The sequence below is a fragment of the Emydura macquarii genome, unplaced genomic scaffold (genome assembly GCF_026122565.2).
Source record: "Emydura macquarii macquarii isolate MOO-44397 ecotype Brisbane River unplaced genomic scaffold, CSIRO-AGI_Emac_v2 contig_3692, whole genome shotgun sequence".
NCBI lineage: Eukaryota > Metazoa > Chordata > Testudines > Chelidae > Emydura > Emydura macquarii.
Genome location: NW_027133829.1, coordinates 9,904,036 through 10,042,131, shown reverse-complemented (window position 1 = coordinate 10,042,131; position 138,096 = coordinate 9,904,036). Strand labels below are relative to the sequence as shown.

The window sequence follows — 138,096 nt, the reverse complement described above, 5'->3', positions numbered from 1 at the left end:
TTACAGCTGGCAGATCCCAAGGTGACCAGACTGCCCCTGATGGTGTTCACAGCACGTTATTTTCAGTCCTTCGCAGGCGAGCGGCAGCCCCCGGAGCATGTCGCAGCTGCGTTTGAACATGGTGGTTTCTGGCTGGTAGCGAGCGCCCCGGCAGAGGGGAGCGAAAATAAGCTGCCTGCAGGATTGGTCGGCGCCCGAGGCGGTGGTCAAAAGGCAGTTGCTTCAGATGGAGGAAGAACTTCTACAGGTCCATGCGCCAGGCCAACCCTCTAGCCAGGGGCTGCCCCTGAACTCGGTTGTCCCCAGAAGCGGGACCGGTTTCAAGCTGTCCCCATAATGACCAACAATCACCCCAGAGCCGTGTTTCATTTTGTTCCTACCACTTGGCCCCTCTCTGGTGCTATCAGTGCTTTCCCCCATGACTCCCTGGTCTAGGGTGTGACCCCCGGGGTCGCCACCCAGGCCTTTTTAATAACTGAGTACACAACAAAGCTGACCCCCCTCTGCATGCCTAGCATTGTGCTACGGGGGGGGGGAGGGCAGGATCTCAGCCGGCCGCTAACCCTCCCCGAGACGTATTGATGGGATGGGAAGCACTGGGCCACCGGTGGAGCTGAGGGGGTCAGAAAGCATCAAGCCCCCGCCCCCAAGAACTGGCCAAGGGATTACGTGGCAGTTTGGCCACAGAGGGGGAAAAAGCAGGCGTGGCAGGGGCTCCGAAAGGGGCAGCACCGCTGGGCGGAGAAGCCAACCTGCCATGAGTCATGTGGACCAGGGTTCCTGAGGAAATCTGCCTGACGTGAGGGGTCAGGGAGGGAGGCGAGGAGAGCACTGGAAGGAATTATCTAGTTCGGGAGTTTCCTCTGATGACAGGGAAACCCCCCCATCCCCATCCCCCCCAGCCATTGCCCAGAGCGCCGATCCAGCAGCTCACCTGTACCGAGATGTGGGGGTCATCGCCCGGCAGCAGGACCTCCGCGCCGTCCTTCCGCCACTCGATGGACGCCATGGGGTAGGCGAAGACCTCGCAGCCGAAGATCACGTCCTGCCCGGTGACGTTCCACACGTCGTAGGGAGGAGACAAGATCTGGGGTTCTGGGGAAGAAGGCGGGGGGGGGGGCGAGGTGAGATGCGGGGACTGCTCGTTCAGTGGGGGTGGGCAGCCCCTCGCCGGCCCGGCGTTGCCGTGGTCCAGATACGGGCAGAGCAAGGGCAGGCTGACGGAGACGCTGGCACGGCCAGGTGAAGCGCTAGCCACAGCTGAGCCCAGCACTGACACCGGTGGAGTCCTTCCTGATTTTCCACGGGAGAATCAGGCCCAGGACTGACCCCTCCCTCCAGCCCACCCCACGGCTGGAGCCTCTGCATTGTCTGTGCCATCGCCTCAGCACTCCTGGAAGACCAAACACCAGCCCACGCTATCCTGACTAGCCTGGCCCCCTTTGCCCACCTCGGTGCTCTGCCCGTGCCCCATTTCCCTGCAAGATGTGCCCCCACTGGCCCAGCAGGAAGACGGGGCCCTGGAGCGCCTTCTTGAATGTCCCTGGACGGCAGCTGCCCGTTGCTCCCATCCAGCGCCGATAAACCCGCTGACGATGCCGCTTGCCACTTGGCAGCATTTCATTTGGGACCAGAAACTGTAACAATCCCCTCCTCAGCCCTCCACAGACTTGGCACCAGTGCGGCCTCGTTAACGTGTCCTCGCGACAGGCGAGGGGATCTTTCTTAGCAGCTAGGCCAGCAGACGGAGTCAGGACGCCTGGGTTCCGCCCCCAGCCTGACCTTAGACAAGTCACAACCTTTCTGCGTGGGGCTGGGAGGTGCTAATTCACTAGGGAACGCCTGTGAAGTGCTTTGAGATCCTTGGCCAAAACCTGCCAGGGCAGCGCAAGGGGACAGTCGAAAGCCCAGGGTAGACCGCAAGCGGAGAGGGATTTTAGGCACGGCCGTTCGTTACGACGGCAGCTCAGCGGGTGCCATTTTTTCGGCTTGTCAGTCTTCCTGGTCTAAGCCCCTCTAATGAGGCTTTCAGCATTTGGCTAGGAAGTTGCTGCGCACTCAAAGTCACGCACTGCACATGCCGACGGTGAAGCCAGACAGACTCAATGAGCTTCCCAACAGCGCTAGCTTATTGAGAGCCTTTTAACCCCTGCAAGCGGACAGGGACGGTCCTCCGAGACCAATGCTCACTTTTATCTCCACCAGCTATGCTTCGCCCCTCTGCTTCCCAATTCTGCAATGAGCTCCACCTACCAGCTGGCTTCCTGCCACACCCACAACCGCAAAATGTTAACAAATCCTGAGCGACCGCCCCCAAAATCAGGAGATTGGCTTCACGCTCATGAGATTTTTTAACATGGAATCATTCGCCTTCTGGATCTCAAGCCTTTACGCTTCATGGTTTCAGGGTTTTGTCCGCAACCAGGAGGGCTCGAAACTTGCTTTAAAAAAAAAAAAAAAAAAAGCTGCAATTCTCATAAAATCCTTTGACTCCAGGAGCTGGGGCTGTTGGTAAAATATCAAATATTGTGAAAGTTTGCAACACTGCACTTATTGGGCTCTCCCTGCTGTCGTATATGAGTGTGAACACTTGTAATAATCCCTAGCGCTTCTTATCCCTAGATCTGAAAGTGCTTCACAAAGGAGGTCAGTATCATTATCCCCATTTTACAGCGGGGGAAACTGAGGCATTGAGCGGACACCTGGTAAACCAGTGAAAGAAGCAGGAGATGAACCCAGGTCTCCTAATTCCCAGTCCAATGTCCACTAGGCCACACTCGCAGGTAAGTAAATCCCCATCCTAGGAGGTGTTTAAGAACAGGCTGGGCAAACTCCTGTCAGGGACGGTCTAGGTTTACTTCTGCACTAGCTGCTCTCTCCAGGTTCCTTCCAGCCCAACATTTCTCTGATTCTGTGTGCAAGGATCTTTTCAAACACACACAAAAGCTGCTCCCATCACACATATAATACAGGATAATAGTCAGAATAACCCGTGTGCAGCCTCTCTGCTTACAGCTGATGGGGGAAAAAATATGGTAAAAAAGTCACCGAATAGCACCGCTCTCACCCGGTGTCTCCACCCTAAGCAGAAGCTCAACAGATCACCAAGCCACTTTGTAGGCCCAAGAGGTTGAGGTCGCAGGGACAAGCGCCAGCCCTCTGATAGCTTGTCCAAGACCGTGGTGGGTGTCTCTGAGACCACGACACCTTTATTTCCTGTGCGTCAGACCTTTCCAGCCCTGGGTGCTCTGCCCGTGTGCAGAGACAGCGGCTGTTTTGGGCGCCGACTCGCTGCAGATCATCTCTCGAGGAGACTTCGCTTTGGTTCTTTCTTGCTGTTGGCTTCCCTAATCTCCAGCATGAGTCAGACGGAGACTGAAAATACTGAGTCTGGGCAGAAAATACAACTGGCCCGAGGTGCAACATTCAGCACTGGATTTTCACCCATTCCAAAACGGGAGATGTTAGGGTCGAGGGGAGAATTGATTCACGCCTGTCCCACGCTGAGCTTCTGACCCCAGATCACCAGGCACCGCCCTCGCCTGGTCTCGTACTGCGAGTTCTCTAGGGCAAGGAGATCATAAAACCGCCACCAGTGACTGCCAGGAAATGGGGAAGAGACGCCCGGCCATGGGTGCTTTTTCAGTGTGTTTGTTTTAAAAATTGTCTGGCCAATTTAAGAGGCAGAATAACATCCCAGCAGCTGCTCCGGCGGCGTCTCAGTAACTTCTCCCAGCAGCAAAGGACACAATTCTTCCAAAGCCACAAGGTTTGGAAACCGAGCGCATTTAAATACCAGAGAGCGAGCAAAGATGTCAGCCTGTTCCCCCAGCCCTCAGCAAAACGCTGCTGACCACAGAGGAAAGGGCCCAGCAGGCTGCCCGGTCCAGAAACCCCTCCGTGCAGCTCTCTCGGGGGAGTGAGGGGGCACGGCCCCTCCAGCACCACCTCACGCGGCTTCCATCTGCTGATGCGGCGAATTGTGGGAGGTGGCGCCTCCTAGTCCCAGGGAGACAATTCTAGTTCCTTCTCCAGGGGGTGAGATCGATGCCGCACAGGCTGTCGGCTAGACCAAGGCACCTTCGTGCCACTCTGGCAGCTTAAAGGAGGGGTGAATCCCCCAGCCCCTTAACAAGTGGCTTCTCCAGCCAGCCTGGAGCTGGCACGCAGAGGGCATGGTGGGGGCGCGACTGGAGCACACTGGACTGCGGCTTTTCTCGGCTCCCTGGGGCCCTGTGAAGTGCCGGAAAAGGGGAACTGAGACTCTCGGGGCCTCTTTTGTTTTGTTTTTTAGCTGCAGCCCAGTTTTCATGCCAGGTCCTGGGAGCCCGCTTGTGTGTCCACCCGCTAGCCGCCCACCAGCGAGGGTGGGCCTGCTGCCTCTCTCCAAGACAGGGGGCTTGTCTCTGCCGTGTAGCCTGGGGCGTGGCGAGGGGGTGGGAAAGGGCCCCGGTCAAACAGAAGCTCATCCGCAGGAGAGCCGGAGTGAGACGGATTGGAGAGCTGTATGCCGAGTGTGCAGGAATAGTAGTAACCACAAGTGTTGGCCGGGCAGCAATCAGCTTCTGTGGGAGGAGGAATGCCCCTTCCTCACCCAGAGCCTCCCCAGAACACCTCCTGCAAAACCAGGCCTGCCTTCGGTGCCCAAACAAAAGCAACCGCCGCTTCCCGCCACTGGTGGGGCAATCAGGAATTTACTCCTTGGCTGCTGAGGCTTCAGAATCACGCCCCACGAAGGGCAGCAGCGTCCTCCTGGCGTGTGCTTTGCCTCGTCGCGTCTTTGCTGATCCCACAGCAAAGCCGGGGGAAGCAGGGCACATGCATTGTAATGCAGCTCAGGGTAAATGTGGGGACAAAGAGTGCAGCCAGACTTACAGGGCGGGGGGCTCTCTCTGGGAAGCAGTGAGTCTGAACCAGATCTGGGGTGGGGGAGTGGATAATCACCTGAACACAAGCTTCCAGCGGGAAAAGCTAATGCGATTCTGGGATGAAATTCCCCTGTCTATGCGAGTAAGAGCAGGGAGGTGATTTTACCTCTGTATTTGGCATTGGGGCGACCGCTGCTGGAATCCTGTGTCCAGTTCTGGCGCCCACAATTCAAGAGCAATGGGGCTGAGTAGGAGGGGGTCAGAGAAGAGCCACGAGAATGATTAAAGGCTTAGAAAACCGGCCTGATAGCGACAGACTCAAGGAGCTCCATCTAGCTAGCTGAACGAAGGGACGGCTAAGGGGTGAAGGATCACAGGCTGCCTATGACGGGGAACAGACATTTGATACCAGAGGGCACTTCAGCCTAGCAGGCAAAGGGCTAACGCAATCCAATGGCTGGAAGTTGAAGACCGGAAATGAGGCGTCCGTTTGAAAGCAAGGGCAATTAACAATTCACCTGGGGTCCTGGCGGATTCTCCATCACCGCTGGCAATTTCGAAACCAAGACTTTCCCTAAAAGCTCAGCTCTAGGGATTATTGTGGGGCAGTTCCCTGGCTGCGCTGTACAGGGAGTCAGCCTAGATGGTCTCCATGGTCCCTTCTGGCCTGGGAACGTATGATTCCCCTCCCCCCCAGAGCATCCACTGACACTACTCCCTCTCTCCCGGTAGTTTCCGATTCCCCATGGTCATATCTCTCCTCCATCCCAGAGCTCCATGCCCTGGTGAGACCCTCGTGATCAGCCAAGGCATCTGAGCGGGGTCCCCTTGGTCTAAAAGAGGTTGGGAGAGGGAGGTGCAGTGTTTATCTGCAAGGGACGCTCCGCTTTGGGACCCACCCCCTGCTCCTGGGTCTAAACCAGCATAGCTCTGTGTGGACATTAAGGCACACTGCAAGGGGCACCGATTTCCAGGAGGGCCAGGTTCTCAGACAGTCGTGCTGAGTAGTGTCGTACTCTGCAAATCTGCCATAGTGGCCAGGTACTTCTCAGTGTAAATGAGTTTTGGAGTGGGAATGCCTTGGGAAAAGTCCAGGCATGTGCAGGGCTGGGGAGTTTTTTGGAGAGGCTATGGAGAGGGGCGGGGTTTAGCAGCTGGTGTTAGTTGATTATTTTGGGTCAGAGGCTCCCCCAATCTCAGATCAGCACCTTTATCTGTATTCTTATCAATCAAACTGCCGACCTCAAGTGCTGAGGACCGACACAGCTGCAAGAGTCCGTTATTTGCCTCCTTTGGAGCATGCGGCCACGTTCCCATGGCGCATCCTTGCCAAGGAATCAGATCTCACTAGATTACGCATGTTAGAGGGCAGTTACTGTGAAGGGAATAAGCTGTAAAGCAGTTAGCATAGTTGGAGGGATAGGTTGCCATCATTAGGTTTCAGAGTGAACACCTGCCACACTGAACGAGGGCAGACCCACCTCTTTCTTAGCAGGATTGTTTCAGGGTCCATCTGCAGACTCAGGCAGGCAACAGTTCAATGGAGGTTTTCTTCACAATGAAAAGGGATAGAAATGTTGGGTTTTTTAATGAAAGCAAGTTTGACAGAAAATACTGGAAAGAGTTAAAAACCAGTACCAAGCCCAGGCTGTAGTGTGGAATGATAGCTATTTCTCATGGCCAACCAGTCCGAGTCTCCTTCCAGAACCTATCCTATAAACTAGAGATGGATTTTAAAAAGTAAATGAAAACAAGTCACAAAACCAAATTAAAGCAGACCAAATTCCCATTTCCAGGCGTGAGTGGAAGATCTCAGGAAGACTGATGGGTGGGGGAGCTATTTTTGTTTGCCACAACAAGTGAGGGTGAAATAAGTCAGCCTGATTTAAAACTATTCAGTAATGAAACCAAGAATTCGCTAACTCCTCCCCAGAATTATCACATGTGTTTTGAGTGTATGAGGCTCTGAAAACTCCCAGAGACTTTCCCATAAATTCTGCAGAACTTGGCAAAGTTCCCTGTACATTTCCATCGCTATACTGGAGAAGAAGGGACAGTCTTTGGTTAAATCACTGCTCTCCTGCAGGCTTCCAGTGTGTCACTGTCTCTCTCTGTGCCTCAGTTTCCCTTCTGTACAATGGGGATCATAATCCTTCCCTTGTTGATTTTGATCCTTACTGTGTGTGTGCCACGTCGACCACAAATGTACCTACCTAAGGATGGAGTGGTGTCTCCAGCATCTGAAGTCTTTCAGTCAAGACCAGCTGCATAACCTCAGCCGTGCAGAACGCAACACCATCCACAGCCTCAATAACGACTCTGACATTATAATCAGAGAGGCAGACAAAGGAGGTGCCGTAGTCCTCATGAATAGGTCGGATTACGAACAGGAGGCTGCCAGACAACTCTCCAACACCACATTCTACAAGCCGCTACCGTCCGATCCCACTGAGGAATGCCAAAAGAAACTACAACATCTACTTCAGAAACACAGGAACAAATCTACACAGACACACCCCCTGAGCCCCGACCAGGATTATTCTATCTGCTACCCAAGATCCACAAACCTGGGAATCCTGGACACCCCATCATCTCAGGCATTGGCACTCTCACAGCAGGATTATCAGGCTATATGGACTCTCTCCTCAGGCCTTATGCCACCAGCACTCCTAGCTACCTTCGTGATACCACTGACTTCCTGAGAAAACTACAATCCATCGGTGATCTCCCCGAAAACACCATCCTGGCCACTGTGGATGTAGAAGCTCTACACCAACATTCCACACAAAGATGGACTACAAGCCAGCAGGAACATTTCCCCTGATGATGATACGGCACACCTGGTAGCTGAACTTTGTGACTTTGTCCTGACCCACAATTACTTCAGATTTGGAGGCAATCTATACCTTCAAGTCAGTGGCACAGCTATGGGCACCCGCATGGCCCCACAGTATGCCAACATTTTTATGGCTGACCTAGAACATCGCTTCCTCGAAACTCGTCCCCAAGCACCTCTCCTTTACCTACGCTACATTGATGACATTTTCATCATCTGGACCCACGGGAAAGAGTCCCTCGAAGAATTCCACCGGGATTTCAATAATTTCCACCCCACCATCAACCTCAGCCTGGACCAGTCCACACAAGAAATCCACTTCCTGGACACTACAATACAAGTAAGGGATGGTCACATTAATACCACACTGTACCGAAAACCAACTGACCGCAATACATACCTTCATGCCTCCAGCTTCCACCCGGGACACATTACACGCTCCATTGTCTACAGTCAAGCCCGAAGATACAACCGGATTTGCTCTGATCCCTCAGACAGAGACAAACACCTACCGGATCTCCATAAAACATTCTTAAAACTACAATACCCACCTGGAGAGGTGAAGAAACCAATTGACAGAGCTAGACGGGTACCCAGAAGTCACCTACCACAGGACAGAGCCAACAAAGACAACAACAGAACACCACTGGCCATCACCTACAGCCCCCAGCTAAAATCTCTCCAACACATCATAAAGGATCTACAACCTGTCCTAGCAGATGATCCCTCACTCGCTCAAGTCATGGGAGGCAGACCTATCCTTGCTTACAGACAGCCCCCAACCTGAAGCAAATACTCACCAGCAACCGTACACCATACAACAAGAACAGTAACCCAGGAACCTATCCCTGCAACAAACCCCGTTGCCAGCTCTGCCCGCACATCGACTCTAGTGACACCATCACAGGTCCTAACCACATCAGCCATACCATCAGGAGCTCATTCACCTGCACATCTACTAATGTAACATATGCCATCATGTGCCAGCAATGCCCCTCTGCCATGTGCATTGGCCAAACCGGACTGTCACTGCGCAAAAGAATAAATGGACACAAATCAGACACAAAAAATGGTAACATCCATAAATCAGTGGGAGATCACTTCAACCTCCCAGGACACTCTGTAGCTGACTTGAAAGCTGCCAGACTTCAACAAAAAAAACTTCAAAAACAGACTTCAGTGAGAAACTGCAGAGCTGGAACTGATCTGCAAACCTGACACAATCAGACTGGGTCTGAACAGGGACTTGGAATGGTTCTCTCATTACAAGAAGTAATTGTCACTGTTCACACATTCTCACCTCCTAATCAATGGTTGTGAATAGGCTTCACCTACTCTAACTGAATGGACTTTGTTTACACCTACCCTCCCCATTGCTGTTCCTTACCCTTGGCTGTATTTATTCACCTCCAATCTGATTTCTATTTCATGCATCTGGCAAAGTAGGTTGCAGCCCACGAAAGCTTATGCCTGCAGAAATTAAATGTTAGTCTTTAAGGTGCTACAGGACTCTCGTTGTTTTTGCTGTGTACAGACTAACCCGGCTGCCCCTCTGGAACTGTCTTTCTAAGAGCTCTGCTCTACCTCAAACAGAAACCATGGGCGGGAAGCCAGGAAAGTTCTCTGGCCCGTGAACGAAGGAGGCCGGCGGGGAAGGGAGTTTGACCGCAGACTCTACCTGATTCACAGGGTCCCTCGTGGGCCACGGTGAGATTTGCCTCGGGATGGGCGTGAAACACCTCCTGGAACTTGCAGATCTGGGCGTAGGTCCTCCCATCAGAACCACACAGCGCCTGGCTGGAGAGGCAGGCACACTGGGGCTCCGGCACCTCGCCGTGTCGGAGGTCCCCCGTGTCCAGCCTGCACTCCAGGTGATCCCCACACTTCCCGTAGAAGTGGTTGGTGTTGTCCAGGTCGCAGATCTGCCCCTCCAGGTTGGCGCACTCCCAGCAGCAGTCGCACGGGTCCCGCACCCTCCCTGCCAGACATCCCCGGGGGGTGGGGCATTCCTCTGGGCTGCAGTCCGAGCAGCTCTCCCCTTCCTCCAGCAGCCTTTGCCAGCCTCGCTGCAGGTAGTCCGGGACGCTGGGCAGTGCCCAGCTGGGACAGGTCAGGGCCCAGTTCAAAACCAGCAAGAGAAAGACGCGTGGAGAGGGGGTCGGGTTGGCAGTGTTGGACATTTTCATCGGCTCTCTGGGTCTATCAGTCCGGTCGCCAGCATCACTTGGACACTGGATCCCTTGGTAGCATCTCCCTCTTCACAGCCAAGAAGCCATCAACACCTGCAAGGAAACGGAGCCATGTTACCGGGTTGCTAGACCACAGGGAGGTGCTTCCCCCAGGGTGGAGCAGAGCATGCGGGACCTAGCACTGATCACCTCTCTGACTGTTCAAACACCTCGGTCTGACCAGCAGCTCAAGGTGTCCCCTGGATCTTCTCCAGAAGGATAGAAGGAAGGGGGAAGGGCCCCCGGTGGAGGATAAATGAAAGTGTGGTGGTTTGGAAGGGAGAGGTGATAGGGAATGTGCTTTGCTCCCAGATCTTGTAGCCAGAGAACGGTTCCGATGGTTCTCAGGAAAGCATCAATAGGGTATTTCTTTCCGGACAAGAGACGGGCTTTCATATGATTCAAAATGGTTTGGTCAGCCAGTGCTAGCAGTGCAGGGTGCTCCCGGGTTTTAGTCACCGATTTATGTTTATTAAGGGAAGAAGGGACCGTTACCACCACTTGGTCTGACGTCCTGCACAGCACAGGCCAATTTCAGCCAGTGGTTCCTATCTCCAGCCCAGAGACAGCTGGCAGAGCAACAGCGCGTCCTTTAGAAAGACAGCCGACCTCCGATTAAAGACTCCGGGCCATGGAGAATCTGCCGTGTCCCTGTTCCCCTGCTCCCTGGTAAAAATGTGCATCTCACGCCCAGTGTGATTTGTTCTGGCTTCAACTTGCAGCCATCGGATTGCTGTCTGCTTTTGGCCGCTGGGTTAAAGCGTCTTCTTCCACCTTCCCTCCAGCCCTGCCCACCCTGCCCCGGGCAGGCCATTGTATCAAGCCGTGATGAAGTAGTTGAAATAGATGGAGATTCTTGGCTGTGGGAGGGAGTGTCTTCTAGTGTGAAAGAGATAATGCCACCGACGGCATTCACCTCCCTCCTGCACAGGACGCATTGCTGCTCAGCGCCGGCTGGGAGATCACTAGGGAACGGCAATGTACTGTTAGGCTCAATGGACCCGGCTACTTTGGTGGATGCAGCTCCCAGCATGGGGAGCAGGAAATGGGAGAAGCAATTCCTTCTCCCACAGGATCATAGCGACGTGGGAGGGCTCCTCGCCACCACGGTGACGGGTGCCTTAAATGCGCACACTCTTCTGGCCTGTGTTTTGGAGGCGGGAGTGGGGCTTGCTTGCAACATGCATAGGGAGCCGGGGAACAAACTCCCGTCCAACCAGGCAAACGTCGGACGTTCCCCAGAGCCAGGCGCCTGTCTCCATCGATTTCAGTGGGGGGTTTTGGGTGCTCGGCACCGCTCTGAAAGCAGGTCCTAAGCTGGGCTTAGTGACAATGAGGGTGGCCTGGCCCCCTGAACACGCCTGAGCATAGAGCAGACCTCTGCACCTCACTCTCTGTTCGCTGCACCCATCCCACCTAACCCAGACCTCAGCGTCCCCAAATCCCCAGGGGAGAGACGCCCCGCAGAGCCAGGCTGAGCTCTCAGCAGCCAGAAGCAGCTGCCGTGGCAAGAATCACTTGCCATCTCCTCACTCCCCACACACAGAGGAGCCGGCTGATTCCGCAGGGGATCGCTGGACAAAACCAGCTGCTCGGAGCAAAGCCGGAAAGCTGCTCCCAGCTGAGTGCAGCTTTGATTTCTGTTGGGGTCCCCCGTGCTCTGACTTCCCTGCACCCCAGTTCCCCTCGGTGCTTTCCCCCCTGACAGCTGGCCAGATGACCACGCTGAAATGCTTCCTTCCCCTCCAGCAGTCTCAGGGGCACTGAAATATTTGCCAGGGCGCTGAGGCTGAGCACCCCCGGCTGAAAGTGGGTGCCTTAGTCCTTCCCCGCTGCAGAGTCCCCCAGAACGCCTGTCCTAGGGTTCGCCAGACTGCAGCAGCCCTCCAGCAGCATGCATCCCTTGTGCCGTCCCTACGCTGGGGGACTCTTCGACCCACTAGCTAAGCAGAGGGCAGAGCGAACACGATGCAGTCCCTTGTGAGGACACTGGGCAGCCCAGGCTGTGTTAGCCATTCTGGGAGTGAGGGGGCCAGAGAAAACAACAGGGTCTGTCTGGGTCCAGCAGCCTCAACACGGTTCTAGTCCGTACAGCTGATCCCTGGGCCTTCCCGAACATGAGGGATGCTGCACATACTTTGCCCTGTGCTTTTTTTTGGCACTTTTTCCCCTGGTGGCTTTGTCCTGCCTGGTGATTCACCCCTGGTCCAGTGCTTCAGAGGGAAAGAACTCAGTGCAAATCACTCCGTCGCTGGACTCCAGTATCCGCTCCCACCCAGGCCAGGCTGCAGCTTCCACGGGCTCCCCAGTAAGTCACCCATTCTTCCCCCTCCCCTAGCACCTGCTAGTGAGGATCTCAAAGCCCTTTCCACGCATTCAGGGATTAACTCACCTTCCATGGGGAAGTGCTCTCACCCCCCACTTGAGGGAGAGCCAAACTGAAACTGAACGTGAGGTATCCCAGGCCGCGCAGCAGGACAGCAGCAAGGGGCAGAATCCGGGACTTCTGACGCCGAGGCCCCTGCACTGACCACTAGACAACGCTGCCTTCCCCGAGCTGGGCATAGAACTCAGGAGTTCTGGCGCTGGCCCCTGCTCTGACTGCTAGACCACACTCCCCTCCAGGAGCCAGGCACAGAACTCACAGCTCCTGATCCCAGCCCCCCTCCTCCTGCACAGCAACCCCTAAAGACCAGGGCACCCCCAAGAGACCAGATGAGTCCCCAAAGGCTATGAAAAGCCTCTCGGGGTTTCCTACTAAGCTAAGCAGTCCCAGAGCTGGGGAGGGGCCCTGTTGTTATATGAACACCCCCCTCTCATCTCCGGGGCCATAAATAACAAATGGGGACCGACAAAGCCTTCCCAGGGCTTTGCCAAACGCCAGACACGCCCTCTTCCAGCCAGCCCTCCCACGGCCTGAGCACAGTTCTTGGAGCTGTGCTGTGACCCAGGAACCCGTGGGATAAATGCCAGTGGCAAGCACCCGGGGGGGCTGCCTTTGCTGACAAGCTGACTTACAAGGGGAGACCCTGACACACACCCCCGGGGGGGGGGGCGGGAGATGGAGGGGCAGAGGGGACAGACTGCTTTCCTTTTGCTTTTCCACGCAGCCCCCCCTGCCCCCGCCAGCATCTGGCTGAGCAGCGTTTGCAACGCGCTGCGCCCCGGGCGCACGGGAGCGGAGGCGAGGGGGGCTGAGTGCAAAGGTCTCTGGCCCCAGCTCGGGAGGGGCTGGTGGCTCGGTCTGGGTCCCTCCCCGCTGGGTTTCGGTTCGGCCGGTCGCAGGGGCCCGGAGGGACTGGAAGGCAGCCTGTGGGGTGGGACCGGCCCCTCTCCAAGGCGGGCCACGGGGGACAGACTGCGGGGTACCTCCCTGGAGCAGGGAGGCGAGCGCCCTGGACTCCCCCTTCCCCCGTGGGCCGCAGGCAGCAGCCGAAGCCCTTACCTCGGTCCGGTCCGGTCCGGTCCCCCTCCGGAGCGGCGGCGGCTGGCTGAGTGCGCGGGGGAGTGGCGTGTGTCCAGCCGGCCGGGCTCGCTGATGTCAGAGTGAAACGTGACTCCCGGAGCCGGAGCGCGGGGGCTGGAGCCCGGCCAGCGCAGCGCGCCCAGCTTTGCGCACGGGTGTAACCGGACACCCCCCGCTCGCTGCCGGCCCAGCCGGGCTGTGGAGACCCCCGCCCTCCCCCAGCCGCCGGGCGGGCCCCTCCGCGGGCCCCGGGGGGGAACGGGACGCTGCCAGGGGAGGTTACCGGGGCGAAGGCCGGGTTGGTGCGGCGGGGAGGGGGGAGGCTCTGGCCTGGCACGTTTGCGCGCCCGCTCCACGGACCTCTTCGCCCGGACGCGAAAGGACCATCCTGATCACCCGGGCCAGCCCATGGCAGGCCAGAGACCCTCGCCAGCCCCCACAGACCAGCCGGGGGGATGTCCACACCCAGGGCTGCCGGCCCCCAGCTCCTGCCCTCCATGAGTCCAAACCCGGGGCCTGAGCATCCGCACTGCAGCGTAACCCTGGGTTTGCAGGTGCTGGACCCGGCTCCCTCTGCCGCCCCAGCTACCCCCAGCTACGCAGACCTTCCGACTCAGGCCTGTGTCCTCACTGCGGACTGACCCGGCTCAGACCGGAGGGGCAGCGGGACCCAGGCTCTCACCCACCCGCCCCCACAGCAGGGTCCTGGGATGGGCCCGGAGTGCCTGCTGACCCGTGCCAGACTGGTTTGTGTGTAGACAGAAAAGGCGGTTTGGGCTCAAACCTGAGCCAGAGTCCAGGTGTAGTGTACAGTGTAGACAGACCCTCTGGGCCTCAATTCCCCAGCTGTACAATGGGGATAACAGCAGTGACCTGCCTCACAGGAGGGTGTGAGGATAAATATGGTAAAGATTGTGAGGTGCTCAGCTACTACAGTAATGGGGGCCAGGGAAGTACCCTAAGGCCAGTTTACAGGTGGGTTTTTAAACCAGTTTACTTAGACCGGTACATACCCCTGTGTGGACGCTGTTTCAAATCAGCTTACTTCACTTTAGGTCAGTCAGGAATCAACTCAAGCTAAATGGAAACACGCTGCACTTAAATCAAATCAGAGTGTCCAGCCAGCCGGATCTGTTTGAATGAAACTGATCTGAAAACCAATGCAAGTGACACCAGTGCAGCTTTCCCATGTAGACGAGGCCTGAGAAGTCCCTAGGTAGGGACGAGGGCAGTGACCGGGGGCAGAGGAGGGAGAATGCTAACGATTGACCTTAGCTGTGAGATGGAGAGCTGATACCCCCCATGCCAGGGTGTCCAAATCCAGGTTTTCATCTCTAGCAAATGCCAAGGAGGGACAGGATTTGCTTCAGGTGACACCTGGAAGTCTGCCCAGAATGTAGGGGGTGAAATTGGGAACGGGGCCATGTAGACTAATGATGGGGGAAGCTTCCTGTTCTGAAGTTCTGTGGAACAGCATTTAAGGGCATTTAAAACAGGACTCGAGGAAGGGACTAAGTAATGTCCTCTTGGGAACCATCCTGCAATGAGGCACTAGACTGGGACGCAAGAGACCTGGGCTCTGCTCCCAGCTCGGCCACTGAGCTACTACGTGACCTCGGACAAGCCCCATCATGGCTCTGTGCCTCAGTTTCCCCATCTGTAAGATGGGGAAGATGATCCTGATTTCCTGTGTCACATGCTTTGAGATGGAGAGGTTATACACAGTTCTAAGCAGTGATATTAATTGTCCGCTGATTCTTTGGCAGCTCACTCTGGCTGTTCTGGGGGTACATATGACAGGCCAGCTGCCACCCTCCATGGTACCAAGGGGAAAGAATTCTGGGGTTCGCCTCACAAGAGAATTTCAGCCAAAGTGGAATGGGTTTCTGGAGCCTTTGAGTAGCGCGGTTTCCTTTATTGCATTGAAAATTCTGGTCTGATTCTCCAAATCCTGCTTCACATTTCCCCATTCCCATGGGTTTGTTCAGGCAGGCTGAGAATTTAGATGTGGTTTTGTATGGAAAATAGAAGGGTTTTAGCCTTCCGATTCAACCTTTTCTGGCCAAAATTCCCACTAAAACCACACAAAGGTGTTTTTCCGCTCGCATTGCATTCCAGCCTCTTTCCCTGCAAGCTCTGGTTACTGCAATGGGCTCAGGATCCCATAGGTTGTTCTCTTCCCCTGACCCCCTGGCTAAACACAGCCCAGCCCCTTTAACATTCAGCCAGGGCTGGCCCCAGACCGAATGGCATCCCAAGCAAGGAGCATCTTTAGATTTCCCCCTCCCCCCATTTGTTAAACTTTTGAATAGCTTACAGCACGTCGAGCCCGGTGCCCCCCATGCCCAGCTCTCCAGGCGGTCACCTGCCCCTAAATCCAGCCCTGCACTCAACACAACTCTCCCTTCAGAGCCATGGGTAGCAAATGCTTGACTCAGGTCTGTCCCAGCACGCTGTGTGAGTTTGAGCAGCTCCGCCCCAGTGCTGTGATGTCAACTTGACAACTTGGAGGGCTGCAATGACAACCGAGGGGCTTGAAGTCAGCACCTGTATTGAAATGTCATTTACAGCTGAAGAGAACAGCAGCATGGTCTAGTGCATATAGTAGCGGACTAGGAGTCCTAGGTTCAAATCCTGGCTCCGCTGCTGTGTGAGCCTGGACAAGTCACTTCCCCTGCCCGTCTGTGCCTCAGTTTTCCCATCTGTAAAATGGGGCCATCTCGTGCTGTATGTACAAAGGGCAGTGCTGCGGAGCAACTTGTGCCATGAGTGCCTGCAGGATTTGAGACGTTCCCACAGCTGCTGTACAGACAAAATCTGGTGGTGGATAAAAGAGCAGGGGCAGGGAACAGGAAGGTGTAGAGTCTCTCTCCCTCTGGAGCTTTTGTCTTCAGCCAGAGCTGGTCCATGGAAGCCTCTGAAGGAAACGACATCTCAGACCAGGTGATAACCTCAGCAACAGATTTTCTGGGCCTCACTGATAAATGCATAAAAGAGGAAAGTTCTCCATGAGCTCCGGTGCCCAGACATCCTGCCCAGCCAGTGGCCTTCTGTCCATCACGCGCCATTTTCTTGTGAGAGAAATCACCACCCTCCAGGTGTCTTCAATCCCGATGCACCGTGCACCCTCGTTGATCCCTTTCCCAAGCTATTGGGGGTGGCGAGAAGGCAGGGTTTATATAACCTACATCCCGGCCGAAGCCCTGCAATGGACGCAGACGGGAACACTTCCCCACGTGAGGATCAGAGAGTCTAAACACTCGCCAGGACCCAGAGCCTGAGTCAGAAAGGCTCTTGGCTGGGGGGGGGGAAGAACCAGATGGGACCCTGAGGGGTTGATATTCCTGCAGCAGAGAGAAACAGGAGGTAGCTTTGGGAAGCCTATGGGGGAGCCAGACATGAAACCCACTCACCTTGCCCCGGCAGCGCCTGCAGCAGAGCAACAGAGAATGAGCAAGGGGGAGGGGGGAACACACAGAAATAGCCCCCGTCTTGGAGCCAGGCTTCACGTCCAGCAGCCACGTAAGCCCAGAGGACAGAGCTCTAATTACAGGGCTTGGGTGACGCCCCGGGCTGCTTCTTTGTTTGCTTCTGGGTTTGCTTTTCTCCCTGGGCCCGGCTGATCCCTCCCTCCTGCCAGGCAGGCCAGGGAAGTGCTCGTTCATTTCCCTCCCTGGCCCAGCACCTTCCAAGAGTCTGACCCTTCGGGGGTTTGTTCTTCTGGCATGGGCATGTCTCTCTTCCCCGCGGGGCGTTGCCAAAGCCCACGGCTGGTTATTACGGGACTGGGCGCGGCTGCATCCCGGAGGCGTGGGACATCGCAAGTGCCAGCGCACCAGCCACACAAGGGAGGGGAGGGCAGCTTTACCAACCCCCTCAGTTCTCAGGGTGGCTGAATCGGCCTGGGACACGCCTTTCTCTGCACCCGTTGTAGCTGCATGGTGCTCCGGGGCACTGGTTTGCGGCAGGGGAGGTCATTTGGCGGAGAGGTTCGACTGCTGGGGTCTTGACCCCTCCTGCAGGAGCAGGATTGGGGCGCCCCAGGGGCCTGGTCAATCACATTCCCTCGGAGGTGGTTCTCAAAGCTCAGGAAAACCCTCACGGTGAAACCGACCCAGGGCTGTTGTGTTTGGAACATAACCAGCCCCCACGTGCAGCAGAGGCCGGCCCGCAACAGACCCTGGGCGGCGTTGTTCCTCCACTTGGTGCACAGACCAAAGCTAACTGCGGCCGTCACCTGGGTCCTGACGCGTGGCTGCAAGTGGCAGCTGGCGAAGCTCACTGGGCGGCATTTCACTTGGGGTTCTGGGGGTTCACTTGGAACCCAGGATGTTTCCCGTGACACCCCTCCAGACTGAGCTCAGCATGTCACTCAAACAGCCCTGGAAACGTCATTCCTCCTTCCTAAAATCCCCTGGGCACTTTCCTCCGGATGCTGGAGACGGGCCCAATTGAAGCACTCCCATGCCATGGGAGAGTTTGTGTCTAGATCTGAACTTTGCAGCGCAGGCCCCCGGCCCTACTGGATGCAGTAGTCTCTGTCCAGCCCCACGTCGTTGTGTGGTGTTGCTGGGCGCTGTTAAAGAGCTGCCATCTCCCACCCCAGAGCCAGCATGCTCCCATTCCCCTCTATAGGCCAGGTTCCTGGGTCAGACTACATATCCCATGATGCACCAGGGATTTCCCTCTTGGTGAGGGCAAGTGGTGCATCATGGGAGTCGCATGTAGAGTCCTGAAACCGGACCTCAACTCGTTCTCCTCCCGCCCTCTCACCCCGCAGAACACACATGGCCAGCAGCGAGTGGTGGATAGCAGGGGCAGGGCGGGAGGTGGCAGCTTCTTCCTGCAGCTGTGCATTGTTCAGCGACCCTGTTTTCACACCGTGCTGTAAATCGGCTCGACCCGGGCTCCCCTTCCTGGGAACGTTCTGCGGCCCTGGTGCAAGCTCCTTCCATCACGGGCTGAACTGGAGAGAGAGTGAGCCAAAAGCAGCTCCAGACTAAACAGAGGTGCACCTGGCCTATCGTTCCCTCTGGGCTGCCGGCAATTGTCCAGCTGTAATGTACACATCTACCTCGACAAAATGTCTCTCTCCAGTAGCAATCTGCTATTGCCGAGGGATCTAAATGGAGCAGGCAAGTGAGTGAATCAGATTAGCCTGCAAGATTCATTGAGATGCGGGGAGATGCCAGTGTGGCACTGGGAAATCTGATTCACACTGGACAGGCAAAGTGAGAGCCTAGCCAGCACCTGCGCTCCACCAGAAGAAGCCTTTCCTGAGGCTCAAAAGAACATGGTTAAGTTGTTCCTTGTTCCAGCCAGGTGCAATTTACCATTGTTCCCAGGGGTGGGGTGGGGGAATTGTCAAAAGCGCCTGAACGATTTAGGAACCGAAATCCCATTTCCAAAGGTGATTTAGGAGACAACGCTTCACTGAAAGGCAACGGGACGTAGGCACCTGCATCGCTTCTGAAAATTTTACCCTGGTCCAAAAAAAAATGCAAATTTCAAAAATTTTCTGTTAAAAAAAAAAGTGATTTTTTTTTTGTGGGTGTGAAAATGGCCCATTTTTCAATCACCCCAATTTATTATTATAGTAGCAGCTAGAAGCCCCAACCAAGACCAGGACCTCACTGTGGTAGGTGCTGCACAGACACAGAACTGGTCCATGCACCAAAGAGCACAAAGCCTGGACAAAGGGTTGGAAGGGAAACTGAGGCACAGACAGAGGCAGGAACTTGCCCAGGGTCACACAGTAAGTGGCCTGAATTCCCATCTAGTGCTCTACCTACTGGGTTATGCTTCACTATTCTGAGCCCTCTGTTCTCCCATGAACCCTCTCTTCTTCAACAGCCCTCTGCATGGGTGGTCGGCGGAGTTTGAATATTTGACCAGACCTCTCCCACGTGCACTGAAGAAGGAACTCCGTCGTCTAGTAGCAGTAGTAGGCTGTTATCCTCTGTTGGCCCAGCCACTAAAGATGGACATGACACACACGCTTTTCCAGCACGGGTTCCAGTAACGCGCTGTGCCATCGCACACCAGACACTCACCGTCGAGCTCTGCTGCCTTAGCTGGAACTGGACTTGGCTGAGGGCATCTTTGCTCATGATGCATTTGCGTTTGGGGGTGTTTGAAGTTGTCTCCCAGGGGTTCAAGGAACAAGCACAGAGAGGAGCCGGCTGCAGTGGTGGGCGGATGAGGGCCTTGGACCTGGCGGGCTGGGGCCGCTCCTTTCTCCACGGCTCTGCCAGGAACTCCCGCTTTCTCTAATGACAGGGTGCGCCGGCAGGAAGTCTATTTGGGGCTACGGCTTCACTCTAGCATTTATCTTTGAAATAGAAAGGGTTTTGGGTTTTTTAAGCAGCAGGACAAGGCAAGGGGAATTGAGGCCTGTCCCCTATCCGCAGGCCAAGCAGCACAATGTCCTGGCCCCACTCCCATCCCACTCAAGCCCTGAATTTCATCGCCAGTGGGTATCACATCCTGGGGAGCATCCCCTCCATGGTCCTGACCCGGGCGCCTCTCGCCCAGCCGGGCGTTCCAGCAAACCTCCCGGTATTAAGTCAAATCTGTCGCTCTAGAAGGCTCTCACAAATGAGCTGCATTTCTCTCTTCTCCGGGGCTCTCGTGCACCGGCCGCTGAGTGGCAAATGATTTGCCAGCGAGGGGGAAAGAGAAGCCCTCCACCCCGTGCCAGAGCCCGTCGGAGACAGAGTGACGATCTCGAGGAGATTGCGTTCGTCCATCCGCTCTCCCCGGCCGGGTCTGCGTAGGCCGCCGCGCAGCAGCGCTTCATTTGTAACGAAAGAGGCGCCAGCGAGGTGAGGGGCCAACGAGCGACGCGGTGCCCAGGCGCCCGCGATCTTTTCACTTCCACAAGTGACGTGCCAGGCCCCGAGGTGCCGGGCTCTGAACTGCCACGCTCAGCCCTGGCACAAATTGAGCAGGGCCCCAGAACAAGACACCTCCTGAAGGGCCAAGGACCCTGAGACGTCCCTGCTCAAGACAGGGGCGGCCGTGGAGGAATGTCAGGGCCAGGGGCACCAGCACCTTGTTTCCCGCTCTCCCCTTCTGTAGGCAGCCCTTATGCTGTCCAGGTTCTCGTTAGCGGCATACCGAGGGTCTCTGGCGCCTGGGGGCCAAGCCTACATTTGCGCCCCCTCCCCACACTTCACCCACCCCCCGCAGGGCAGGAGGGGTCCCAGTGCTGCCCCCAGCTGCCCCAGGGAGGGGGGGTCCATACCTGTGGGGGGAGGCGTGAGATTGGGGTGGTGCAAATGCAGGCTTGGCTCTGCCGCCCCCCGCACTTCCCCACGGCACCCGCCTCTCCCCCGGCTGGGGGGGGCTGCCGGGCTGGCCCTTCACGCCGCATGGGGAGGGAGGAGGCGCTGTAGGGCGCCCCTCAGAGCCTCCTGCGTCCCCCGCCTCCTGCACATCGTGAAGGGCCAGCCCGACAACCCCCCTGCAGGCCAGCGCCTGGAGGCCTGCCCCCCCCCCCAGTCCCTCCTTAGGTACGCCACTGGTTCTCATCTGCCTGCTATTTATTGACTGTGTTAGAGGAACACCCAGCCGAGAACAGGGCCCCACTGCGCTAGGCGCTGTACGTACCCATGGTGAGAGAGAGAGCCCCCGCCCCGAAGAATGTACAAGATGACATGAGGCCGGGGAGGGGGGGAAACAGAGGCAGCGAGAGATGCAGCAGTTTGCCCCAGGGTCACGCAGTAGGCCAACGCTGGATCAAAGCCAGGTCTCCTGAATGCCAGTCAGGGGCTCTAGCCGGTAGACCGCACGGCCCAAGGCTTCCTCTAAAGCCCAGTTGCAAGTGCTCCTGGTCAGACAGCAGCTGTCCAGCAACACCCGACTCCCTACAGCCCGTCCACCCAGGAGCTTCGCTCACCGTCCCTGCAGCCCTCCCTAGCCCCTGGGATTGCGAGGAGAGACCCAGTGGGGAGGGCACTAACCTGGGGGACCGCAGGAGCCCTGCATTCAATTCCCAGCTCCGCCACAGACTCCCTGGGTGACCTTGGGTTAGTCCTTTAGTCTCTCTCTGTGCCTCAGTTTCCCATCTGTAAAACAGGGAGATCAGCACTGCTGGGAGGGCACAGGCTTTAAAGTTGGGGAGGAGCTCAGACACTGCAGGCCTGGGGGCTGCAGAGAGAGAGAAGTGCCCTCTTGCCTCAGGCGTGTAAGGGGGTAGGTCAAGCCAGCAGAGGAAATGTACACGCTGCAGTTGCCCGACTGGCTGACAACAGGGGCCTTCGTAGGCCCCCGACTGAAATCACTCATTTGATTTTAAGCTATTAATAAATAGTTTTTTAAATAAAAAATTTATATATACAATTTTTTTCGTAGGCCCTGAAAGTTTCGTAGGCCCTAGGCACTGTGCCCGTTGTGCCTAATGGATAATACGGCCCTGGCTGCCAAGACGATGCCCGTCTCCCAGGCCGTCACTCCCTCGCCACCCGTCAGGGGACAACGAGCGCGGGCCACGGGCATCACAACGATGCCACCGCCTTCACGACAGGAGCAGGCGGGGCTGGGCAACACCAGGAATGCGGCCGGGAAACCTGTCGGCAACAGCTGTGTGATTGCACCCTGAGCCTCACGGATGTTTTGTCTAGCCGCGGTCGCAGGGAAGGGCCTTTCCCCCCCCCACAGCCATGCGCGGGGAGAGCTGGCTAAACCCACATCAGCTCCTCTGTGCGAGCATTAGTTCATGCTTCAGTAGTTTTCTGTTGGGCCTGAATGGCTGGCTGGATTAATGCTTTCTCCAGGGGATATTTTTCTCCCCCGGCTGCGCTCCCCCCTTCTGTCGAAGGGCTACACAGCAGCCTCTTTGCTAGCAGAAAACAAAGTCCCATTCAACAATCTGAGCACTTTCAGCTGCTGGAACAGGTTCTGCCGTTTCCCCCCTCAGGAGGAATGGATAGTCTCCCCGCCCCCCGCCCCGGTGTATCTGCTCTGCTGCTCACACCGCCTGGCGCTGGCGATGGGCTTAAGTGCTTCTGGAAAGCGACCGTCAAACAAACGTGGGATTCCAACCTCTCTGCAGCTCAGCAGCTGTCGATCAACGCGCGGAGTCAAGAGACGTTTCCTGCGCGCTCGAGCGGGTCCCTGCGTACCCAGCTTTCTAACTCCTGCCTCCTGCCTGCTCCCCCGCCGCAGGAGGGACTTCAACTTCTCGTTTCACTGGGGCACAAGAGAGAGTAAAATCCAGCTCAGGTTCTCATGGGGCTTGTCCCCCCCCCGCAGAACACACCCGCCTGCCAGGAGGACGTTCAGGACAGGGGACGGCCCGGTGGAAACAGCCGCTGGGCAGCCCCAGACCTCATGCTTCTCCGGGGAGCGTAACAGAGCTGGCTTCGGGACATGAGGGAAGCCGTCTGCTGAGTTCAGAAGGTCGCTTAAAATCACACCGTAGAGTCACAGAAGATGAGGGTTGGAAGGGCTCAGGAGGTATCTAGTCCCACCCCCGGCTCAAAGCAGGACCAACCCCCACTAAACCATCCCAGCTTCTCTGACTTCTCTGGCTATGCAGACGTGAAGGCGGCGGGAACTAGCCACTGGTTTTCCCTCTTCCACTCTGGTTCCAGGCAGGAATCACTCCAGGTTCAGTGCTTAGCTACCAGAGTCTGGGTTTCTCCATAGGCTCAGTCCAAAAACAAGTCAAATAAAACGGGTCCGGGAACAAAAACAACAATCAAAGACAGCAGTGGTGTTCTTGGGAGGCACATACCTGTGACTGCTAACTGGGGATCACACACACACACACACACACACACACCCTTTCTGTCTGCCCAAAGCCCTGCCAGTTAACGACCCCCGGCCAACCTCAATGAGCCGGGTGTTGGATTAGTGCAGCTCACACCGACACGGGGCTGGGATCATCACGAGCCGCCCAGGCCCCAGGGCCGCAGGCTGAATCCAGGTGACTGAGGATCTGAGGGACGTCGTGAGGCCCGTGTGGAACAAATGGGGGGGCGTCTGGTTCCTGACGGCTGGCTGCATGTCCAGTCAGCCACCCCAGGGGCAGTCCCAGCAGGACTGAGCGGAGCTGCCCTCTCAACCCCCTGAAAGGAAGGTCTCTTCCGTTGGAGCAGTCAGACCAGGGTCTCCCCCCAGCTGTCATGAAAAGCTGCCGAGCTCTTGGCATTTCTCCACCAGGGCAGATGGTGGCGAGCTGGACCGATGTCGTGAGCTTTCCTTCATTATGTGTCAAAGACTTGGGAAAGACTCAGGAGCAGAGATGGGGAACGCGGGGAGGGGGGAGAATCTCCCATCAGAATGGCTTCCCAACCAGAAACGACAGTCTCACAAAATCACAATTTTGCCCACGTGGACATTTTGCCAAAAGATTTTTCAAATGTCCGTTGGGAAGCCCGACAGGACGGCGCCCTCGCTTGCCTGCAGAGAGAGAAATCAAACCCAGCCTTGCCGGGAACCCGGCCTCCTGCATCCCCAGCAGCCAGCCTCCAGCCTTTTCTCAATCTCAGGGACATTAACCGGAAAGTTCTGCTTTGGTTCTCCCCAAGGGGAATGGTTCTGAGAATCCTTTTCTGTGGAAAATGTGGGTGGTTCCGGATATTTGTGTCCCAATTTGGGACTCTTTTTTTTTCTTTTTTTAACTGTGAAATTTTTCCCGGGAAGGGATTTCCATTTCTTAGCTTCACTCAGGCGATTCCAGTAGCACGGGGCCCGAACACCCGATCCAAACTAAAACACGGAACCAGAGAGAGACCCTGCTCTGACTCCATCTCAGCTGGCGCTCAGCCCCTCTTGCTATTAAATCATAGACGATGAGGGTTGGAAGGGACCTCAGGAGGTGTCTAGTTCAACCTTGGCTCAAAGCAGGACTAACCTCAACTAAATCATCCCAGGCAGGGCTTGTCAAGCCACAGCTTAAAAACCTCTAAGGATGGAGATTCCACCACCTCCCTAGGTAACCCATTCCAGTGCTTCACCACCCTCCTAGGGAAAAAGAGTTTCCTAATATCCAACCTAGACCTCCCCCCCTGCAACTTGAGACCATTGCTTCTTGTTCTGTCATCTGCCACCACTGAGAACAGCCTAGCCCCATCCTCCCTGGAACCCCCTTTCAGGTAGTTGAAGGCTGCTATCAAATCCCCCTTCATTCTTCTCTTCTGCAGCCTAAACAAGCCCAGTTCCCTCAGCCTCTCCTCATAAGTCTTGTGCTCCAGCCCCCTAATCATTGTTGTTGCCCTCCACTGGACTCTCTCCAATTTGTCCACATCCTTTTTGTAGTGGGGGACCCAAAACTGGACACAATCCTCCAAATGCGGCCTCACCAATGCTGAATAGAGGGGAATAATCACTTCCCTCGATCTGCTGGCAATACTCCTCCTAATGCAGCCCAATATGCTATTAGCCTTCTTGGCAACCAGGGCCCGCTGCTGACTCATATCCAGCTTCTTGTCCACTGTAACCCCCAGGTCCTTTTCTGCAGAGCTGCTGCCTAGCTCATTAATGTCGGTCCCCAGTCTATAGCTGTGCTCTCTCATGGGATTCTGTCCGCCTTAACCCTCCGTCCTAGGTGCAGGACTCTGCACTTGTCCTTGTTGAACCTCATCAGATTTCTTTTGGCCCAATCCCCCAATTTGTCTAGGTCACTCTGTATCCTATCCCTATCTTCCAGGGTATCTACCACTCCCCCCAGCTTAGTGTCATCGGCAAACTTGCTGAGGGTGCAATCCACCCCTTCCTCCAGATCATTAATGAAGATGTTGAACAAAACCGGCCCCAGCACCGACCCCTGGGGCACTCCGCTTGTGACCGGCTGCCAGCTAGACATGGAGCCATTGATCACTACCCACTGAGCCCGATGATCTAGCCAGTTCTCTATCCATTTTACAGTCCATTCATCCAACCCATACTTCTTTAACTTGCTGATAAGAATACTGTGAGAGACAGTATCAAAAGCTTTGCTAAAGTCAAGGTATATCACGTCCGCCGCTTTCCCCACATCCACAGAGCCAAAGACGATCATTATTTACGTTTAAAAGACACTCATTTTGTAATAATAATGTCATGCTCTCTGGTTTATAACCAACAACTTGGCAGCTAGAAAGTCAGATCAGTTTCCTCACTTGAACCCAACCTTAGTGGGATATTTCTGTAGGGTCGTCCCTGAGGACTGGTTTATTGCAGCACTGTGCATGAGCTCTGTGCTGCATACACTGAATTATAATTGTAGGGTTGCTCGTAAATCATGGCCCTAGGCATGTTTGTTTATCATCAGCATGGCTGTGCCAGTCTGTATAGGCTGGGTTGTTATTGTAGGGTTGCTCGGGATAGTAGGGGCGTGGGATTGCAAGAGGGCTTGTGTTATCAGGGTAGCTCATCCGTGCTGGAATTAGATCTAGGGAAACAATTTGCGACCTAATCATTTATCTGGCCAACTTAGCAACCATGCTTGCGAATGAGTCATGGACCAAACAGCCCCGGACTGGGACTCAGTTTCCCCATTCTGTAAAATGGGGATAATGATACGGAACTCCTTTTTAAAGGGCTTGGAGATGTACAGAGGAACAAGGTATAGAGGAACAAGGTCTATATTTTTCTGGGACCCCCTTTGAAAATGTTTCAGGCTGTGACGACCCCCCCAAAAAAGTGATGACCCCCCCATGCCATACCACCCTTACTTCTGCACTGCTGCTGGGGGCGGTGCTGCCTTCTGAGCATGTGCAGGGGCTGACAGCTTGCGACGCCTCCAATAATAACCTCCCAACCCCCTGAGGGGTTCCGACCCCAGTTTGAGAACCCCTGTTTTATGCAATCTCCTGATTCCAGCAGCTGGGGCTTCAGAGAAAACACCAGCTGTCCCGAGACTCATGATAAAATGGCGAGAGGTCGCTGTGTGCGATTGGTCAGCTGAGTTACAGGGTCTTTTTCCACTCCCTGACTGGAGGACCTCACCTTCCTGAACTCCTGGGCCCCAAAACACAGTTCGGCTCTGCACGAACCAGACTTAGTTTCTGAATCTTCAGTGCGGGGCCCGGGGTTCCCGGCACACCGACACGTGTGCGAGCCAAACTTTGTTCACACGGACGCTTGTGACACAGGGCGTGTGAAGGCGGCTGAGAAGTCACCAGCTCGCGCGATGATCGTTTCTCTTGCCCGTCCCCGAGCTCCAGTCAGGCTGCAATGTGCTGGCTTACTATGGTTGGCCATGAGTGCTGGGTTGCACACGCTGGTTTGTTATTGTAGGGTTGCTCTGGAGAACGAGGCCGCGCACTTTGCTTTATTTCAGGGCTCTCTCTGGGGGGGACAGGCACCATGATTTGTGATGTGTAGGGTTACGTGGGAGAACCGGACTGCTCCTGGAGCAGCCCACGCCCCAGCTGGCTTCACTTTGTGGCCTGTGTAGACTATCGCTGGCCCGACACGTGCACCCATCCCCTTGGGCCTCAGGCTCCTGTGGGGTCCAGGAGCTGGGCTTGGCTCTCCTGACAGCAGGCATAGAGCTGTTCTGTTCCTCCCCTCCTCCCCCGGGCACCTGCAGTCCCAAGCCAAACTGGCTCTGGAGACAGCTCCAGCTGGGACCCTTATCTCCCCAGTGCTGCCCAGACCAAGTGGCTCTGGGCCTAACCGCCCCATCCTCCCCGGCCCCCCTCAGCTGTCGGGCGAGTTCCTCCATCAGCCCTGGGCAGAGCTGGGCTTAGCAGCATTGACCTGGCCCCGTGTGGCCTTCCCCAAGACAGGAGCGGATGCCGCTCTGCAGATCAGCTGGTGACAGGCACCTGCACTGGCAGCTCCTGCTAAGGGTCTGCTGAGCCTCCCGCCCGCCCCATCAACCGCCCCCCATCTCGCTGCCTCCCCGATCTCTGGGTGGGTTGAGTCCACGTGCAGGAGGGAGGCCAGAGTGCAGGGTGCTGGAGCCCAGCTCCCTGGGCGGGGCGTCCCCTGCCCTGAGCCTTGTTCCCAGCTAACGTGGCATTTGTCATTCCCCTGCCCCTGCCTACAACCTCATCAGCCATGAACATTTTTTTCCTCGTGGTAATGGGGATGGCAGCCTGGGCCGGGCACTCCAGGGCCTCCGGGCACGGGTAAAGTGTACCCTTCCCCTCCCCCGCATGTGGGGGCCCTGGACTGGGGAGGGATCAGGGCCCAGGGCTGAGGGGCTATGGGCTGTTACAGCCCTGGAGTGCCTGGCTAGGCTGCCATCTAGTGGTGACTTGCTGTATAGACAGTTTGAGTGAGTGTGTGTGTGCACGTGTGTTTGTGTGTGCGCACGTGTGCAAAACGTGCAAAGTCTCAGGGCGGGAAGATGAGAGGCAAACAGATTAACAGGGAACCTGGCCTGATGCTGCTTTGGTTTGGACCCCTCCCTGCTCAGCATTTCGCTTGGCAGCCCAGGCCGGGCCGTTTTGCCAGCAGCCGACGGGGTGGGGCGCCGGGAGAACCTCTCTGTGGGCAGGTGGGTGGGACGGGGCAGGTGGGTCTGTGATTTGGGCAGGAGGCTTCCTCTTGAGTCCAAGCGAGGCGGGAGCCTTAGCGCCGTGGCTGGCCGGCCCAGAGCGCTCTGCGCGGCCCGCAGGCCCTCGGAGACGGGTTCTTTGCTGTCACTTAGAGGACAAAACTTCAGCCCACACACGCACCCCACACGCAGCCGGGCAAGGCCGAGGTCTCACCTATGCACAGCAGCTGCTGACCCCAGCCCCAGCGGGGTCGGAGAAATACAAACACACCCGGCGCGGAGTGAGACGGGGGCAAAGGTGGCGTGTCCTGGCCGGTGGTGGTCCTGGGTGGGGAGGGCAATATGCTAGGTCAGGATACGGCCCCTGCATACACTGGCCCAGCAGTGTCCACGCGAAGGGCGGTACCGGGGTATTGGTAAAACAACTCCTCCCACAAACATGCTGTTTCCCGCCCCAGCCCCGGAGAAGGGCTCTGTGAAGTCCAGAAACTTTCCCCCTTCCACCAACAGAAGCTGGTCCGATAACAGCTCTGCCCTCTTCAGCACCGTAACCACCACGGTGCAAACTCCCGGGGCAGACTAGATCCGAGAGGCTAAGCTGCTCCCCGCCTCTCCCCGAGCGTCTAGGAAAGAGGCTCCCGGCCGGGCAGACGTCTTCCAATTGGTGGGTCAGTTTAATGGCAAAGGGAACGGGGGATTCGCAGCGTGAGACGAGGACGTGGGGCTGCAGGTCGGGAGTGAGGGGCACCGGCAAGGCTGCGCGGCTAGCGGCGGGGGGCTGCACGGCAGGGCTGAGGGGCACCGGCAGAGCTAGATATGGGGTGCCCAGGGGGTGTCGATCTATCGCTGCCAGGCTGTGAATAAACCCCAGCCACTGAGCTGACCCTGGCAGGCCAACGTGGGGGGCCGGGGGCACCTGTGGGACAGACTCCCGGGCCCAAGGATAATCCCACCCATTCCAGACCCATTGCCACTAAATCCCTGCCCCACACCAGGCACTAGCTGCCTCCCCTCCCTGGGAGTCCTGGCAGCCAGCCCATGGCCATGGAGCAGGAGATCCCTTCACACCCGTCCAGGGGGTCCCTCGATGGAGCTCCTGGGTCGTGGGCAGCTGCCCCTTTCTCCCACAGGCAGGGGGAGGGGAGCTTGCCCAGCCCCTGTGTCTACCCCCGGCATCAGCCCATCGGTTTCAGGGGCCAACGCGGCACCTTCTTTTAGCATGGCCAGAAGGAAAGAACCCAGGCTCCAGGGCTCCCGGGAAAGGGGGGGGCTGGGGCCGGGGCTGGGCTGAGCCGTGGGTCTCCCCGTCCCCAATCGGGCTGCGGCGGCAGATTAATGAGCCCCGTTTAGGAGAACACATTAAGCTGCTGATCCGCCTGACGGAGGGGCCCGTCTGTGCCTGGCAATTAGAGGCGAGCTGGGGCGGGGGGTGGCACCATGCCAGCAGGTGCCGGGGAGCCAAGCAAAGCTGGGCCCAGCTCCCACCCACAGCCCCTGCCGCCTCGGGCAGGAAAACTGCTCCCCCTGCCACCCCCCACGATCTCAGGTGGGGAGGGATGTTATATGGGGGACAGACAGACAGGACTGTACCATCCCCCCGCCACGACGCCTTCCCCCTCCCCCTGCCACCGCACGGGGGCTGCCCATTATCAGGCGTCATTAAAGAGCAATTAGATGGAAATTAAGCTGAGAACAAGTATTGATTAGCTCATTAAGGGTGGGGGAGCCGGCGCTGTCAATAGGCATTACCGCCGCGGAGCCCATTATCTGCAAGGTTAAAGTCTGCGGCTGGGGCAGCTCATTAAAAATCCCAGGGACGTATCGATCCCTCTCCCCCTCCTCCACCCCGCACAAGAAACAGGGAGTTGCTGCCTGAGTAGCTCTGAAGCGCCAGCGCCCCCCGAAGCAGAGTTGAAAGCAGAGAGGGGAGGCTGAGAGCCGATCCCCGGGCATCTGTCATGATCCCCGCTTTACAGATGGCAAAACTGAGGCCAGGGGCTTCCTCCCCACACCCTCCAGGGGAGGAGACCCCCAGGTCTTGTCACCCAGCCCCCCCTGCACTAACCACTGAGCTGCCGTCCCACCTGGACAACGCCGCTCTCAGGAGGCGGCGACCCGGCTGGAGGTGGGTGGGTGGATGGATGGATGGATGGGCCCGGTTTGGTTCTGAGTCTGGCTTTGCTTTGGTCCTGCTGGGTTGGGATTTTGCGGATACAGCCCCAGAGAACTGGCCGCAAAGGGACTGGGTGGTGGTCCAAGTGACCTGGGGGGTCTTTACAGCTCTGTTCCCCCACTCAAGTTGCCATGCTCCTACAGCCCTTGCTGGGAACAGGATCAGGGCCGGCGATCCGGAGTACCTTGGACTTCTGGCCGCAGCCAACCACGGCGCCGGGGTCTCCAGAAACACGAGATGGGCCGGTGCCACCAAATTTTGTTCAGCTGGCCCCCGGCTGTGCATTGCCAGCTAGTGAGCAGATACGAAGCAAACCGGCCCCGCCAGCCACAAACCCTCCCAGGGTCACGGGAACAGCAGGACACAGTTACAGAGTGAAGTGGCTCTAATGCGGCAGGACCGGCTAGGGACCAGAGAAATCGAGCAGCTGATGCACTAATCCCACCCTCTGGGGAGGTTTCACCGCCCTGGCCTGCCCTCTGCGGGAGGTTCTCTCTCCATCCGTGCTTCTCTCCGTGCATCCTGCCTAGCCCACCTCTGGCTGAGGGAGGATTGTGGGCTGGTGGGACGGGGACCTGCCCCGCCTTGGAGGCCCACCCAGAGGAGTTTGCTCCAGCTCTGCGCTCCCAGGAGATGCAGTGGCGTGGCTGGGACTTTCCTAAGCCAACAGCCGCCCACTGTTCTGCTGGGACCGGCCCCCCCCCCTCCCTCCCTTGTGGGCTCATGGGCATTTAAACCCACTTAGACCGACAACCAGGTGGTTGTGACCAAATGAGCCCAGTTGGAGGCTTTGCAAGACTGTCACCAGGCTGGCCAGCGAGGGTCTGTCTACACTGCCCTCTAAGCCCAGCGTCTGGCTCAGGTTTGAGCCCAAACCCTGCTTCCATCCACACACAAATCAGTCTGACCTGGGTCAGCCAGCACTCGGGGCCCAGGTGCGAAGCCCCTGCGAGGGGGTGGATCAGAGTCCTGCCGCGACCGTCACTTCGCCGTGGGGACGCAGCTCAGGCCTCGGCCCCGAGCCAGACGGTCCGCACCACGCTCCCGGTTCCAAGGCCGTTGTGTGACGGGAGGGCGCCGGGCACGGAGAGTCGGCCCGCGGATGCTGCTTACGCTCGCTCTCAGCACCAGCGGGGCAGACACAAGGCGCCCCCCGGGGAGGAAAGGTGGCCAGCTGATCATGGCACTAACCTGTGACTTGAGGCCACAGCTGTTCAATTCCCAACCCTACCACAGGCGTCCTGGGTGGCCTTGAACAAGTCCATTCACCCCTGCATGCCGTGGGGATAGCAGACAGCCAGACAGGGTGTCTGACGAAAAGGATTGCACGGCGTTCCAGTGCTGGGGGAAGAAGGGCTACGTAGGTAGCTAAATAGCCCCAGATACCCGGGGCAGGGTATTTATCTGAACTAAGGCCCACATTTGTGCCCCAGCTGCTGCAGGAGGTTTTACTTTCCCATAGACGTTGGTGCTCGCCCTTTTCCTCAACCAGATCCCTTCTGGTACGCGAAGGGCCGACTGGTTTTGGGCAGGCTGCTCTCGGTTACTGGACTCTGAGCTCAGCATACAGAGTCACTTGCTCGAAACCAGCGGTGCTGCAGGGCGCTAGATATGCACAGGGGGCCCGGCGCGGTTGGGAGACTCTCATGCCGGTCTGATGGAGCGACAAGGGGGTCACGGCCTGAGGCGTGGTCGTTTGGCTAGTGCCACCAGGGGTGTCGGCACGTCGTGGGCCGCGCTAGCAGCAGGGCTGGCCTTAGAATGCGTGAATGAAACCAGTCCTCATCACTGCAAAGATCTGCATGGCCTCCGGTGCCTCGTGCAGCAGGGCTTAAGTGAACACGGTGCAAATAAAAGGCCAAATCCCACATGCCAAAGATCTCACAGCCTGGGACAAACTCCTGAGCGAGAGGTAACGGGCCTGTGACAATCCCCCTCCCCCATCGTCTTTTACACTCATGGAATAAACCCCACTGTGGGTCACCAGCAAATACGGAGCTCGGGCCCTCAGCAGAGCTAACGGAGGGTTTGACCGGCAGCAGTAGTAGGCTGCTACCTTCCATACGAGTGGGCCACTAGCGGGCGCACTTTCCAAGCGTGTTATGAAGGGGCACGTGATCTCGCTCCCCACACCCTGCGTTTGAACTGCAGGGAGGATGGCGCCGCAGCTCCACCTGGGTCGTATCACTCCGGCCAGCGGGGGGCCGGCGGGAAAAGGACAAATCCCTTCTTGTTTTTCCCCCCCACACACCGTGGTTTTCCCAGCACAAGGTTCATGGAGCAGCGATCAGAGTCCGCAGCAGGCAGCAGCTCCCTGCCAGCCCAGCTTGGCTGGGAACCTCCCGTTGCAGGCTGCCTTCCTCAGCCCTCATTTGCGCTGCCCGGGAGCGGCGCAACTATTCATCTTGGCTGACGTTTTCCAAAGTGCTAATTGTGAGGAAAGGTAGCAGCGGCTCCAGCCCTAAAGGTAAAAGCTCTCCTCCACTTAATGGCCTGCTTAATCATAACCGAGCGCCGGGGTCCCTGGGACAGGAGAAGAGGGGATTGAATAGATTGCTGCAGGTGAGCGAGAGCCGGGCACTAATGAAGCTAGGAAGAGAAAAACAGAGTCTGGTGCCTGTCCATCCGTCCGCAGGGGGGAGGGTGGGGAGAGCAGGAAAGGCTGGTTCGAGCTGCTGCCTCGTGGGTGTACCTGTCTGGAGGTAGGAGAGGGAATTCTGGGAAATTCCCAGGGGATCCCGGGAGTTTGATGGGTAGGCAAGGTTGCCAAAGGAGCCGGGCTAGGCGACCTGGGCTGGCTACCCAGCAGGTCCGGCAGCCAGATCAGGTTAGCAGGGCACTCATGGGTGGCAAAAGCAAAGGGCAAGAGTCCCGAGCAGGATTCTTCCCGCCGAGCGGGGCGGTGCCGGGCGCTCACGCTTCAGCTTTGCCAGTGGGGCAGTTCCCTAGCACAGACGAGGAGCTGAGGCCACCCCCCCTCCCCCGCCCCCAATGCCACGGCGCAGCTGGGCTGACAAATGGCGAAATCCGGGTCAGCCAGGTGGAGGTAACCTGGGTTTGTCAGGCCTGGGAATCCAGTGTCTCTCCCACCCCCAATTCCTGTCGCTGGGATTCGCTGGGTAGGTTTGGCTTCTTTTCTCTCCAAAATAAACGCTTTGATGCTGTTTTGGTATAAAAGAAATCAGTAACTGGAACATGAGCAACCCTACAATAACAAACCCAAGCACGCCAGAGCAACCCTACAATAACAAACCCAAGCACGCCAGAGCAACCCTACAATAACAAACCCAACACTCCAGAGCAACCCTACAATAACAAACCCAGCACGCCAGAACAACCCTACAATAACGAACCCAGCACACCAGAGCACCCTGCAATAACAAACCAGTGTGGGAAGGAAGGTGAAAATTGCCGTTCAGAAGGGCAGCATGTTTCAGTTCGACGTTTCGAAGGGTCACTGACTAACGAGCAGCGAGTAAGAAGGAAATTAGTCTGAAAGAAACTAGGTCGAAGATGCGGAAAGATCAAGAGCATGTGAAAAAAGGCTCGGCGGATCCCGAGAACTGGGCCTAGCCCTGGCTGACGTCCCCTGGGCAGCCAGGCAGATTCTGAACCGCCATTTCTGCTTGTCCCATCTCAGCCCAGGCACGGCGGGGGGGCCCTCGCCACAGAAGGGCCTGTGGGATCGGTACATGGGGTGGTCCGGGGGTGGTGATGCTCGACGGCGCTTTTCCCTTCCGGGCTGCCAGGCCACGCTGAGAAAAACGACTGTCGTTGGGCAACCGCCGGGTAGATCCTGACAGACGAGTGGGTCCCGCTGCTTCCAAACCACCCTCATAGCGGGCTCCAGTCAGCGTCCCGGCTGGGCAGCTCCGTCTCCAAGGGGGAACAGTCGGCTGCGTTTTTACGGTTCAGGCGCACAGCAGTGACTTCCTGCCTAGGGCTGGCTGGCCAGCGGGTGCAGAAGGGTTAAAAAAAAAATCTGCTCCTGGGGCGGAACAGGTGACACACAAGTGTGTGCGTGTGTGTGTGTGTGTGTGTGCGTGTGCATGCACCTCACCTACCTGCCTGGGGCGGCAGACCCGGGTCATCGGGTCTGAAACTGACCCGGAGTAATGGAGGATCCGGAGAGACCGCGGGAATCCCAGTTGGCTAGAACATGAAGCCAAGAAGGAGCAGATCCCCCCCCCCGACCTCTGCAGGGAAAGGCCCAAGCCAGGGAACAAAGGGAAAAGATGCCAGGGGGCTGGGGTGTGAGCTGAACTCAGAGATCTAGGACACCCGCACCTGGAACAAGAAACAAAGGGAGGGCGGGAGAGGCCAAGTGGATTGCGCGGCTGCTGGGCGGCAGGAGGGGCGCCCTGATGGTGCCCTGATGGTGCCCAGCCTGAACGCTGTCTTCACCCTTGCTTCTCCCTGCCAACGTAAGGGCTTTGGAAAGGCTGCCCTGCCCTGCCCTGCCCTGCCCTGCCCTGCCCGCTGGTCCTGCAGAGGTGCCTTGACCCTGGACGGATGGACAAGTCTCTGACCCAGGGTCCCGTCTAGCAGGGCTCGCTGGGTAGAGCTGACCATGGCTAGCAGGCATCCCCGGGCACGGAGGCCATGTAGCCTCCCCTTAAGGAGGAGGGGGACCCCTGGGGGGGTCTGAACCTGGGCAGGGGTAACTCCAAGGGACTGGTTAAAAGCCGGGGTCTAGCACAGACCCCGTGGAGCTGCGTCAGTCTCAGCCAAGAGGCCCAAGGTGGAGCGGTGGCAGGGTCACCAGGGGACGCTTGCCCTGCCCCTGCCCGCTCTGTGGGTGACGGAAGAACTGCACCATCCAACCCAACGCCAGCTCGATGTCTCCCTTTCCTCGCGGTTTGCACACGGTCCCTTGCGGGTGTGGATCCGGTGTCCAGACTCTCGGTGCCCGCGCAGGATCACATGCTCGAGCGTCCTGTGGCAAAGTGGGGCCCAGACAGAGCACCCCCCACCCCCGTGGGATCAGTGGATTAAAGATCCATCTGCCTCGCCCAAAACAACACCCACACGGTGGAAGGCGGAGGGCAGACAACCGGGGGCGGTGTGGCGTCCCCACGCAGAGCGGGCTGGCGAAATGCAGCGCTCGCCCCAAAGCACAGACGGGCCTGGTTTCTGCAGCGTGCTGGCCGGCTCCCTCGGAAACCCTCGCTCTGCTTCCAGCAGCTCTTCCAGTTAGCCTGACGGCCAGCCCGGGAGACACTGGGGCACCCCTGCACCCCGGGACTCAGACGTTTGGTCAGAGCTCCCAACACACAAGGCGTCTGGGCTATCTATCTATCTATCCATCTATCCCCATTCATCTCGTCTGTCTGTCTATCTATCTATCCATCCCCATACACCCCGTCTGTCTGTCTGTCTGTCTATCTATCCCCATACACCCCGTCTGTCTGTCTGTCTATCTATCTATCCATCTATCCCCACACATCTTGTCTGTTTGTCTGTCTATGTATCTATCCATCTATCCCCACACATCTTATCTGTTTGTCTGTCTGTCTGTCTATCTATCCCCATACACCCCGTCTGTCTGTCTGTCTGTCTATCTATCCATCTATCCCCACACATCTTGTCTGTTTGTCTGTCTATCTATCTATCTATCTATCCATCTATCTATCTATCCCCATACACCCCGTCTGTCTGTCTGTCTATCTATCCCCATACACACCCACTGTCTCTCTCTGCTGGCCCCTACTGTGTCCCACCCCATCTCCACCTTGCAGTGTTGGCTCCGTCCCTCCCTCACAAGTTGGCGGAGAGTTTGCCTGCGCCAGTCAGGCGGCGCTGCCTCGCCCCGCCCCACACCACACCGTGGCCCTGCCGCCCAGCAGACCAGGGGGCCAGTGTGCACGTGCGTGCAATCTTTTACTTTTGTTTTTCACCTTGCGCTGCGTTCGGAACCCGTTGTAGTCTCAGCTAATCCTGGTCAATTACAGCATAATAAAACACGTAATAAAAATGTAATTCCTTTTCCCCCCGCGCTCCCTCTCCCTGCAGCTCAGCACGCTATTAAAAATCTGTCTTCATTTTTCTGGCAAGAGCTTTGTACCTTTTCATCTTTAATTTATGAGCGCGGGATAGCAATTGACAAGCCTTATTGCGCAGCCGGCTCCTGCATTATTTATCAGCCACCGATTGATGGCACGTCATCGAGATGTGCAATATGCCACGGTGGAGGCGGGGGCGGGCGAGCCGGGGGGCCGGGAGTCGAACAGGACCTGTCCCTCTCTCTGCTCTGGCCCCGATCCTGTCCCCACTGAAGTCAAGGGAAGTTTTGGCATTGACATCAAGGAGAAAAGGAGCAGGCTAAGCCAAAGTCCATTGCCACGACTCCTGTTGATCTGTGGAGGCTTTGGAGCTGGCCGTTCACGAGGAAGCATGGCTGGGCGGTTAGGGAACTAGCCTGGCAGTCAGGATCCGTGGGGGTCAGGCTCAGCTCCGCCACCGACTCGCTTTTTAGCCTGGGGCAAGTCACATCCTCTCTGTTTCCCCACCCGGGAGAAGGCGAGGGTGATATTTAGCAGCCTCCCGGGGCGGGGAGGCTGAATTGCAGTGGATCTCCCAGGCAGCAGACGGTGAAAGACGCCAGCATCAGGGCTGCCTGAGCGGCTCCTTGTCGCCAATGGTCCCGTCAAACACAGCCACCTCCTGGGTCATCTCTCGCCCCAGCCCGCCCCTGGTTTGTGCCTGCGCAGGCCTGGCACCTCCACACGTGCCACAGAGCTTGGATGGATGAATTTCAGCACCTCGGACTCCCCATCTGGGTGATGGTCGCCCACCCCTGTCCCATGAGTCTGTTCCCAGCCTGGCTCGGACGGCTGTCCGTCTGAACAAAGGCGGCGCACGCACACGCGTGGGGCGAACTTTCTGCAATGAGGGCTCCTTCGAGCAGGGCCGAAGCATCATTTTTTCGGGCCCAGTACAAACTTGTAACGTGGGCCCCCTCCCACACACATACCCATGGGGGTTGCAGCCTGGGCCGGGCCCCCCCAGGGCCTCCGGGCCCCGGTAAATTGTATCCTTTTTTCCCCCCATGTGGGGGCCCTGCCTTCGAGGGTGGTGGCTGTCTTCCCGCCGCAGCGAAATCAGCGAATCACAGGACCGCTGGAATGCGGCTTGAGGGCCAGCCAGGCCTCTTACTGGGGAGAGGGGCTACACACACACACACACATGCACACGCATGCACACACCCGTCGCGTCCCACCCCACCCACTCCCTGTCGCTTCACCTGCCTTGCTACCCGGCTGCTCTGGATGTGATGTCAAACAAGCCCCATGGCGAGTGGCGTCCCAGCTGCTCTGGTGCATTAAGCCTTTGCTTATTTCGTCTGATTACGGGTAATTACGGTCCCAGCCACCCCTGATGCTGCCTTGTGCCGTGAGGGATGAGCGTCGGCCCACCTCCCACAACATCCCCCAGCTCCTTCGCTCCTGAGACTGCAGCCCCGGGGACGGGCAGAACCGGATCAGGGTCTGGCTGGGAGTGGGGAGAAGGCGATTTGGGTTGGGATTAAGTTAGGGTTACCACATGGCCGGTATTTGACCAGCCTGGCCAGAGAGGAGTGAAGCTTAGTCTGAGGTCGGGTTGGGGAATAGGAGCAGCAGCTAAAGAGGTCTGAGTGAGATCTAGAGAGCAGGAGAATTTGCAGGGGCTGGGCTGGGCTGGAGTCAGTATTCAGCCACGTTTTCCCCTTCTGTTATAATGTGCAGAGCCACAGACCTTAAACACGAGGTGTTCATTACAAAGAACCAGCAGCCACAACAGACATAAACATAGTATTGGCCGCTCCCGTTGATGTGTTTCTTAAAACCCCAGCTCCTGGAGTCCTGTGATTAAATGAGAATCTCAGCTTTCATTTTTTAAAAAGTACGTTTCTGGTCTCGTAGTCACCAAAAAAATCTGGGAAACGTGGCCCAAGTGCAACCTAACACTTCCGAAAGCGAGAGGCAAATAAAGAGGCCAATAGTGATTTATTTTTAATCTCATGATTTTTAAGGTACTCTCATGATTTTTGGACCCAACTCATGATTTCTGAAGGCCTAGGCCTGGCAATACAGCAAACAAGCTTCCACACAGCTCAAGTTCTACCTTTGTGTCTTTCGTTTACCAGCATCCACACCCTGTCTGGCACGCGATGCAACCCAGGGAGCCATCTAGTGGCAACTCACATACTGCACGTCAACATGTCCTCCCACCTTCCTTAATTTCATCCCATGACTCCAAGTGACCGCCCTTCATACCACCTTCCTTGGCGTTTACAACCATCCAGATATTCTGCTGTAGCTGGCCATCATGTCCCCATCCCCCTTCCTGCTCACGTAGCCCAGCTAGACACATGCAGGTCTTTGCTCATAAATCAACCCCTCCGGCCCCTTAATCATTGTTATTGCTCTTTGAATGCCGCCCGTCTTTCAGGTACAGAGGTGTTCAGGAAAGGCCAGGACCAATTATGCTAACACCAGCTGACGGGAACAACGCTCCTCAGATCGCCTCGTCCACTGGCAAGGAATGGCCCATTATTCCCTGCATGCTTTGCCTCCGAAAGGGATCTCCAGTTTGGGCCTGGAGATTCAAGTCTGAACTGTCCCAAAGTTCAAGGGTCTTTGGATTTGGGTTTCTGGTTCACGTCCGTCAGAAAACTCATGCTCACGCCTGCTCGATCCGCCTCTGTTCTTTTCCAGACTCCAGGGCAGCTCGGATCTCTGGCCCCCTTACGGTTACCATCTATCAAGTTCCCAAACAGCAAACGCTTTCGGGGGAAGGCGGGCTGAAGGAGGAAAGGGTCACAGCAGCTCAGCAGGCAGCACCCAAGTGAGGGCGGCAATACCAAATCACGGACATTGGTCCATGTTTCAAAACTCTACCCGGCCTGAGAGCGGCGGACCAAAAGGAAAAGCTCATGCCCGGGAAAACCCGGGCGAACGGTAACCCTCCTGGCTGTGAACCTCACAGCTTATTGAGCGCAGGGGATGAATTCCAGACATGCAACCGCTCCCGTGTCTCCGCTAGGGCCGGAGCCTGCCCTAACCATCTCCGAGCGCCTGCCTTTCCGAGAGGGCAGGAGGAGAGAGACTCTAAAAGGAAAGCAGACAAACGAGGCATTTATATTACCCGTGCCCAGAGGACACCATCTCCATTGCAATGCACTGAATCCAGTCATTAATAGCTATTGCTTTACAGCTCGCTGGGCTGATAGTTTAAGTGGTTAATGAAATTTTTATCCAGGGGCCGAAGACACTTGCAAAACACGAGGCAAGGCCGCGCCGGGGGGAGGCCGGAACGCGATGACTAAAGCCACCCGATGGCGACGGCTGCTTTTCCGACCAGTGGGCCACGTCACCCAAGAGGGGGTGCGGCCCGCGGTGACCTCGCCTGTCCATCTCGCTGCCTGGCTGCTCATTATTTTTTCATTAGGCCCCCGTTATGACACGCATTAGCCCCAAGATGAATGAGGAGGCGGCGGTTGCGGGGGGAGGGGCCGTGATTTATTGAACCTATCCGTCATTCGCCTGGCACTGGCGTTTGCTCCCAGCCCCATCTCCCCAGTCTGGGTCGAGTGAGAAGAGCGTCTCCCCTTCCCCCCCACACCCAGCCTTCGTTGCTTTGGTGGACTCTGCTGCCTCATTTCCCGGCAGGGACTGTGCCCCCGGCGTGCCATGAGCACCCAGTGCTGTGTGGGGACGTGGGCTTGAAAAATCTCAGCTCAGGGCCGGGGCAAAGGAGGGGTGAGCACGCCCCCCCACAAGCAGACCCCAGCCTCCAGCCCGAGAGGCCATCGCGTGACCCCGGACATCCTAGCCACGCTTCTAGCGCACTGGCAGAGCAAGCCCAGCATGAACTGGAACCTGCTCTGCAGAGAGGGGTGCAGCCCGTCTGCCCGGCCAGATACAGGGCACAGACTGGCTCTGCGATTCCCCCTCTCTTTGAACCGGCCCCATCCTGGCCAGACGGGAGAAGCGTGTCCCATAGAGGTGTGGGGTGCTCTGCCACCACTGAGAACAGCCTAGCTCCATCCTCCCTGGAACCCCCTTTCAGGTAGTTAAAGGCTGCTATCAAACCCCCCCTCATTCTTCTCTTCTGCAGACTAACCAAGCCCAGTTCCCTCAGCCTCTCCTCATAAGTCCTGTGCTCCAGCCCCCTCATCATTTTCGTTGCCCTCCGCCGGACTCTCTCCAATTTGTCCACATCCTTTCTGCAGTGGGGGGCCCTAAACTGGACACAGGACATCCCCCTTCCACATTCCTGGGGCACAACCTGGCAGGGAAATATGGAGCCCCACGTCCATTCCAGGCACCCGTGACCTGCGACGCGACTCTTGATGCCATCCTGTTGCGCCGCTGCCCCAACGGGGAATTACCCTGCCCTCACCCCAGTGCTGCTGCAGGCCGGATGTCGGCAGGGAGGGGACCAGGCTTCTGCAGGGGCTGGAAGAAACGAAGCCCCAATCTAACTCCTCAGTCCCCTCCCCACCAGAACCCCCCTTCTCCGTTCAAACCACTGGACCCGACTTTTGGACAGGCAGGAGGCCGAGCTGCTTTGGAGAAGGAGCTGGGGTGAAAAGAGCTTGTCGGAGCTGCAGCTACACACTGACCCCGTAGACGTTTTCCCGTCCCCCTGGCTCAGCCCAGGCGTCTTCGCCTGCCACAGCTGGGCACCAGGGGACGGGCCGCGCCACGACGCTCAGTTTGTAGGGGGCATGCCGAGGTGTTGGACCTGCCCGTGCTGATTCGGATCCATCTGGAAGCGAAACCCTTTCGGAAGCTGTTCTGCAAAAGAGGATGCAGAAGAACTCTGGCGCTGGGGGGGTAACGGGTCAGAAATCACCTGCCGTCGCTGCATTCAGCGGGGGCACATGCGAGGGAGTCTCCACATGGTGCAGGAAGGATGTGGTCTGCAGGGCACACGGGCTCCTGCCCTCGGGACTTGTGGTGTAAGGGCTGCTGCTGGTTCCACGTCCGTAAAAAAGCCAGGGACAGTGCTGGGTTTCATTCCCAGCAGGCGCCCAGGACCCAAACCGAACAGGCCCGGGGGAGAAGAGGGTTCCTGCCTTTCCCCGCTAATGTAATGACTTTCCAACACGCAGATTAGATCTGGGGGGTCCTGGGGAGCTGTCTTCTCCTGTCCCCTCAGCTCTGACACGTGCTGACTGGAGAGAAAAGGAGGCGGGGGGGACACATGAACCCGCAGCGACGGGCGCCGTATGGCCCCTGCAGTCCGACGGGCAGGGCCCAGACCCCGCGGTGACGGGCACAGACCCCGCGGTGCTGAGTTTGGTGCCCCACCGGTCCTACCACCCAGCCCCAAACCCACCAGCCTCAGCACACACCCCCCGGCTGGCCTGCACCTGGGGCCAGTGCCACAGCAGGTAACAGCCCGGCAGCACACGCCAGCCAGGACAGGGGATGCCCTGGATCCTGAGTTGTCTGGGTGCAGGGCGCCCTCTGCTAGGGAACCCTGCGCTCTGCAGGAGGAGGAGCGGGGAGGCAAGGGGCAGAGATAAGGGGTGAGTTCAGAGATTCCCCTGGGGTCACGGGTTGGATCTGCCTCTGCCAGGAGGGAGCTAATCAGTGGGGGGGGGGACTGTGCCCAGCTTTGGAAGCTGCCCAGCTTTGGAAGCTGCACGGTGCCGCTCGGTCCAGCTCTCCGTTTCATTTTGCCGCCGGTTCCCGCCCCGTCCCACCCCGAATTTTCCTTCAGGTTTCCAGATCAAACAAGCCTCCCCCCCACTCCCTCAGAGGGAGATCAGGCTGAAGGCGCCGCGTGCCCAGGGATTTTGAGGTGACATGGGACCCTGCATGATGGGGAGGCACGCAGCAATGTCCGTGCCCTAGGATATAGCCTGTGGAACACCCTGCTGGATCAGGCTGGAGAAAAACAGCATTGCGAGTCTCAAGCAAAGAATGAGACCCTTGTGCAACCAGGACGTCAGCTGAGGCCGGGAAGGACCTTCCTGATGCCCCCGCTCCGGGGCAAAAAGTTCCTAATTATTTCATCCTCCCAACCCCAGCATATGTCAATGATGGAAACCGAGGCACGGAGCAGTGCCGTGACTGGCCTGAGGCTGCCTGGGGACTCTGGTGGGGCCGGGCTCAGAAGGCGGGGGTGTATGTCTCCATGCCTAATCTGCTACTCAGCAGATTGCACAGTGTGCTGTATTCCTCGGGTATGTCTCCCACCAGTTCCCGCAGTCCAGGCCACTAGTGCTGACAGGCCGCTGCCTTTCATAGACCGTGTCAAGCCGAGATGAGCGTGGAGCCAGATCCCAGGCAGCCCGCGCTCTGAGGCCATTTGGATCTCGGGACTTTGGTTCTGCCCATTATAAAAACAAGGCCATTTGGGATCACGTGCCCGGGCGTTGCTGCAGGTCCGGCTCCGTAGCAGCAATGCCCCATGCTGGAAAATTCACGTAGCTGCCCAGCGCCCCCCCAGCAGGACTCTCGCCAGCCACTCATACAGCCCCCAAACGGCCAAAGACGGGGGTTGGCGCTCAGCTGCCCCTCGGCCTGGTTTAGCCCGGCCACGCCCGGTCAGGGGAAGAGAGCAGGGTCCTGGGGCTAGAACCAAGCCTCTTGGGCACAATAAGGGGCACATGGGCCCAGTCGGGGGGAGATTCAAGGGTGAGCCAACCTGGGGGGCAAGTGGTCTTGGGAAGGGAGAGCAGCCTTATTACAGGGCAGGCAGCCAATTGTTTAAGGCAGCAGGGGTCAGAGCCCATAGAAAGTAGGGGGGCTTCCCGCCGAGGTGCCAACATGGGGGGCGGGATGAAGGGGGTGATTGGAGCTGGCAGGTAAGCCCAGGGGGACAGCCTGGAGAGAAGGGGCTGGGCCCTGCAAATCTGGGGAGTGGGGGGTGGAGATCTGAGTTGGGCTGAGTTTGATTGAAATGCTGGCAGGGGAGGATGTGTGTATGTTACCCAGAGGGCTACATCCTCCCAGGGACTGACTGTGCTGGGAGAACAGGGACCCATTGGAGGGGAAACTGAGGCGGCAGACAGGCCTGAAACCAGGCTAGCTATGTCCCTGCTATAGTGGGGAAAGGGGAAAGCAGGAGCCAAGGTTCCAGAAGGATGGGCCGGGGGGTGCGGAGCCAGAGCTAATCCCCTGACCCGAGCCCGGTTCGAACACCCCAGGGGGAGCAGCCACGGTGCGCCAGCATCCTGACGGTCACTGCTCTTGTGGGGTGAGATGGGCCCTGAGGCCGCTCGGCCGTGTGAAAAGGGAAGAGCACAGCTGTGATAGGACTGGAGCCAGTGCCACAGTGGGGAAGGAGGAGCAGCTGGTGTTTCTATGGTGCTTTCCGTCCCAGGGCACTTCACGGGCCGTGTCACTCTGCAGCCGCTTCTGGGGTGGAACGCGGGGGCTGTTCCGCTATGGGGACTATGTCCTGGATCCAAGCACCGCTGATCGTTGGGGTGTAGATCCGTATCCAAGTTCCGCAGCTCAGTTCCATGGTGACAAACCCCCGTGCAACACTCGCTCACCAACACACGTGCACAGAAGGACTTGCCCTATAACCCTCCCAGAAGCCCAGCGCTCTCTCACGTGAGCTAAGGGAGCACTCCCTCAGCCAGCAGCAGTAATAGGTCACTTCTCCTCTATACAGGACAGCCACTAGAGGGAAACATCACCAGGGCCCGCACATGGGGGGGAAAGGGTACACTTTACTGGGACCCAGAGGCCCAGCCCAGGCTGCAACCCCCATTACCATGAGGAAGAAACGGAGGCTAAATTGTAGATCATGCCTGAGGATACTTATAGAAACTTATTTCCTTGTATCGATTGTCCAGATCTTGTGAGATTTGCTGGAACCGCTCATCTTCTACCATCTCTGAAAATGAACCCGGGTCTTCATTCAGAAGGAATGTTTTCAATGCAACTTTGGACACTGTCATCTGCGAAGTAGAGCATAGATTCAGAGCCACCAGTAACATTGGTTTGCCATTCCGGGCAGTCCTAAAATATGGGACACTAGAGCCTGGGGAACTGGGAGACGCTTCTGAATGTCTGCTTCACACGTATCCTGCGGAGCTTTCTGAGAATTTGCCTTGTGAAATGTTGCACCTGAAAAAAAATCTTCTTCTGCTTGTGGAAAAGAATCTGACCTACCCCCACTTATCGTATTAAATGAGATTTACAGACAACAACGGCAACTGATTTCCAGTGAAGTGTGCGTAGCCCTGCGGATTTTTTGCACACTGCCAGTGACTGTGGCAGAAGCTGAAAGAAGTTTCAGCAAGCTACCACTCATCAAAAACTGCAGGCGTTCCACAGTGGGACAAGAACCATTAAGCCACCTGGCTATTGTGTCTATTGAGTGTGAACTAGCAAGAGAAATTGACTGGGGGGGTTAATTCATGATTTTGCAATGAAAAGACCAGAAAAATCCAGCTTGAAAGTTCATTGGCCTGATTATAAGATGTTTGCAGTCACATTGGTCCATTAGAATAAAAAAATCAAGACACTGACAGGATAGAATACCTTTATAGTGACCAGAAAGTTACAAAATAGTCAGCAAACGTGTCGGACTCTCAGGCTGGGTGTTACGTTCAACAAAAATAGCCCGGCGGGGGCCATTTTTCAGAAATGTAGAATATGTAACAGTAATTTCAGAATGCAAACTTTTTCATAGCTCATGAGATTGTAGGTAGGGGATGAGGGGTTGTGGTGTGTGTGTGTGGGGGGGCCCATGTTACATGTTTGTACTGGGCCCAGAAAAATGATGCTTGGGCTCTGGACATCAACCTTTACATTGCACCATATCCCGTTGGGACAGGAAGCGGAGAAGAACGCCAGCAACTGATCTGCTTTGGGACTGGGAGAGGACGCCGTGCTCCTACTCCAATAAACCAGCAAAGCCACATGCCAGAGGCAGAAAACATCACCTTTGTTTTGTCCCCACTGCTCTGGCTAACGCGACAACGGAGGTCAGACCTGGGCACAGCACCCCTTTGGGAGCGCAGGCTCCCTGAACCCGCCAAGAGGGATCTGAGTTCAGGGGACAGGTGTTCACCCCGACACCAGCCGAGAGAGCAGCGCACACACCGATGAACCCATGGCAGGAAGGGATGGGCCCCACCCCTACGCTGGGACTCGGCCCCTGCCCCTGGGGAGCAGGGTGACACCGACAGGTATCGAGCACCCCAGGCCATATTGCACAAGGATTATTAAAGCTTTCTGTTCCTAAGCCGGTGTGTTGGATTGGCAGGGGCCCAACGAGAGAGCACCAGAACATCCTGGAGTCGGGGTGAGGCCCCCGTCCTGCAGTGCCCCACCCCAAAATCACAAGATCCCAAGTCCCCTACGTAACACTCCCCCCCGGGGCTCCAGTTTCTCATGTCCACGGTGCTCCGCCAGGCCCTGACGCGCAGCGCGCTACAGATCCTACTGAAACGGTTACAAAGGCAACAGCGTTCATTTCAGCGACGCCGCCCTTCAAAGCCGGCGTCTCTTCATCTACCTCCCCAGCCTCACGCCCCCAGAGCTGCACCCGAGCCCTTTCTGAACAGACCTCGGTTACAGGGACAAAGCCACGGGAAAGGGAGATTGCAAACGGCTCACAACGGGTGGGAATTTGCCAAATCTTAGAAGTTGCCCTTTCTTGTAGCACCGATTCTCATCTCCTGCCAGCACAGCAACCCCTTGTGTCGGCAGAAAGCAACCACACACTTCTTGTAGGACCTACATATACCGGTAAACGCTGCCTTGCATAACATGCCGGCTCGCTGCTTCCATGGATTTTTTTGTTTGTTTGATTTTAAACATCCTGCCCCTCCAAAGATTTCTGATCTGTGAAGGCCCCTGCTGGAAATAAATCCAATGCAAAGGAGAAACAACAGCCAGCTTCTTTTACAGACAGGAGTACGTTGATTTGCCTTGTCTCCTTGTCCCTGTAAAAACCTGGCGTTTCTACTATTTCATTTGATTTACACTAGGTTCTGTTGTTGTCCCCCTGTGCTCAAGGTGAGTGATGGGGGGTGGGATTGACGTTCCCAGGACAGCCATCGCTCTTGGATGGTTCAGACACAACACATCCTGGATCTTGGCTGGGGGTCAGACTAGATCCTGCGGTCCCTTCTCACCCACTGGCTCTATGGAGTCAAACAACTACTTTGCATTTCTACAGCAACCATTATCCAAAGACCTCAGGGCACTGGACAAAGACGGGTGAGTAGCATTACCCCCGTTCCCCTCACACAAGGAAACCAAGGCGCAGCGAGGCGGTGACGTGACTTGCACATAGGCACCCAGCAAGTCGATGGCCGAACCAAGCAGGGGACCCGGGAGTCCTGACTCCCAGTGTCCTGCTCAAACCACTCGACCACGCTGCCTCCAGCTTCCCTCAAAACCATCACTTAAGGGCTTTTAAACCCACTGAAAAGGGGAGGTGGAAAGGGGATTAAAGTCAACCTGTCCCTGCCTAAACCCTTTAGAATCTGATGTGCCATCTAGCCCCGTGGTCTGTCTCCAGCAACACCCGTTGCTGTACCAAGCACTTCAGAGGAAAGTGTAAAACACCTGCAGTGCCCTGTTATGAGTGGGGAGGATGGGGGAATTTCTGCCTGACCCCTGACTTCTGCTGCTCATCCTATGCCCTGGAGCATGAGGATCGATGGTCCTTATCACTGCCACCCGAGCCAGGTCAATCTGGCCGCATTACAGACACGCTCCAGGCCTGGTTCTGTCAGTGCCAGCCCACTGAAATCGACAGGGCATGATGACATGGCACCTGGGAAGAGTTGGAGGAGCAAACAGCCATCTCCTGCAGGGATGGGACTAGATATGAACAGGGAGGATCTTTCACCTCATTCTGTGTCTCTTGGGCTAATCCCCCCTCCAAGAGGCAGTCAAAGAATTGTCCCGCCCAGTCTGACTAGTAATACCGCCTCCAGCTAATCCTAACGGGTGGAATTTGAAAGATCCAGTTCCCTTTCCCCTCTAGTTGCAGGTGGTTTGTTCTGTGCACATTACTTCACTTGGGACAGGCAAACCAGGCAAGTCAGTTTCGCCTCCCAAGTCTAGTCAGTTTCCTGCCCCAGTTCTGCACCACACACACAGCAGGGGAGGGTTTATACACAGCCAGGACTAAACTGGTTTTCACTGAAATTCTTAAATGTCACAGAAACATTTCTGTCTGCTTGAGATGTTGTAAAACATCCCTCATTTTTATACCCACGCCCGTGCACACAGCAGAAAGCAGGGTGACCTTAAAGCAGCGTGACAAGATCCCTTTAAATGTAACATGTTCAAAGGGAGTCTCATATAACAAACAACAGGGTGAGCTTAAAGCAATGAGACAAGAGCCCCTTAAAAGTAAACAGGTTAAAAGGGTGCCTGGCAGCCCCAGGACGGGACCTGAGGCTCTGAACAAAGATGACATTAAAAACAAACCAGGCTGTTTTTCCGAGATTAGAATGTGTAATTTGCTCTGGAGATGAAAGGAGCGGAAAACCGGATTAAATCACTGACCTGGAGTAGCCTTGAGTCACGCTTGCTTAGCTGTGACATTCCCCAGCCCCTTCCATCAGAGGCCAGGCTCCTCCTTTTCCAGCAGCTCCAGCACTTCCAGCCCTCAGATCTCCTTTAGCTGACTTGTCTATGCTATTTTTAAAACGCTGTATTCACAACCCTGATCATCTGCCCACTGAAGCCAATAGCACAACGCCTGCAGATTGTAGCGGGGCAGAATCAGACCCTGAATGAGTCATATTTTAAGCTAGATTGGGCGGGTTGCAACAGAGCTGCGATGATTGGAACAGCCTCTCTACCCCTCTAGCATTTCATCCCTTCAGATAATAGAAGGGGCGCCCATTTCCTTCTCTCTTTGGGCTTTATTTATCAGTGATCTCTTGCGCCTAGTGATTGCCTTTCGCATCTTAAAGCTACCGGGATGCATTTCCCTGCACCATGCGTGTACTGAGTCAAGGTTCGCAACAGAACAGGAGGGTCCTGATTTTTTTATCACACTTCCCCTTGTGCGTTTAAAGAGGGCAAGGCAGCGGGCCGGTTGTAAGATCTGTGCAGACAGGCGGGGGAATTTCCATGTGTAGAGCCCTGGTGGAAAATGTAACTCTCCACCATGTAAATTCCATTGTGCTGTGTGTGCCAGGTATCGGAACTGGCCCCTGTACTTCCAGTGGTTAGGAACGGTCCCTTATGTGCACAGGTGTGGAGTGCGCAAAAATATACACAGATGAGTGAAAGCTGGGCCCAAAAACCCGGGTCCAATAGCAGAGAGGGGCCGAAGTGCAAAGCGGAGATACAGATTTGGGTCCAGGCTTTCCCCAAATTCAGGAATTGCAGCTAATTCTCCTGCAAGTCAAGAAAACCCGTATCGGGACACCCCAAAACGCTCCAGGGTCCAGCTCTGCCTTCTGCGCCTTACTGACATGAGAGGCTGTTATGGGTGGCAGCAGCAAGCTCCCTTAGATAGTCTTCTCTTTCCTCTCTAGACCTTTTTCCGAGCGATTCCGCTGTCTAAATATGTAACCTTCCCCAGCGGCCAGGACACTTCACCGCAATGTCTGCCTAACAAACACTGCACCAGGGTCGCTCAGCTGCGGTCTCGGAGTCTGAAAGGCCAGGCTGGCTGTGTGACTGCCTCCCACCCGGCAGAGAAGCTGCGTCTTTCAGTCTGCGATGGAAGTACCAGGCCAATGCTAAAAGGAGCAAGGGTACGGAGGATGCCCCAACCTGAGAGAGATCCTCCAGCATGGCAAAAGGAAACAGTCTCATCACACTGCATCCAGCCCTCCAAAAACCTTTTGTGCTGCTAATTCTGGTGAACCAGCCCACTGAGAAGACACCTGCTCACGCACCCTAGACTGTCCTACCCTCCAACAAACCGCCCCACTCGGGGCCTGCCTGGCTGGAAGATGGCCAGGTGTCTTCCTCCTTGACTTCTGCCCTCCCTTAGGAAAGTCAGGAATCCGCCCGCAGACAGGTGGAGAACGTTTAGAACGATCTTTCGTCATAAAATTCACCCCGTCTCCCGCCAAGCGACTGCACCAGAGCTGCCCCCACTGGTACTCCGGTCCGTTCTGCTGGGCTTTCTTGCCTCACGTCAGTTGTGAAATCCCACCAGAGAACAACAAAGCAGGAGGGCAACTCAAGGGCATCTGCTCACCCTACGTGCATCACCCACTCCAGCTTCTTCCCAGCAATGAAGCGTCCCCACTGAAACACCTCAAGAATATTAGTCTCCCGAGACTTTCTGGCAGCGAAGATGGACCTCCAAGCCACTTTGGGACCACGCCCAGCATGAGGGTGGGGTGGAGGGAGGGTTGCCTAGGAGCCCTGAGTGCTTTCGACCAGCCACCGGAGAGGATCAGCTCGGACCACTGGAATGTTTCTGTTTTTTTCAGGAAAGACACTACACGCTACAGCAGCCTACGTCACTACCTATCGCTATGGGTCAGCTGAGTCCAAGGAACGGACACCGCGCACATGGGACCTACTGAGACATGACAGCCAAAAACAAAGCGGCACCTCGAAGGCGTTATTCTAGCACAACATTTAACATTCTGCCCCGGACGCCTGGGTTCCGATCCGTTCCCTGATCTCCTCTCCCAGCAGGCTGGAGCTGCGAGCTGGGGAGAAGCCTCGCTTAGAGCCCTTTGTTGAAGTAGACGATCTCCGTGTGGGGATTCTTCTCCCGGATCAGAGCTTGGACTTCAGGCTCCAGGCGAGTGACTCTCATAGAGCTGCAGAGGGGAGACAAATCCATTCAGAGAGGGGGGCAGAGAAGGGAGAGTTGTCTAAGGAAGTCTCCCTTTCCATACAGGTGGGAGAACGCCCCACAGCCGATCAATCACCCCGTGGCTTTAGTCTCTTTTTCTGCTCGCAGATGGTTTGCAAACAGATTCGGATTGGAACATCCCTCTCGGTTATTCAGAATCGCCCGGCAAACCCGCTATTCTGTGGCAACTCTCAGCCTGGGCGGGGGGGCCCTTGCAAGCGATTTGCAGCACACGATTGGCCACCTCCGTGGTGTGAGAGCGTCTCTGCTCTCTGACGGGGGAGCTGAGGCTTTTATAAAGAAGAGGAGGCAGTAGCAGAGCGAAGAGAACGCAAGAGACGGTGGCACAGAAGTTTCCTGTGTCAGACATTGCTAATGACCTGCAGAGATCCACTGCCCGGGATGTCCCTCTGCCTCTCTCAGCAAGAACTAGGTAAAGCGCAGGATGCAGCTGTGCAAACAGAAGCACAGACAGATGGGGCTGGAAGGGACCTCCAGAGGTCATCAAGTCCAGCCCCGGGCACTGAGGCAGGACCAAGTCAACCTAGATTATCCTTGCCAGGTATTTGCCCAACCAGTTCTTAAAAAGCTCCCGGGATGGGGATACCACAATCTCCCTGGGAAGCCTATTCCAGAGCTTAACTAACCTGCGAGCTACAAAGTTTTTCCTAATATCTAACCTAAATCTCCCTCGCCGCGGATTAAACCATCACTTCTTGTCCTACCGTCAGTGTTTTGAGAACAATTGATCACAGCCTGGTGCAAAAGTGGCTCCCGGGACTGGGGGAGCAAAGATGTCTTAAAGCAGCGGCTCCCACCCAGGGGTAGGCAGAGATCTTCCTAGGGTACATCAACTCATCCAGGTATTTGCCTCGTTTTACAACAGGCTGCATAAAAAGCACCAGCGAAGCCAGTACAAACTCTGATTTCATACAGACAATGACTCGTTTGTACTGCTCTACATGCTGCACACTGAAATGGGAGCACAATACTGATATGCCAGTCGATTTATTCTATAGTTAGATGGTCCGAAGAAGAAAGGCAGCGGTAACAGCGGCTGTGACACTTTGGTGTTTTTGTCTGATTTCTGTAAGCAAGTCGTTTTTCAGTGAAGTGAAGCTGGGTGGGCACACAGGACAAATCAGACTCCTGAGAGGGGCACGGCCGTCTGGAAGGGTTGCGAGCCGCTGTCTTAAGCCACCTTTGCCTGTGCGTACACACAAACACACACACACAACTCCAAAGTCGTGCTGTGGGCTGCTCACCCCTAGGGCCGAGCACACAGAGGACACGCCACTGAGCAGCCTTACCTTTTCTGTGGGAAGAGCGCGCAGCACAGCGGGGTCGCAAACACCAAACTGCAAAGGAAAGACACCGAGAGCAGAGCTGATTTCTAATGCTTCAGCCCACAATCGTCCCCGGAGCCGGGGCCGAGAGCGATGCGGCATCCCACGGACCGAGAGGCTAGAAGGGGGCAGTGCTGGCCAGAGGGTCAGAAAGCCCCACCAGCCCCAATGGCCTCTTTGTTCGGGGCCAACCCATTGCAGGGAGGAAGGATGGCCTAGCAGTTAGAGCTCCAGGCTGGGACCCAGGAGACCCAGATCCATCTGTAAGGCGGGGCTGTTACACCTCCTCTCTGGGGTGTCTCGAAGATGAGCTCCCCCAATGACAGTCACAGAAATTAGGGCTGGGCCAGCGCCTAAGTGAAACAGGGAGAGAGACCGCCCCTAAAGAAATTCAGCTCACCCTCGTCTGCCCTCCCAGCCAGGTTCCCTTCCCCTCCCCAGATCACTCCAATGGAGTGGTTTGGCTGCTGATCTGAATTAACCAAGCTCCTTGACTCCACAAAGATGCACTGGAAACCTCACCAGACACACGCTCCTGTGAGTTTTACCCCTTCCTGCTGCCAGTAGGGCGGGAAATACTATCAGAAGATCCATGCTCTGGGTCTCTTGCCACTCCTGCTTCTGGCCTGACTCAGGAAGCACCAGGCCTGGTAACATCCTGCAGCAGTGAGTTCCACAGGGCATGGGTTCACCAGGCAAAGCAGAGGTCCGACCACTGCTTTGGTCTGAATTTACTGGCAGTGCATTTAACTGAGAAATGAACAATGACAGGGAGTGGGTGGGAAATGACGGGGCCTCCGAGAGGGCTGGCGGCCCGTCAAAGGCTCCCGATGGTTCTGGTTTGTCTGAAGCAACAGATACTTCCACCTCTGAGACCAGGCCAGCAAACCCAAGGGAAAGTCGTCCCAAAGTGGCTTCTCCCCCTCAGCTGGGCTGGGCGAGCGTCCCCTATTCGCAGACGTCACTTACCAGAACCCTACCAGCCCGACCTGCAAGGGAGCATTCATCCAGGGGTATCGCTACAGGGAAAGACAAGGGGGCTCTGCGTTAGCAGGAGGGTTATATTGACGGGTGGGGTACTGCTTACACTTTAAGGAAATAGGGGATACCTTCGCGGGGTAGGCACCACACACTGTGTCAGGCCTACAGGACACGAGCTGGTGATACACAGACAGCAGCCCGCTCGCTGCCTGCTCCTACCCCGCGTTCCCAGCTCCAAATAGCTCTGCAAGGCGCTCAGGGTCCTTTCCTAGGGTTCCTTTTCCCTGGCCGCTCTGGCAGGAGCTGCCCGGGGGCTGGTGTGCTGCAGCGAGCAGAGGCGGGGGCAGTGGGACCAGGAGACGATCACCGTCAGAAGGCGGTGCAGGCCGTGACAATCCCCAGATCTCTGGGCGCAGTTGGGGCGCGGCTTGGCAGGCACCTGGCCGGTAGGCCTGGGATCTGCCCTTCAGCCCCATCTCCTGTCTCTGATCAGCCTTGCGCTTAAGGGTCTGTCTACCAAGCCCAGACTCTGCCTCAGCTTTGAGCCCCCCCCTTTCCGTCTACACGCCCATCGGCCTGACTCAGGTCAGCAAGCGCTCAGGGCCCAGGTCCTAGGACCCAGCTCGGGGCAGGGTGAAAGCCCGACTCCCGCTGGGACTACTCGGGTCCCAGCCCCGTCAGTTTGCAGCGGGGACGCAGCTCTAGCCGCCGCCCCGCGTCCGAAGGGCTGCGCGGCGCAGTGTGGACACAAGGGCACGGCCGTGAGACCCAGGCCCGGGTGACAATGCAGTGTGGACGCTTAAGCAGGGGCTTGGAAACACGAGGTGCACGAGCTCGGGTCCCCCGGCCCTGGATTTACAATACAATCCTTGGACGACCTTTATTCCGTCCCCCATCAGCCTGACCAGCATTAATCCTCCCGCCCCCTTTACACCTGACCCTGCTGGGGAGGTGGGCAGATCTTGCTCACATACCAGTGGCTTTAACATGGGCTGCTCCCATGAGACCAGGGCCCATGTCATGATGATGCCCTTGGCCAAGGGTGGAGGTGGGGTCCCAGCCGCGCAGACAGGGTGATATCAAGCCCCCTGGAGAGGCGGCTGGGGTGTAGCTGGGCAGGGAAAGCCACAACGGCCCCACGCTGGGAATGTACCTTCAGGAAGGCTCTCTTCTCCAGGGCGTTCATGATCACGGGCGGGATGGCTAGGAGGGGCGAAGGAGAAGGAAATTAACAGGCGGTGCTAACCGCGGCGGGAAGTGAGGGAGGGCCGGGCAGTCTGGAGATCGGCCCACGTTCGGCACTGATCCGCCAGGGAAGTGACTCACCCATGGCCGGGGCAGCCATACCGATCCGGGACACCACCACCTGGGCAATGGCTTGCTGGGCCGCTGCCCTCGACTCCCCCAGCCGGTTCCCGTCCTCATCCGTGACGGGGATCCCAAACTTCAGCTCCCTGCAAAAAGAGACAGACCAGGCTCCCGTACCACTACCGGCGTGCCAGGGCATAGCTGGGCCACGGGCAGGGAGCCTGGCTGGGGCAGAAGGATAGGTAACGGGGCATGTGTGAAATGAGTGCGGGGGTTCTCAGCCCAGCTCCAAGTGGCCAGATCACTGGCGCCAGCTGGGAAATTTGCTAGCAGCCTCAGCAGAGAGGCCAAGGACCGAATTCCGCTTTAGAGGTGAGTGGCCCTTCCATGGCAGGTGTGAGGGTCAAACTGGCGTGAGACTCACCACGCCCCTGCCTGTGACAGACTGGGTCTGTAGCTGGTGAGAGATTTTCATTCCCTGGCTGTTAAGGTGGCACCTTTCACCAAGCCTAATCTCTGGAAAATGACCATTATTCCAGCTCTATAAACGAAAACGACTCTCATGCTTCAGAGCATGTTCTGACCAGCCGTGGGGGGTCAGGAAGGAATTCCACCTGTCACGGCATGGCACCGCTGACCAAGTGCAGTACGCAGGAGGTTCTCGCCTCCCCTGACAGCATCAGGTTGTGCTTACTGCCAGAAGCAAGGTGCCCGGCTAGACGGATCCGTGTCCTTCAGCAGCATCTATTTCCCCCCGTGTACAAAGCTGCTCTGCCGTGGCGAAGTCCCCTTACCTCTGCCGCATTAAAGGAATGTTGATGCAGTTAGCAGCTGCCACGGCAGCAAAAGGCACGTAGCGGCCAATAATCGACGGCAAGTGCTGGAGAGGGAGAGAAGAGACCATCAAACGCCAGGGAATGAGAACAGGGCAGGGTAGAAGGCAGAATAGTCTAGTGGTTAGAGCACTGGGCTGGGGCTCAAGAGAGCTCGGCCTCAGTCCTGGCTCTGCCTGGACCGGTCACTTCATCTCTCACGGCCTCACTTCCCCATCTATAAAGCAGAATAACAACTTGTCTGTCTTGTCTATTTAGACTCCCAGCGTGTCAGGGCAGGGGTTATCTGTCACCGTGTGTCTGTCTGTGCAGCACCTAGCACAACAGGGCCCTGGTCTCGGCTGGGGGGCTGGATGCGGCTGCTCCATTCTCCAGTGGATAAAATGCTTGGGGCTTCCCCCAAGAGAGACCCTGGGCCCCCAGGGCTCCTCCCAAGGAGAGCAGAGCCTCTGGCTCGCTCGTGGGGGGCCGAGCGTGGATGCAGAGCATCGGTCCTGCAGTGTAGCACCCGGGCAGCCCCTCTCTCTGGACCCCGTGCCGGGCGTGCTCCGACCCAGCCGAAACAGGGCCGGGGTCCCATACCTGGGTGAGAGACTTGAGTCCCAGCGCCGTCACGACCGCCCCGGTGGTGGCGCTGACGTAGGCCGTCCCCAGCTGGCTGTAAAGGAAGCGGGCAAGTGATAGTGAAGCGTGGCAAGGCAGCACGGCGGGGCCTCGTCCAGCCAGCCAGCCTGCCCTCCCGGCGAGCCCTTCCTCCAGGCATGGCAGCCACCAGCTGATCCGTCCCCCGGCGACTGCCCCGGTTCTGGGCACCACAGCATCAGAGGAATCAGCCCATCACCCCTGGCGGGAGCCCTGGGCACCGGCTCTGAGCCAGGGTGAAGGCAGCTCACGCCAACACGTTGCACGTGTCAGGCCAAGCCTGGGCGCCACGGAAGGCTCACGGCAATGCCACGGCTCCGGCGCTGGCCCTGCCCAGCGGCACCCGTGCCCTGGGTCGCGTGGCTCCGGCGCTGCCCCGGATTTCCCAGACGGCGCCCGGGCCGGCCGTCCCTTACCCGACCGTGATGGGGGCGTCTCCGCTCCGGTTGGTGTAGTTCACAATCGCGTTGAACGACTGGTTCACCCACTGCCAGAATAACACCGCGGGGGTCGTCCTGGGGAACGGGGGGGGAGAGGGCACGTCATGGGCTGGGCAGGGACCCACGCCGGCGGAGGGAGGGGAGGCGTGGGCTGGTGGAGTTTTGCGCCGATCAGCCCTCCCCAGCCGCACACCCAGGGACGCACGGACTCGCCCCCCTGGGGTTCTCCCCGCCTGGCCCCTTGGTCTTCGCTCACTCCAGTGCAGAGCAGGGAAGGAGACCCCAGAGCCAGCTCAGGGCTGGAAGATCACAGCACGAGGCCTGGCTGGGGCACTGAGCCCCGAGGAACCGACCCAGGAGGGCAAGCCTTCGGGCACGTTACCTGGGGGTGCCCCCCGCCCTCCTTCAGGGCTCGAGGGGTCCACAGTGCGACAAGCGTGCCGGTGCGCTGCCACGGGTCATGCTGCGCTGCGGCCTCAGGCCCAGGGCCAGCAGGGGGTACGGGAGAGGTCGGGGGGTCCCTGCCTCAGGGGGTACGGGACAGGTCGAGGGGGTCCCCACCCCACACCCCGGGGCCAACAGGGGGCACAGGAGAGGTCAGGCGGGGGGGTCCCCACCCCAGGTCCCAGGCCCTGCAGGGGGTATGGGGGAGGTCGGGGGGGGGTCCCGTCCCCGAGGGCTAACGTGCCTGTAGAAGGTGAGCATGCAGCCGGTGATGGTCATGTTCATGGGCACCTGGGCCGACATGCGCCCGATCAGGATCATCTTCTCCCCGGTGTCGGGGTGGAAGGCCGAGTCGTAGACATATTTCGCCCGCCAGAGCTGGTCCTCCGTCAGGCCCGGCGGCACCGTCCCCGACCTGCGGCGGTGGCAGGGGGAGGGAGCGGTGACTACCCCCGTTCGCACCGGCGGAGCCACGGCTGGGTCTCCACGCCGTCTGCCCCCCCCCCCACTTCCTGGCAGATCGCGCCAGGCCCGCTGCTCCCTCGCGAGGCGCCTCGGCAGCCAGGAGAGAGCTGGCGGCTTTAGCGAGGGCCCCCGGCCCAACTGGACGTCTCCAGGGTGCATCAGCACCCGTCCCGCCGGGCTGAGCCCCGCCGTGGTCGCCTAGGTGGGCGTCTCTGCTCTGAATGTCCAGCTGGGGAGAAGGCTGGTGCCCCCCGGCCCCTGCCCCCGGTGCCAGCTACTGCCCGACTCTGTAGAGGGGCCGTCTGCCTCATCGCTGCTATTCCCGGCCAGCGCCGGGGCAGTTTACCCTAGACAAGAGCACGGACCAGTTCCCCACCCCCCGCATTCAGGGCATTGCCCCCCAGCTCCAGCCCTCGGGGTCACCACGGCACAGTGGCCGGATCGCAGAGCACCCCTCAGACAATGCACCTTCCCCGCCCCTCCGCCCCCGGAGGGGAAACGCAACCCCAAGACTTCACAGAGAACCTGTAATTCTCAATCACCCTCCGGGCGTCCTCCAGCGTCTCTCCGGACAGCAGGAGGTTCCGGGGGTCGGTCACCATGAAGAAGTGCTTGGCTCGCCCCAGGAAGGTGCTCTGGTCCCATCGCGGCTCCTTGAGGTTGATGTGCAAGGGCAGTCCCACCGACATCCTCTGGGGGGAGACAACGAGCAGGGAAGTTATGGCCGCGGGTGCTAACCATGCTGCGCACACGGCCCTGGGGGCGGTCTTCTCGCAATCAGAGATGCCCACATCCCCCCCTCGTGGACGGCTGGAGGAGCAATGGGTTCCCAGCTCTCTGTTCACCCAGCCCGCCCAGAAGGGTCCCTCCTGTTGCGTCCTGAGGCGCTGAGGGCGCCGTGGGATCCCTACCTTGCCCGGAGAAGCTCTGGGGCTTTGTAACCTCCGGGATCTGCCCCATCACTGCACGCACTGACCCTTACCCTGCCCTTGGCACTGACGCCCAGAACTGGGGACTCAGGACTCCTGGGTTCCAATCCCAGCACGGCCCCCGAGTCATCGTGGGACCACGGGCAAGTCCCTTCACCTCCCAGTGCCTCGGTTCCTCCCGCTGGGAAATGGGGCTAATACGCCCCTCGCTCACGGACACTACATTCAGGGATGCCTGTAAAGCCTCCGGAGATGCTAGACGGTGCAACAGACAAGCAAAGGGCAGGCTCTTTGCACAGGCCCCTAGAGGCCCGGAGCCCAGGGCAGGATGTTTGGTCCCCCCCCTGAAGAAGGGAGCAGCCAATAGGCCCACACCCGTTCTGGGTGGCACTTGGTCCCTCTCTAGTGGGGCCGGGGCTCTGGAGAGAGGGTGTCTGAACCTGACGCTGGCAGTGAAAGGGTTAAGGGGAGCCAGCAAGCCCTATTAGCCCGTTCTGTGGTGCCAGGAGGGGGCGGGAGGGAGGCAGGCGATTAAGGATTAGACCCAGCTGGGGAGAACCGGGCCGGGTGCTTCCTATAAAAGGACAAGCAGGGTCACCAGGGGATGATGGAGAGAGGAAAGCTGCTGGAAGGAGCTTATCCCCCTAGGGCAGGGCTGTGGGGATGGGGTTCCAGGCAGGCCGACAGAGGCTAAGGAACCGCTGAGAACAGGACCTCCAGCTGCCCAGGAAGGCAGGTCCCCAGGGGCAGACTCCACAGTGAGCCGGCCGTGAAAGGAGGGAAACCGAGGCTGCGTCAGCCAACTGCACCTCGCGGTGGACGGGCCTGCTCCAGCCTCGGATAACCCAGCGCGCTTGGCCTCGCTCTGGCCTGAAGAGTCAGGGGGCTGAGGTTCAAACCCGGCTGACGCGGACCCACCCCCAGGGGTGCGGGGTCGCACCAGGATGTGCTGGCCGGGAGGGCTCCCCGCCCAGTGCTGTAAGAGACCCTCCAAGGTTCTGACAGCTCCCACGAGCGTCTCTGACGCGGCCGGGGTCCTTCTCCTCCTGGCCGAGCCCGACATCGGGGCCTCCTGCACTACGCACCGCTGCAAAGACAACCGCTGTGCCTGAAGCAGGCAACGGTGACCCCAGGGTGTGCAATAACGGTGGGGCAGAGCAGAGGGACCTGAGGAACAGGAATCTTGCTTCCTCGTGGCTTGGGCCGACCCCCCCCCCGGCTGCCAAGTTTCCCCAGAAGATCCAGGTGTTGGCTGAGGCCCTGTCAGACCCCAGCAGAGCTGCGTCTAAATGGAACTGGGCCTGCTTCTGACCTCGCATGCCCCGGTGTCAATCCAGAGTGACTCCATTGCAGTCGACGGAGTCCCAGGGGTGTAATTCTGGTCTGAGCGAGAATGACCCGCCCTTTCTGTTCCTCTTTTTCCACAGGGCCTCCCTGCTACAGTCCGCGCATTTCCCCAGCAACCAGCAAAACCACCAGCCTCCCGCATCTCTGAAATGCCAGGCTTTCCTGGCAGCGAGACCCGTGTTTATTTCCAATATTCATAATTCTCTCCAGCCGGAATAATCCTCGTGACCTCTGCTCAGGAGGAGGGGCGGGCCAGTGGTAACAGAGCGAATGGGACACCGGGGGGGGGGCCAGCCCAGCCCTGCAGCTGAGTGGCTCAGGCTTTGATCCCGGGGTTGCTTTGTTTTGATCTGCTGTTTTTAAGGCTTGTGTTTCCCCAAAGCCGGTGAGGGCCGTGCGCGGAGATGGCTTCACCCCATCCAGCAGCAGGCGGGCGGGAGGCTGTCCCCAGCAGCGAGCGCTGAGGAGCAGGGGACAGCAAGGTGTGAAATCCCAAGCCATGATCCATTCAGAGGTGCTGCGTCTGCTATTTCCATCCCAAATGGCATCCCTGCCCCCCCCCCCCCCCATTTGCGAGGATACCCAGGAGTCCAGGGACTTCAGGCTAATCCTGATCCCGCTGGCATCAGTGTAATCTCGGAGCAGCTCTCGCAAAGTGACTTTGCCATATGCGTAAGCAAGGTCAGACGCTGGCCCCTTGTCCATACCTCCTGCGGGCTCAGGAGGGCGCCGGGACGGCCAGCCTCCCCCCTGGCAAACGCTGGCTTTCTGACCCAGCCGCTCGGGCTCCAGCCAGGAGGAGGGTTGGGACCCCGGGGTCACACTCTGCAGGTAGCCCTTATCTCTACGCTGGGCCAAGCCACGGCCCTGGATCCCCCTGCCAGGGAGCTGTGGGGTGTTCAGAGCCCGCCCAGACACAGCCACGCACCAAGCGAGCTTCTCCGCTCTCTGGAAGTCAGTGACATTCGCCCGGACCTAAGACCATCGTGTCCTGAGTCCCAGACAGCGAGTCGTAGAAACTAGGAGCCGAAAGGAAGGGTTGGAGCATCCAGTCCTTCCCCCCACCCCAGAGCCAGGACAGGTTTTGTTCCCTACACTTCATATCCCCAGGGCCTTTTCCCAGCTGGGTTTTAAATGACCCAAGCAGGTCCCACCACTTCCCAGAGCAGACTATTTCCATGGGCAGGGCGGGGCGGGGCGGGGGGGAGAGATCCGCAGGCTGCTGCAGATGGCAGGCGATGCAACGGAGAAGGCTCTTGCGCCCAGGGCAGTGAGACTGCATGGGAGGGAGGGCGAGGGGGGCAGGAGGGGAGCGGAGTGATACGAGGACCAGGGGGTGGTCTCCCACGATCTCCTCTCTGCCTGAGCCCAGGGGCCCCCATGGGGAGTGACCGGTCTTAGCATCACCTGCCACTCAGCTGCAGCGGGAGCCTCTGGCTAAGCCCAGGGGAGGGGGCTGCAGGGGTGGGGGAGTCGGGGGCGGGGAGCTCCGGGGGGAGGCAGCAGAGGGGGGGATGAGTAGGTTAGCAGGCTATAACCCACCAAGCTCTCAGTGCCCCGGACTGCACTTACCCAGGGCGGGTTTAGCCAACCTGGAACGACGCCAGCTGGGTGACTTTGTGGCCACTCGCCCCTGGCCTGAGCTGAGCCGCAGGCCGGCTGCGAAACCCCCCTGGGTGCCCGCTCCCTGGGATGCTGCAGCCGGGCGACCCGGGGAGATCCCGCCCAGCAAAGCTCGGCCCAGCCGGGCTCTGCCCTCAACCTCCTTGTGCGCTGCGGGATCAGGGCGAAGCCGGGCAAGGGGGGAGTCTGGATGGGCCCCGGGCAAGCAGCGGAGGATGGCTGCCCCGAGGAGGGGCGCTGCCCCTGCCCGCCTCCTGGACCTGAGCCTGCCCCCCCCGGCCACCCCACACCTCACTCATGCAAATCCAGCCCTAGAGCAGGAAGCGAATACTGCGGGGGGGGGAGGCCTCCACTCAAAGGGGGGGACGACAAACCCAGGCATCCGGACTCAAGGCACTGGAAGCCCGATCCGCTTTCTCCCCCCGCCCCGCCGGCAGCCGGCTCCCCCAGTGCAGGCCGCCCCGCGTGGGGCAGGCGGTGCGGGCTGCCCGGCTGCTGTCACGGGGCGGGGGGGGGAGAAGCGACCTTCCGCCAGCAGCGGCCGGGGGGGGCTCCGGACACGCGTGGGGACCAGAGGATCCCGGCCACCCCCGCCCGCATGGCTGGAGCGCGCCGGGGACCCGGCCCGGCCCCCCAGTTCCGACTCACCGGCCCGGAAAGGCGGCGCCGCCGCCCCCGCACAGCGCCCGCTGCGGTGTCCCCGCCCGCTCCGCCGCGCTCCCCACCCGAGCCCAGTGCGCAGCGGCGCCGCGCCCAGGGACGACACCGGCCGGGCCGGGCGCGCAGCTCAGCGCAGGCCGGAGGCGGGGAGCGCAGCTGGAAGGGGCCGGGGCCGGGGCCGGGCAGGGCCGGCGGGGCGGAGCGGGGCGGAGCAGAGCGGAGCGAGCCGCCTCCCCGCGCCCGCCCCAGGCTGCTCCCGCCGGCTCCGGCTGGCGCCGAGAGCGCAGAGCTGCCCGGGGCGCAGTGCCAGGCGCGCGGGCCGTGCCCAGAGGCCGGGGGCTGGATGCCCAGGGGGGGGGCCCCACGTGCCCAGCCGGGGCAGGATCAGGGCCGCCGCGATCCGCCCAGCCCGTCTGTCCTGGCACTGGCTCTCTCTCCCCCGCGCGGGGGCAGTTTGGCCCCACGGGGGGGCATTTGCGCCCAGGAGAGGGCGGGCTCGGGCAGGGCACCCACCAGGGCCGCCCCAGGGCGCTGTCCCTGCAGCCCCACTGACAGGCTGAAGGGGGGAAGGGGGAGCCAATTGTACCCAACTAGCCACGCCTGGGCTAGTGCCAGCCGCCTCTGGGCACCCTGCAGCAGCGGGAATGTGCAGGGCCTGGCACTGCGCCCTGGCTGGATGGGCTGCGATGATCGGTCTGGGAGAACGCCTGACCCGGCCACAGGCCCGTCCGATGCCCCTCCGCCCCCGCCCGGTGCCAAGAGGACAGCACTGGAAACAAGAAGGAACTCAAGTCAAGTCTCCCAGAGAGAGAGCACCAGGTGTGCCTCTCCTCTGCACACCGGGGCACGGGACGGCAGCTGCCTCCCGCACAATGTACAGCACCTAGCGCAATGGGGCCCTGGTCCATGACTGCAGGCTTCTAGGTGCTACCGCACTTCAGGATACTAGAACAAGAATAGTCCCAGAGGGGTAGCCGTGTTAGTCTGTTTTTAGCAAAGCAGCGGGAGTCCTGTGGCATCTTAAAGACTGACGACTTCATAAGAATGATCAGTTAACGAGCTAGCGTTAATGTAATGTGTGTCTCCACACCGCTGTGAGCTGGCCGGTGCGTGTGGCTGTGCGCTGCCGTGCGCTGCCGTGCGCTGCCGTGTTTATGCAGGCACGGGCATGTGCCATTGCCCCCTGCTGGATGGAATCTGAATTGTTCGCTGGTGTGTCCTACCCCCTGTACTGCTAACAGGGGATGAGGATTCTCCTCTAGCTGGAAGGATGGGACTCTGTGGTTTCAGAGCAGTAGAGTCCAAGTACTAGCCTTGCAGTCATCCCCGATTGTGCCCCACTGGGGTTACAGGAGCTGTGCTGGCTGGAATTCCCTAATGACCAGAGAAACAGTCTGATCTCTATTTATATACCTGGAGAGATTTAAAGGGACATTTCCCTCCTCCCCAAACCAAGCGATTTCTGATTTCTCCTTCCTTTGTCCTTGGATATTCAGCAGCAGGTCGTCCCCCCCCCCCAGTGGCCTTTGACAACAGGGAGCTGCTGCAACCGCTCCAGAAACGTTCTGGTTATTAAAATCCAATCTGCCGTGAAAGGGCGATTCCCCCCTCCCCAGCCCCGATGGCTCTAGTGGGAGGTGCCGGGTTGTCAAAGGAACGACCCACCCCCCGGGAATATTAAGGCGACCCTGTGCAAAGTGCCCCAGCCTGTGCCCCTGCCCGTGGGCCGGCAAGGACGAAAGACGGCGTGAGAGACGCTCCTGGGTTAGCACTATGTAAGTGTGGGGCAGAGGCAGGCCCCAGCAGGGGGGACAGGCTGGGGGGATCGAAGAATCACACCCTGAGGTTCTAGGACCGCCAGGGGGGCTGGTAATGGGGGGCAACTGTTGCCACATCAGTGGGACAGATGCTCCTTCCTCCACCCCCCAAGAAGAGGCGGGCGCCCCATCGCCGGGACATCTAACCTAGACGTGAGACACGCCCCGGGTGGCTGGCGCTGAGGACTTTGACTTTGGATTGCAGCGGGGGGGAACCAAGCCAGGAAACCAGGGCTCTCGACGGCTGGTTCTGCCCAAGGCTGGACGTCTCGGGCGAGACGCTGGGATGGTCCGTTCTGCGCTGGTTTGTATGGATGGAGGGGGAGGAGGCGTCTGTCTGTCTGTCTGTGGCGCCTGAGATACTAGTGAACAGGGGAAGGGAGCCCCCTGAGTGGAATAGGACCCTGCAGCCGTGGCTCCGGGAGCCTGGCCCAGCACGTTAACAATCTTAACCCACTGACACCCAACCGTCACCCCACAGCCTCCCACCCGTCCGGACAGACAGACGGGGTGGGCAAGGCCCCTGGAGCCAGGCACAGCCCCCCGGGCTGAGAAGCCCCAGCCCAAGCGATTCTGGCCACGTGGAGAGCGTAGAGCCCAGCATGTGCCTCCAGTGGTTCCCACGCCCTGCAGTGGCTCCGAGTTACACCGGGGAGCGTCCGTGAGTCTGTTTCAGGGTCCGGGTGCACGTGTGGAAGGCGCAGGTCGGGCGGTGTTCACAGGCCCACGCCAGGTTGGAGGGGAAGGGCGGTGGGCTGGAGACCTCCTTCTCCATGTGTGGGGCAGAGGCTGCCATGGGGGGCACCTGAGAGACCCTGGCCCTGGGTTGCTCCCAGTTCAGCTTGACCCAGCAAATGCAGCCTGCGGAATGGGCGTTCCCGGCCACCCAGAGACCGCCAGGAGCGGGCGGCCTTCGATCCCTGTCTTCTGCTGGTTCCTGGGGGCCGGATCCTGCCCTGCCCACTGTGCACCAGCTTTTATGCCTGGGGAAGGAGCCCACAGCATGAGGATGGGGCTGAACGCGGGGAGGGGGTGAGGGGAAAGTGAGATAGGCTGGCTGGATGGGGATGCGAGCGCAGGTGTATGCGTGTGAGTAGGTGTAAGGGGAGCAGTGTAACCCCCCCCTTAGGTCTTCTTTCTGGGGTATATCCCCCCGACCCCGCTCCTCTCCCCTGTCCCATCTCCGCCCTGGGCCCATCCCACCCCATCTCTGATGGTTCCCTGTCCCCTCCCCTCACAGCCATGATCCCTGGGGCGATGAGCAACGTGCTGCAGCGGTGCCCCCCCTTGGGCTCCCCTCACCCCCCTGAGGAGCAGGGCAAGGAAGGCCCGGACTCCCCCGCTGACCCGGAGGGTGCGGGCTGGCAGGACCTGGCTAATGCCCGGGCAGGTTCGCTGCTCTCCCTGCTCTACCTCGTGCTGCTCACCTCCCTGGGCAGCGCCGTCCTGCTGGCCGAGATGCACCAGCGCAGCCCCCAGAGCCGCAACGTCCACGGCTTCCTGGCCACCCTCATGCTCACGTCCTGTGCCTGGATGCTGTGGTTCGGCTGGCGCTCCTCCGAAAACAAGGGCCGGAAGATGCACCAGGACCACCACGCCGGGGCCAGCTGGCTCAAAGGTACCGTCTGCTCCTCGGGCACCCCGCGGCCACGCACCTGGGGCAGCCTCCACCTGGCGCCGGGGTTTGGTGACTCACCCACGGGCGGTGGGCGGGTGCTGCAGGGGTGAAAACCATAAGGGGGATTGACACACACGCAGCGAACAGACAAGAAGGAGCCAGGAGAGAGCACGGTGGTGGCGTCTCTGCTGTCACGTGCTGCATTTGCACGACCATCACGCTCCTTAGGTATGGATAGGTGCTGCAGACAGAAAGCAAAGCCAGGGCAGCCCCACACTTTCCCTTCCGCTGGCCCCACGGTGCCCAGACTGACCCGTTGCCGTGGGGCTGGGGGGAGGGCTGCCCCATGGCTGGCAGGGCGCTGTCTGTCGGGGTGGCGGTGATGGCATTATCTTGCCCCAACAGGCGGGCTCTCGCTCTTTGCCCTGGCCACGCTGGTGCTGGACTGCCTCTCCCTGGGGTATTACTACGAGCTGCAGAACTGCACGTCCTTGCTCATCACTGCCTTCCCCGTCGTGCAAGCCGTGTTCACCATCATCCAGGTGAGGGGGCCTCGCACACTCGGAGCACTAGCAGCCAGGGGGGAGGAGTCAGACTGTCTGGAACGACCCACCCCGGCGACACTAGCCCCACGCAGCACAGGGGATGACTCCATTAGTGGGAGCTGTAGTAGGCTGTTACCCGAGTGGGGGCTGCTAACACTAGAGGGCACTGGGGCGTGCGCTGTGTGTGCCCTCATCCAGCCTCGTTGTCCCTAGGACCCCTGTGGGACAGGCCGGGTGGAGAAGGAGGGAAAGCACGAAACAAGAAAGAACCAACGTCAGGTCCCCAGGAGGGAGCCTGCCTCCCAAGACGGCTGCTGCTGCTAAAGGAAAGGGGCTTGCAACCCTTCCTAGGCGGTGGCCAGTCCTTTCTCTGTGCTCGTCACAGCTCTCTGACCCTGTCTCTGCCCTTGGCACAGGTGTCCCTGCTGTCCTTCCACGCCAAGGTCTGCATCCAGGAGCAGCAGCATCTCAATAGGTATCCGTGCTCCCGGCCTGTGTGCTGGGACAGGGGAGAGATTTACCGGCCGGGACCAGGCCGGGCCGTGAGCTCCCCCCCTACCCTCTCCCCTCCCTCCGCCAGGTTTGGCCTGATGCACACGCTGGCCACCAATGTGCTGATGTGGATGAGCGTGGTGCTGGACGAGTCCATGAAGCAGCTGCAGGAGATCTACGATGCTCACGAGACGGAGAGCCCGTGGCCCACACATGGTAAGAGCCCCTGGGTGGGGGGGGCAGGGGCGGTAGATCCGTGGCAGGGAGGGTTAGCACCCCCTTCCCGCAGTGCATGCCACGCGATCCAGGACAGATGGACATTCACTGGGGCCAGCCCAGCCACGGAGTCCAGTGATGGGGTTTATACACCCCCCACCTGGACCAGCGGTGAGGTGGGGCTGGAGGCAGCCGGAGGGGATGGGAGGCTTCCCTCAGCTCCCTTCTACGGATCCAAGTTCATGGCCCCCTCCCAGCCCTGGGCCTGGACCCTGCCCTTCTCCGCCCCTTGGCCTTCTCCACCCCGGGGATGTGGTTTCCCAGACAGATCCCAGTCCAGGGAATTATCCCCACCCGCTGGCCTGCTTCGCCCTTCCCGCAGCCCATTGCTCCCTCTCCCATGCACAGCCCCCACACCCCAGGCAAAGCCCCCCCCTCACACACAGCCCCACACGACAGCCTTGCCCTCTGCCCCCCTATGTACAGCCCCACCCTCACCCCTAGGCACAGCCCCCCACAGACAGCCTTGCTCTCCCCCCTATGCACAGCCCTCTCCCCCATCCAGTCTCTCTCCCCCCATGGTGCCCCGTTCCCGGGCTGGCACTGAGTGACCCCCCCCCATCCCTCCCTGCAGGGAGCTCGCCCACCAACAGCTGCTCGTGCGCCACCAGCCTGTGCCACATCTTCTCAGAGGGCGCCGACTACCTGCACCCCTTCAACATCGAGTTCAGCCTCTTCTCCTCCACCATGCTCTACGTCATCTGGAAGAACACGGGGCAGGCGGCCTGCCCCCGCCAGCCCCGCCCGCGCCCCCGGGGCCGCTTCCACCTCAGTGGGGCCTTCGTGGGGCTGGTGCTGGGGGCGCTGGCCATCTCGGCCACCTTTGGGGTGATGATCTCCTTCGGCGTGCTGGCCAAGGCTCCCGAGACGGTCCCCGAGGCCCTGCGGACCTACTACATCTTCAACTCGGTGCTGCTCTCCGCCATGTTCCTGGCCTCGCTCATCGGCATCGCCACCTACCGGCTCCAGAGAGATCCGTCCTCCACCGACTACTCCAAGAGCGTGGTCCGAAGCCTGGACGTCACTCTCCTGCTAGGCAGCTCCTGCGGGCCCCTCATGGTCTCCGTCTTCTCCCTGGTGGCCATCTTCTTCCTGCACATCAACGGGAGCCTCCACCTCTTGGATCTCTGCTTCTCCCTCTGCAAGACCATCCAGGTGCTGGGCCAGAACCTCTTCATCACCGAAGCCCTTTACTCCCGGCCCGCCCGCCAGCCTGATGTCCCCGGCAGCCCCCCGGGCAACGAATGGGTCTTCTCCATCTCCGGAGGCCCTGCCGGAGAGCCAGCGCTGCAGGATGCGGCTGCCCAGCGCGAGAGCAAGTGCGTCATCTGCCCAGCCAGCTGCCACGCGCCAGCCAATATCATGGCCCACCTGGAGGAGCAGGTGCCGGGGTGCTGGCTGACCTGCGGCAGAAACAACTCCCTGGCCAGGATCCCCCCAGGAGGCCAGCAATCTAAGCCCAGAGGGGAGCCGAAACGGCTCAGCATCCGGCGGAAGATCCTGCAGAACATCTCCATCCTCCTCATCTTCTACAACATCTCGGTGAGCAGGTTCAGGGCTGCCCGATTGTCTGGCCCCGGGGCTCTAGCTTTCCATGGCCAGAGATGAGATGGAGACTCAGTCTCCATAACCCCATTCAGCCACTGAGGCTGCCAGCAAGGAGGCAGGAGGTGATAGGAGGGGGTTTTGTTGGTGTGACATCCATCCACTAGACACAAGACCGAGAGCTGCCAATTTGTTGGGCCAAAGAGAGGAATGCTGCCCCTTGGCCAAAGGGTGGGGGGTGTCAGGGCCGTCCAGGTCAGAAATCAGCGCCACAGAATCTAGTTATTGTCTGGTACGATTTGCAGAATGTACCCAGGAGGGCCTGCCTCCCTGGACAGGTTGATCACAAAGACAGTTGGGCAGATAGTGGGTTTTTTGGTTCTTGACAATCCTGAAAAAATCGAGGGGGGGGTATGGTTTTCAGCTGACCCAGAACCGACCTTTTCCCAACTTGGCGGCGAATCGAGAAGTCAAAACACATTTCTCGGTCAAGCCGAAACAAAAAAGGCCTGTTTCCATTCTGAGCGTTTCTCAAACCGGTTCCATCGTCTGTCTGGCGAAATCCCAGGAAGTGTCGCCACAAAAAGTCATTCCTTGGCATGGAAAAATCGAAAATGTTTCCGTACAGAAACGTCAACGTGGAGCATTTTGACTCTTGTAAAGGTTTCTTCCCAACTGAAACCATTCGCCTACGTCGACACGCGTTTGCAAAAGCTTTCGGTCCGCCCAAATCTGCATTTTTTTGGCTGAAAAAGAGTTTCAGTTGAAAAATGTTGCCCAGCTCTCGTCCCAAGCTGCCCAATCTGCAAATAGATCTGGGCCAAACAGCTCCTCCCGCAGACACCCAAGCCAGAGCAGCGCCAGCCCGGCCCCGGGGAGCAGGGCTTCAGGCACTGCGCTCTCCAGTTTCACGCTCATCCCCTAAGGCAGCCCCTGGGCTTTTCACTAGACACAGTTGGAATTTGTTTGTCTAACTCTGGGGGAAAGGGACAAAAAAAACAGCTCTTTGACCCACCCCAAACTTTCCACTGGGGTCGCGATTTTCTGAAGTTGGAGCGAAAATTTTCCAGTTTCTGGTTTTCATTTAAAAAAAAAAAAAAAACCAACCAACAAACAAAAAGAATTGATTTGGGGGGCGGGGAATCTTCAAAATTTCCAGTGAAAAATAAGTGATTTGTTTGCCCGGCTCTGCTTCCTCCCCGCCTTCCCCACGCCCAGTGCATGCTGCTTTCCTGGGCCCATGCGGGGACCTGGTCACGAGCCTTCCTTTGACACAAAGGGCTGATTGCCCATCCAGAGAGTTTCACCCTGAAGGGATGCCTCCGTGGATGCTTCTAGGGCTACACCTGAACAGGGAGGGTTTGAATCAACCAGCTCCAGGGAAAAAGCTCTGAGGAATAAGCTTCTGGGCCAAATCCTCAGCGGGTGTAAACTGAAGCCGCTCCGTTGACTTCCAAGATCCCCACAATCTGGTACCCAGGTGGGGGCTGGTGTGTTTTGCCAAAGGACCCAGCCGATCTCCCTGTTGTGGTGGTTAAAGGAAGAACTGAGGGCCAGTCAAGGGAGCAGTAGATAAAAAACAGGCTGGGTGATGATCTGGAAACATCAGGCAATCCGTGGAAAGTCAGTCCGTGGAATGAGTCCTCTTGATCGCACTGGGCTTGATGCCTCCCATCCATCAATGTGCTAGGCCGTGGGACGCTGGAGAAAGGAACGGAGCCTAACCTGCTCCATGCTGCTGAGAGGGCTCCTGGGTGAGCTGGAGATCCAGGTAGCTAAAGCCTTCAAGGGCCGGTGCGAAGGAGGCTTCACGATTTGTTGCCTAAACTCGTTGCCACTGGAGATTTGACGCTGTGACGCAGTATAGTCGCTGATCAGCTCCAGGACTGTCAGGGTAGATACAGAGTGACTTGAGGATTGGGCCAAAAGAAATCTGATGAGGTTCAAGAAGGACAAGTGCAGAGTCCTGCACTTAGGATGGAAGAATCGCATGCACAGCTACAGACTGGGGACCGACGGGCTAGGCAGCAGTTCTGCAGAAAAGGACCTGCAGGTTACAGTGCATGAGAAGCTGGATATGAGTCAGCAGTGTGCCCTGGTTGTCAAGAAGGCGAATAGCATATTGGGCTGCATTAGTAGCAGCATTGCCAGCAGATCGAGGGAAGTGATTATTCCCCTCTATTTGGCACTGGTGAGGCTACATTTGGAGTATTGTGTCCAGTTTTGGGCCCCCCCACTACAGGAAGGATGTGGACAAATTGGAGAGAGTCCAGTGGAGGGCAACAAAAATGATGAGGGGGCTGGAGCATATCACTTATGAGGAGAGGCTGAGGGAACTAGGCTTATTTAGTCTGCAGCAGAGAAGAATGAGGGGGGATTTGATAGCAGCCTTTAACTACCTGAAGGGGGTTCCAGGGAGGATGGAGCTAGGCTGTTCTCAGTGGTGGCAGGTGACAGAACAAGGAGCAATGGTCTCAAGTTGCAGTGGGGTAGGTCTAGGTTGGACATTAGGAAAAGTTTTTCCCTAGGCGGGTGGTGAAGCACTGGAATGGGTTACCTAGGGAGGTGGTGGAATCTCCATCCTTAGAGGTTTTTAAGGCCCGGCTTGACAAAGCCCTGCCTGGGATGAGTTAATTGGGGTTGGTCCTGCTGTGAGCAGGGGGTTGGACTAGATACCCCCTGAGGTTCCTTCCAGCCCTCATCTTCTGTGATTCTATGTTCCATGGTCACTGATCAGCGACCAGGTGGGAGAGTGGAGCTTTGTTAGATCTGCTTTTCATCCTGGCAATCTTTTGAGCCAGCCCACCCTCTTTTGCAATGCAGAGAGATGCCAGGATTAAACTGCAGCCAGCCTTCCTGATGTCACTTATGCTTTGGCGGAGCCCTTTAAACCTGCTCCCTTCACCTCCCTCTTTACTGGGCTGTCCCAGTGAAAGTGAAAGATCTCAGGATGCTTTCTGGTCTTCTCGGTGTTCTGCAGAACATCCCACTACAGCAGAGTGCGATATCCCAGACAGCCAGGCTCAGGACAGACTGCTAGACACATTTACTCACACAGATGCCAGCAGACTTGCTTTGTGACAGCCAGTGAGTCAGAGCGCTGCAGAAAGCCCTGAACTGCGCACTGCATATTCAATAGCAATTCAGGCGCCCACTGGGGTGAGTCAGCTGTCAGCTGACGGAAGGGGGGCACCTCTGCTCTTAACTATGATTGTTGCCTCTTTTATTCCGAGCGGGCAGCCAATATTTGGGCAGGGCTGTTTCTGTGAGGAGGAGAAATCAGTGCTCCGGGTAAATCTAGCCGTGGTGTAAACTTGTTTCGTTACTGAGAATGAACCCGCCGTCCTGTTCCCCTCAACACTGCAGAAACAAACACTGCAGCAGGCCCTTCTCAGAAATCCCCATGTCTGCCCTCCAGCAAGCTCTGTGCCCAAGAAGCTCTGTCCCCTGCTTCCTCTTAGGTCATGATCACACCCCTCCTGGCTTGGTTCTGACCTGTTGCCTTGGCTGGCACCCTCACTGCCTGTCTCCGTTATATAGAGAGGCTTGATTGCCCCTTCTATTGAGAATACTTGGCAACCCCTGGTGTCCACCATTAGCACCTTCCAGCAGCAGACGATTTAATTATTAGCAACCAAATTCATAGATTCCGAGGGTTAAAAGGCCAAAAATGTTTTCTAAACTGCAGATGCCTTCAAAGGGAGGCAAATGTCAAGGACCCTCAGCTTCCGCCCTTCTCCTGACGATAGGCCTACAGGTTTATTTATTGCAGGCTGGGTGGTGAACCATGGGATAAAGTGTGGGGCTAACAGTCGGATAATAATGCCTTACCTCACTAATAGCACTTTGTGGAGGGGGGGCAGAGTGTCGGCTGGTGCGAATCCGCGGATGTCCGCAGCCCTGAGCTGATTTGCGCCGTCTGAGGATCTGGGCCTGGGATGCTAAAAGTGAATGAGCTGTCAGCATCCAAACCGCTTTCCACCACTTCCGCGGGTTCACGTGCCGTGGGGTCTCCTTGTCAGTTTCACTCCCAGCCTCTCTCAGGGGAAGCGGTTGTGTTTGGATTGTCGCTGCCCGCTTTCCTCTCCTGATGCTGCCCACGCCCTTTAAGGGGCCCCAGGCCTGTGCGGAGGTCAGATATTCAGAGGATCTTCCCCCGACATGCTGTCCAGTGAATGACGCTCCGTGCGGGCACACGACTGACTGATAACATAGATTCGAAGGCCAGACGGGACCATTTAGTCTGATCTCCTGTGTAACGCAAGCTGGCGAACGGCCCCCAGATAATTCCTAGTGCAGAGCTCTTATTAAAAACATCCCACCTGGATTTAACAATGGTCAGCGATGGAGAATCTACCAGGACCCTTGGGAAATTGCTCCAGTGGTTAATTCCTCTCACTTAGTTGGTAATTTACGCCTGATTTCCCATCTGAATTTGTCTAGCTTCACCTTCCAGCCACAGGATCGGGTTAGACCTGTCTCGGTGAGCCCGTTATCAAATATTTATTCTCCGTGTCAGTACTTATAGACTGGGGTCAAGCCGTCCCTTCGCCTTCTCTTTGTTAAGCTAAACGCACCGAGCTCCTTGTGACTTTCACCCTAAGGATGGATGGGCTCGGCCCATGCGGATGAAGCACGAAGCTCGCCATGTTCAGAGCGCCGTCTGCACCGTCTCCTGCCTCTGATGCTAGGCAGAGCTGGGCTCAGCCCAGACAGTCCGCAGCATCTGATGGTAACCGGCCTTTCCCAGCCTTTCAGCGAGATACGGGGGAGAGGAGACGGTGGGGCAGGATCCCCTGATCTGCAGAAAAGTCAGCCTGCGGGGAGTCACGTGGCCTGCCCGTGTGCCCAGACATACCCTTGGGCGCTGCTCACAATTCAATTACATCATTATAATCCCTGGGCAAAGCCGGAGGGTCCCCCGTTGTCTAATGCAGCCCAGGGGCCCTGGAGGTGGCATAGTTCATCCTCAATGCAGGGTCCCCCCCACCCACCTCTGCCGTCAGGGGATGATTCCAGACACCCCAAAGGGAAGGATTCCTAGGATTGGATGAAGTCCCCGTTGCTCCGTCCCAGCCTTTTACTCCTTCCTGTCCCGCCTTGGCATGGCTAAGCTACGAGCGTCACCCCCAGGTCCTGCCCCACCAGCAGACGCCAGCTGGTGATGAGCCAGCTGATCAGGAAGCCGGGTGGACGCCGGCAGCCCCCAGTCTAGCCGCGTCCCCACGTTGCTGGCCGTGCACGGCGTGGCCATAGGCACTCAGCACCACCTGCTCTGGTCCTGCCAGCGGGGGGTGAAATTCACGCAGGGCTCCAGCTAGGAAAGACGATGCTGGGGGTGGGTGGGGGGGTGTTGATGCCCCAGCCAGGGGCAGAATGGAACCTGGCCCAGCAGGGATCGAAAGTCGTTCCTGCAGCGCTGGTGCTCGGTGACTGCTGTGCAATTGGTCCCGTTCCCAGTGGATGGGTACAGTCAGGAGGAATAATGCCCTAGGCCGGTCTCTGCCTTGGTGACGGGTTCAACGGGCTGAGGGGGGGGACCAGGAGCGAAGGGGCTCCCTAGGCATCGGTCCCTGCAGGTCTGCGTCCATCCAGTCGGAGGAACGCAGCAAGCAGCACGGCCGATGCCCCTTTGCTGCTGACGCCCGGCCCCCTTGCCTTGCTAGGTGTGGATCCTCTACGCCTATGGGACGCGCCCGCACCTGGTGAGCCAGATTGAGCAGGCCTTCTATGGCTTCACCCTCTGGGTCATCATCGTCAAGATCTCCCTGCCGCTGGGCATCTTCTACCGCATGCACTCCGTGGCCAGCCTCTTCGAGGTGTACTGCAAAACTTGCTGAGCGCCAGCCCGGCAACAGAGCCAGCTCTGCCGGGCACAGGCGGCGCCAACAGGGACTGCCCGGGGCGGGCGGGGGCGATTGCTTCCCAGAGAGTTGGTGTGGTGCCCACACACACCCACTAACACACACACTGACGCCCTCCGCTTCGCCCAGGTTCATTCCCATACAGACACACACAACGCTGTCTCCGCAGACTGGCACCTTCTCTTTCGCACGTCTACTAACACACACAGACTGCGTGCACACGCATACCCTGTCCTTCAGATATTGCACCCCTATGTACAAACGGACCCCAAAATGATACACTCCACACACAAGCCTGACCATTCACACCCACGCACCCTCTTGCAAACACACAAACTCACACAGGTTGCCAGCTGCACGCACACCCTCTGGCATCCCTCACACACATCCTGATACCTGCAAACCTACCCTGACCCACCTGTGTATTCACACGCCCAGTTCTGCGTGTGCATCCATCATATTCCCAGGTACACACACCCCCCGGATGCCCACCCATACACGTGTACACACTGTAGTGTGCACACATCCCTCACACACACATGTCACAATATCAATATTGATCAATTACACTGCTCACCTAGAGAACTTTCCATCTGCAGATTTCAACACACAGCTAGGAATTTAACCGCACAACTTCCATGCAGGGTAGCCCATTGTTATCCCCCTCCTTAGATAGGGAAACCGAGTCACATCATATGACTTGTGGCAAAAAGGGGAGTAGCATCAGCCTCAATAAATCACCCCCTTTCTATTGACAATGGCTGAAGCTCATCTCTCCTGTGACAGACATTGGTGTTATATTATGCACCTGCTATATTTGTATCCTGGCTCTACACAATGTTTTGGATTATTTTAAGGGGTGCACAATAATGACTTTATGGCTCTCCAGCTCTTTTCATCCTGGGCTTTAGGAGTTGCACTAGACTGGAACCTGGAGGAGCTGGCATGATTGATCGCACACTGGAAATGCAGCTGCCTCTGGGGTGGAGCACATCAGTCACTTCAGTACTGCCAGCTCCAAGCAACAGGCTGTAGGAGATGAAGAACAGGCTAGATTAATCCCTGATATAACTCCCCGGAGGTTAATGATTTAGACAGGTGCTCCTAATTGTTTTTTAATCAATATTTGTAGTGAACATCACTTAGAGAAAAATGTCAAAAAATCTCCCCTTGGGGGAGACTTAAGAGAACCGTCATGATTTCACTTTGATTGACTTTGTTATAGTGTGATTGTTAAGAACTCTGGGGGGAAATATGTCTTTTTGTAGTAACAAATTCAACTGATTATTACATTAAAGTCTATTTTAAAAGAATCATTCGCTTGTCATTGATATAGAAATACAACAATTACAGGCACATTCAGGCCGTCTCGATATCTGATAGCTCAATAACAGTCTCTTTGGCCAGGCCGCATAATTTTGGAAGTAACTGTTTTATTATAAAAGTTCAGAGGAAAGTTGTGACTGAAATGTAACTGAGTACCAAAATTATTCATCTCCATTGCATTCCAAGGCTGCTTTGTTATCGTGGTGTCGCTCAGATAACACTGTAAGCCGTGTACGCAGATTTGTAATCGTCGGACTCACAAATGTCAGGCTAAGGAGGCTGCTTTGTTATTGTAGGGTTGCTGACTGCTGTCTAGTTGGTAAAAAACCTCATCCTAACTCTGTGACCTTTGCAAACAGTTGGACAGAACCAAGTGACAAATATTGCAAATGTTGGCCCTTGAGTCCTTCCTTGCCCCCTTTATTGCCATTGACATCGAGAGCAGAATTAGGAGAAGCAAGGCCGATCGATTCAGACACAGCAGCGTGATTATAAAATCAGATCTTTTCCATTCAAGACTGTCTTACTACAGTGTGAGAAAGAACCAGCCCAGGGCTTACAGTGCCATTCTCCACATGAAATTGCTGCCCCAGCTCTATTACACTGTACGACGTCTGTGCGATTTTTCGGTTGTCACCAGCGTATGTTCTGGAGAAATGATGATAGGATATTATACTGATGTGTATTTGATGAAAGGAAAGATATTCTTACAGTTGAAGCATGGGCCTGGCGATCTGGATTTAATTCTTGCTTCTGACCTGATCTGTCACTTTAGGCAGGTCGCGTAACCTCTTGGTGCCTCAGTTTCTCCATCTATACAAAGGGGGTAATGCTGCTTCCTTATCTCACAGGGGAGTTGTGAAGATAAAATCCATTCATGACTGTGAGGTTCTCAGTCACTGGGGTGAGTGGGGCCATATACATGGGTAGGTAGGATACATTTTTGATGGAAAGTAAAATTTCAGGTTCAAGTTTTATGGGGATCATTATAAATAAGAGGGAGGAAAAAACTTATGAGGAACACTGAGATTAGTAAAGTGGGTTCTCAGTCCTCATGCTTCATGGTGGGGAAGGGAAGCTGTGGTCAGGAAGAAATTGCCCGGTGGGATGATATTACTCAGACAGGTGCATTGGTTTTATGCTTTTTCTCCAAAGCACCCGTCAGAAAGGGTAGCAGACCCTGTCACCTGTTTGAGTACTGCAAACCCTGTGACAATGTCCTTGAGGCTATAATAACGCCAGTAGTTTATAGACAGCCCTGACTTCGGCTCAGCCCCGCTTCATGAGAGGCATTTGCTTTGCCTGTACGTGAATTAAGTTTCCACCTGGCTCCTTTGCTTCTTGGCCGAGTTTGGTGCAACAGGGGCCGATTCTGCCAGCCGGGGTAGGGAGCGAGGCGCCTCTCCGTGGTAGCCGGTGGGGCAGCTTGCCAATGGAATTGCAAAGAGCCGGCTCTGCTCCAGGCAAACCTTTCGCCCTTCAGCCCCCACCTGGCAGCTCCTCTCCCCAGGGTATCTAATACCTGGCAGGTGCGTATCACCTGAAACCGGCCCGGTATCAAATTCGCCTCCTGGTGACATTCACGGTGAGCCCAGCAGCAAGGGAGCTATACCGACGATAGGCGGACACCGCTTCCCCAGGCGAGAGGAGCGGCAAGGCCTCGGGGTGGGGGCTCAGGACATCGGGGGCGGCCCTCGCTATTTTGAGGGGAGAGAATGGAATCTGCCCATTTCTCTGCCTGGGAGGCAGCCAGGGCCGGCTGGCTCCCTCCTCAGCACGCACTGTTTCTTTAAGAGATGGGGGGCAGAGCCAAGCCACTGAGTTCTCAACTTCACTGGATCATGGCCTAGGGCTGGGGGAGGGCTCGCTGGGACAGAGTCCTTGGTCCAGTTCTGTGCTTCCCGCCCCCAGGAGGTCAGGACCCCAGAATTTAGCCCAATCAGAATAATTAAGAGCAATAGGGCATTGGAATGGGAGCCAGGACTCCTGGGTTCTCTTCCTGGCTCAGGGCGTGGAGTGGGAGCTGGTGGATTAGAACAAAGGCAGCTGGGAGTCAGGACTCCTGTGCTCTTTTCCCCAGCTCTGGAAGGGGAGTGGTTCCAGTAGCTGGAACATGGGGGGACTGGGAGCTAGGACTCCTGGGTTCATTGTACCCCCAACTCTGCCACTGAGGTGCTGGGTGACTTTGGGCGAGTCACTTCGGCGCATTCGTCCCTTCACCCAGGCGAGCAAAGTCAGCGGGATGGGCGTAGAGCGACACCCGGGCCACGCTCGCCTCAGTTTCCCCGCTCGCCCCGTGGGGGATGGCAACCCCCCACGCTCCAGCTGGAGAGCGCTTTGCGGTCCCTGCCGAGCACGCGGCCCTGTCACGCAGGACAATCGGATCCGACGGACAGGGCCGAGCTGGCCCCAGCCTGCGGGACGCCGCGCGGCAGGGTCAAGCCAAATTCAGCCGCCCCGGAGACGCCAGAGGGAGGCGCTTGCAGGGGTTTCCCAAAGGGTGGCTGGGGGGGGGGGTTAAGAGATGGGGGGGCAGCTCTGTGCCATGGGGGCACCCCAGCAACTCGCCCTCACCTGCCTTCAGACCCCACCCTGGGGCGGCCGGGGGAGCGTCCCTGCGAGTTGGGGGTCAGACCCACCCCTGGGCAGAGACACCCTCGCTCTGCTGCCCTCCCCCTTTGCCCCCCCCAGGGAGAGGGGCACCCAGCTCACCTGCCCAGCCTCCGCGCAAAGACACCAGGCAAGAGCTGGCACTGACGGACGGCGGCGCCGGCCTATGGGGGCCTGGGGGCCGGCCGGGCCAGCCTATCGGTGGGGCAGGGGGCGGGGCGGCCTCAGCCGGGAGAGGTGACAGCCGCAGGTGCAGCGCAACATGGAGACAGGTGAGGGGGGGGCCGGGGCTGGCTGGTGCCCAGCTCTCGGGGGGCGGGGGCTCGGCCCCCCCCCCTCCCCGGCGCTTTACCTGGGACCCAGCTGCTACCGCCCCCCCCGTGGCGCTGGGGGGCACCTGCAGATACCTGCGGGGGGGGGGGAGCCCAAGCCTGCCCGGGATCGGGGTGGGGGGGCTCGGTCTGTCCAGGTGCAGAGCCCCCCCCACACACACATACCCACGTGGGCCCAGTGGGGCGCCGGGGGGGGTTGGAGGAAAGCTGCGCACCTGGAGGGCGGGGTCGCGTCCTGCCCCGTCCCACGCGTGTTTGCCCGGCTCTGTCCCCCCCCCCGGGCCCAGGCTGGTGCAGCAGCGGGGGCACCTCGCTTATCCATCGGGCGAGCGCGCAGCGGGGCGAGCGCAACCGGGCCGGGGTGCGCAGGGCGTCCGGAGCAGCCCCCCGGCGCCTGGCCCGCCCTCGATCCGCTCCCCCACGGGGCCCGGCGCGGTCCTGGCTCTGGGTCAGGACAACCAAAGCCTCCCGCTGTGGCTGACGATGGGAGCTTTGGCCTGGGCAGGGAACCGAATTCAAATCTGTTTAGGAGCCCCCCAGGCACTGACAGGGCACCAGGTGGTGTAAACACCGGGAGCCAGATCTCAGGGCGAATCTAGAGCAGCTCCAGCCAAGAGGATGGGTTCGTGGCTGGGCTGTGATCTCCCTTTTTACCCCAGTGTAAACCCAGAGGCGTTCCCTTTAAATCAGCCGGGTGGGGGCCATATGCGGGTCTCACGCGATCCAGCGTAAATCCGGAGTTAACTCCAGTGCAGTCCCTGGGGTGAGGGCTAGATTCTGATCTCCGTTGTGCTAGTGTACATCTGGAGTAACGCCACCGATGTAAACAGAGGGGTTCCCCAGTGGACGCCGGTGTGATTGGAGGCCACATCTGGCCGATGGCCCCTTCGGGTCTGACCCTCCCTCGCTGGCCGGCCTGGCGGTGTTGTTCCAGGTGGGAAAGTGTCTAGAACGTGGGGCATGACTCAGCCCCGTGCGGGGGCTTGATGCAGGAATCAGCGGGTGAATTTTGGTGTCGATCAGACCAGGTGGTCGACCCTAACCCTTATGACCCGAACATCTGTGAATCTCTGGCTGCAGAATAGAGAGAGTTTGGGGGAGTTGTTCCTACGCTGTGCCATGCCTCGGTGCCCCTCGCTCTGAATATCCCCTCTCCCGGGGATCTGGTTTCGTACGAGGAACTGATTGACAGAGGCCGATGCGCCAACACTGATCCCGATTTCCTCCTGCGCCGGTGGAAATCAGGACAACTCCACCCGAGGCCAGGGTTTCTCCGGGGCAAGCTTTCGGGCGCGCGGAGGCGTCAGGGCCTGGCCGGCTGCTCTTAACGATGGCGGTTCTTTGCCGCCCTGCCTGTAGGTGGAGAAAGCGGTGGGGCTGCCTGATGAGGTTTCCTTTGGATTTATGACCCTGCAGGCCCAGGAGCGCCCCCGTCGTGTGGACCCCCCGGACAGAGCTGAGACCTGGCGGGAAACACGGGCCCGGCCCCCCTAGCACCTACCTGGAGGAACATGTCACTGGGCTGCATCAAACGCCCACCTGCACTGGCGGGAGGCCAGCCAAGCAGCCAAAATGTAACCCTCCGCCCCGGCCGCTCGACGGAATCAGGCTTCAGGGGCCTGGTCCCTCCCTGTTCCCCCACTGAAGACGTCCCCCGGACGCCGGGGTCCCTCCAGGACTAGCGGCCGCCCCGCCCCGCCATGGCACACGGTTCAGACTCGGTGCTGAGGGGCGCCACGCACCCCACCCACGCCCGCGGCTCGGGCAGCGACGCCAGCGCGGCCACGCGCTACCTGCTGAGGAAACAGAACCGGCTGGTGAATGGGCACCATGGAGGCACCCGCCCTTCGTCGCCCATGGGCCGGGTCATTCTCATCAACTCACCCAACGAAGGTACGGCGGCAGGGGCCTCTCCTGCCTGCGCCTCTGCTTCTGTTGGGGAGGGGGCTTCTTCTGGGGTCACCCTTCGTCACCCAGATACATATTCCCAGCCCCCTTCTCAGCCCCCCCAAGGGACAGCGCTCACCTTGACTCTAAGGAGAGCAGGAGAGAGCCCCTGAAGTTGGCTCTTACGTCTCCCCATCCAGGGGACCCAGGCCCCCTTTTTATTTGACCTCCCGCAGCTTCCTCTGCACCTCAGCTCAGCCACAGAGCAGCTTACAGAAGGTGCTCAGAGCCAGGTCGCTGGACATGGGGAACATGGGGTCCTTGGCCTACCCCTAGTACTAAATGAGGAGGACCTTGGCTAGACCCTGGCTTGATGCGAGGGAGATTGGAGGTTGGGGGGCACCGATCGCCTGTGCTCCGTTGGTCCGAGGCGTAAAAAACTTCACGCAAAATTCATCACAGGGTAACTCCCTTCCCTGCCGAGGGGCCTACGCACGTCGCCCTGAGCGCTTGGCCCCAGGCAGTTTACACCAGGGCCTTTGAGTCCAAATCGAAGCAGGGCAGGCAGCGTGTTAGAGCTGGAGATGGGGAGCCAGGACCCTTGGGTTCCTTACCTAATAAGGAAGGGTGGTTTTGTGGTCAGAGCACTGGCCTGGGTGCCAGGACACCTGGGTTCTATTGCTGGGCGAGCTGGGGCAAGCCACTTCCCTCCCCTCTGTGCCTCAGTTTCCCAGTTGCAAACCGGGCGTGAGACTCCCGCCTGCCGCCGAGGAGGGGCAGGAGGGAGCAGGGTGTGGTTCAGGTAGCTGATCTTTGGAAAGCACGTTGAGATCCTTGGCTGCTTCCAAAGGGCTTTGTGAGAATTTTATTCCCTGGGCATGTGTCACGGTCGGGAACAGCACGGTACCCCAGTAAATACTGTGTGAGCCCTCGAGCTGTGCTCTGGAGACCACCCGAAAGCAGCCAGCGCAGCCGTGTGCCCGTCCCTCAGCCCAGCCCCTTCACGTCCGTCCCTGGGCCTGGCACCGAACTTGAGTAAACGGCACGGGAGGGGGACGCACGGGGCCTGGTGGAGGAAATGCCCCCCGCCCTTCCCCCCGGCGTTCTCTCCCACGTGCTTGTCCCGTGTCCCCCACAGCCACCAGCGAGGAGAGCGACGTGATCCACACCGTCACGGTGGAGAAGAGCGCGGACGGCAAGCTGGGCTTCAGCGTGCGCGGCGGCTCAGAGCACGGGCTGGGCATCTTCGTCAGCAAGGTGGAGGAGGGCAGCAGCGCGGGTAAGCGGAGCACGTGGAGTAGCACTTCCCCCAAGGGCAGGGTTCGCTTCCCCAAGGGGGCTCGCCTCCTCCATTAACTCTTTACAAGAGGGAAGGGATTTATTTGGCCGTCCGGTACGACTACGCAAACTCTGAAAGCAGTTTGATGGGGCTGTGCAAAGCACAGAAATAATGACCTCAGTGTTTTGCTCCAGTTCACGACAGGGTCGGATTTCCTGCTCGTTAATCACTATTGCAATTAGTCTGAGAAAAGGCAATGAAAATCTTCGCCACCTCTTGGGGCAGGATAACAACGGTGCGCTCCAGTCGCCCGGAAGAGATCATGTGTCCAGTCTCAGCCAAGGCCCAGTTCCCTGCCAGCCTTTGACTGTGACCCTGTAGGAATCCTGGGCCCATGGTGAGGGCACTAGCCTGGGAGATAGAAGATGAGGGTTCAGGCATTTTCTGCCTCACAGGCCTGTTGTGAGGATAAATGCGGCAGAGATTGTGCTACTACAGTGACGAGGCCAGCCCCTCAGACACGTAGTCGTGTCATTACTCGTGGAAATCGGGTGTGCAGTCACACATGGTCTCCTGCACATCTGGCTGTATGCGGGAGCATGACATCCAGGTATGCAAGACGGGGGAAACTGCTTTCCCCCGTGATGCAGGGCCAGGCCCTTCAACTCCGAGTTGTTCCAGCTGATGGTGTTTGCTGCACCACACACAGCGAGCCCCAGAGATCAGGCTGTGGCAGACCTGAGCATTTGCCGTCTCCGGTGATGTCTGGCTGGACCAGCCGCCCCCATGCTTTTAGCTCCCCCGTCCCGCGCAGCCCAGCCGCCTCCTCTCAGCCTGATCTTGGCCCTCTCCGATTAACCTTGCAGACTTGGCGGGCCTATGTGTCGGGGATAAAATCACGGAGGTGAACAGCGTCAGCTTGGAGAGCATCACCATGAGCAGCGCCGTCAAGGTCCTGACGGGGAACAACCGGCTGCGGATGGTGGTGAGACGCATGGGGAAGGTGCCAGGGATTAAATTCTCCCGGGAAAAGACCACCTGGTAAGAAGAGCCACGCTCACCCCCTACAGCTCGCCGCTGTTAACCAGCAATCGCAATGTATTACCTGTGTGGGGCCAGCACGAGTGTCTCAGCCGCCTCGGTGCAGAGAGGGAGCGCTCCTGGTTCCTGGAGCGAACGCTGACCCAGGGGACGACTCGGGGCTCGGTGTCACAAGGGGACAGTGTGCTCCGGGGATGGGTTCGAATCCTGGATTGGGCCTTCAGGGAACTGATCATCCTAGGGTCGCCTCCTTGGCCCTCGTTTGCCCACTTCACACAAACCGGCACGATGGGCGGCCGGTGGTCAAGGAAGGGCAGGGAATGGAGTAGCCGGGGGGCTGCGGGGAAGGAGTGAGGGCCAGTGGCAGGGCTGGGTGAGACGCAAGAGCTGAATGCTTGAGAAGTTTGTCCGTGATCAGGGTTTCCCAGGTCTCGCCCCCAACTAACCCCCAGTTCCAGGATACGTGACTAGGGTGGAAGCAGTGGGCAGAGCCTGACTTCCTTAGGACAAGAAGTAAAGGTGTGTTTTTCTTTATCCTGAGGTCGTGGGTTTGATCCCCGCAGGGGTGTTGTGAGACAAGGAGTGCTGTATTCTCACCAGGTTCCTCTACTGTGCCCCTCACCATGGCCTCTGGATCTGCGGATCCCTCTGACCCAGATGTCCTGGTAGCTATGGGGAAGCAAGGCAAGGCTTCGGAGCTGTACTGAGGGCAGAATCTTACTGGGTTTGGGTGAGCTCCTGTGACAGTTCGGGTGCTGATCCTCAGCTTCCCTGATCTAGCAGAGTTCCCTGAGGCAGCAGAACTGGTCTGGAAATTCATGGCACAGGGTCCCTGGGGAGAGGCATCTGGTCAAACCTCCAGGACAGCCTCTTTCATTGTGTCCCAGCTCGACGTGGAGACGGGCTCCCACAATGGGAATGAAAACTGCCACAGCCTTTTTTCAAAGGTCCAGATATGTGTAGTTCAGGCCTCCCGGGCGGGTGAGGTTTTTAATACTTCGCATCAAAACCAGAGGTGGGTCGAAACTGGACCCAGACCCAGGCCCCCCTGCAAATTTCATGCAGGACTGGAGTCTGATTTGAACCACCAACTCCCAGCCTGCCTGTGTGGGTCTGGAGGGCAGATTTTCCAAGCCAGCGCCCAGCCCTGACTGACATTCATTTGGACTCGGGCACTTTTGTCCGTGCCAGCTTTGCTCCTGTTTCCAAATGCCTGTTTCCAGTTTGGATGCTGCCAGAACCACAGGGGGGGCCCAAAGTGGCTGGAGTCTCATGGGAAAGAGCCAATCCCTTGAGATTCCTGCTCTCCCCGACGGCAGGAAACTCCAGGAGATTGTCTGACTGCATGGGATTGCCACCGTGGGAGAGCGCAGAGCAGCTCCGTCGGGCTGGGGGGGTTGGTGCGTCCTAGAAAATCAGATCGGCCCAGCCACGTGCAGAAAAACCCGCACCCCTCCTGGCCCCGGAGCGTCTCCGCTGATGCCCTGCCGCTGTGCCGGAAGCAGCCGTGGGATTTCAGCGCCATCCAACGCTGCTCCCCGGCCCAGCTCCCAGTGCCCCTCGGGCCCCCGGCCTTGACTCCCGCGGTGGCTGCTCTCCTTCCAGGGTGGACGTGGTGAACCGGCGCCTGATCGTGGAGAAGGGCGGGTCGACCCCGTCAGACAGCAGCTCCGAGGACGGCGTGCGGCGCATCGTCCACCTCTACACCACCTCCGACGACTACTGCCTGGGCTTCAACATCCGCGGGGGGAAGGAATTTGGCCTCGGCATCTACGTCTCCAAGTACGTTGGCTTGGGCGCCAGCCGGCGACGGCCCTTCTCGGGTGCCCGCTCGCCGCACCTGGGCACCCGGCTCCTCGGGAACCACTTATTACTTGTGGGGCCCGGGCCCTGCGGGTGAGGAGCAGCGTCCCGGAGAGCCCTTGGGCTAGTTACTGCCCTGGGGCAGCTACAGAGCCACTCAACCCCATTGCCAAGCAGCTGAGACTGTGGGCGTGGCCAGCATGGGGGGGAGGAGCCTTTAAGACCAGGGCTTGCTGGGAGTTGTAGTCTCCTGACTACCCGATTGCCAGCAGCCTGCTGACCGAGCATCATATGATTGGCTCCTGCGGGCGGGGAGGATGCTCTGTAGCCGAGGAGGGAAAGGGATGGCCTGACCCAAGAGCGGCTCCCCCCACAGGGCATTGGGACCCCCATCACCCCAGCAGGGGGGCTGGGAAGGGGTTAGAGTTAGCCCGTCCTGGAGTTCTCCGTTCCAGTGGGATTCACGCTGCTACCCCACTGCACCATCTGGCCTGCTGCTCCGTAAGGGGCCGGGCGTTGCCTTGGCCTTGTGCTGGCCCCCGCTGCATAGGGTGAACGTCACGCACTAAAGCGTACCCGGAGAGGTAGCTAGGAACGCCTGCTGTGAGCCCCCAGCTCCATGTAAACGCGGTGTGGGAGGGTGGGTATAGAAATCAGGGCTTCCTAGGTGGGGCTAGAGGGATGTGAAGGTAGGAGCTGGGAGTCGCTTTAAAAGATACCAAGCAATGCCCGCCCTAAGCCGTGGCGTTGGGACGGTGTGCGGGCTCTCCCATTGCATGGGCCACTCCCCCTTCCATCTAGGGCGGAGTTGGAACAGCCTCTGCATGTGAGTAGCTAGAGAAGCTGCCCCCTGATCTACCTGTTAAAAAAAAAATCTGGGGAAATAAATGCCCTAAAACTCTATTAACATAGCACAAAGTCACGGCGAGCGAGCGGAAATGGAGGCCTCAATGCAACTGATTGGTGAGCCCCGACCCTTAACTCTGCTCCTTTTGTGTGCTCGCACCGCTGGATCCAACCCTAGGAACGCTCAGCCAGTCAGATCGCTGGCTGGTGCATAATCCATACCAAGGGGTGGAGTTGAGGCTAGGAATGGACCTATCTGTTCGCTGGCTCTGTCCCTGAAAGCTGAGCCACACCCTCTGCAGAGTGCAGCCATGTGAGATGTGACTAGCCCCGATGCCATGTGTTTTCAGGGTCAAGCCCTTAACTAGGAGGCTGGAAGGTTCTCTGGGCCCCACGAACAGGCCATTTCAGTCCCTAGAGAGGATCCCCCTGGGGATTTGTTTTCACCTGCAGTTCTCAGCCGGGTTTGCCCCGTCCCTGAGAATAATTCAGCAGATTCCTCACTCCAAGTTCTCCACCTCTCCAAAGCGCCGAAGCAAAGAACGTCTGTGCAAAGGGAGCTGTGGGGTCTCCGGCGTTCCTTCTTTCCGCTTGCCGTTTAGCAATCTCTTCGTCCCTTCCCCGGCAAAGTGCCAGCTGGGGCCGGATTTCCCGCAGCAACTTCTGAAATGCCGGCGCTGGTTCTCACGCTGGGATGCCGGCAGCCCAGCTTCTCTCTGTGTGTGGCAAAAAGCGCCCAGGCCCAAATGATGGTGGGCAAAGCTCTAGGGAGCAAAGGGAGGCAGAGCCAGGGCCAGAGCACCCCCTCTCCCCATTGAAGGACAGACACAGCCCCATCCGAGCAAGGGACAAGGAACAGCCGGAGCCAGGCAGGTGAGGCAGGATCTAGCAGGCTGGGCAGCCCGTCTGGTTGATCGCCCCAGTCCGGTTTCCCGTGGCCCCAGCGATGGGTCGTCCGCCCACCGTGGAGATGAACCGGCCCCATAGCCTGACGGCGGGCTGTCCTTCCCAGGGTCGACCCCGGAGGGCTGGCGGAGCAGAACGGGATCCGAGTGGGAGATCAAGTCCTTGCAGCCAACGGAGTCAAGTTCGACGCCATCAGCCATAGCAAGGCCGTGGAAGTGCTAAAGGGGCAGACGCACGTCATGCTGACCATCAGGGTAGGCCCTGGCCCGGCTCCCTACCGCGGGGGATGCTGGGCTGGGTGGTTCTCACACCCCCGGCCAGGCCACCCTAGGAGAGGGTGGAGAAGCCCACCGTGGCCTTGGCACTGGGTGTGTCGCTGTGGGAGGGACACGGGTAACCCCCAACCTCTGCATCGGGCCACGGTCTTTCCCGCCCCCTCCCCTCCGGCTGCAGAGCGCGGCGCCGTCACTCTCTGCCTCTCCCCCGCCCTGGCGCTGCCGGCTGAAGTGTTCCCCTGACGTAGGCAGCTCCGGGGAGCTCCTGGCAGGTGCCCTGGCTCGTGGGGCAGGGCGGCTCCAGTTTCAGCCCAGCTGGGAGCGGGCGGGCAGCTGCATTATTCATGGTGCGCGGATCGGGTTCATGGCGGAGACGCTGCCCGGGGCAGCCGGTTACACGCTAACCCTCGTCTTCTCCTTGGCGTCTAGGAGACCGGCCGCTTCCCCGCCTACAAGGAGATGGTGGCTGAGTACTGTTGGCTCAGTCATTGTAAGTGATCCCCCCTCGGCGCCCGCCCCGGGACGGCCCTGGGTCTGCTGGGGGGGGGAGGGGGGGGCAGCAAATTCTCCAAGCGATGAGCTGCAGCTGGGAACCTAAGGGGAGGACCACACTGTGCTCTCCCTCTGAGCGTGCGTAGGGCCGGGAGCCAGGACGCCGGGGTCCTGTGCCGGTGCGGGCCACCGCCTCACCATACAGCCTTGGGACCTGCCGGCTCAGTTACCCGGCTGCCTTCAGGCGACGGTACCACCCGGGCACTCGTGGAACGAGCCTCGAGATCCACAGGGACAGCTGCAGCGTGGGGGGAGGGGGGGTGCTACCGACCTGGGGCCAGCCGGCCCTTCCCAGGGTTCGCTGTGCCGCACTCCATGGCCGAGAACACGAGTTCCTTGTCACAAGAGCTCAAGGGGAATCTCCCTTACCTACCAGCAGTACAGGGCCTATGACACAGAGCTGGGTTGTATGCAGCTAGCATCTCCAGCAGTTCTGCAGCTCCCAGAGCCGGGCCTGGCTTCCACGCCCACCGTGCCATGAAGTTCCACGTGCCGGGGCCCGGAGAGGGACGCTGGGAGCTCCCAGGGGCTGTGGCCGTTGGTGGCTTCTTCCGTCCCCGGGATTCTCAGCCCTTCATCTCTTTCTAGTGACCAATGGCCAAGCGCAGCAGCTCTCCCAGGCCTCGGAGACCAGCTCCTCCGTCTCCTCCTACTCCTCGAGCACCCCCTTCAGCTCCCTGAACGGGCGGCACCAGGCCCTGCTCTGCAGCCCGGTCCCAGCCCACATGGTGGACGTCTGCATCTCCACGGAGGACCCTCCGGCGGGCCGCCGCTCCCTGGAGCGAGTGGAGACGGCCATCCAGACGGACCTGCCCCCTTCCCCAGACGGGAGCGCGGGGACCGAGACCCGGCGCACCGTGCACCCCCCGGAGATCCTGAAGGACACGGCCATCCGGGCCGAGAGCCTCACGGAGCCCTTCCCCGCCAAGAAACGCGGGCCCTTCTCCGGCAAGGAGCTGTCGGACTCGCCCAAGACGGCCCTGCTCCTGGCGCTGGGCCGGCCCCGGCAGCCCATCAGGAGATCCCAGAGCTACCTCGCCGTGGACGGTGGGTGCCGGCGCCGGGACGGGCCGAACCACCCCCGCTTCCTGGGCTTGTGCCCCTCAATCCCGACCCGCGGCCCCCGGCTATCCCAGCCCTGAGATCCGCCCGCCTGCCCCCCAGAGCGCTACTGCTGCCTCATAGCTGATGCCCCAGATGTCCCCCAGTCCCCGGGGAGCACATTCAATCCCCACACACTGAGCTGTCCTCGCCTGCCCCCCATTGTCCCTCTGGAGCCTCGACGCTGCCCAGGGGGGCAGCTGGCCCCCTGCACTTCACCTCAGAGGGGGACTCCGGCTCAGCCAGCCACGCCAGGAAAGCAGCTGCCCTCTGCCCGCCCGGGGCCGAGAGCTGCACCCTCCGAGCCGTGTGTCCCAGGCTCCAAGGGGAGCGGCGCAGGAGGCGTCCTGCCCTGGGGTGCAGAGAATTAGGCGGTGGGAGAAGAAAGCTCCCAGCCCGACATTGGAGCAGAGGGGGCAGGAGGAGGGACGCACGGTTAGAGGCGGGGGGGGAGGAGATGGGGGGCCGGTGCTGTCCAAGAGAGGACTAGGAGGGTGGGCACTGGAGGGGAGCAAGGGGTGGCCCTACGTTGGCGATGGGCACAGCGCTCTGTGTGGTGGCCTGGGACTGGGGCTGGGTGCATCCCACTGCTGGGGTGCGATGCGTCCATTGCTGGGGTGCGACGCATCTCCGTCTCGGCCGGACCCACGGAGCTGCAGCTCCTGGCAGGGGCTCAGCCCTTCTGCTCACGCCGCTGAGGGGCCTGCTGTGCCCGAGGGGGCCGGGGCGTGAGGTGCCTGACCCCAAACCGCTGTTCCCACCTGGCCCATCTGTGACTCTCTTCCCGGCCCCAGAGGAGAAGAGGCGGGAGCAGCCAGCGCCCCCGGGGGACAAGGCCAGCCTGCAGCGCTCCAAGACCCTCATCAACCTCTTCTTCAAAGGCAGCCGGGCGAGGCAGAGCTGGGCGCCGGGCAGCAATGAGGCAGGGACGCCAGGGCGGAGGAGACGGGCCGGGTCCCCGGCCAGCCCAGAGGGGGAGAAAGGTAACGGGGGCTGGGACGCCTGGGTGGGTGGGCCAGGCTGGGTCTGTGGTGGGGGCTGGAATGGTCCCAGAGGTCACATGAGGGAGGGGGTGTCCAGCTCTGGGGGATTCTGTGTCCCTGAGGGGGGGGTGCCCCGTGGCCCCATGGCGATTCTCTCCCCCACAGGGATTTATTTTTTTAAATCACATGAATTTTGATCACTTGGGGGTCCTCTGCCCCCGGAGCTGCCAGCCTGCCCAGCCCCCCACTTGCTGCTGGGATTGTTGAGGCCCAGGAAGATTAAGTGATTTGCCCAAGGTCATTGGGGGGTCTGTGGCGGAGCCGGGCATCGGCCCCGGGTCTCCTGATTCCCAGCCCCTTAACTGCAAGCCACCGTCCTGCCCTGTGCGCTGCTCGTCCACACCTGGCGCTGTGGGACCCAGTCACAGCCTTGAGGCCCCCCTGGCACCAGCTCACATGCTGATCACCCCGGGAGACACCCCAGACCCCGTGGGGCATTGACCCCAGCTCCCCGGGGCCGCTGGCGAATCACCATGTGCGCGGGCTTTGCCCTCCTCTGCTTTCTGCCTGCAGCCAGCGCCCTGCAGAAACTTGTCAGCCGGAGCCTGAAGTGGGGTAACTGGGGTGTGCGTGTGCACGAGTGTGCGTGCCAGTGCGCGTGCTGGTGCACGAGTGCGTGTGCCAATGCACGTGTCTGCCCATGCACGTGTGTACTGCATGCGTGTGCTGGTGTGTGCATGCGTGTGCCCTTTGCCTTCCCACTGCTCGCACGGGAAAGCACAGCTCCCTTTCTTTCCCTGGCTCCTTTCGCAGAACGCGAGACTTGAGCCCCAAGGGGGATTTTAGGGGGGCCGTTCTGCACCCCCATTTGAAAGCCGGGTGTCTCAGCCGTACTGGGGCCGGTCCTGGGACGCTGCGCTGGGCTGCTCCCCGTAGATCCATAGGCCCCCCACCCAGACCCTGGGTGATGGGGCGCAGAGACCAATTATCCCTTGGGGCTGTCGGCTGGACGCTGCGTTAAGCCGCTACTCTTTGGCTCTGGCTTTAGCTGATCTCAGGCAGCCCGGTCGCCCTGTAGGTCGGACTCTGCACTCTATAGGCCTGGCTCGGAGCCCAGCCCCCTCTGACGCTAATGGGAGTTTGGGGGACGCCTGGAGCCCCCTGGGTCTCCGTCATCCCTCCAGCCCCAACGCTGCACGACGTGGCTCTGAGTTGATGAGCGCCAGCGATGGCCAGGACCCTGGGGGGTGAAGAGGGGGAGAATTGGGGGTGGGTGGGGAGGGATTGGCTGATGAGTCAGGTTCGGGGGCAACCGGGGCGCATCGGTGGAAAGCTCTGACTTTGCACGGGCAAAAGTGAGCGTGCACAGCTGTGCGTGTGCAAATGGGGCCCGGCATCTGGCCGCTGAGCTGTGCACGTAGCTGCCTCGGTGCCCCACTCGCTGAGCGCGTTGCTGCCCCCTCTGGCGGCCGGCCGCTGGAGGAGAACAACCTACTGCTGCTCCCAGCTGGCGGAGTCGCTCCTGGCTGTGCGGCGGGAGGGGCCGGTGAGCTCCCTGCCCTCTGATCTCCGTGGCCGAGGGATGCCACACGCACCCGCCCTGACCCCGCTTTGCTGCTCCCCAGACAAACGACGCCCCGTCAGCGTCTTGGGCTCCCCGCAGCCCACCAGCCGCGAGCCCAGCCCAGCCGCCGAGAGCTGCCTCCCGCTGCTCCGGGACATGGCCGGGAAGCTGCTGACGGAGGACGAGGTGGCGGCCATGCTCCGCCACTGCACCCGGGTAAGGAGCTCGGGCATGTGCCCGGGCCGCTGTGACGGGGCCGGGTTCTCCCCCACCCCCCAAGCCCCGAGGGACTTGCACCGCAGTCCGGCTAGCAGCAGGAGTACGTGGGCCGGCCTCAGTGGGTGACTGGTGCCCAGGGTGGCCAGAGCAGAGAGCAATGGGGTGGCAGGCAGGGCAGGGGCTGCCAGTCCGTCCTGTCCTATGGGAGCTCAGTAAGGGCATCCCGGCCTGGCAGGGGCTCTGGACTCAGGCCCTTGGCTCCAGTCCCTGGGCCCAGCGAGACATGGCTCTCCCAGCGGGGGAGGCAGGTCACCTCTTCACCCTGGCACCGAGGAGAGCCCAGGGCTGGCACCCAGTGCAGGCCCCTCGCATCCTGCGGCAGGAGAGCTGAGTTCTTCACCCAGCTCTGTCCCTGCCTCTGAGGTCTCGGGCCGCCCCCTCCATGCCTCGGTTTCCCCACCCGGATTTCTCTTCAGGGACGGCGCCAGGCTTTGCTCATGGCTGCGGGCAGGGGCCGAAAGCACCAGAAATGGGCATGGCCAGGCCGCGCTGCCGACCCCCCCTGCCACTCTCTCCCAGGCCCATCCCTGGGGGGGCCGAGGAAGCTGTGGGCGCACACAGCCCCTGGGGCCCGCTAGGTGCAGGTGTCTACAGTGAACACTAGATGGCGCTGGGAAGTCGCCCGTTGGATGCGCCTGTCGCTGCCCTGTGTGTGTCCCTGAGCGCTCTGCCCCCCGCCCCCCGCCGTACTGCCCCTCCCCCCACTTCATAGTCAGGCGAAGGGCTGGACCTAGACAGAATCCAGATGAATCCCCCAACCCCCCCCACTCCTGGGACCCCAGCAGAGCCAGCAGGGACCATTAGCCTCATGTGACAGCTGTGGAAACTGAGGCACGGGGGGAGGGCGGGGGGAAGAACTGGCACCAGGTCACAAGCAGAGCCCTGGGTTCCTGGCTCCCATGCCCCAGTTCTAGCCACTAGACCCCACTGCCCCATATCTCGGTGGTAACAAGGGTTTAGTCCAGATTCAAACCAGGGTCAAAAGACAAACCATCTCTGCCACTTCACTTCACTTCACCCCCCTCCTCCCACTGGGGGCCCCCTGCCCCTCCTTGTCATCTCCGGTGCCCCCCTTTGGAGCAGGATCCTGGCCAGGTAAGCCTTTCCCAGGGGCACCGCGTTGCAGAGCCCCCTGGATCTCGTTTGGCAAACCCGTGCCCTTCCCCCCCACCAAGTGCCCCCTCTGCCAGTGCGTCACACCCAGACCCGTGCCGCTCGCCCACCCCTGGCATGGGTCATACCCAGAAACAGCTGCCAGTGACCCAGCCAGCAGTGCTGACCCTCCGCGTCAGTACTGACCCACCGCCCTAGACATGAGGCAGCCTCATTCCCTCTTCAAAGCTGTTCCGGCTTGTTGCTGGGTGTTGTTAAACCCTGCCCGCATCCCGCCCCAGAGGTGGCTGCATTTTGGCGCTGGCTAAGCACTGCTCTGAGCTCTGCCCCGGCGGAGGGGCTTGTCTGACGCTGCCTGTCCTTTGCCCGCAGTATGTCCACGAGGGTGGGGTGGAGGATTTGGTGAGGCCACTCCTGGCCATCCTGGACCGGCCCGAGAAACTCCTGCTCCTGAGGGATGTCAGGTGGGTGGAAGATGCTGGGACGGAGGATGCGCTGCTTTCCAGGGGGCACTTCCCAGGGGAGGAGAGGGCAGAGAAACAGGCCTCTGTGCCTGGCGAGATGAGGCTGGTTATGGCGCCCGCGGCACCATGTGGGGCCTGTCTCAGCCGGGGTGTGTATGCTGCAATCCGATAACACCACGCGTGCTGCCGGGGAGAAGTCTTTTGCGGCAGGTTACGCGACAGGACAGGGAGACTGCGCGGCCCAGATCCTGAACTCGCCCCTGAGCGGCCGGCATCTCCTTGAACTCACCGTGGTCCCTCCAGATTTCCCCCAGCCCCTCTGGGAGCAGGATTCGGCTGTGCCCCAAGACAGTGAATGGGGTGCTGGGCGCTGTGCTGCTCTGGCCCTGTCCCCTTGCGTCCATAGCAGTTTTCTTGGTGAGCGTAGAGGTGCCGCCCAGGGCCCGGGCCCGATCCTGGCTGGGTAAGTACCTTGGGCTCCCTAGCATCACTCCCGATGTCGCAGCTGAGTCTGGGATGCCTCTGCCCCGCAGCTGTCACCCGGCGTTGCGGGGCGCTGTTAGGCGGCTGCCGCGTTCCACCCCAGAGGTGGCCGCAGTTCCGGAGGGCCGCACAAACAGCTGCCGTCTCTGCTTGCCCCTTGCAGGAGCGTGATCGCCTCCACCGACCTGGGCCGCTTCGACAGCTTGGTCGTGCCGCTGGAGCTGGAGGCGTACGACACCCTGAAGAGCAGAGCAGGTAGGGGAGCCTCTGCCAGGGCCGAGCCCGGCCCAGCTGGCATCCCAACGTCAGGCTTCTGGATTCCCGGCCAGCCAGCCGCCCATTGCCACTGGTGACGAAGAAGGCCCCGTCCCTTCCTAGAGCCGCTGGGCCCTGGCACAAACGCCCTTGACCCTGGGCACCACAGAGCCACAGGCCCAGCGGGTGAGACTCCAAACCCCCCAGCCTCCCCGCAGGGGGCTGGGCGGGAAACTCACCCGCGATGCTGTGGCCCAGGGGTCAGCGCCGCGGCAGGCTCAGCCCATCACCCCTGCAGCAGGCCTGGGCTGGGCTGGGCTGGGCCGCTCAGTGCGTGCGCAGTGGAGGGGGCGACACCGTCCCAGTGGCCTCGCCAGCCTCTGACACCTTCTCCCCCCGTCTGCAGGGAAATCGCCTGCACTGCGCCCGGTGCAGCAGGAAATGCCTCCCAGGAGACACCTCATCACACCCGTGCCTGGTCAGTCCTGCCCCCCACCTGCCCCCTGCCCACCCCACCTGGCTGCACGTCTCTGCTGGAGGGCAACACAATCACTGAACCCAGCTGTGCCGGGTGACCGGCCCCCCCAAGGGCCCCGGGGGGGGGGGGGTTGTGGGTCACATCTGGGCAGGGGTGGCTGGGGCCCAGGGTCTGATTCACAGCAGATGAGCCTGGAAGGGGGGGCAGGATTGGGAGCAGGGGGGTCTCGGAGGCAGGGAAATCTCAGGGGGCAGAGCAGGCCTGGGGCTAGGGGTGGAGGGGGATCTCGGAGACCGGGGGGGGTACCCCCAGCCGGTTGCTAACAGCTCCATCTCTCCATTGCAGACCGGCGGGGGGTTTCCTGCTGAAGCCGCTCTGGGCCCCGGAGCTGGGGGCTGCCGAGGAAGAGGCGGGGGGGCCGGCGCGAGCAGAGCTGGAACTGCTAAGGGGCGCCCCCAGCCGGACTCACCCGCGCGGCTACACGCCCCTGCCTGATGTGCCTGTCGACGCCTGCGCTGCCCCCGGCCCCCCTGCAGCTCCCCGAGGCGGGGGGCCCAGCTGGCTGCTGGCGGCTCCTGCCCAGAGCCTGGGCCCCGGGTCACATCCCGGCCCCTGGGCAGAGGCGTTGGCAGGGCCCAGCGAGGCCCAGCCGGAGAGGGACGCGCTCCACGCGGGGCTCAGCAAGTCCCGGCGGGCCCGGCCCCGGCTCTGCCAGCTCCTCACGGGCACCCCGGCGCCCAGCCCAGAGACCCAGGGGGCGGAGGGGCTGGCCCCCAACGGCCCCGGCGCGGCCCGGGAGGAGGAGTACGAGCTGCTGACCGTCCGCCTCTCCAAACTCAGGCAGTCCCTGGGTGAGTCGCAGCCGGCCGTGCCCCTGTGTGCCCCCTTGAGTCCCCCCCAACCTCTGGGCCCCCTGCACCCTCCCACCCCTCCTGCTGCCCAGCTGGCAGCTGCTCGCTGCACCCAGGCAGACGCAGCGCATTCCTGTCTGTACCGAGCGGGCGCCCCACAGCTGGGGGGGATCCCCCAGCCTCACACCCCTCCGGGGCCCATGGGGAGCGGCCGCCCGCCAGGCAGGGGAGGGCTGGCGAGTCAGGGCCTGCGGGGCCCAGCCAGCAGGCGAGGCTGGCGCCGCCCCGCTCCAAATGGGCGTGAAGGGGGTGGGGGCACGGTGCCAGGCTGAAACCCCGGAGGGCAGGCTGCAGGGGGGCCCCCAGCGATGGCTAAAGCAGGCTGGCATTGTAGGGGTGGGGGGGTGGGGGGAGACCCCCCCAGCCGTGGGACCAGCTTCGCTCCCTTCCAGGGATCAGCATCTCGGGCGGGATTGAGTCCAAGATGCAGCCCATGGTGAGGATTGAGAAGATCTTTCCTGGCGGAGCGGCGTTCCTCAGCGGGGTCCTGCAGGTAACAGGGGGTGCTAGGGTTGGGGGCGGGAGCCTCGCTGGGGCTCACCCCCATGGCGTTTCGCTGGGCTGTCTGCAGGATGCAGCGGGCAGGTGATCAGACAGCGCCACCCCTGCCCTGGTCCCAGAGTGGGGGCAGCGACGGGGGGGGTCTGGAGATGGGAGGGCAGAAGCGTGGCGCCGGCTCGGGCTGAGCAGAGTTGGACACACCTGTGCTCTGGGCTGAGCCGCCAGCACCTGTCACTGGTGCCCCAGCCTTGCCCACGCTCCGCCTGCCCACCGCACACGCCGGCCGCTGGCGCGGGGTGGCAGAGCGCTGCATGACGGGCGTGGGGCTCGCCGTGGGGTGCTTTGCTCGGCAGCCCGAGAGGCAGCGCAGTTGCCGTCTGCCATCAGTAGGGTTCATCGTTAATGATCGGGCCGAACGGGCTGGGGCAGTTCAGGCCGCCCAGGGCTGGTGTTTCAGGCTGGCAGCCAGCGCCGTGCACATTTGGAGGGTTCTTTGCATGCCCCAGGGCTGCAGGGTGTGTTTTGAACTGAAAGCTGAGTCCAGCTTGAAGACTGGTGGGTTCTGGCCCATGGAAACAGGAAGGGCCGCTCCAGCCCCCACATTTTAAAGTATTAACAGCCATGCCTCCTGCCCATCCCCGCCCCACATGGCAAGGCCCCTGCCCTTTCGCCCCCGGACAGGTGGGGAAACTGAGGCACAGAGCAAGTGGAAGTGACTCGCCCAGGGTCCCGCAGGGAGGCAGTGGCAGAGTCTTAGCGCCCAGCTCTCCCGTGTCCCAGCCCAGCACTCGGCTCACTCGCCCTCTCTCTTGTCTGCCCAGCTCTGCCACTGCCCTCCCTGGAGCAGGGCGTGGGGGCGGGTACGGCGCCTCACACACATCCTGGAGCCCAGAGATGTGGGGCGGGCTGGGACTTCCTGCAGGGAAGAAGCCAGAGTTGGCCCCATTGGCCCTGCAGGTCCAGTCCAGCTGCTGGGGGGGGGGGGGGGGTCTAGCCCCATTTGGGCATGGACATCCCCGGGGGGGGGGGTTACACCCTGAGGCCAGCAGGAAGCCTGAAGCCCAGGGCCCTTCCTGCAGTACCAGCGCAGCCAGACCCCGCCCCAGCCCCGGCAAAGCCTGGCCAGACTCGGGGAGGGGGGTGCAGGGAGGCCCCCCTGACCCCATTGTCCCAGCCTGACATTGACAAAGAGCCAATGTTGGGGCCCTGCTAGCACAGCAGCTGCCCCCCCCCCCCCCCCAACGCCCTGCCCCCGGCTGCCCCATTGACGGCAGAGTGGCCCTCTGCTGTGGGGGGGCTGGCAGGCGGCACCTGCCCCTTCCCCCCCATTGGGCCTTATGCCCCCCCCCGCTAGCCTTGCCCAGCCCTGAGGCATGGATGTGGGGGGGGATGCTGGAGGCCTCTTCCCCCACCACTGCTGCCCCCCAGCCTCCGGTTTCCCCTCCAGGTCCCAGCTATGGGGGTGGGGGCTGGTTAACAGCATCCTGGATCAAGGGAGGGGCAGGGGCACCAGCGCGGCGCTCCCCGCAGGAGCTGCAGCGCCGGGGGCTTGGCGCAGCCCCCAGACTCCTGGGTTCCAGGCACAGGGCAGGGGTGGCAATGGGGGCTCCCTGTTAGCAGAAGAGAGGCCTGGCCCCTCACCCCATGCCTCCCCAAGAACCGAGGAATCCTGACTCTCAGCCTCCCCTCCCACAGTGGCGCCAAGATCCCGGCCCGGGCCCCATCGCCCCTCACCCAAAGCCGCCCCCCCCACTCCCCAGTGGCCCGGGTGCGGGAGAGACGCTGATGCTCCAGCCCAGAGCCAGGCGCAGCAAGCTCCACCCCAGCGCCCTGCAGCCTCCCTGCCATGTCTCCTTTCACCCAAGCCCAGCGAGCAGCCCTGCCCTTCAACACCCCCAGGGAGCAGGGTGCACCCCCCCGCCCCCGTAAGCCCCACCCCTGCTTGGTCAGTGCCTGGCCCCCAGCATTGTGCGGGGCGTGGCCACAGCTGCCATCTCCCACCCCAGAGGTGGCTGCCGTTCAGTGGTGGGCGAACGATTCCTCCTAACGGTCCCTCTCCGGCGTGGGCAGGCTGGGCACGAGCTGGTCTCGGTGGACGGGACAAGCCTGCAGAACGTCACCCACCAGCGGGCAGTGGACGTCATCCGCCAGGCCTACCGGACCAACCGCCAGGCGCCCATGGAGCTGGTGGTGAAGGTGCCCAAGGCATGACGCTGTCGCCCCCGCAGAGCCGGCCGGGGATGGCGCCAGGCTGGCAGCAGTGGGCGAGGGGGCAGACAGAGACGGGCCAGGCCTACGAGAGGACAGACGGGCCCAGCGAGCAGGACCAGAGCTGCGGAGGGTCAAAAGCCGGGTCCAAGGCTATGGGCCCGTGGGGATTTGACACTGGGGCACAACGTCTCCTGCCACGCAGACACCCCCACTGGCCTTGGGGTTAAACCCCGCACTGGTGGGTCCATGGGGGGAGCCAGGCTAGGGTCCCAGCACCTGCCCCAGCGGAGCCAGGCCCCGGCGCGTCGCCTCCTGCAGGGGAGGGGGCACAGGCAGCCCGGGCGTACTGGCCCCCTCTACCCGCCCCGCTGGCAGCTCACATGCAGGAGCATTTGCCACAGCCCAGCACCGGCTGGCACGGCTCGGAGCCACGGTGCCACGCCCCCTATCTGATACTCTGGCCCTACAGCGGCCACAGGGCCGGAGAGAGGATAAAAGCCCTACTACTGCTGCCTCAAGCCGCTGGGGATTTTCCGCTTCTACAGCCTGGGCCAGGGCAGGGAGGGAATCGCTTCGATCGGGGTGCTTGTGTAATGACCCCCCCACACACACACACCCCTTGCCCTGGGCCCCCCGTGGGGAGAACTCCATTAGTCGGTTCCCAGCAGAGGTTGTTAACTTGGGTGGGGCCCAGCCCCTCGAGGGCCCCCCCTGCATTTTACAAGGTACCCGGGTTCAGCCAGTGAAAGGGGCAGCAGGACAAAGGCCCAGGGGTGGTGTTCACACTTAGCCCCCCTCCCCCGTTGGCACAGTCCCCCCAACACCCACACACGTCTCTTAAAAACAGAGGGTGGGTTTTATTAGCGCTTTCCTCTCGGTTTGTACAAGAAATTTACACAGCCCGAAACCCACACAAGTTCGGAAATAAAGTTAATAAAAAAAACAAAAACAAGAGCAAACGGCGAAGGCTGGTGCTGCCCGGGGAGTGGGGGGGAACGGCTTGGGAACAAACCGACGGACGCAGCAGCCATTTTCCTTTGGTCTTGGGCCGGCCCTGCCCTTCGTGCCAGGGCGGCCGGGCATTCTTTTTGGGGGGGGGGGCCCTGTTTTTAAATAATCTGATCTACACTGCACCCCCCCTTTAGGGGCTTTGGTGGTGGCTGGCGGGACGGGCAGCTCCCGGGGGGGGGCACAGGCTGGGCACAACAGCTACCCCAGCCCCCCCCGGCCGCCCTCCAGGGAGGCAGGCCCCCCCACCCCAGCCCTGGTTCTCCAGCTTCCCCAGTCTCCTGGCGAGGGCTGTGCCCGCGGATTGGCGCCCCCCTGCGGAGAGCAGGCTGGGACCGCAGGCAGGACTGGGGCCCAGCCCGTTGGGGGGAAAGGGGCAAAGTAGGGATTTGCTGCAGAGCCAAGGGCCACTGGGAGCCCGGCCCAGCGCTGACCCCCCTCGTCAGCCCCAGGGGACACCCCGCACGCCCCTCGCTGTGAACCCCCCTCAGGAAGGGCTGGGGGGCAAACACACACACAACCCCCCCAGGGAGGGAGCTGTGTGCAGGACCTTGCCCAGTGCCGGGGGCAGACGGGGCAGCTGGCCGCCCAGGGCCCCGTCCCACGAAGTCCCTGCCTCGCTCCCCGGGGCCATTCCTGGATCCGCTGGGACGGGGCAGGGAGAAAGGGGCAGCCGAGCCGTGGACCGGGGCGATAACTCAGCCTCTGCCAGCCGGGCACCCCGCAGCCCTGCCCCCTCCGACGGCACGGCTGCCCTCGCGTGGGCCTGGGAGGGGTGATCCCCGTGGGCCAGCGGGGGGCATGGGCCAGGCGGAGGCAGACCCGGGGCCGGGAACCAAAGGCAAAGTCAGGCTAATTAACAGCTGTTGCTGCACCCTGGGGAGGGATGGGGGGGGCGCCGACACCTTTCTGTAGGTCCTACAAAAATAGAATACATTTGAATGGCCCAGAAACAGAAACCCGCAAAGCCGGGGGTTGGGGGCCGAGAGGGGCAGCCAGCCGGGGCAGCATCCCAGGAGCAGAGGGCTGGGCACAGGGAACGCCCAACCCCATGGGCCGCGGGCAGAGGGAACCAGGAGAGGACGGCACGCACAGAGGACAGGCCTGGCATTCAGAGACGGGGGCGCAGGGCAGAGCAGCCCAGCTCCTGGCCCGCTAGCTCCTCACCGGGCAGCCAGAGGGCACAGCCCAGCCGCCAGGCGTCTCCCCCTCCACCCTGTGCCCCTGCGGGGAGCAGGTCCGCCCACGGAGGAAACAGCTGATTTCCAGCAGGAGGGTGCAGACCCCACACCCGGGGCCGGCACCTGCACCGCAGAGGCAAGCACCCAGGCTGTGAGCCCCCCGGCCAGGCAGCGCTTGGGCACAGCCGAGGCAGGGGGGCCGCCTCCGAGCCAGCATCACACCCCCATTCCCAGGGGAGCCTCCCCAGCCAGCGAGCCAGGTAGCCGCTCTCCCCAGCAGAGGGGTTCTCCCTCCCACAGCCCAGCCCCGGCGGCCGGGTGCTGCCCTTCCCACCGCCGCACCGGAGCAATCGGGGCTGCGTGGCCAGCACCGGGGCGGGGGGGGACACCAACGCCTCTGCCAGCTGCCCTGCCCCCTTCCCCACAGCTTGATGGAGGCTCTCTGGGGTGGGGTGACAGGCCCCATGTGGCGGAGGGGATGATCCGGCACCCCACCGGCTAGGAGCAGGTGCCGCTTATCCCCCAGCAAGCGCTAAGGGGGGATCAGCTGCTAATCAGCTGTTCCCGGTCCCAGGCTCGCCTTCCCCCATGAACCAACCCCGGGCACAGCCCCCCCCACCCGTCAGCAAGGGGCCCCTACGCCAGCTGCCCCCCAAGCAGCCGGCTAATGCTCGGCAGGGGGCAAGGGGGGGTTCGGTTCTAGCTCACAGAGCAGGAGAGGGGGCCCCCCCACTCCGCTCCCGCGTCCCCGGACGCAGCCGGCAGGTCCGTGCCCCCCGGCTGGCCGCCCCCCCCGGCTCAGATCTCGGTGGCGGCGATCTCCTCGAAGCAGATCTCGGCCCCGCGCAGGCCGCACTGGTCCAGCCGGCAGGCCTGCAGCTCCAGGCTGAGCCGGCCCAGCTGCTGCTCCAGCTCCCGGTTGCGGCGGTACATGCGGATGTAGTTGTGCTGCAGCTGCTTCTGGTAGCCGATGACCTGCTCCTTCTCGCCCTGCCAGGTGAGCCGCTCGGCCTGGAAGGCGGCCCGCCGCTCCTGGCCGCGCCGGCGCTCCTGCAGCAGCTCGGCCCGCAGGCCCTGCAGCGTCTCGGCCGCCTGCCGCTGGGCCTTGGCCTCGTCGCTGGCCCACAGCAGGCTGGGCTCGGGCGGGTCCGGGCCGCCGGGCTGGCGCCGGGCTCCCCGCAGGCCGGCCGCCTCCTGCTCCAGCCGGGCCAGCTTCTCCCGCAGCAGCTCGCCCTCGCTCCTGCGCCGCTGCAGCTCGCCCTCGCACACCTCCAGCTCCAGCGCCCGGGCCCGGGCCGCCTCCTGCAGCCCCAGCGCCTGCTCCTCGCCCGCCTGCCGCTCGGCCCGCGCCTCCCGCAGCTGGGCCCGCAGCAGCAGCATCTCCGTGCCCCGCTGGGCCAGCTCCGCCTGCGTCTCCTTCAGCTGCTGCTTCAGCAGGGAGATCTCGCCCGACTTCTGGCACACCGGGGGGGGGCGCGCGGGGGGGTTAGACCGGGGGGGGCCGGGCCCCACCCCTGCCCCAGCCGCCCCAAAAGGGCCAGGGTCCCCCTGACCCACTGGGCAGAACCTCCACCCATCCACCCACCAATGGGCTTGCCCGAGCCAGGCCCCGCCCCCTTCTCCCCTGGGGTGTCCGAGCCAGGCCCCGCCCCCTTCTCCCCTGGGGTGTCCCCCAGAACCAGGATCCTGCCCCCTAAGCTACACATATTAAAACAGGGCAGCCTCCAGAACCGGAGCCCCCGCCCACCGGGGCGGCCTGGCTTTTGGAACCGGAACCAGCACCTTCCGCGCTGCAGAACCAGGTCCCCCCTTCCAGGAGCGCAGCCGCCGGGGCGGCCTTCCGAACCGAGCCCCATCGGACCAGCCCCGACCCTCCCCCAGGGGGCAGATGGATGCCCAGCAGCATGGCCCAGGCACCCTCAGCCGCTGCCCTGGCTGGAGACCACCCCCCACCCCATGGGGAATTACCCTCCCCATCCAGCCCGTGGAGGGCGTCCGACCCATCCCTGCCAGGCCCAGGATCCCATTATTACGCGTTTGCTGCCCACGCGGATGCTTCTCGCCTGAGATGCAGTCCCCCCTTGACCCCCTCTGGGAGCGGGGCAGACCCGGGAGTCTCACCATCGGGCGAGTTCTCCCGAGCGAGATGCCCGCTGGGGCAGTGCGGTGGCTCCGAGGGCCCCCGGCCAACCGGGATCTGACCCCCGGGCCCCCGTCCCGGCTCACCTCCCACTTGGTCTCCTCCAGCCGCGGCCCCAGCTCGGTCTGCTCGCGCTCGAAGGAGGCGCACCTCTTCTCCAGCAGCTCCCGCTCCTGCAGCAGCTGGGCAAAGTCCTCCTGCAGCTTCTTCTTCTCCTGCTGCAGCTGGAAGATCTGCAGCTGCAGCACCTGCTGGGTGCGCTGGGCCTTCTGCGCTGCCTGCTTGACCTGGGAGGCGTAGCCCTGCCGCAGCTCCTCCATCTCCTGCTCGCAGCGCTTCTGCTTCTCCTCGTACACCTGGGGCGGGGGGAGAACGTCACCCGGGGGACCCCCAACTCTGCCCTGCGGTCCAACGGGGCCCAGGGGCTGTGCCTCATCTCCCCTAACACTGGGGGTTCTGCACCCACTACAGCCCCCAGCATGCATTGCGTTGCTGAGGCCTGCATGCATGCGGAGGTGCAGCTCCCTGAGACTACAGCTCCCAGCATGCACTGCGTCACCCAGGCCTGCGCGCATGCAAAGGTGCAGCTCCCCGAGACTACAGCTCCCAGCATGCATTGCTCAGGCCTGAATGCATGCAGCCATCCAGCTCACCAAGACTACAGCTCCCAGCATGCATTGTCACCCAGGCCCGAACACATGCAGCGGTGCCACTCACCAAGACTACTGCTCCCAGCATGCATTGCTAAGGCCTGAATGCATGCAGCCATCCAGCTCACCAGGACTACAGCTCCCAGCATGCATTGTGTCACCCAGGGCTGCAGCGGTGCAGCTCAGTGAGACTACAGCTCCCAGCATGCATTGTGTCACCCAGGCTGCTCAGCAGGAAGTTGCCCATGGCATGCTGGGCGTCGTAGTTTTCACCGGCCACCCGCCAACACTGAGGACGTGGGGGCCCACGGACAAGCTAGCAGAGCCCCGAGGCCTGCCCCCTACCCACCCTCTCCCATGGGAAGCCCACACCCAGTGTTGGCATTTCCAGGCCAGGTCTGTGGTGCCCCTCAGCCCCCGTCCACCTGCACCCTAGCGCAGCTCTGCTGGGCTCACCACAGCTCCAGCAGGGGCAGCCCCACAGCGCGGAGCGCATTGACTGCCTGTACCCCTAGGGGGCGCTCAGAGCGATGGGGGTCCAAATGCACCGGCATGCCATCTGCCCCCACCCCTCACGCAGTCCATGCAACTCTGCTGCCCCCCACCCAGGATCCCAGGCCCCACTGCCCAGAGCCAGGGGTAGACGCCAGGAGTCCTGGCTCCCGCCCACTATACGCGCCAGCCCCCCCACAGCAGACACCCGCAGGGCCCAGCCCCCCAGCAGACACACCCCAGCGCCCCCGGCTGCAGGGGTCGGGGTCGCCGGGCTCTCCTGCGGGCCAGCCGTGCCGGGTACCTGGCAGATGGCCACCTCGTTCTCGTCCAGGCTCTGGCGCAGGTGCTGCAGCTCCGCTTCCCGCTCCCGCAGCTTCTCCTCCAGCTCGCGGACGAGCGAGGCCTCGTCGCCCTCCACGGGCGAGCGGGCGCCAGAGCCGCTGTCGGAGGAAGGGGGGCCCCGCCCGCTGAGGGAGCCCGTGCTCTTGCTGGAGGAGGAGCGCCCGCTGTCCGAGTTGGAGGGGCCGGCCAAGCCCCGGGAGCCCCGTTCCGGGTACCCACTGTGACTGTCCAGGCTGAGGTGGCCCATGGAGACGCTGCCCGGCTCCGGCGCCTGGCTGCAGCCCGTGCTGTAGGTGGGCAGGCTGGACAGGGAGTTGCGCCCCGAGTCCGACAGGGTGCCCGAGTGAACGCTGTGACGGCAGCTCAGGGAGCTGGGCTTCTCGGCGCCGCCACCGCCCAAGAGGTGGGCCAGGCTGGCCTGGCTCTCGGAGAGCGCCGGTGCCCCGGGCCGCGGCGCCACGTAGCCCGGCAGCGCCGAGTTCCTGGCCTTGGGCACCACGGGCTTGAAAGCCGTCGGGCGGATCAGGGTCTTCTCGACGTTCTGAAATGCAGAGAGCAGGGACCATGGGGTGGCAGGACGGGGGCTGGAGATGTCCCATCCGCCCCGCCCCCCCGGCCAGCCGGTCCAAGCGCTGGGCACCCAGTAGGGCAGGGATCCCTCCCACCCCCCATAGCCAGCCAGCCAGCCCAGGTGCTACACGCACAACCCGGTGCCACCAACACCAGATGTTCAGACACAGCCCAGCGAGCCGGGCTGTGCAGAGACCGAGCCAGGAGATGTGATCAACACCGTGGGAGGGAGGCAGCGTGGCTTAGTGGACTTGGACTCAGGACACATGGGCTCTGTTCCCGGTTTGGCCCCCGGCCCGCAGGATGACCCTGGGCAAAGTCACTGCCTCGCTCTGTGCCTCAGTTTCCCCCTCTGTAAAAATGACGGCGAGGCCCGCCTCCTAATGCGCTTTGGGATTTCCGGCTGTAATGTGCCCTTCGAGAGCATGGGATCGGGACCACGTCAGGACTGTCACCCCACTTCCCAGCCAGGAAATGGAGCCATGGGGTGGGCATGTGATTTGAGCTAGGTCACCTGACCAATCAGAAGCAGGACCAGCACCCACAAATCCAGACTGTTAAACTACACTTCCTCCCAGAGCCAGGAACACAACCCAGGGGTTGTGCCGCCCAGCCCCCCTGCTCTAACCACTAGACCCCGCTGCCCAGACCTGGGAACAGAACCCAGGGGTCGTGCTGTCCAGCCTTCCTGCTCTAATCACTAGACCCCGCTGCCCAGACCTGGGAACAGAACCCAGAAGTCGTGCCGCCCAGCCCCCCTGCTCTAACCACTAGACCCCGCTGCCCAGAGCCGAGAACAGAACCCAGGAGTCGTGCCGCCCAGCCCCCCTGCTCTAACCACTAGACACCGCTGCCCAGAGCTGGGAACAGAACCCAGGGGTCGTGCCACCTAGCCCCCCTGCTCTAACCACTAGACCCCATCACCCAGAGCCAGGGATAGAACCTAGGCGTCCTGGCTCCCTCCCCCATGCCTTTCTTTGTTCACATACAGATCGTGAAAAGAACGTAATGTTAAAGTAGCAGCTAAACAAGGCGACCGGCAGGTGGACCGAGACCTGGGCAGGCGAGTGAGAGCACCCTCGTCAGACCGCTCTGCGACAAGCACCTACCGGAGCACAAGCAGGGTGTGACACCAATGAGAGAAAAATCTGTCAGCGGCTATTCATTTTCCTTCGTGATTCACCCCACGGCGCCGCCCGGGTGAGCGCAGCTACAGGGGGCTTTGCCCTTCAGGCCAAACAACGGCCTTCTGTTTTCATTGAGGAAAAACAATTCTACATTTTCCATTTCCTCAAGAAGCTGACACGGATCCTTTGTGTGGTTCCCTCTTCCCCGCGGAAACGGAGGAGAGGGAAGAACCCACCGGGAAAACAGCCCATTTTCTAAACTAACCTCCTCAGACAAAGGGGGGCCAGGATCCGTTTGGAAGAACGGGGCCATCATCTCACTTTGAACCAGATTTCCCCCCCACAAAGCCGTCACTGTCCTGCAGCCAAGCCCAAAGGCCCCCCAGTGCACGAGGACCCTGGGTGAAAGGGGGAGCAGAGCCCTCTCCCCGCAGGACCCCTGACCCAGAACCTCTGGCCGGCTCTCGGGGGCTAAAGGGACAGGTCGGCTGGGCTCGCCGGGCGGGTCAGAGTGGCCCTGGTCAGATTAAAAGCCACTCAGCGAGCAGCAGATTGGTGTGACCTCAGGGGTGCCCATAGCTCCCAATAGCCAAAGGGGGCTGGGAGCAGCTCGCCTGCTTTCCTCAGACACCACCACTCAGCTGGTGGCTCTGGCATCCCTCTGCCCCGCCCCCCAGGGACGCTCACCCCAAAGGGCAAGGGTCCACCCAGCTGTCTGGACCCCTGATCCCTTCCCCAGCTCTGTCCCCGACTCTCCAGGGATGCCACTCGCTCCGCACCGGCCCTGCCAGGGGATCTCACCAGGTTAAAGGATTACCGGGGCAGGGCCTGTGGAACTCCCTGCTACAGGAAGGTAGGAGCCACATTCTGGGCATCTTCTGCGCACCGGGAGCAGGCAAGTTGCTGGCCTCAATCATGGCATGAATACCAGACAAGGAGAGGAAAGCACCGTCATGCTTCAGGGTGGGAGCCCACGGCCTGGAGGGGGCGGTCAGGAAGTAACTAGACCTCCCACCCCACAGACGACTGAACAATGGGCCAGGTGTATCACTGGCTGAGACGGGGCAACTATCTCTACAGCCATAGGTCTTAGCTAACGCTGGAGGTGGGATGCCCAAGCCAGACGCTCCAACAGCCTGGCCTGGCTGGGGGAGGGCCTGGACCCAGCAGCGAGCGCCCCGCCTTCCCCCGCCATCCTCACCTTCTCCAGCTTCCCGGAGACAGGGACGAGCCTGGGGGGCGGCCCCCGGATGTTGCCGCTCCGGGCCCGACCGTCGCGCGGCTCCTCGGCGTCGCTGCAGGGACTGATGGGGGACACGGCCTCGGCCCAGACGCAGCGGAAGTCCTCGCCGGGGTAGGCACCGCCGCCAGCCGCCGGGACGGAGCAGGGCTTGGCGGGGGGCAGCCCCTGGAGGGGGGATTCGCGGAGCAGCCCCTCCCGCTGGCGGAAGGGGCCGGGCGCGGCCCTGCACGGCCTCTCGTGGCAGGGGCGGCCGGAGATGAGGCTGCTGACGCTCCCCATGGCGCCGTGAGCAGAGGCAGGGGAGCAGGCGCCGGCGCGGAGCTGGGTGGCCGCCTCAGACGCGGGCTCGATGGAGACGGGCAGGGTCTGCACTATGGCCATGGTGGGGGGGGCTCAGACAGGCAGCCTGCGAGACAGAGAGGGAAACGAGCACTGAGTCCCGCTGGGCAGAGACGGTGGGCGCTGCTGCCCCCATCCACCCTCCTGCCCCCTTGCCCGCCTGGGGGAGCAGCTCTCCCCACCGCAGGCAATGCTCCCCGCCCCCCCCCCGGTATCACCTGCCCGCTGGGGGGCACCACCCCCCACCTTCCCCATTGCCCACCTGGCCAGGGAAACCGCCCGCCCGCTGCCCCATCGCTGGAAGAGCTGAGGGCGTGGGGGTGGGGGGAGAAACCCAGGGCTGGGCTAGCAGGGGGGCTATGGGTCAGGCCCCAAGTCCTGGCCTAGGCCAAGCCCCTGATCTCCCGTCCCCTCCCCCCAGCCATGCAAGCACCAGAGCCCCTCGCTGGCAAAGCCGGGGCATGGGCACCCCCTGAGCACCCCGTTACCAGAGAGAGAGTGACAAAGCGGGGAGGGTGCAGAGGTGGGCAGGATCCGGCCTGGCACAGCTCAGTGCATCCCACCCAGGAGGACCGGGGTGGGGTGGAGAAAGGGGAAATGCAACAGACTCTCCCGGAGAAGCTCTCTAGCGGGGGGGGGAGGGGGGGTGGTAGCCCCCCCAGGGAAGGGGGCTCCCCCTTTGCTTGGACGTTCAGCCCTGGATGGGACGGCGCCCTGGCCCACGTGAGGTCGGGCTAGATGGGGCCGGGGAGCTGCACCCCGCGGTCAGGGTGGCACCAGCCCCGCCGGGCACAGGAGGCGGCTATTCACGGCGGGACTCCTCCTCCTCGCCCGCCCGGAAGCCGGGCATGGAGCAGTTCTTTAAACCAGCCCAGCCGGGACAGCCCCCTCCCCCCACGCCCACCACTCTTGTAGACCCGCATCTGCATGGAAGCCGGATCTTTGTTCCTGGTCCCCCCCCCCCTCCCCCCCAATTCCCCTTCTGATGTCAGGGTCTTTTCGTTCCCAGCATAATCAGCATCGCTCGGCAACCGGCCTGGGCCCGGTGAGGATTAGGGGGGACGTAATCCGGCAGCAGCCACTCAACTGGAGGAGACAAAAGATCCGGTTTCCATGTAAATGCCCCTGAACTAACAGCCCAGAAATTGGGGGAAGCCCCGATCCAAACTTCACGGCTGGACTGTTCTCAAACAAGAGCCGAGCGGCGCGCCCCAGAACCTCAGCCCACAGCCCCAGCCGCAGACAGGACCAGACAACGGGTCAGCCCTGGGGGAGAAAAATCAGGAAGGCTTTTTCTCAGGGGCGACGTGAAAGGGACACGGCCTGGTTTCATAAAGACGTTCCAGGGAACTAACTTCTGTAAACCAGAAAAGGCGGCCAGGCCGGCGGGGTTCTGGGCTCTACAGCGGAGCTGCAAGAGCTGGGAGCGTCGGAGAGAGCACGGCTTTCCTCATTCCAGTAGATCTCCTTGTTCAGGGTCGGAGGAAAGCGACTCTAAGGTTAGTCACCTACAGAACCTCACTAGCGAACAGCAGCGAAACCCCGCAGTGCTCTGTGACTCAGCCAGCAAGCTACAAACCCGGTCCAATACAGAACCAAGCGCCTGCTCGTTTCGACACGGCCCATGAATCGCAGGTGCTAGAACCCTGCAAAGCAGTAGGGGGACGTTTGGGAACATGGCTGAGGTCTCCACATCGAGACACCAAGCGCTGCCTCGGCTGCTGCGACCTGGCCCGGAGGAGGGCGAGCCGGTGGGCAGTGTGTGGACACACCCCGCTCTGGGATTCACAAGGCCGTGCCCTATCAGAGAGATGGCGGCTCGTCCGGGCCTGTTGACCGAGGAGAGCACAAGTCCCACACCCTTCACCCAGGCACAGTCAATTTGCTTGGGCTGAGATATGGGACCGGTCAATTTCCCTCACCCCTAGTCAGCGTCAGGTCCTGGTTCTGGGGCCCCAGCCCAAGGCAGACAGGTTTCCAGACCGATTCCACTTTTCCCTGCAACCGATCATTTTCATTTCCATCCCAATTCAAGTGCTGCAGAACCTGGGCGTGGGGGCCCTGAGACTCTTGAATCTCTCCCCCCACGGGCAGTGGGTTGACAGCCAGCGCCACGCGGGGACAACGCGGTACAGGACCCGCTCTGGATTCCAGCAGGCCATTTACAAATCATCGAGCCTGATGGAGCAACCAGACAGACCCCTCCGCCCCTGCAAACCCGCCGCTCCTGGCTACGCCCCACCCAGCACCCTGCAGACGTCAACCAGGCCATGGGGCAGATGGGGGAAGGACCCAAAAGAGATGCTAGGTTGGGTGGGAGATGGATAAAGTCCCTGGGCTGGGACTCAGGAGCCCTGGGCTCAAGTCCTGTCCAGACCTGGGTGAATGAATCACTGACCCATTCTGTGCCTCAGTTTCCCCACCTATAACATGGAGATTACCATGCCCTCCCTCGCGAGGGGGGGGTGGGGAAACAGTAAATCCAGGCCCTGGGACAGGGCTCCGTGACGAGCTAGACAGACAAAAAGGCCAAATGGGAGAGAAACCAGAGAAACACAAACTAAATGAGTGTGAGGCCCCTCCCCCTCAGCGGCCCAGCTGGGGACGGACAGACAGACAGACGGACGGACGCACACACAGAGTTAACGAGTGATGATCACACACCCCCGGCCCCAGAGTGAAGGGGCACCCAGAGCCCAGCCCCTCCCCCACTGCCCCCCTTGCTTCGACAGCGGGCCCAGTGCTCTGGGGGAAAGGGGGGGACTGAGACAGATGCCATCTGTGGGGCAAGATCCCCTCCCCTCCAGCTCTGCCAATGCCCCTCAAACCCAACCTGCAGCCGCCCTCCCCCCCGGGCCAGGGGTCCAGATGCTGCCTGCCACACAGAGCCCGGGGTCACAGGGGCCAGAGACGCTCGCTCCACAGCTTCAGGACCGGGGTGCTGCATCCAGGCTAAATCCCAGAGCCAACGCCGTGAGGCCCTGCCCACAGGCACCACGCAGCAATCCTAGACGGGGTGGGGCTGGTGGTCCGGGCACAGGGACTGGGACCCGCCTGCGCCCCGTGCCTCAGTTTCCCCATCTGCAAGAGGGGCTGCAAGACCCAGCGCCGGGAGACCGAACGCTGGCTCCCAACTCGGCCAGGGCCGGTCGGTCCCTGTGCTGGGCTCTGTGCCCTCCCCCCCAGCTCACAAACCCCACAACCCGGCCTGCGTCTTCCTTATCTTGGTCCCACGGCTCTCCTCCGCCCCAAAGCCCATCCGTCTCACCCCGGCCCAGCATGCTTTGCTCCCGGCTGCCTCTGTCTGACTGGCCAGGTTCCCATCCATCGAGCGAGGGGGGATGGGTGAGACCTCCCCTCCCCCACCCACCTCATCTCCCCCCCTCAGGGCAAGCGGGGAGGCATCTGCTGAAGACATCAAGGGCCCATCGGCCTGGAACAGACTCAGAGACGCATCTGGGCCCCTTCCCGGGCCTGGGCCCCACAGCCAGAGACGCCTGCCCCAAGAGACGACCCCCACATGCCCCTGCAGGGGTGGGAGCCTGCGTCCCCGCTCACCCCCAGCTCTGCCGGTGTCCCTCAATCCCGATCCGCAGCCCCCCCCAGCCCAGCTCGAGGCCTCTCGTGCCCGGAGGTGCTCGTGGTGGCTGCGAAGGGCCCAGCTGGCGGGTGAGCGACCGGCAGGAGACCCACCAGGCTCGTTACATTTGTGAGCTGGACGGGGATGCGGGGCTGGGTCGCGCAGGGGCCGAGCGCCCAGCCCAGCTGGATTCCCTGCCCCAGCGGGCCAGGCCGGCCCAGACACGGGCGCAAAGGCGGGGAGCAGGCCCAGCGCTCCCCACGCCAAGCTCCCAGCCCTGCTGCAGACACCCCAGCACCCCCAGGTCCCAGGGGGGAAAAAAAAAACCCTCCCCCAGGAGCACGTGGGCCGGTGGGAGGCTGCAGCCAACAGAGCCCACATGCCCCTCCCCTCCGCGGCCTATTTCCCCGGGCTGGGAGGACAAAGCCGGAGAGTTCAAGGCGCCCGCTCGCTCCGCCGGGGCTGCTGCTTCTCTGCACCGGGCGTCACCCTGGGTCCACGGTGGGGGGGCCTCCCCCTTTCCCCCCCCCATGCCAAGGAGACAGGGGTTAGCCAGGCCCTGCTCTTCCCACCCAGCACCATATCCTGCCGGGAGAACAGGCCTGGAAAGAAAGTCACCGGGGGGCAATGGGCAAGGGAGGGGCTCCCCAGTTCTCTGGGACCCCACCACACCCCTCCCCCCGGTGACCCAGACACCACTGGCAAAGCCCCCTAACTCAGCCTCTCATGCACTAACCCCTGCGTAAAGCCCAGGGCTCTACGGCCCAAGAGACTGGGCTCCCCCATCCTCTGGGGGGGCCAGTCCACCGCCCCCAGCGAAGGCCCCCCCCCCAATGTTACACTCCCCTGTGCTGGGGCCCAGCCCGTCGCTGGGGTCAGCCCCTGGCCCAGCCTGACCCCCACCCCTAGAGCCCCATTTGATTCTGCCCCAGCTCCCTGTAACCTCCCGCGAGTGAACCCAGGCTGCCCAGGTCCGGAGCCATGGGGTAACCCCATCCAATCCACCCCAGCCGGCTGGGTGCCAGCACCACCGACCATCCCCTGCGGGCGGGAGGGGCTACGTGGCCGGCTGGCGTTCCCAGCGGGCCCCGGGGAGGGGGGGCTCAGCGAAGCCTTTGGCACACAGCCCCCACTTGCCGCTCGGTGCCAGCAGCTTTCCCAGGCCCGGCACATGGCACGAAGCCAGGCTGCGTCGGGAGAACAAGGCGGGCGGCTCCATGGGGCTGCCCCGCACCAGGGCAGCAAACTTGCCCCGCAGCGACGCCGAGAGCGGGGGAGATGCCCCAGCCCCCACGGGAGCCAGGCAGAGCATGGCACGGCCAGCCCCAGCCCCAGCCCACAGGGGTGAGAGAGGCACACGGGCCTGCCCCCTGTGCCAGGCGCCCCACAGCGACTGGGCACCAGCCCTAGGGATAAACAGCATCCAATGGCAGCGCGCTGCGCCCGCCAGGTGAACCTGGGCAACACCTGGGGCCAGGACTCCCACCGTGCATGGAGTCCCACCGGCCCCATCGCCCCTCACTGCACACCCCCGGCCCTATCGCCCCCCCAGCATGCATGGACCGAACCGGACCGGCCCCATCGCCCCCCACTGCACACCCCCAGCCAAACACCCCCCCCAGCATGCACGGACCGGACCGGCCCCATCGCCCCCCACCGCGCACGAAATGGACCGATACCCCTGGCCCTATCGCCCCCCCCCCCAGCGTGCACAAACCGGACCGGACCGGCCCCATCGCTCCCCCCAGCGTGCACGGACCGGACCGGCCCCCCCGCCCGGGACCGGCCCCCGGGCTGCCAGCAGGGCAGGGGCCGGACACTGGCTGCTCGGCCGGGAAGCGGGGGCAGGCGATGCCCAGCCCAGCCCGCGGTACCGGGGGCCCCGAGCGGCGGGGGCCCCTCCCCCCCACTTGCCGGGCCCGGCCCTCCGGGGCAGCCCCCGGGGCGGGGGTGGGGGGGGCGGGAGACTTGCAAGGGGAGGGGGCGGGGCGGGCCTGGCTCCCAACCCCCCCTCGGCCCCGGCCCGCCCCGCACCCACCTTCGCCGGCCGCCTCCATGTCGCCGCCATCCCGGGCGGCCCCGGCCGGGCTGGAATCGGCTCGGCCCCGCCCCCTGCCCGCCAGGCCCCGCCCCCTTCGCCCGCCCCTCCCCCTTGCATCCCCCAGCCCCGCTCGGCCCCGCCCCCGTCGCCCGCCCCGCCCCCTTGCATCCCCCAGCCCCGCTCGGCCCCGCCCGCTGCAGCGCCTCCGCCCGCTTGGCCCCGCCCCCTGCAGCCCCCAGCCCACCCCCACCGCCCACACCCCCCCGGCCCCCTCCCTGCAGCCCCCACGCTCTGCCCTACCCCCCCCGCCCCCACGGTCGTCCCCCCCCCCCCCCGATGGATTTCTCTTCACCACCCCCCCGCTGGGAGGCAGGGCAGGGATACTGTCCCCATGGTACCGATGGGGAAACTGAGGCACAGAGAGGCTAAAGCCCCTAGCCCAAGGACACGCCCGAAGCAGCCTGACCGCTTGGACCTCCACTGGGAGCCTCCCCCCCCCCCGCCCACCCCACAGCCATCGCCTGCAGCTGAGAACGAGCACGCTCGTGTCACCCCGCCGGGCAGCACAAAGGGCCGCCCTGCATCAGAGGGGACACATGGGACGTAGCACCCCCCGCGGAGCAGCACGGGGTCTGGGGGAGTCACTGCAACCCCAGGAACACTCAGCGCCGGGCAGGAAGGGGGCTATCAGACATGCTGGAGAGGCAGCATGAAATGCATGGGTCGAGACGGCACTCCTTGGCGAGGAGAGGCAGCGTCGCCTCGTGGTTAGAGCGATGGGCTGGGAAGTCAGGACTCCTGGGTTCTATTTGTGCCTTTCACGAGAGGGATTATCTGGGGGTGCTGAGCACTTCCCAGGCCAGCTGGAACCAGTGGGAGGTGCAAGTCCCCAGTACCTCCCCAGAGCAGGCGCCGGGAGGCTCCAGCCGGGCACCCAGAATCAGAGCATTATTGAAAGCTCAGACTCTTTGTGCTTCTGTTCCCTGTCTGTGCGCTCGAGGCTAAGGGCCCAGCACACCCCAGGGAGCACAGTCCGAGCCAGGGGGCCTCATGGGCAAGGTCATGTCGGACAGGGCGGGGAGTCAAAATCCATGCACGGGTTTGTGAGTTGCTAGAGATTGTGGACGACGTGGATTGTAAGGTGGGGCACGGACTGTCTTTTTGTTTGGTGTCTATACAGCCCCTAGCACAATGGAGCCTGGTACGTAACTCGTAACTCGAGCTCTTCTGGGCTAGGATAATACACACAATAAATTATAATGACAATGGAGAGAGCTGATTAGACAATCGCTGAGCAATCTGCGACTGACTTTTTTTTCCCCAGGAACTGGAAAACAGCTGGGAAACCCCTGAGGCCGGGCATGTGAACAGTCATAAGGAGGAACACAGCTACAACAACACTAAAAACAACCAGGGAAGATATCAAATGTTGCCCTCTAAAATGGAAAGCACACAAGATGAAGAAGAAGGAAGCCAGACTAAACAGTGACATCGACTTCCTCAGCACATGCAAGAAACAAAACATCATCCCCAGAGGACTGGCCCCTCCAGTCGCTAGGTTCAACTCCAAACACAGCCAACAGTTCGGCAGGCGGGCTTCAGAGAAACTGAGGAACCATCTCCTGCACCCCACCTCCTCCAGAAAGGACCGCCTCCAACCAGAAATCATCCCACGCTCCTGCACATTGGAAGAAAAAAGAAATCAGGAAACCTACCAGAAGACCGTGCAGGAAAGGAAACCCAAAACAAAGATCCAAAAAACCCGATGATGGACGGCCACCCAACACAAAGACAAAGCGTGGAAAGTAACTACCACTCCACTACCAACCTCCGGGAGAAACCATGGTACCCGGACCCGCCACATGGACACTTGTCACCACCCCAACGTCGGCAACCTATCAAAACGATCCCTCAGCGGAACTATCCGTGCTCTCCCAGGCGCTGAACTTCTGCCCCCACACCCAACCCGCTGCCATTAACGTGTGGAGAACCAGAAGATTTCTTCCGCTGACTCCCCCTCCAAGAGTTCTCCCACAACCAAGGCGATCCCACCCACAACCCCTGCCCACAGCCCTAAGGAAAAAGGATCAGCTGACTGGACGCCCCTAGCAGGCGAAACCACTCACCAGATCGTTACATCGATTGCTTCAGGAAAGGGAAAAAAAAAAAGGACTGTGAAATCCATAACGAGCATCACATTCCCCGCTACAGCCCAGTCAACGCTACAAAGTTAGCTCGACATCGGCTGCCTGGCATCAATCTAACTGTGCATCTGTCCAGCCTTCTGCCATAAGCACCCCAACACTGTGACGCAGTGACGCCGCCTCCTTGAGCGGCACTGAGTCAGGGTCACTGTACCGGGGTCAATGCAGCACAAGTTCAGATACGGCCCTACCTAGGTCACCCCTAAAAGTCCTCCAGGATCTGTCCACAGTGCCGGACACTGACCGCTTGGCTCACAACTGCGAACTCCACTGCACGGGGTCCTGGAGACTGGAAGGCCCCCTGCTTCCCTTTAAAACCCCTCCGATTTTTGAAATGCCTTCTCCTGCCCGGCATTGTGTGCAACTGACCCCACTCCAGTCCCGTTCCAGCCTGGAGCACACAGGAGATATTGTGGGGAGAAGAGGCTGTGCGGGCACAGCTGGAGACCTGATGTGGAAATCGATGAGCAGATTGCATGGGGGGTGCAGGAGAAGGGGTATGACCGGGACCAGCAGCAGCAACACATGAAAGCCATAGAACTGCAGCAGGCATACCAGAAGGCCAGGGAGGCCAATGCTCGATCCAGTGCAGAGCCGCAGACCTGCCACTTTAGCAAAGAGCTGCATGCCAGACCTGGCGGAGACCCCACCACACCCGACAGACCACTGGAAATACCTCCCAGGAGCATGAGAGACAGATCCCTGGCATTGAACAGTGATGACAAAGAAGAGGAGGAGAATGGGGGAGATGAGCCCAGGGAGGGTCCAGCTATGCCAAGAGCCAGGACCTGTTTGACACTCTGCTGCAGTCCAGTCAGTCCTGGTCGTCGAGTAGGGGCAAACCCAATGCAGAGGAAGGTAAGTGTGTAAGCGTATTTCCCATCACACTGATGGACTGATCATGGCCCCAGCTTTACAGGACACAGCTACTGACTTGTCATTAATTGGCTCATACTAGAAGCGGCAGCGGTATTACAAAGAGAAGTAGAGCTATTGGCTTTTCATTCCCCTATATAGTTATGGGGGGGAGGGGCATGCGGAGCAGTTTGTTTACGTATGAATCCTAAGAGATCTCAACAAAACTTTCCTGGAGATATTCTGCAGTCCTCTCCCAAAGGTTTCTAGGGACGGCAGCCTTATTTCTTCCTCCATGGCAGGACTCTTCCCCTCGCCAGTCGCTGATAACTTCAACAGGCACCATTGCAGGAAACAGGTTGACTGCATACGGGCCTGGGCAGCTTCAGGTCACCAGCCGCAGCTGTGATCTCTGTGCCTGTGTTACCCTGCAGTGAAATAGCAGCTGAAATCACCATCGCTGGGGAAAACGGTGCCCGTATTCAGTGCCATTGCCCTACATTCAGTTTCTTGCAACTGAGCAATTCTCTCCTCATTTCTCTGGCCTCGGGTGGACCATACTCACCGCGGCTGGTACCGTGATTGTGCCGTGCACAAACCCTCTGAAGCAGAAGTATCAATAAACAAGTCTGGTTTAAAACTTTAGGGGAGCAAGGGAAAACCGTTCTAAATCCTAACTTTCGCTTTCCATTGTGACTATGGTGACAATGGTACCTCTGTGTGTTTTAGCTGTAGCTGCTGCCATTGAGGCCTTGAAGGGTTCCCTCTCCACACCCGTGAAACACCTGAGCCTGACAGGAGCAGAAAGAAGAGGACTCGAGATGACACGTTCAGTGAAATCCTACAAGCAAGTGCTGTCTCAGACCATGAGCAAAGGGCCCAGAGGGTAAATGTTGCAGACAGCCTGGAGAAGAATGAGCAGACAGAAGAAAAGGGCCAGGAGTCCCTGCAGGACAAGGAGAGGGAAATGCACCAGGACATAATGAGGCTTCTCCGCCAGCAAACGCAGATGTTGCAAACTCTTGGGACCTCCAGGTTCAAAAATCAGAGGCTCACCTCCCTTTGCGGTCCATGGAGAACTCAATATCGGGACCTCCCTACATCCCCCAACTTTTCACATGGCCCCAGGGCCTGCACGCCTACCCCTACCCCGACCACTCCACCCTGGGAAAAATCAGGACAACCACCGTCCTGGGAGAGCCATGGTTGCTGTATGTGTAGCTAAAATGGACATGAATGTTCCTTCCCCTTGTTCAGCTCTGATCCATACATTTATTAAGGTTTTGTGTATTTACTTTTAACCTGCACAGAATCTTTTTTTTCTGTGTTTTTGTTAGTAAAATTCTATTGTTTGGGAAATAATTCATCTTTATTCATTCCCCATATATGCTGCATGGTGGCTAGCGGCTATGAAAGCACCCACTTACTTGTTCCTGTACAGAGTGACAACTCATGGGATCAGTGACAGGCAGTGTAACCATCATAAATGTGCAGCAAAATTAATCAGTGCATTGACAGTGTTATATTCATCCATGTACACTAAGCACCACACAATTTCTAACGGGCCCCAAAACAGCAGGGCCAGGTAGAGCAGAGAGCACCACAACGCCTTACCATGCTCACTGTTAAAGTGCTCTTTCAAAGCCTACCTGAGCCGTATCACTCTGGGTCGAGCTTTTCTAATAGCCCCGTGTCTGGCTGTTCAAACTCAGCCGACAGCCACTCCATCTCTGTCCTACACCCCAGTGGCAAGTTTTCCCTCTTTGCTTCACAGATACTATACAGGACGCCTCAGGCAGCTACAACCATTGGGATTTTTTTTCACTGAGATCCAATCTTGTGAGTAAACAACGTCAGCGTCCCTTTACTCTACCAAAAGCACATTTAATTGTCATTCTGCACCTGCTGAGCCAGTAGCTGAATCTTCCCTTGGTGCTGTTGAGGTGGCCAGTGTACGGCTTCATGAGCCGGGGACAAAGGGGTAGGTTAGGTCCCCAAGGATCACTATTGGCATTTCAGCATTGCCAATGGTAATCCGCCGGTCGGAAGAGAAGGTCCCTGCTTGTAGATTTCTGAACAGTCCTGTGTTCTTAAAGATGCAAGCGTCACGCACCTTCCCTGACTAGCCAATGTTCATCTCAGGGAACCGTCCTCAGTGATCCACCAGCACCTGCTTACCCATGGAAAAGCAGCCCTGCTGATGTACTCTGTGGCAAGGTGGGCTGGTGCCAAAATAGGGATGTGCGTACTGTCTGTCGCCCCAGCGCAGTTCAGGAACCCCACTGCTACAAAGCCATCCATGATGTCCTGCACACTTGCTGACAACAGTGGATTTTCCAACTCCAAAATATTTTCCCACTGGCCAGTAGCAACCCGGCCTGGCACATTTCCACAGTGCGATTGCCCCTCGCTCACCCGCTGTCAGTACAGCTCTCATCCTGGTGTCTCTGGGCTGGAGGGCCGAAGTGAGCTTGGGACACTGATCCAGAAACGTGGCCTTCCACATTGGGAAATTCTGCAGCCACTGCTAGTCATCCCAAGCCTACATTGCAATGCAATCCCAGCAGCCAGTGCTCATTTCTCAGGCCCAGAAGTGGGGCTCCACCATATGCAGCTTATCTGTGAACACCATCAACAGCCTTGAATTGGTTCTCACTCTGTCCCACAGCAATCTGTCCTCCACGAAATCATCGTGTTCCCCACTGATTCGGTTCTTCTGGCGGCTCTGCAAATACCAGAAGACCCTGTGCCCTGTGTTTGCAACCCTTACGACAACAATGCAGACTGTGCAGGCTCTGCCAGCGATGGCAGAGAGCGAGGCAGGCCGAGCGGGCTCATGGGATTTTTTTAGAAAGGCGCAAAAATTATGGGATGGAGAAAATTGCATGCAGGGAAGTTGTCCTCTTGCTCCCATTCACCTCTGCGCAATTCCTTTCTTCCCTATCGTGCATTGCCAAAACTTCCCAAGATACAGTGGGCTGGATGATGGTACGTTGCACTACCTACCCATGGTGCACCACACCGTGCAATGGCACAAGCACTCCCGGTAAGTACCTGCAGCGCCGACGCAGGGAGCACAAATGATAGACTAACCGCAGCAGCTTCGTGCCGACCTAACTTGCATCGGCAAAAGCGTGCAGTGTAGACACAGCCTCTCTCTCTACTGCCGAGAGGACAGCTATCTCCTCCCTGAAATCTGAGCGCCAGGTAGTGATCAAACCAGCGGACAAAGGGGGCGCCTTTGTTGTCCTTCTTCATGATGACTACGTCAGCGGGGCCAACTGACACCTCTTGGACACCACCCACAATGAAGAACTCAAAGACCCCACACCGCAGTTCACCCAGGAGTTTAAAGACACTGTCAAACCTTCCCCAAAACAATTCCAAGAAACACTTCTACAACCTCATCCCCCACGAGCCCCGTCCTCCCCCAGGGACCTTCTACGTGCTTCCCAAGATACACAAACAAGGGAACCCCGGCAGACTGATCATAGCTGCCCACGGCCCTCTTACTGAAGAACTATCAGGACTCACGGAAATCGTCCTCAAAGCACCCATCGCACAAAGGACAGCTTCCTCCAGGACACGACCGACTTCCTCCAGAAACTCCACCTTAACAACCTTGCCCAGAACCACCCTCCTTGCCACCACGGGTGTCATCTTCCTACACACCAACCCCCCTCACCAGGACTGCATCGCTGGCTGTCTCCAGCACCTACAAGATCTTGCACGACACTCAGAAATCCACGCCAAACACGCCGCCAAACGCAGCCCCTTCATCCTCAGCCACGACAGCTTCACATGTAAGAGCAAAACACTTTGTCCACACCACGGGAGCAGCCATGGGTACAAGGCGGGCTCCCCAAGTGCCAACCTCCTCAGGGGCCACCTGGCGGAAGAATTTCTGGACAAATGCCCCATGAAATCAATGATACCCTGGAGATACATTGATGATATTTTCATCCTCTGGACAGATGACGTAAACTCTCTCCTAGATTTCCACCACAACTTCAACCACCAGCCCCCACCCATCAAACCCCAGACACACTATGCACAACAAAGTGAAACTCAGCAAAGACAGATGGAAGGGGCTTCACCTAGGGAAGAAAAACCTAAGGCACGAATAGAGAACGGGGGATAACTGGCTTGGCAGCAGCCCTGCTGAGAAGGATCTGGGGGTTGTGGTGGATCACAACCGCAACACAAGTCAGCAGTGCGATGCTGTTGCAAAAAAAAAGCAAATGCAATTTTGGGTTGCATTAACAGAGGCGTAGCATGCGAGTCACGGGAGGTGACGGTACCGCTGTACTCGGTGCTGGTGAGCCCTCAGCTGGGGCATTGCGTCCAGTTTTGGTCACCAAAGTATAGAAAGTATGTAGAAAAGCTGGGAAGGATCCAGAGGCAAGCGACAAAGATGAACGCAAGGCGTTGGACAGAAGGCAAGGCGTATGAGCAAAGGTTGAAGGAACTGGGGATGTTTATTAGGGAAAAGAGGAGATTAAGGAGGGACATAATAGCGGTCTTCAAAGAACTGAAAGGCTGCCATAAAAAGGATGGAGAAAAGTTGTTTTCTCTTGCCGCAGAGGGCAGGACAAGAGGCAGTGGGTTCAGCCTACAGCAGAGCAGGTTTAGATTAAATCTCAGGGAAAACTTCCTAACTGTAAGAACACAGGACAGTGGAACAGACGGCCTAGGGAGGTCATGGAAACTCCTTCGCTGAAGGTTTTCAAAGGAGGCTGGATAGCCGTCTGCCTTGGATGGTTTAGACACAACACATCCTGCATCTTGGCAGGGGGTTAGACTAGACGACCCTTGCGGCCCCTTCTAACCCAATGGTTCTATGGCTCTAAGAAATCTGTTACCTACAGCCGGGCACTCAGATACCACAGAATATGCTCCAAGGAGGAAGGTGGGATATACACCTTAACACGCTGAAAACTGCCTTCATTGAACAAGGACGCTCCACCAGAGAAGTAGATCATGTCATGGAACAGGCACCAAATACCCTGGGAGAACCTCCTTCAATGGGGGGGAATCACTGACCACACACCCATAGTTGTCACCTACTGCCCACACTGGAACCCACACGGGTACCATTAAACAATTCCAGCCCATATTTGATGGGGATCCCATCCTGAAATAAATCTTTCCTGAACCCCCTTTTCTGGCCTTCAAACAACACCCCCCCCCTAGCCTCGTCATCAGAAGCAAGTTCCCCACAGACCAGGCCCCACCAACTCAAAGCAGCACCAGACCAACAGATGCAAAACCTGCAGAGGTATTTCCACTGCTGCAATGATCAACACCCCACCACACACCTTTCCAGCTCCATGGGTCCCACACACGCCTCTCACAACATGTAGTGTACCTCCTCCAGTGCATCAGATTCCCAATCAACAACTACGTGTGTGAAACCAGACAACCGCCACACTCTCGAACAAATTCACACAGGAAAACGATAAACCACAAAACCAGCACATCACCTGCGAGCGAACGGTTTTCACCAAGCGATCGCTCCAAATCTGATCTCTTGGGCCTCGTCTTCAGAGGAAACCTGCACAGCACCTTCAAAAGACAAGTCTGGGAACTTAAATCCGCAAACTCTGCTAGACACCAAAATGCCCCGGACTCCCCAGGGACGCTGGATTCACGGCTCATGACAACCATTTGCAACACACCAGGTTGCCTGCTACTTGCCCGCTTCATTTCCAGTGCCCACCCCCAACACACTGTTACTTCTCCTGCTGAGCCATCCCTCCCAGCTCATATTTAGCTCAGACACGCTGCTTCCTTCCCCAGACCCAAAGAAATTCTCCACGCTCGGAAGCGTCTTCCTTCCACCAACAGCAGTTGGTCCAATAGCAGATACTACCTCAGCCGTCTTGCCTGTCTCACGTCCAGAGACCAGCACAGAGCACAGAGCAGGGGGTCAATGTCACACCAAACTTATTCCAGGATCTGGGCCTGACTGCTCAGAAAGCCCCTTAGAGACATCATGGCCAGGGGGCTCGGGCCCTGAGCAGGGGACGGCCTCAGACAAGGGCTCCGGCTAGAACAATCTGCAGGGGGCGGGAGGCCATTTCTCTTTGAAACGCCAACAGCAAAATCCTCCAAAAGATGCGAGTCCCACGGTGAGGATTCCACCCCCTCCCGCCTACCTGCTGCCGGTGTCCTCGTGATCCCAGCTTTGCCGTAAAAGAAAGTCCCCAACCAAACAGCAGCAGCGCCCTGACATACGCCCAACCGCTGGCAGCCTGCCCTCCCTCGCGGGTGGGCGGGAGTGCTGCAGGGCTCCCGGACGCAGGCCTGCCCCCTCCACGGTGCTTTCTGTCTAGCCACCAAGGCAATTCGCCACAGAAAGCCTGGGTAACGCAAGGGCAGCGTTGCCCGCAGAACCGGGAAAGCAAAGGGAGGGTGAAGGGCCCAGCTCTTAGAGTCACACAGAGAGGGGCGGTTAACGACAGCAGCGAGACCTCACCTTCTTGATGCAGGTGAGGAGGTCCCCCACTGGCTCCAAAGGGGCTAGCTTTCTTTGGGTCAGGGGCTGTCCTTTGCTCTGTGTTTGTACAGCACCTAGCGCGACAGGGCCAAGGCGGCTGTGACCTTGGGCCCCACCACAATACAAAAGGGTAAATCATCACCACGTGCTTAAAATTAGGCTGTGGCTTAAGCACTTTGCTAAATCAGGGCCTGAAGGTGCCAGCTCATCACGGCGGGTCCCCCACGGCAGCCCCCTCACAGCAGCCCCCCAGAGGACGGTGCCTGATCTAGGTGGTTTCAGAGAGAGAACTGAAAGTCCGCTCAGGCCTCCCAGCCCCCAGGGCCCACGTTCAGTGATTTTGCAATCACCATTTTTTAAGAAGCCCGGTCCCATCTAGGCTCCTGCAGAGGCAGGGCAGGTGAGGTCATTTCTTTTATTGGACCAACTGCTGGTGGTGAAAAAGAGGAGCCTTCGAGCTCCACAAATCTCTTCCTGGGGACTGAGGAAGATAACCAGAGCACTCAGCCCTCACCACCCCCCAACAGATCTGTGGGGACAGAGGAAATGACTAGATGGGATCCCTGTGAAACTGACGACAGACTCACAGAAGATGGGGGTTGGAAGGGACCTCACGGGGCATCTAGTCCAACCCCTGCTCAAAGCAGGACCAACCCCAACTCAATCATCCCAGCCAGGACTTTGTCAAGCCGGGCCTTAAAAACCTCTAAGGATGGAGATTCCCCCACCTCCCTAGGTAACCCATTCCAGGGCTTCACCACCCTCCTAGGGGAAAAAAGTTTTCCTAATGTCTAACCTAGACCCCCCCCACTGCAACTTGAGACCATTGCTCCCAGTTCTGTCATCTGCCACCACCGAGAACAGCCTAGCTCCATCCTCCCTGGAACCAGATACGTGGGTTGGGATCTTTAAAGCCCAGGAAGGGGGAATCCAGACCCAGCCGCACTGAAATCAACAGAACGCGTCTCTGAGGCCGTGTCTACGTCCCACATCGATTTCAAGTCAAGCCCAGGCAGCTCTGAGGACAAAGGCAAACGCTCCTTGTCAGCTTCAGAAATTGCCGAGCGAGGCACTAAAGGCCAAGAGAAAAGTTATTCTTTCTCCCCTCGCTCTGTTTAGTCTGTAGTTCGTCACAGCCAACAAGAGGCGACTCCCGCAGCATTCCCTGCCCACGCTCTGCAAAAGGACCAACGGCGCCAATGGCTGCCCCCAGCACGGGACAGTCTGAGAAACCAGGCAGGCCCCAAATCAGCAAATTCCCCATTTATCTCCCAACGCCAGTCCCTCCCCCCACCCCAACACTCCCTTCTCCGACACCCTCCTAATCAGAGGTGCCTCGCTGCGCACGGGGCAGATCAGCAGATCTGGACCATTTCTGGCAGGAATCAGCTGGCTGGGGTGCCTGAGCTACGCTGCCCTCTTCTGGATGGAATGAGAACTGATTCACTGTGTCATAGGCCCTGTACCGCTAGCCCCTCAGGGGGATTCTTCATTAGTTTGAATGGGCTTTTGGAGCAGAAGGATGCCAGCCCCATCCCTGGTGTGATGCCCAGCACAGGGACACGATTGATGATGTTGTTATCGCTGCCAGAGCCCCAGCCCCATACCTGGCAGGGTGGGCAAGAGGCGTGCGGGCAAGGGACCATTCCCAGAAATCAGCAGCGGGCGGGGGGAGCCCAGACAAAGGTATTTATTTCAGTCTAAAAAGCAGCTCTCCAGAGCTCTGAGCCAGGACAACTGTCCCAGACCAACGGCCCGGCCAGACCTGCCCTCTGCGGGTCGGGAGTGAGGGTTACCGGCAGAACTGGGGGGAGAGTCCAGGCGTAGGCTAGCAAGTGGCTGCGGGTCAGGATTGAGGGTCCCAGTCCCCAGCATCTCCCCACCCTGCCAGGGCCCCCCCCCCAGCACTCCATCCCACCCTGCCAGGGTCCCCTCGTGTGCCTCACCTCCCGGCCCCTGCTCAGAGGTGGCCCTGTCCCAGGAGGAAGCCCCGGCTTCTGGACTAACACAGACCCCCCCACCTCGGTGCGGCAGAGGCTCATCCACCCTGTGATCCCCCCGTCTGGACTGGCCCTGCCCGGCCGCCCCACCTGGGGGCTGAGAATCTGCCCTGAAGATGCCTGGTCCTACAACACAGCAGGGGCTGGAGGGTCCAGGCAACTCCCCCAGCCCCAGGGGCGCCTGGCAGGACGCAACTCGTCCTTTGGGACACTCTACACCAAGGGCCGAGCCCCGCCCCAGCAGGGGCAGAGCAGGGCTGAGCCGGGCTGGAACCCGGGAAAGGAAACAGCCTCTCGGGAAGATCCCGGGCAGAGAGAGGGGGCGCCAGGGGCACGTCCCGTGAACACTTCTCCCGCCCCGCGCCCCTCAATCCGGACCCGCAGCCCCCGCTAGCCCAAGCGGCTTGGCTCCCAAAGCTGCTGTGGCACCGTCCAAGGGGGGGCAGCGCCCCTCATCCATCCTCACAGAATTCCTCCAGCCCCCCGCCACCCTCCCCCCGACAGCGTTAACCCCGCGTGGGCTGGGCCCAGACACGCCGGCTGGCCCCGGGAACCAGAACAGAGCCGAATCCCCGAATGGGCTGGTGATTCGATTACGGAAGTCGTTCGATGAGCCTGCAGACAGGAATCCCTCCGTGGGGAGCGGGGGGGCGTTGAAGAGAGAACACAGGAGAAATACGGCCAAGCCCTGCTCCGAGCCAAGGTTACACGCAGAGAAGAGGGAGGTGTGAGATCTGTGAACGCAGGCGCTGCCGGCATCAGAGGTTTTACCTGATTAAGGACTGGAAGATTTCATCCTCCAACGTTTTTCCAAGAGGAATTGCTGCCCAGAGCTCCTGACCCTGTTTATTTTCCTTGCCTGACACACGCCCGAAGACTTCGTTTTTAACTCCACTTTAAAGCGGGGAATTTTCTTGGGGTTTGGTTTGAAACATTCCCCTGTGAGCAGGGCAACTCAAGCAGCGCCGCGGTGCGGGGAAGGGCCTTCTGGAAAGTCACTCGCCTCTAAACAGAGACGAAACGCGGGGCTGCCAGCTCTCAGGGGTGTGTCAGGAGGAAGGTTAAGATTTTGCCATGGTTATTTTTAGTACAAGTCACGGGCAGGCTCCCACCCAGCCCCCCCGAATCAGCCACCAAGAGACTCCGAAGATGCAGCCTTCCAAAAAGCCCTGCTGGCGCGTGGCTCGCTTCTTCGCCTGAGCTCCCAGCGCCCACTGGGTGCTGCCCTGCCCTCGGTCGAAGGCGCCCGGGGCAAAGGAAGGTGCTTTGCCAGCAATCCCGTACCTGCCAGCCAAGGCCGGGCAAGCAGCCCGTCCAGTTCCTGCCACGGCTGGAAACCCGGAGCCGCCGCACGCGCGGGGCTGGTCCGACACGAACGTAGCTGCCAGACTGGGAGAAAAACAAACTCGACTTAAAGGGACAGGCAGCGGGCATCGGCCGGGCACACACGCGGCCTCCGGCTGGGACCTGGGGCTGAGGGTGGGCGCTGGCAGCCTGGCGCTTTGCAATCAACACCCCAGGATTTCAGCGTGGCTCAGGTGGGCATGCCTCCCAGCCTGCCCCCCCCCGGGTGTTGTGAACCTGCAGCGGGTTGGACACAGGGGGCCGTCCCCGTTCAGAGCTGGGACGCTGCAGCTCTGCCCTCAGCACAGCCAGGGGGGAGCCAGCCTCGGGGGCCATGCTCACAGCTCCTCACGGAGCCAGGGTGCCTGCCCGGGGCGACCAGAGACAGTTCAACCCCTGTCTCGGGGACGGGTCCTCCCCCACACGCCACAGCTGGAGGCCCTCTCCGGGCAAAGCCAGGGCAGTTCTAGCGGGTAGGGGGAGAGGCGGGATTTGAGGCGTGGGGCTGGCAGACACTTCCCTACCTGCCCCCCCCCCCAGCCCCTCCCAGGGTCCGGGTGCAAGCAATGCAGGAGGAGGATGAAATCCCCAGCTGTTTGGGCAGCACCCGGGGCACTGCAACGGGCTGTTCCAGGCCGACTCAAGGCTTCAAACAGCGGCACTTGTGCTGCCCAGTTCGGGCTATTTTGTCCCCCCCTTTCGCACGGCGGGGCCCGTCTCCCTTTCACACCCCCAGCCCTTCCGGCTCTCGTGCCGGAGAACCACAGTGCAGCGCCGGGGCGGCAAACGCTCAAGGACCAGATTTCCATCCATCCTAACGAGTTCGCGTGGAACTCCCTGCCCGGCTCTGGGAACCGCTTCAAACCCCATCCGACAGGGCCCCTGGAGCTCTCCTCCAACACCTCAGGCTCTGGGGTGGAGCCAAGCTGGTCCCTGTGCCCAGCGCCCAGCGCCCAGCACCCAGGATAGTCAGAAATACACCCAGAAATGAGACTGACCCGCCAGTCACCCCAGGGCCAAATCAATACACCCAATGCCAGCGGAAACAAACTCACCACCGCCAAATCCCCAGCACAGCCCCCCTGTCCCGTCATGCCCCACATCCCCCTTCTCCTTATGGATGGAGGAAGACACGTGGTCCTGGCAGGCTACCGATCTCGAGTTGCTCTGGCCCAGACAACTCCCCAGACCCTCTGAATCCCCTCCCATCTGACCGCGTTTTGCTGGGGTTTGCCTGGGGAGCCCATGGCTCGGCAGTGAAGAATTCCCGCTGGCCACGGCCGGATGCGGCTTCTGTTCAGAGCGCAAAGCAACCAGCTGCAAAGGCCACCCCCCGCTCCCATTCCTCTTCCCTCGAACAGACACAAGCTGGGGACCCGAGGGGGCAGGCTGTGCTGGGAAACTCCCCTTTCCTTCCCACATGGGACAGAGGGGTCGATTTCCCAGGCTGCATCTCTCTCGGGAGCACGTGTTGCTGGCCATCCGCCAAGTCTCCGGGGGCCGAGGGCATGGCAGGGGGCAGCACTATGACACGCACCAAGCTGCTGCGTCTGAGAACCAGCACACTCATTTTGTGTGTGACTGGAATCCACGGATCCAGGGGGAGCCGCTTCTGCACTTAACCCCGCCGGGCCTCCCACGCCCCTTCCCACCAGAAATGTTTTCCTTACTTCCACTGGGGCTGTGTCTCCTCTCCCCCCCCCCCCACCCCCCCCCCACCCATCCCCACCCCCACGGTGGGCAGGCCGGGCTCTGCTGGCGGCCAGGAGGCAGACGTGCCCCCCAGCACATTCAAAGCAGCAGGAACCAATTAACTCCAATCCATTTAACAAGAAGCAGAGTGCAAAGTCTCTCTGAGGTTATGCCTCAACCTCCCGTATATGCGTTTCCTCTCACTCACGTGCACCATGCCCAGCATGCCAAGCACGTGGGGGCAAAACGCTTCTCCATGTGCCAGGTGGATCCAACACCGGCCTGAGCAGCCTTACAGAGACATCGGCCAGTCGTTCATTCAAGTCTCTTCCCTCCACAGCCACCTCTTCCAGGGAGCCACTTCCCCTCCATCACACCCACAGTCAAGCCCTTGCGGTGGTGATCTCAGCCTCACCACGTCTAGATCACCTGGCTCCCCAGGAGTTCTGGATACGCCTGCAGAGCCGCTGGTTAAATTCAGGAGAACCCCCCCTTCCCCCCAAAAAACTGAGCTGATCAACTTCGAGGGTTTTCCATTGCCCGGCTGGCTGAGCCTCGCTTTCAAGAGCCAGGCTCCGCCCTCTGAAAAAGCCCCACCCCTTCAACAGAGCGGTTCCGCCCACACAGAGACACGCCTTCCCACAGGACACATGGCAAATTATGGGCGGTAGGTCCCCACCACAGCGTATCAGAACCGTTACAATGAGAAGATGAATGGAGATGCTAACAGCGGAGTAGAAATAAAGCGCCGGGGCGCCCCCACTCCACGTGACAACCTCCTAGGCTTTGTCTACACTAGCACTTTTGTCGGTAAAACTTTTGTGTGGGGGGAAAAAAAACCCCAACCCATCTGACCGACAAGTTTCACCAACGAAAGCGTGGGTGTGGACAGCGCTACCTAGCTACCGCCGCTGGTTGGGAGTGGTTTGATTATGCTGGCGGGAGAGCTCTCCCCCGTCGGCATAGAGCGGCTACACGGGAGACCTCACAGCAGCGCAGCGGTGTAGACGCAGACTTAGAGAAATACGCTTGGGCCAGGTTAATTAACCCAATCACAGTGTCTCCATGGATCCTAGCAGGGTGGGAGACACACGGGCATGAGCAGAAGGGACCGTTTCATCCTACTGAGGCTAAATCACAAGCATGAATCCTGTTCACAGAGAACTGGATACCGGATACATTTACACAGAAGAGGCCGCTCCCTGCTGGCCTTTGAGGGACCCGTGGGATACCTATTGGGCAGTGCCTTTGACTGGGGAAAGCTGATTTTTCCACCAGAAAGTGTAAATATTTCAAGCTGATTCCCTTGGAAACGCTTCCAATTCCTGCCCCATGTGTGCTCACCAATCCACTCCCCAGCCTCGGAGAGAGACATGAAGGGAGCCCTCCTTCCTCAGGGGAAAGCGATCACTTCCTTGGCCGTCATGCTAGGTCCGGGCACCGATTGGGCGCAGGTAAGTTAGAAACCAACGTGCCAGAGTCAAGGTTTGCTTTGCTCTGCCAGGGGCAGCCTGCGGGAGCTGACGCAGCCCGTGGAGTTCCACTGCATGGCCAATGGCTGCCCACCTCTTTCTCATGGACGCGCCACAGGCTGGAAAATCCTGCGTGCCCTTCTCCATCATCATCTGACCAGTCTCTCCTTGGATCAAGAGCCGGGACCTCACCTCCTGTCTGAGATTTTTATTCTATTTGTACAGCACCTAGCGCTGCGGGGGCCTGCTCCCTGACCAGCATTCCCAGACCCCACCACAATACAAAGAACAATACTTGAGTTAATGCAGAGGGTGGCTGTGACTTGGGCAGTTTTATGGAGCTTAAGAGTCACCCTCTGGCTCCTGAGAAGTTGTCAGTGGGGCCATCTGCGCTTTGCCACTGCCTGAAAGAGTCCCTGCAGCTGTCACGTGGGGGGACCGGACATGCAGAGCACTTCACAAGTACACCCAGTGGCCTTTGGCCTCATCTTTCTCGAACACCACAGCCTGTGACATCCCAAAGCGTTACAGATCACTATGCAGGAACAAGATAGGCAGGAATTATTGCACCTGCCACTGAAATGCAGCCACCTCTGGGCTGTTTAATGTCACACAGCAACACTAGAGAACAGTTTAGTTGAGGTAGAGAAAAAGTATGCCACGTCCAGCTGAAATGACATGGGGGACTTTAGGTTATAAAGACTATCTATAATCACCCTTGGGAAAAGTGACACAAGATCTTTAATGGGATCTACAAGGAGTTGGGTCCCTGGAATTGCATTTCTTTTGAAAGATGATCTCTCCAGGGGGGAGATTGGTTGGTTACAAACTCAGAGAGAGAGAGGAGACTAGGAGAGCACCTCCTATGAAATAAGCAACTTCACGTCCAGCAGACCTCGGGTTTGTTTGGTGGGCTGCCATCCAAGCACCGACCAGACCGACCCCTGCTTAGCCTGAGAGATCCAACAGGATCCCAGATCGCATCAAGTTGTACCGTAAGGATGCACAGCAGAGCAGCAATCCGCAGACACCCGGGAGAGGAAGCCAGATCCACGGCTGTCCAGATCTTCCTTTTTTCTCACTCCCTATAAATGCACTGCACACAGATTAACTTTCATTGCCCTGCCTTCATTGTTGCTTCCTTTGCCTTGAAGCGGGAACTGCGAGCATGTGGGTAAATGGATTAGAAGGTCATCTAGTTTCACTGGAGCGTCTGTCACCGCCCCTTATTGGCCTCTGCAGAAATGCTGTTTTGCAACTTGCCGGCAGTAAGTCCCCCTCCCTGAATCACAGCAGATATCCTCCCCTGAAGCAACAGCCTAATGGGGTCGTGAGATGGTGAAGGGTGATTATATTTTCCATCTTTCCTCGGTGACAGAAGCACACCAGTGTCACAAAACATCTTCTAAGTGAGACTGGGGGGGGTTGTAAGGGGGCATCCCAGGGGAAAACGCCGTGGATGTCTGTAGAATTTCATAGATTCTAGTCTGACCGGTACAGCCCAGGCCAGAGAACTGCCCCAAATCACTCCTACAGCAGATCTTCTAAAAAACATCCAGTCTTGATTTAAAAACTGTCAGTGAGGGAGGAACCATGGTACCCTTGGTACATCGTCCCAGTGGTTCATCCTTCCCACCATTCAAAGCATGTCTTATTCCAGTCTAGCTTCAACGTCCAGCCACTGGATTGTTTTATACCTTTCTCTGCTAGACGGAAGAGCCATATTAGATTTCTTCCCCATGTAGGTACTTTATGTAGGCTGTGATCAAGTCATTCCTTAACCTTCTCTTCGCTAAACTAAATTGATGGGGCTCCTTGAGCCAGTCGTTATAAGGCAGGTTTTCTAATCCTTCAACCATTCTCCTTGGCCGGAGCTCTTCTCTGACCCCTCTTCAATTTATCACCATCCTCCTTGAATTGTGGGCACCAGAACTGGACCAGCAGGTCACATCCCTGCCAAATACAGAGGTAAACTCACCTCCCGAGGCCTACTCTGACCTTCCCCTGCTTATGCATCCCAGGATCGAATTCGCTCTTTTGTCCACAGTGTCACATGGGAGCACCCGTTCAGCTGATTATCCACCACAGCCCCCAAATCTTTTCCCAAGTCACTGCTTCCCAGGATGGAATCCCCTCTCCTATAAGTACGGCCGGCATTCTTTGTCCCCAGAGGCACACATTTATATTTAGTGGCAATTGTTTCCTTGCACCCGGTTTACCAAAAGATCCAGATCGTTCTGAATCAGCGACCTGTCCCCTTTGTTGTTTACCACTCCCCCAAGCTTTGTGCCATCTGCAAACTTTATCAGTGATGATTTTACGTTTCTCCCAAGTCACTGATAAAGATGTTAAATAATGCAGGAGCAAGAAGTCATCCCTGCAGGACCTCACTGGAAACAGACCCAGTCAATGAGGACTCCCTGTTACATTTTGAGACCTCTCAGTTAGCCAGTTTTTAATCCACTGAACATGTGCTGTGTGAATTTAAAACATTTCGGTGAGTTTCTAGCCCATAGGGCTGCAGATAAAAGCCTTCCAAGCATCCTGATGAAGCCAGGGTCTGCTGACAGACAGCTCTCCTCTGCAGCTGCTCAGAAGTTTCTGAAGCAGCAGCAGTGTGAAACTGACAAGATTCTGGTCAGTATCACACCAGCTTTCCAGAAACCCAGAGCAGAATGGAAACTGACAAGAATCATGTCAATTTCAGTCTGAAACTGCTTGGGAAACCTCTTCTCTCTGGTTTTTCTTCTCTGCCTAGCGCGACTGGGTTTATTCCTTAGGCTCAGAGGTGCCTGGTAAACATTTACAACCCTGCTAATACCAGAAGGATCCACAATCCAAGTATAAGGAGTAATGCACACACATACGCCCACACTGTTATTTTCTACCTTCAGGTTTTCCAAACAGCGGATGTGCTCGCTCAGAGGACAGCTCCCCCACACAGCACCGATCCTCACTACACATCCTGCTGCTTCCAGTCTGAATTCCCCACCCATGCCGCCAGATGTGGAGTCGAAGTTACAACACAAGCAATTATTGTAAGAGCCGCCAAACAGTGGGTGTCGTTTTTCCCTAGTGAAATTTATGGTGCTGGGAGCAAGGCAGGGAGAAGTTTCCTCCAGGCAGCACCACAGAAGCCAAAAGCTGGCCGAGTTGCCCAGGGTGCCCTTCTGCATGCATCAGTGACCTGACCCGGCTTGAGGGAAGGGAGACGGAGGGGGGAAGAAAGAGACACACACAGGAGAAATTAAAAGGGGAACGCAGCCAGCCTTCAGAAAGGAATGACAACCCGCTGGAGACGCTTGTCCACACAGGAGAAAGTCAGATGAGATCAGCTCGCAGGCCCTGCAATAACAAACCACTCGCAATTTCAAGTTGACGCCTATGGCTCCACCGTCACACCAAAACACGCTCCCCAGATCATCAAAACACACCAGGGGAGGATGGGCTGCCTTTCGCTGCATGTCTCTCTCGTGCTCCTGGCTTGGATCCCATGTGGAGGAGGGGTGGCTGCCTGGCACCAAAGCATGAAGCCGGAGGAAGGACTGTGAGATTTTCCTCCTTCCAGCTGGCATCACTGAGCAAGCCCCAGGTGTCGTCCCCCCTCCAGCCCTCGAAATCCAAGATTCACATTTCAGATCCCTTCCAACCCTCCTGCTCCGGCCACAAAGCACAGACAGACGTATTATGTTGTGCTCAATGAACAGCTCCCAGCGCAGCTGGCGTCGGCTTGAAATCCGGCACTGGCTCAGGCAAAGCAATAACCACAAGTTCTCAGGGCAGGAGAGGAAAGGAGAGGACTCCTCCTCGCCAGCCAAGCGGAACTGAAAACCAGCTCCTCCAAAACCAGACTCGGGAGTATTTGACGCATCCCCCTAAACACACACTTTCCCTATCCCCCTCCGGGCCTCCCGCCAGCCCCACGCCTGGCGTTCCCGGCTCCAACTCACCAGACGACGCTTCCAGACAATGTTCTCCCCAACTAAACTCTCTGCTCTGGAGGACTGGGTGACAGACTTTCTTTCCATCCAGGCCAGTTACATTCCACCTAGGTACAGCACGGGGTAGGATCCAGCAGCCACCCCAGGGAACGGAAGGACCCCAGTCCGGCCCTGACCAACTTGCCCCAGAGCCAGGAACTGAGCCCAGATTCTCTGCAGTCCAGGTCCAATGTCTTAACCCAGAACCGTCCTTCACGCAGCACCGCAGGCGCTCGCACAGGGCAGCAGAGGTGACAGGAGAGGCCGGGGCTGGGGCGAGAGAGAGGACATCTCCCCTAGTGCCCACAGGTGCGCTTTGCCAAACCGGGCGCAGATCCAGACGCCCCAGGCCAGCTCCTGCCCACGCTGGAAGGGAAGGCCAGGGTCTGGGGGAGGCGGCGTCTGGCTGGCGCAGATCGCACAAGGGGGTCAGTCCCGGGCGGCTTTTAACCCAAAGGGAGAGCGGGCAGGGCAGGGCCTGGCCGGAGCCAGAGGCTAGAGGGGGAGAGAGACTTTCCCAGCAGTTCTGGGGACGCGGCCTCCCCCATGGGGATAGGGGGAGGCTGCCCAACCAGGGCAGGAGAGCGCTGCCGCCCGCCCTGCAGGGCATGAACCCTAGGCTGAGCTCCTGCCCCACACAGCCCATGCCCCCCACAGCCTCCCCCACCCCCACATACCCAACAACCCTCCACTTCTCCTGACAGTCCACCCACGCCCCAGGAACGCCCCCAGACACCCCACTCCACCCAGCCCCTCATCCCCACCCCACACCCCCCCAAACCGCCCCCTCTCCCCACAACTCACCCCCCAACTCCTCACCCCACTGCCCCCTCACTCCCAACTCCACCGCCTCCCTGCAACCCCAGCTTCTCACAACTCACCCCCCAGCTCCTGCACCCCCAACCCCCCACCCCCGCAATCCCATGCCCCCACAACTCACCCCCCAGCCCCACCGGCCCCGGGACCCTCCTGGCCACTCACCGGCGCCCCCCAGCTCAGCGCTCCGCTCCAGTCCCGGGCTGCGGCGGCTCCGCTCCTCGCTCCCATCGCCCGTCCCGTCCCGTCCCACCCCGCCCCGCCCCACACGGCGGCTCCTACCCCCGCCGGAGCCCCCAGCGCCAGGCTCCGCCCGGGCCGGCCGCCTCCCACCCCCCTAGAGTCCCCCCAGCGGGGAGGGCACCGAGAAGCAGCCGCAGCTGGGCAGGGGCCCAACTCGGGGGGGGTCCCTACGGACGGAGCCCGGCTCCAGCGACAGCCCCGAGCCCCACCCCACAGATCAGCAGTCCTCCCCTGGGGAGCCTCAGGGGCAGGAGACCATAGGATCCTGCTATGGGGAGGGTGGGGCAGGATTTTGTGGGTACCCATTTATTGTGTGTATATTACGGTAGCCCTGAGGCACCCCAGTCCTGGACCAGGCTGACCCACCTCCTTGTGCTAGGCGCTGTACAAAGCTGTCCCAGCAGCTTTTCCACACCAAGGCGGGGGCCACAGCCTCCTGGTCCCTGGACGGGGCTTCTTTGCCAGGTAGGGACCAGAGCCTGGCCTGGAAACCCCATGGAGTGGGGGTGAGCTGCACCCAGTCTCTTGAGCAAACTTTGGGGGCTGGGAAGGGGAGAGGAACCCCTCCCCCCCCCCCGAACCCAAGGAGGGGAAGCTGCAGTGGGGGAGGAGCATTTTAGGAGCAGGGTCAGCATGGGGCTCGACCATGGGTCTTTTCAGCCCACCTCTTGGATAAAACCCAGGGGGGGCAGTGCTCTCTGGAGGGGGGTAGAGTGCCCCCCAGCACCACACTGGGGCGACACAGCCCCCCTCTTCTGAGTCACCCATCCTGCAGCAGCGCACGGCGCCCCCCCCCCCCCGGAAGACCCTCTTGGTCAATGGACTCACAGCAGCTCCCCCCCATCACCGCCACTGCTCTGCCCCAAATCTCCCGTCCACGAGGTAACCCAGCCTGACCCCGAGGGGACAGCATCACAGCACAAGGAACCCCGCGTCCCCGCCGATGTCTTCTCCCTCGCACGCCAGATTTCTGAATGCTTGGGGGCAAGGAGCGACGGGTGCTGCGGAAGTTTTGCCACCCTGTCCCTCCGCGGCCTCAGCTGCCAGCTCTGCGGCTGGGAAGCAGTCAGCCCAACGGGGGCCCCGATCCTGACGGCTGCCGCTGGGAAGCGCTGCAGGAACAATCGCCATTTACAAGGTATCAGAGTTAGTCCATGGGACCCTCCCGCCATGTGTCCACGGCTGACGGAGCCTGGCATGCGAAAGCCCTGCTCTTTGCGACTCCCGCTGGTGACATGGGTGTCATGAGCTGGGAGCGCTTCGGGGCAGGGACCGTGTCTCCGCGCGTTAAAGAAACCCCTACGCCTCTGCAGTATTGCATGTGGCAAAAATAACAAGTCACCGCTGTTGAGCTGATTAAAACTTCAGTCCACACAGCACACCTGTGAGAGAGGGAAGGCCTGACCCGCCTGTATTAATCCTACTGCCCTCTGCTGGATAGACTCAGAACTGCTCACCTGTGTGACACAAGCCCTATATTGCACACAGCCAATGGAGAGCCTCCACCACCTCAAGTGGAGCAGGAGTCCAGGATGTCTATGGCCTGCTGTGGCCAGGAGGTTCCCCGTGGCCATGCCATGCAGCAAAGCGACAACTAGAGTCCCACAAACAGTGGACATTTCCCAGCCCCCAAATATTCCTTTGAATTCAGAAGTGACTCTTGATTCAGCCGCCTGCACGATGCTGGTGTGTTCACTGCCTGGAAAGAGGGCGCGCTTGAGCTTTCCCCCCTACAAGCCGTTTTAAATCTTGACTTTTCTCAGAAGGGGAATTTCAAAGTCGACGTTCAGTTGTCAAATTCCCACTGGGTTGGCTTGTTTCATAAATCACGTGCCTGGGTTTGCATTTGCTGACTGGAGGCCCTTATGTAACTAACCAACGCAGCAGGAAATACACATTTGTGAATATTACAATCAGGTCAGTAACGGGCCAGGCAGGCTGTTGTGATAGGTTACATAAATCACTCGGGATTGTTTGTTTCAGAGCTTAGCGCCCCGCATCACTCAGTCAGCCCAGTGGGAAGGTAAAATTGTGTATGCAATTGTCATATTTGCAATCTGTATTTCACACTGCAGCGCTTGGTTACATAAACAAACACAAACACAGCTCCAGGGCTCTGCTATCGACTCAAAGCCTGGCCTTCGGCGACTTGTTTTGCCTCTGCGTGACTCAGTTTCCTCCATCCATGAAATGGGGATAACGATATCTCGCCTTTTTTTTTTTTTTTTTTTTTAAATCAAGTCCTTTGAGATCCAGGAAGGAAGAATGCAACATGAGCACCAGGCACTGAGATTCGTTAGCGCATAATTAACGAACACGATGCAATTAACAAACGTGTGCAATTGGCAATTTGGGAACAAGTCTGCCAAAATGATCTGCTGAAGAAATGTGAATAATTTAAAACAATAAACAAATTAAAGCATTTTCACAGTCTCTTCCCAGACAACCCCCTAATAGGGGAAACAAAGGTGAAATGAATTGAACAACTGATTTGCTACAAATTAGCTGCTCCATGCTCAAGTCTTAATTAACAATGAATTAATTACAGGGACAGATCCTCAGCGTGTACAAGTCAGCAGCACAGCTGCCTGGGTACGGCTGCCCCCCCCCCCCCAGCCAAGAATGAATACAAGAGTGGGATTTCAGCTACTCCGAAAGAATCAAATACAAATGCAGGGTTTATTTAAAGTCTTTTTAAAAGCCTCTGTTGCCTTCATATCCAGGCACTGTTTACAGCTGCCAAAGAACAGCTGGCTAAACCTCGCTGAAGGAAAAGGTACCTGCAGCAGGCCAGAGCAGGATTAAGGGGGGCAAAACTCACAAAAAACCTCAGCAAATAAGTGAGCCCTGAGGGCCACCAGAGCTGGGCCATGGGTGAGAAGAACCCACCCAGGGCAGATCCACCACAGCTCCCCCTGGAAGCAGGCCCCGCCTGGGAAAGTTGAGTTGGGAGACTAAGGGTGTAGTGTCCCAGCTGATCCCTCCGGTGAGGGGAGGAGAGAGGTGAGGGGATGTAAATAGCGGGTGGGTAAAAATAAGAAATGGGGGGAAATTTGGCTCCAGCTTGGAAATCTGCTGGGAGCGAAAGGTGCTGGGGGCAGGGGGAGAGGGAACCAAGCAGTCGGGCAGCCAGTTTCCTCCGGAAGATTTATTCCCGGAGCGTTTTAAGTGACAGCAACAGGAGAAACTTGGCTTTGTGCAGGCCATGGCTGCGATGCCTCCATTGCTTAGCAAACAAACAGGAAACCTCAGCCTGGGTTCCAGCCGAGCCCTGGAAAGCGCTGGGCCAGGCCAGGTGATGCCACGCCACACCCCTTTCCCGCAACCCTTCCCCCTCCACACACCCCAGTTCCCACCACCCAAGTCTGCTGTCCCAGCCCTGCCCTGGGGGGCCCAAGGACGGAGTTAACCCCCGGCTTGTGAGGTGAAGACGTGAGTGCCTTGGTGGTTTGGCGTCTCTTTGGGGCTGCAGCAGGAAGGAACTCGTTGTGGCAATCTGTCCCCCCAGCGGGGTGCTGGGTGTCTCATGTCAAACAAGCCTGGGACCACACGCAGGGACGGAGCGCCCTCGTCTGCGGCTCTTCAGTGACTTTGGGCAGGGTCCCTCCTGGGGGACGGGGGACACGGGACACCCCAGATAGGGCCGCAGTAACCCAAGCCCCTCGTCTATACAAACAGCTGACGACTGGGTCCTGTGCGGCTCCTGTCTAGAACCTGTGGAGCTGGCGATCAGCAAAGAGTCAGTTTATGGCACGATCTGGGGGGGGGCCCTGGGAACAGGCCCCCTGGGTTGCAGAGCAGGTCAGGGCCCTGTTGCTTGTGTTCTCGCAGCGTGTCCCTCTTTTCAGCCCAGCGGCATTTCTGCCTCGCCTTTCTGGGCCAGGTTTGGAGGCGCAGAGGGCCAGGGGTGCAGCAGGAAGCCCGGTCGGGGTCCGACCCCAGCCCCGCAATCCCGGCCCATGGCGCCGCTGGGGGGTGGGGCACAGCCGGACACCTCTGGGGATGCAGTGGATGTGCAGCTCCGTCTCCTGCGCAAAGGTCCAGCCGAAGCCACGAGCCCCCCTGCACCTCGACCCCACTGACTGCGTCAGGGACAAGGGACCCAGGGGGCCCAGCCACTGGCGTCGTCGTAGACACACACCACGGAGAAGCAGGGGTCAGAGCCCTGGCAACCTGGGCCACAGGAAACACCAGTTGGGGGCTTTGTATGTGGGGTTGGGATAACGCCCCACTCCTTGCTGGCCTCCACCCGTTTCCCCTGCATCGCCATCCTAGTCGTCCCTTCCCCTCGTCGGCTGGGACGGACGCCGGAGGCCCCGCTTTGCCAGCCAGGAGCTCGGCGCCCAGGTCAGCTCTCCGCCAGCTGCACGGCCAGGCTGAAGCTGGCCGCAACGCACCCTCTCCTTGGCCCGGCAGGCAGGATGGAGCAAATCTGCTCCAGAGCAACCGGCTCCACCATGTCCCCGGCAGAGCAAGATGCCGGCCCCAGCCACCGGTGGCAGAGATCCCGGAGCTGCTGCACCACTTCCTGAGCCCGGGCCCAACTTCTCTGCCCTGAACTGGCATCGGTAGCCGTCCTCGGGAAGCCCGAGCCAATCCAAGGTGGCTGCCTTCAGCGGCTCGTGTTCCATGGCCCTGACACGGTCTAAGGCACAGTCGACTGCCTGAGCTTCCCCCGTCAGGAACGGCACCAGATGAAGAGCCCCGCTGGTCCCGGGCCAGAGGCGGGCTCCTGTCCGTCATTCAAAAGCCTCTAGGAACATGTCAGGGTCGCTGCCTGGTCTCATCTTGGTCGGGGCCCCTGCCCCCAGGAGGGAAGGCAGCCACCATATAGACTGCTGGGTCAGGAGGGTCTCGGGCTCGGTGCTGCTCATGGGGTTGGGGGGGATCCCACTGCTGGCACCAATGGAGAGCACAAGGGGCGGATGAGCTGGGTCAGCAACAGGAAACAACAGCATAACAACAGCCCTTCAGTCTTCGAGAGGTTTGGTACCTCGCTAGGTACCACCAGAGAAGCAATGTCCAGAACGTCCGACTGTACTGGTCCTTCACCAGCCCCGACTGCTGTCAAATCGGGGAGTCCGTGGCTTCCCCTCACAACACCTGGGAGGCTTCATCACGCCCACTTCATGGATAGGGAAACTGAGGCACGGTGGCAGAGCCAGGCAGTGAACCTAGCCTCCTGAGCCTCAGCCCCTAAACCACAGCCATCTTGAAATTCCCCCATGAGTCACCCAATCGGGAAGAAGGAATAGCCTCACGTGACTCGGCTGACCAATCACACAGTGCAAACATCGGCGATTGGCTGTCGGAAGCCACAGTCCACCAGCAGCCCGGAGAGAGGCCGCGCAAGCCGCGAGCCGGCCCAGCCAATCACGGAACGGGCCAGCGGGCGAGAGCTGAAGCTAATTGCAGAGAAAAGAAAGGAGCTGGTGCTTGGAATACACCGGGCACTGCAAAGCGCCCACAGTACTTGGACCATCCAGACGCTGCCCTCGGGAACAATGGAGCCTGGAAGCTCTTTGGGGCGGGGACCATCCTTTTGTGTTGTGTTTGTACAGTGCCTAGCACACGGGCATCCTGGCCCAGAACTAGGATGCCTACCACAGCATACCTAGTCAATAATGATACAGACAACAGCTGGGCCTGGCATTCTTCCAGGCCCCCATCCTCACCCCGCTCTCTGTGCCTGGGGTGGGAATTAACCCCTGACTGCCTGGCTGTTTCGGGAAGGAGGGCAAGTGCCCCCGGCAGGACAGCAGCAAAGGGCATGTGAGGCTGTATTTTGCAACTCCCCGAGCTACAGCCCCTGGGGCGGGGTCTGCAGCCTGCCCGGGCACAGACGCCAGCATTTTCATCGTGACCCTCGCAGCAACATGTGAATAAAAGTAACTGGCCACCCCCCCCCCCCCAACCCAGCCCAATAGGTAATCAAAAAACCAGCTCCCGACATGTAAATAACACCCCCCCCGCCCATGAAGGTACCTCTGCTTTATGGAGCTGGTCTTGCCCGGGGCGGACGGTAGGAGAATGACAGTGGAAACATCCCGCCGGGTCAAACCATGGAGGGGCCCTTGTTCCCCATAGCCAGAGACACATCCCAGCACTCACAGCCCGGCCCAAACCACCCAGGAGGCAGCAAA

General features: G+C 59.7%; 5 protein-coding genes across 6 annotated transcripts in view; 2 read left to right on the top strand and 3 right to left on the bottom strand.

Annotated features, from left to right (window-relative positions):
- Positions 1-9,958, bottom strand: part of KAZALD1 (Kazal type serine peptidase inhibitor domain 1) — a 15,291-nt gene extending 5,333 nt beyond the window's left edge. The window contains exons 1-2 of the mRNA XM_067537078.1: positions 9,383-9,958; positions 935-1,095 (exon numbers count right to left, since the gene is read on the bottom strand). Of these exons, the coding sequence (XP_067393179.1) occupies positions 935-1,095; positions 9,383-9,890 (669 nt within the window). The 5' untranslated portion in view covers positions 9,891-9,958. The remainder of the gene's footprint in view (positions 1-934; positions 1,096-9,382) is intronic.
- Positions 9,959-44,484: 34,526 nt separating this feature from the next.
- SFXN3 (sideroflexin 3) lies at positions 44,485-61,029 on the bottom strand. Of its 2 annotated transcripts, XM_067536994.1 has the most exons (11): positions 60,764-61,029; positions 56,742-56,908; positions 55,996-56,166; positions 55,284-55,382; positions 54,808-54,883; positions 54,187-54,272; positions 53,411-53,538; positions 53,238-53,287; positions 52,073-52,122; positions 51,068-51,115; positions 44,485-49,722 (listed from the first exon to the last, which is right to left on the bottom strand). In XM_067536994.1, exons 2-11 carry the CDS (start codon positions 56,903-56,905, stop codon positions 49,626-49,628), a joined length of 969 nt encoding a protein of 322 aa, XP_067393095.1. In that variant the 5' UTR covers positions 56,906-56,908; positions 60,764-61,029; the 3' UTR covers positions 44,485-49,625. The 2 variants fall into 2 exon arrangements, with proteins under 2 accessions (XP_067393095.1, XP_067393096.1); XM_067536995.1 differs by lacking the exon at positions 60,764-61,029 and having other exon boundaries at positions 56,759-56,895.
- A 2,805-nt stretch (positions 61,030-63,834) lies between these two features.
- LOC137146069 (proton channel OTOP2-like) lies at positions 63,835-72,908 on the top strand. Its single transcript, XM_067537180.1, has 6 exons — positions 63,835-64,210; positions 64,616-64,752; positions 65,172-65,230; positions 65,336-65,463; positions 66,098-67,065; positions 72,735-72,908. The coding sequence occupies exons 1-6, from the start codon at positions 63,835-63,837 to the stop codon at positions 72,906-72,908; spliced, it is 1,842 nt and encodes a 613-aa protein (XP_067393281.1).
- A 4,994-nt stretch (positions 72,909-77,902) lies between these two features.
- Positions 77,903-97,049, top strand: PDZD7 (PDZ domain containing 7). Its single transcript, XM_067536998.1, has 15 exons — positions 77,903-79,093; positions 80,226-80,366; positions 81,233-81,407; positions 83,013-83,189; positions 85,069-85,216; positions 85,667-85,727; positions 86,378-86,836; positions 87,685-87,873; positions 89,499-89,653; positions 91,202-91,293; positions 91,940-92,031; positions 92,438-92,513; positions 92,855-93,360; positions 93,813-93,913; positions 95,992-97,049. Exons 1-15 carry the CDS (start codon positions 78,901-78,903, stop codon positions 96,130-96,132), a joined length of 2,706 nt encoding a protein of 901 aa, XP_067393099.1. The 5' UTR covers positions 77,903-78,900; the 3' UTR covers positions 96,133-97,049.
- Positions 97,050-97,582: 533 nt separating this feature from the next.
- LZTS2 (leucine zipper tumor suppressor 2) lies at positions 97,583-131,952 on the bottom strand. The gene is made up of 5 exons (XM_067536999.1): positions 131,876-131,952; positions 104,847-105,294; positions 101,908-102,489; positions 100,549-100,817; positions 97,583-99,786 (listed from the first exon to the last, which is right to left on the bottom strand). The coding sequence occupies exons 2-5, from the start codon at positions 105,267-105,269 to the stop codon at positions 99,120-99,122; spliced, it is 1,941 nt and encodes a 646-aa protein (XP_067393100.1). The 5' UTR covers positions 105,270-105,294; positions 131,876-131,952; the 3' UTR covers positions 97,583-99,119.
- Between the last annotated feature and the right edge of the window lie 6,144 nt (positions 131,953-138,096).

Coding starts and splice junctions, on each gene's coding strand:
- PDZD7 (XM_067536998.1), top strand. CDS start 78,901: ATGGCACACGGTTCAGACTCGGTGCTGAGGGGCGCCACGCACCCCACC. Junction 80,367..81,232: donor GGAGGAGGGCAGCAGCGCGG/GTAAGCGGAGCA, acceptor TTAACCTTGCAG/ACTTGGCGGGCCTATGTGTC. Junction 87,874..89,498: donor CAGCCCAGAGGGGGAGAAAG/GTAACGGGGGCT, acceptor GCTGCTCCCCAG/ACAAACGACGCCCCGTCAGC.
- LZTS2 (XM_067536999.1), bottom strand. CDS start 105,269: ATGGCCATAGTGCAGACCCTGCCCGTCTCCATCGAGCCCGCGTCTGAG. Junction 102,490..104,846: donor TCTCCGGGAAGCTGGAGAAG/GTGAGGATGGCG, acceptor TCTGCATTTCAG/AACGTCGAGAAGACCCTGAT. Junction 99,787..100,548: donor CTGGAGGAGACCAAGTGGGA/GGTGAGCCGGGA, acceptor GCGCCCCCCCCC/GGTGTGCCAGAAGTCGGGCG.
- SFXN3 (XM_067536994.1), bottom strand. CDS start 56,905: ATGTCGGTGGGACTGCCCTTGCACATCAACCTCAAGGAGCCGCGATGG. Junction 53,539..54,186: donor ATTCCTTTAATGCGGCAGAG/GTAAGGGGACTT, acceptor CTCTTTTTGCAG/GGAGCTGAAGTTTGGGATCC. Junction 53,288..53,410: donor TATGGCTGCCCCGGCCATGG/GTGAGTCACTTC, acceptor CGCCCCTCCTAG/CCATCCCGCCCGTGATCATG.
- LOC137146069 (XM_067537180.1), top strand. CDS start 63,835: ATGATCCCTGGGGCGATGAGCAACGTGCTGCAGCGGTGCCCCCCCTTG. Junction 65,231..65,335: donor GAGCAGCAGCATCTCAATAG/GTATCCGTGCTC, acceptor TCCCTCCGCCAG/GTTTGGCCTGATGCACACGC. Junction 65,464..66,097: donor GAGCCCGTGGCCCACACATG/GTAAGAGCCCCT, acceptor CCCTCCCTGCAG/GGAGCTCGCCCACCAACAGC.